Source organism: Euprymna scolopes, chromosome 1 (assembly GCF_053919585.1).
Source record: "Euprymna scolopes isolate OS-2025 chromosome 1, ASM5391958v1, whole genome shotgun sequence".
Taxonomy (NCBI): domain Eukaryota; kingdom Metazoa; phylum Mollusca; class Cephalopoda; order Sepiida; family Sepiolidae; genus Euprymna; species Euprymna scolopes.
Window position 1 is genome coordinate 188017591 of NC_136482.1, and position 144179 is coordinate 188161769.

The following is a 144179-nucleotide window of genomic DNA, read 5'->3' on the forward strand; positions in this document are numbered from 1 at the left end:
ATCTGGAAAAGTTTACTCATCCTTGTAACTGATTAGCGGGTAGATAACATTCACACAAAAAACAACAAAAGAACCCCCCCAACCAAAACCAAGACAAAAAAAACCAAACAAACAAACAAACAGCAAAAAAGACCAGACGTGAAACAATTGAATTAGGGCAACTGGATCATTTCTCCGAACTAAATACTATGTCTAATTATTTCGTTTGATAGTTTATTAAAAAATAAATCAACAAAAAAACTAGCAGGTCTACCCGGCGTTGCCCTAAAACCTGAAAATGATTAAATATAAGGAGCTGTGATTGTAGATTAAGACACCATTGCCGCATTATAAACTCATCAAGCAGTGCCAATAAACCAAATTTAACATCTACTAAACTTTTAATTTGAAAAAATGCTGACTAATTTTCTGCATTGAAATATGATGTCGATTTCTTTCCAAATAATAAGTTGACAAAAACATCCTAAAATGCCCATATTTGTAGATAATAACATTACAAAATGCAAAATTAGTAGAAAAAACATTACAAAATATACAAATTAGTAGACAAAACATTATAAAATGCCTAAATTAGCGCACAAAACATTATACAATATCCAAATATGTAGACCAAAACATTACAAAATGGCCAAATTAGTAGACAAAACATTACGAAATGCCCAAATTAGTAGACAAAATATTATAAAATGCCCAAATTAATAGACAGAACATTACAAAATGCCCATTTTGTAGAAAAACATTACAAAATGCCCAAATTAGTAGAAAAACACTACAAAATGCCCAAATTAGTAGAAAAACATTATACATGCACAAATTAGTAGACAAAACATTACGAAATGTCGAACTTAGTAGACAAAACATTACAAAATGCCCAAATTAATAGACAAAACATTACAAAATGCCCAATTTGTAGAAAAACATTACAAAATGCCCAAATTAGTAGAAAAACACTACAAAATGCCCAAATTAGTAGAAAAACATTATACATGCACAAATTAGTAGACAAAACATTACGAAATGTCGAACTTAGTAGACAAAACATTACAAAATGCCCAAATTAATAGACAAAACATTACAAAATGCCCAAATTAATAGACAAAACATTATAAATGTCCAAATTAATAGGCAAAACATTACAAAATGCCCAAATTAGTAGACAAACCATTATAAAATATCCAAATTAGTAGACAAAACATTATAAAATGTCCAAATTAGTAGATAACCCCTAACCAAACAGGGACAAGTTTGTTGTCAAAGAGTAAATATTTTTTCTATATTTTAGATATTATACATCCGAAGAAACGCCAATCAAGAAAATATAAAGTTTGTGGATCTTTGGTTATTTTTTTTTGAATTTTAGTTAGACATGCAAACATACACATAGACATCGGCTTTTTATATACAATGATATAATAGATAATGAATTCTCTTTAATTTAAAGAAAGAGCGTGTTTAATCTAAAAAATATAAATAAATTATTATGCGCATGAAAAATAATTCTTCTATTTTTCTACAGATGATTATACTTGGTCCCTGTCAGTGTATACTCACAAAGACCCTATGGGTGTCCGGGTGATTTGTCAACAAGATATTGATCGGTTGGTGGAAGGAATAGTGTTGGTGCATTGTCAAGGCTACGTTGGCCAATTCATTACTGTTCAACTGGACGACACACCAGGAGTCTTAAAGCTTTGCGAGGTGGAGGTATTTGGAGAAAAACGACGTCAATACGGTAAGTGAACGGAGAGGTAGTCTGAATCTGCGTTATCGTTACTTTCGTGATAGGCGCTCGACTGAGCTCCAATCTATATAAAAAATTTCCGCCTGTAAAAATTTTGCAACAAATACTTGTCTAGCTACTACTGCCAAGCATTTTCCTCATTTTCTGTGGTAAAACATAAACGAAAATTCAATAGGCATAATTTGTTTTCTATAATTCTCTGTGTGTGAAACACAATACCGTGGGTCTCTTCCCAGCTGACTATAACGTTCGTTTTCGGTTGAGCCACCCTCTAAAATAATCAAACCATACTCAAGCCCAATTATTACTGATCATGTTATATCTTCTAGCTAACACTTATATTCTCGAGTGGCCCGTGAGCCTTGATAAGATGTGACCCTCAAGTAAAAAAGGGAAATCATTATAAGAATTCAATGGCATTTGATACGTATTTTATCAGCCAGTGCATATCAGTTATGGAAAAAATTAAAAGAGCATTTTTCTAATTAAACGTTGAACTCGTTCTCTGTCGTGACGACTTTCACTTTCCACGAACTATGCACAATAAAACGAAAACAGAAAGTAATATGAGAACAGAAATATATGCTTAACACGCAGACATTATTGTCGTTATTAATTTTTGTTTGGTGTAATATGCATGCTGAATCTCTAATGCTTGTACTATAATTGATTTTGAGATTAGGTTATGTTCTCATATAAGAAATTTGCCAAGTTCCCTCCAAATATTGCATACTTAATTTACATTTGAAAAAAAAAAAGATTTTAAATGGATATAAATTGAATACGTAGAATCCATAAGACCTATTTTATTTAATCCTAAGTTCGAATATCTTCTACTGGTGAAACAGAGAAGGGGAAACTTGAATTTAATGCTTCTTGTCTGTGGCTTTCATGGTTTGTGTGAGTTGCGGCATTGTTTGATTATGGAATTAATTCTATGTATTATTTCACATTAAAAAATAATAGGTGCCTTCAATAAGTTTCCAGACTTTTTGTACAGACATTTAAAATTGGTGAATCCGCTTGGAAATTCAGTATGTTATTGTTATACAACGTTTGAGATGATTGACCAATTTTTATGATTACAGATTCAAATAAACAGTTACAGCAGGAATTGGAATACATCCTACTAAAACCTGATTGTCACAGCTGGTGAATTTCAAAAATGCAATCTGGACGTGAGGACACTTCAGAAGAACGATACGCAATAAAATTCTGTTTTAAACTTGGAAAAAATGCCACAAAAACGTATTGGATGTTTTTAGACCATCTTGCATGAATCGATCATCAGTTTTTGAGTTGCATAAGAGATTCAAGGAAGGCAGGGAGTCTATAAGGGATGATAAGAGGTGCAGGAGGAGTAAGTCAGAACATCAGAGTTGATTAGCCAAATAAAGAATTTAATAAATAAGGACCGTCGTCTGCACAGTTTGATGTCAGTGTGGGAGCTGTACACCCACTTATTCGCTAGTAACTGAAGATGCGGAAGATTTGAGCGAAGTTTCTCCCAAGGTGCTCAAAGAAGATTACACTATTTGACCAAGAGCGAGTAGTTCCTCACCCTCCCTATAGTCCAGACCTTGCTTCTTGTGACTTTTAGTTATTCCCTAAGCTAAAAAAAACCCTTAGGGGCTGTCGTTATGAGACAACTGAGGAGATAAAAGGGTCTCTTTTCATGGGGCTTTCTAGAAGTTCTGGGAACAGTACAATTGCATTGAAGCCGGCGGACATTACTTCAAAGCGGACTAGATTTTTATATGTGGACTATCAATAAAGTGTCCATACTAAAAACATATGGAAACTTATCTAAGACACCTAGTATATTACTTGATTAATTAAGCTCAAGTATATTGTTAACATGAACTAAGCACCGATATTTTCCAAAAGTTTTCACTGTGTCTGTAAAGCTTATCTATATATATCTATAAAAGTGTGTGTGTGCCTGTGTGTGTGTCTGTGTACATTTCCCTACGAAATAAGTCTGTCAATTTAAAGTCTACAGACTCGAACTTTGATATGCAGAGTACTGAGATTTGGGAAAATCTTTGTAATCCATTTTCGGCCAGAAATTTGGCTGTTAAAGGGTCAAAGTTCAACAATTTGACCTTTGAGAATTCTACCAATCTCCTAAGCCAATTTTGGGTCTAAACACTTGCAATTTTAGATATAGGTTCCCTGGACATGGAGCTAACTTTATAATTTGATTTGAGCCAAAAACAATAAATGTTAAGGGGTCATAATAGGGGTTAAATTAAAAAAAATTGACCTTTTTTTTTTTGCTCAACATACACCTCCAAACACCCGGGCAACGGGGGGCTGAACTGCTAGTATATCTATAAAAGTGAACGTATCTTTGTATGTGTCTCTTATTATTTTCCCGCTTTTTGCTATAATCAATCTAGCGATAATTTGTTGCACCGTAAATGCTAACATTCGTTATCACCAACTGTATGGATTTAACACTGATCTATGAACGCACATACACTACAACTGATGATGGTTGGGATAGAACGCACGCATCTGTTGTGCACGCCTATGGAACTCTGTACCGTTTGCCTGTTTCCCATCTGACTAAAACTTGGATGCCTTCAAGTCCAACATAAAGAAATTCCTGATGGATCGCCCCCATAAGTAGACACTTTATCAAATCTCAACATTAACGCACGGTACACGCAATAACCCTTATCCCTGAGTGGCTTCCGGGCCATGATAAGTGGTAACCATCTTGCAAAAAAGTGTAAAAAAAATTATATATATATATTGAAATCTAATATACTTAGCTCTTTTTTTACCAGGTTGTTTTCGAAAGTCGTACATCTAATCAACAGAGTATTAATGAAGGTATTCTTAGGGATTGATCCTTGGAGATTTATCGTTCCTGATTTTACGAAAATAATTACTCGTGCAATTGTGTCTGAGATGGGTATATTTGCTGATGACACCACACTATTCTCAGAATACAGTCAAAACGAACAGGCCGAATTTTTAGAAAATAGCTGCAGTCTATAGTCGGATGGAGACATAAATGGATGGTAATATTTAATGGTACTAAAACAAAGCTCGTTTCCTTAAACAATTATAAGACACCTTTTCAACCACCAATTGCCATGACTGATAGCACTTTCTCTGAAAGTAAATCATTCAAACTCTTTGACTTTACAGTCACATGTACCAGCAATCTGAACAAATACACCTTGCCATGTAAGCTGCAAGAAAGATGCTAATAGTCTCTGGCTCTTGTTAGGATCTTATATTTCTACACAGTCACCATTTCCTATGTATGGAGATTTGTTTTCACATCTGCACTAGTACACCAACTATTAAGCTCTTTATCTTATACAGAATCAAAAACAATGTCTATAGTCTAATAGATATCACACTGCTAGCTCCTGTTCTATCTCTGCAATGTTGCATCACATTTTACCAGTAGTTTGATGGAATGCGCATCGACGATTGTTGTACTGGTGTCTCCTCCAGTTACATATTCCAGATCAACCAGTCAATTAAAAAATCTCATCATTTCACTGTAGATACCGCCAGATGATAGGACGCTCTCTACTATAATAGCTTCTTTACTTATGCTACTGGTCTTTGGAATTCCCCCCTGTTCCCAAGTCTGTAATATAAATAATAATCTAGCTGCATAACTCACCACTTCGAATTGTTGCATAAGGGATTTCATATTGGAGAGACGGCGCTGGTGAGGGGGAGATGGAAGAGAGATACATTTTAAAGTCTGTGGTTTCTTATAATGTATATCATAGGAGAAAGGAGGGTGATCAGTTCTTTTAACACACAGGAGAGGACTGTCATTTCTTAAATTACTGAGATGAGTTATACACAAAGTTCATTAGAAGATGATTACACATTACCTTTAATTTGGTAGAATGATGACACGAAGACGGCAGTTGCAAAAATATGATGATGTTCTTTATTATCGCTCGACCGGTCGAAATGATGATGACATCCAGGAATTCAAAGTTATTTCTACATTTTTAATGTACTAACCCTTCGCTTCTAAAGGGGGACCCTCCTCATGTCAGCCTTGTCTCCGTTCGACTCGACTGTGAACTCTGTTTCTCTCTGTCTAACTCATCTTCGACTCTAGCACCTATATTGAGAATTCATTTCTGCCCTGACGTCATACGTGTGTCCAAAAATGTGATCGACCCACGTGGCATGAACATGCGTGATTCGCACATGTTTCCAAACCATTTCTGCAGACAAAGAATTGTTACTAACCTATTTTTCGACCTAAATTATTTTTCAATATGTTTTTAATTTGCAATTGTTCGTTATTTTCTCTGACCTTATTTTAATTCAGTTTTTATAAAAAGAATTAAACAGTTCCTTTTCCAACAACATCTCTAAACTATTTTATGTGAACCTGAACAATGCCAAATTGCTTTCTGAATCTATTTCTGAACCTTGCTTACAAGGTTCGAATCTCGGTTTATCTAATGTTTTTCTTACTTACAAGAAAAGGGGAAACCTTTTCTTGTAACAGGGTGTCCATAAAGTTAGGCTCCTAATTCACAGCTCCTTACCTTTCCGTGGCAATATACTTTGCTTGGAATCAATTTCAGTAAACACACATACACACACAAAAAAAACCATTGCTGTTTAATTATTCCTTTTCTTATATGATTCTCTCTATTTTTTTGCAGATGTATTTTCGCGCCACTTTTGTCGTTCTCCAGAGAAAACTAGTCACTTGATTGCCTCTATGCCCGCGCGCTCGCGAATTGAATGCGCTGTGCTATGCAGCAGGGTAGACAACTGCGATGCATTTCACTTACAGACAGATTATACAGAGAAGTTTTCATGTCAACTCAAGGAATTTACCACGGGTTTTGTCGTGTATCATAAAGTGGAAAACTTCAATGGTTGTTAGATGACGCTAGAGACACGTCATACACACACACAAACACACACACACACACACATATATATATAATGATATATATGAAATCAAATTAGCTAATGTAAATGGCTTCACCAATGAAGTCATATTTCGATATCAGATTTCACAAAAAAAATGTGCAATCTAAACACGATTGCATATGAGCAGCCAATAATTTTAATTTGTACTATCTTATTTTATCAGATAGTTATAGAGTTATTGTATTCGAAAATATTAATATGAAAATAGTATTGTATTTGAAAATATTAATATGAAAATAGTATTGTATTTGAAAATATTAATATAAAAATAGTATTAGATTAAATTTATTCTAAATACCAACTTATATTTAGTTATGTTAATTTGATTATAATTTATTATACGCATATACTATCGTGACCCGTACATTGACATCTCCTGGAAATAAATTGAATCACCAATGAACTCATGCTTCAACTATTGAACCCCATATAAGTATTGTTGATCGATTTTTAAAAATTATCTATGTTTTAAATATTTTTTTGTATAATTTAAATTGTACGTAATAATGTCATATTTGTAGTAATCCCTATATATAAAAAAGAGGCGCAGTTTTCCCCCTCTGGGCCCAATTACCTTAGGTTGTGCAAGAACAGATGCCACATACAAATTTATTATGTCTAAACTATTATCAGACATCTTCTCTAACTTTTGATCGCCGTCATAGGAAAGGCGTCACGACGATTGCCATCATATACAGAGGGAACAGTTCTTTTTCCCTTCTCTTTCTACAGTACTCTTCCTGCCACCAGTCCACACCCGGAAAATATATACACATTCTTACTATTCCTCCAGTCATCTTTCTTACCTGGATTATAAACTCCTATACAAAGCATTAACTTTTCATTTCTTTTACACAAAATACTGACTTCTCCCTAATACATTTCCATCACTTATCATTGGTTGCTACCTCTCAACCCGCTTATTCGAGAATAGATACCTTATTGAATAACGAACACATTAACTGTTAAAAAACATGGACGCTCAACAACCGGTTTCTTTTCTGTTTAATTTTCTCTTTCCCCACTATATTACTTAACTTCTACTGTTGTCATTTAAACTTATTGTTTTATGCAAATTAAAGCAAAGACGTAATCTCGATATTTGAGTTTCGTGATATCAACGGGGAAACTACAGATTTTGTAAACACATACACACAGACACATCAACATATAGAAACAGCGTAAGATATACTTATAGGGAGGCAGGCTGAGAGGCAGATAGACTGATACCTACAGAGAGAGAGAGAGAGAGAGAGAGAGAGAGAGGGAGAGAGAGAGAGAGAAGAAACACCGTTTGGAAAAAATACACACTTCTTATTTATTTTAGACAGAACATTTTCTGCTTTTAAACAATACGCATATAAGTTTATAGACCTTTCCTTTATTTCAAAACAATCCGGTCAGAATTTTTTTGGTATTTTCTATTATAATTCTTATACACCGAACTTATAATTTTGTAAGGGAAATAGTATGCTTACATCAAATAACGCATTGCAATGGTCCGCAAATAAGTAGTTTTTCGATCATTAATCAATATGATAATAATATTAATAATAATAATAATAATAATAATAATAATAATAATAATAATAATATTATCATTATTTTATTTTATTTATTTAAAAAAAATTTTTTATGCCTATTATTTTTTATAAAAATAACCGAGAAGCACAAAAATTCTACGCGCATAAGCACAAAACTATGGTTTACCTACGAAAAGCACAAATTTATTTTATAGAAAATACAGCAGCAAAATAATTTTTAAAAAATTATGTTTACGTTCGATATTTACGACGTATTTGCGTTTTAAGCACAAACTAATTTTATAGAAAATACAGTTGCGAAATCATTAGAATAAAAAAATTATTGTTTACCTTCGTTATTAGTGACCTAAGACCGCATATAAATTGTCCGCAAATAAGTAGTTTTCCGAATAAAATAAACCATTATCGTTTACTTTCCTTATTTGTGACCTATTTGTGTTTAAATAAAAAATACCGCATTATCATAGTACACAAATAAGTAGTTTTTCGAATATTAAGCAATATAACATTTTTAAATACTATTTCTTGTAAAAAAATCCCGTTGGGTTAAATGAAGGTGATTAAATGAAGGTGATTAAATGAAGGTGATTAAATTAACGTGATTAAGCACAAAGTTATTTTATAGAAACTACAGTTGCGAAATTATTAAAACAAACAAACAAAATTTGATTTACCTACGTATTTGTAACCTATTTGCATTATAAAAAGGCTAATATTTAATAGAAGCTTTCGAGCAAAGTAGTTACCGACTTCCCCTTTTCTTTGTTTTTTTTTACTGTTTTATTTTTCTTGACCAACGCACACCCTATAACAAAAGGGGATCTTAACGATCAACATGGATATCTCGCTTGATGTAAACATAAGTTCTTTTCTACATTTTGACATAAACAATTTATCTATAATATAAATGCTTCACAAACTTTATACAACGAAAATTTAATAAAGTTATTATTGAACATGTAATAATGTGGTTATTAAATTTTAAGGTGGAAGCACAGATTTCTTACAAAACACACTTCTCTAACACGTTCAGAATGGCTTTCAAAATAATAACATTGGGAACAAAAAATACATAAGTACCCAACATTTTCATATTTTTCCGACCGACACTGCACACCCGCAATTTCCAGGTTATTTCATAGTATTTGCGTGTGGGGATCATGACAGCGATTATCAAGGTTAAATTTTGGGCAGATATTTTGACACCCCTCTACACACAAAATAGGGTGTCTATTCCTAAAGCCGTTCTTAACAGGAGGAGGTTGGGGGTATCCATTCTGAAAGCCATTCTTAATATGAGGATATTGGGGGTGTCTATTCCAAAAGCCGTTCTAAACATGAGGAGGTTGGGGGTTGGCCAATACCAACAACAGCAGTACTTAAACTTGTTACCAGGGGAGTTGCAAGCTTTCACTGGGCAACGCCGGTTAACGAGTCCTGCTAGTTAGAAATAAACTGCAAATTGACCGGATTGGGAACAAAAAATACATAAGTACCCAACATTTATATCTTTTTCTGACTGACACTACACACAAAAAAAAATCAAGGTTGGTTCATAGTATTTGCGCGTGGAGATCATGACAACGATTATCAAGATTAAGTTTGAGGCAGATATTTTGACAACCCGCCCCCTACAAATGGGGTGTCTATTTCGAAAACCGTTCTTAATAGGGGATAAGTCCATTCCGAAAGCCATTCTTACCATGATGATGCTGGGAGTGTCTATTCCAAAAGCCGCTCGAGGTTGGGGTAGGAGTTGGGGGGTTGGGCAAGACGGACAACAGCCATATTTAAACATTTTACAAAAGGGAGGGGCATGCGACATGCTTCCACCGGGCAACGCCGCTTAACAGGTCCTGCTAGTAACAATATATAATTAGATATGTTAGTGAATACTTCCCGTAAAACTCTCTGCATGTGATTAATAAATATGTTTATTACATTTAAATAATTGTTAAAATGGCAAATAACATTTACACGTTCGTATTAGTTCATAATTAATGAAGAGCATTATCATAGATTACACTGATTGTTAAAGCTGGAAATGATATGCATGAATATTAAGACATTCATATGGATGTATGCCATTTAAATAATATTTAAACAATATTTAAATAAGTATATTTAGAAATTCATTGATTGTTGCTCTTTATTTTTGTGCATTCAGTTAATATTAGTCATATTCTAGAAGAATTACATTTCAATCAATTCTAAAAGAGCTCAATTAGAAAAAGGTCTTTGTAATGTATTATTTGATAAAATAAACAAATATTTAGTAAGCTTGCATGTGTAACATAGTTGCTGGTTCCGTCATTTAAACGACCAATCCAGGAATCGTACGCACACTGAGGGCTCATGTGCCGAGTTGATATCGCGTTAGTATTTAAGCCGTGGGCGTGAGTGTGACGTCACGAACTAAAATGCATATATATGCATATATATGACCGAAAGAAAAAAAAAGAGGAAAAAAAAGAAAAGACTCAAGGCGATTTGGAAGGCACGATTGACAAGCACACGAGTTTCCTTCTATACCTCCGAAAGCGAGCCGGCTGAGCTGTTGGTCTTACTGAGCATTACTGCAACACAACAGATTATTGTAGCTAAAAACAGTGGAGAACTATCTGACAGAAAAGGAAAAGAGCGAAAATGCTGTGTCGTGTTGTAAATACATGTCGACGACTTGCGTGTGAAAACGAACGAAATACTTAACTTCTTTCACTTAAAAAATTCGTGTCAAAGTTTTTATTTTCATTGCAAGTGTCTAAAGACAACGTTTGGTTCATTTTAAAAGTATTAGCAGTGTTACACATGATTAACTTTGTATTATTCACACAAACGATCAGATCTCTGTGGCCTATCAGGTGACAGAATCGGGAAGGGAAGAAGGTAAAAAAATATAATTTTATAGACGTACTTTTGTTATATAATAATGCAGTTGCCAGTATTTTGTATATGAGGCGACATGTAATCGATGTAAAAGACGAAATAGTGAGAACAATTGCTCGAGGTTGTGACTACCAAGAAATAACAGAGACGTCGGTTTACACTGGAAAGAGTTAGTGCTGAATTATGAATTTTTTTGTGTTTCTTGTTTCGCTCTTCGTGTGCAGGTTTACGATTAGTTGTGAATGAGACAGATGGAAAGAAAAGCTGAATGTGTGAGCCTAGGGGATATATGAACACAGCATCGAAATGGTTTGTTTTCAACTCGAAAGAATTTACGTGACTAAAATAGGAACTAAATCCCGGAAAAGATGTTCGCCATGAAAAACTATAGAAAATCTTTCACATCGATTCTACAACTAGACTAGTAAGGCATTTAAGTAATTATCACAGAGCAAAACATATGCTAATTGAAAATAAAGAACACGTGATTTTTTGATTTACGTTGCCGGAAATATGACACACGCTGTTGCATGCAATAAAAAGGCCGAACTGACGCGAATGTTCCAAAGAAGCTAAAAAAAAGATACTCATTTTGATATTTGTTGTTAGCTTTTCATATTTTTAGCGATATTAAAAACTTCTACACGCTCTTTTCCCGTTTATTTAAAAGCTATTATTCATACATATATATGAATGAATCGCCCTTAATATTTATGGGACGTATTTATTTATTTTTAATATTAAAAATATTATTTATGTACATAAAAGTATATATATATATATATATATATATATATATATATATACATATAACGAAACGATAAAATTGTCGCCATAGAAAATACGATATAATTCCATTTCCGTTTGATGAAAAACAGTTTTCTTTTTTAGTGCAGATCTCTACTAGTTGGCCAGTAGTATACAAATCCCAAGAGAGATAGGAGCATTCTATCATGTCTGAAAGTTACACAATGTTCAATGAACGAGATCGGAGATGTGCTGCCGTGCAACTCATGCTCTCTACCGAACTAAGTTATGACAACAGGACCATTGCCAGCACTCTCAAAATACAAATCCGGCAGTTCATTGCTTGAGGGCACTGCTCAACGAAGTATCCGGCCACGGTTATGGCCTTTGGTGGGATTTCAAGTGAGGGCCACATTATGCCACCTTAAAACTTTGAAGTCGACTTAAAAGTCAACACCAACGTGTACCTGGATGTGCTGAAGAGTGTGATTATCCTCTGGTGCAATTAGGTGGCCGCTAGCCGGCCCTAGATATGGCAGCAAGATTCAACGCCAGCTCACAAGTCCAAAGAGACTCAGGCGTGGCTTCAGAAGGAGTGCTACAACTTTTAACCCTTCTTTCACTGCCTTCTCCTCCCCCCGTCTTGAACGTGATAGACTACTTCGTTTGGCTATACGTCGAGAACATCAGAAACATGGCCTACCACAACCAAAGACAGCCTGATCGCCGCTATCCACCGACCTTCCACTGGCACTTGTAGAAGGCATGCTCGGTTCCAGAACCGTATCGAGGCGGTAATTGAGGCTAAACTGGGCTACGTAGAATAGATGTCAGCTTTACTACATTATAAAATTACCTGGATTGATTTTTTTTCAATAAAAGCTTTAAAATAAAGCTGTTGTGTTGTTTTCGTTAGGGCGACAAATTTATCGTTCCACATTGTGTACGTGTATATATATATATATATATATATATATATATATATATATATATATATATAAGTCTCTAATGGCCGCTTGTCGAATGAGAGTATTTTAGTTTTTAAACGATCTTACTTGAAAAAGACAATCACTTGTTCTGAATTTGAATTCTAAGCCTGTATCTATATCAGCAAAAGCATATTTCAACATAACATTTGAATTCTAAGCATATTTCAACATAACATTTGAATTCTAAGCATATTTCAACATAACATTTGAATTCTAAGCATATTTCAACATAACATTTGAATTCTAAGCATATTTCAACATAACATTTGAATTCTAAGCATATTTCAACATAACATTTGAATTCTAAGCATATTTCAACATAACATTTGAATTCTAAGCATATTTCAACATAACATTTGAATTCTAAGCATATTTCAACATAACATTTGAATTCTAAGCATATTTCAACATAACATTTGAATTCTAAGCATATTTCAACATAACATTTGAATTCTAAGCATATTTCAACATACCATTTGAATTCTAAGCATATTTCAACATACCATTTGAATTCTAAGCATATTTCAACATAACATTTGAATTCTAAGCATATTTCAACATAACATTTGAATTCTAAGCATATTTCAACATAACATTTGAATTCTAAGCATATTTCAACATAACATTTGAATTCTAAGCATATTTCAACATAACATTTGAATTCTAAGCATATTTCAACATAACATTTGAATTCTAAGCATATTTCAACATAACATTTGAATTCTAAGCATATTTCAACATAACATTTGAATTCTAAGCATATTTCAACATAACATTTGAATTCTAAGCATATTTCAACATAACATTTGAATTCTAAGCATATTTCAACATAACATTTGAATTCTAAGCATATTTCAACATAACATTTGAATTCTAAGCATATTTCAACATAACATTTGAATTCTAAGCATATTTCAACATAACATTTGAATTCTAAGCATATTTCAACATAACATTTGAATTCTAAGCATATTTCAACATAACATTTGAATTCTAAGCATATTTCAACATAACATTTGAATTCTAAGCATATTTCAACATAACATTTGAATTCTAAGCATATTTCAACATAACATTTGAATTCTAAGCATATTTCAACATAACATTTTAATTCTAAGCATATTTCAACATACCATTTGAATTCTAAGCATATTTCAACATAACATTTGAATTCTAAGCATATTTCAACATAACATTTGAATTCTAAGCATATTTCAACATAACATTTGAATTCTAAGCATATTTCAACATAGCTGAAAAGAACAAATCGAACAACACAAGTGCTATTACGCAAACCTGTTTTGTACCATTTGTCACATTAAAAAGTTCTGAAACTCTCCATTTGAAACAACAGATGCCTTTATTCCACCAGGAAAGGACATGATTATATTCAGCATATTGTCAGGTATCACCAGCCATTTCAAAACCTTATAGAGAGCTGCGCGGTTTACTGTGTCAAAGGCCTTTGTAAGGTCAATGAAAACCATATCAAGCCCCACCATATATATATATATATATATATATATATATATATATATATATATATATATATATATATATATATATATGTATATATATCTTAAAAATGACTCCATAAATATTATAACATCGCAGCGACAAATAAACATAAATAGGAAAGAAATAAAAATTCGACTCGGCATTTTTTAAGGGACAAAAAACGTATTTACTCATGGTTCTTCAAAACCAACGCATTTCATTTTTTTCAAAAGTCTCTTCGCACACACGTTCATTTTAAAAGTCTCTGTCCTTTAACCATGCTTTTTAAAATACTTTTCCCTCGTCACTTCACGCAATCCTAGCCAGCACTTTCTCGTTCTCGACTTTACAAGACATTCTTGCCCGGAACGCAACTTGCTTTTCTTGTTTGACACCGCCATGTCTTTTTTCTAATTTTTTTTTTGTGACGCAAGATCACGCACACTTGCTAATTTGCATATTGCTTTAACAGCTGCTGCTATTAATGTTTTCTCGAACCCGACCATACGCGCTAGGTTACAGAATGAAAGGTAGATTTGGGTAACTTTATCGAAAGAGTCGACGACTTACGAGTATTTACAATAACAAATTTTATTAATTTAAGCAATTATCTCTACGTAAATATGGCCGATTCTTATTACTTCGCCTTTTCCCTGGCGGAGAATTTACAGCTGTCCAAAGAGAACACGTACGGGCGACAATACAGTTGTCTCGTATACGTCTATTTCGATTGTCTCTTTTATTGAGTCGCTGTTTTTGTACTTGTTTCTTGACTAACATTTCGTTATTTTTGTATGGGACATTATGGATATGAGGTATCCATTCATCCTCACTTTATTTGACCTACAATGTCTCTAACATCGTTTCGATATGGCGGGAGATAGTCTACGTATTTCCTCCCGCTTTACAGTTTATTATCAAAACCTTCTCAATTACCTTTACAGGCTATGTCAGAAACAAGCATTGATAAGTGATAAAGATCTCGCTGTATTTCAAGTCAACTTCTGTTCGACGTCTGTCGATAATCGTCAAGTCCCGAGAATTTACCTTCTGTTAACAATACACACTGTTAGCGTTTGTTAAGGTTAATGTTTAGCGCATAACTTATTAACGTTTCAAACTTCGTAATAAATTTCAGGGAACCTATTGACTGTCTAAATATAACATTAATTGCCAAATCGATCTGTATTTCCGGATCCATCTTGTTATCAAAGAAGACTCTGGATCGAGACAAAACGAGAAAATGACCGCAATATATATTTACATATATATATATATATATATATATATATATATATATATATATATATATATACATACATACACATACATATATAGACACACACACATATATATATATACACACATACATATACACACATATATATACACGCATATATATATATATATATATATATATATATATATATATATATTCATCCACTGGAAGACTGTATCATTATATCAGAGCTCTCCAGTGCGACTAGACTAACACACATCCCTAGCAAGAGATCGAACCTACAACTCTCTAGTTGATTGTCGGCAGTTTTATCCTCCCGCCTATGAGATCGGCGCCTGCAAATATATTCAAATGTCTATTTATATAAACATGTTGACCGCTACTTTAAAAGTGTTCGATATGTTTGCTTACTTGCAAACAAATAATATAAAACTTGATTGGGGGCTGGAACTCATTTTATGCCCATCTCAAAAACAGGCATAAAATGAGTATCTACTCCCAGTGAAACGGTATATTAGTCCATTACTTAAAGCTACAGCATTGCACTATCGAGCTATCTAAATTAACTTTGTGTTATATATATATAACTTTGTGTTATATATATATAACTTTGTGTTATATATATATAACTTTGTGTTATATATATATAACTTTGTGTTATATATATAACTTTGTGTTATATATATATAACTTTGTGTTATATATATAATTAACTTTGTGTTATTAATATTTATATTTGAATACAAAATTGGAAACTTTCTGGATCCATCTTGTTATTAAAGAAGACTCTCGATTGAGACAAAACGAAAAAAATGACTGCAATATATATAAACGTGTCATAAAGGAAAACGCGAACAACCACTGATATACATAATAAATAACAACCTACCTGAGAATCCTTCCTCTTTGGCCTAATATTTGCGGGCAATATGAACTGAAACAAATACATTAAGGACACTGCGAGGGCTGTTGGAAAGAAGGTGAGTTCCCTCTATGGAACTAGAAGACAGCTGCTCATACTTGAGAGTATCCTGTATCAGGCCAGTATTCGCCCATACATGAGGTATTATTGCCACATATGGGCTGGTGCATCTACTACTCCCCTATCCCTCTTGGATAGGGCCTCCCCCACAAAAAGATCTCCAATCTAATAGGCCCCACTCTGTCATAAAGCTCCAACCCCTGTTCCATCGTCGCAATGTTGCATCTCAGTGCTTGTATTACAAATATTTTAATGAAATGTGCTCTGATGAACTCTTTGCACTTGTGTCCCCCCCCGCCGGCGTACATATCTCCGACAAACACGTTTAGCAACAAAATCCCACTCCTTCACTGTTGAGGTACTTAAATTCCAGAAAGCTTTCTAATCTGATAATTTCTTCCCTCGAGCAGCTAAACATTGGAATTCCCTTTTTGCTACCTGCTTCCCTAGCTGTACTGATATGCAGCAGTTTAAGTGTGACGTAAACCAACATCTTGTTAATCTTTTCCCATGTATGGTCCCAAATAGGAGCCCCTGACATCCAAGTGGTGAGATGCCTTGTTAGGGGTGAACGTGAGTAAACAAAAACATTTAGGTAGAAAAGAATATATTGTACAAGAAAGTGAATACAAAGAAAGGATTGTCGACATTTCTCAATTTTTAAGTTAGACAGTCTGTAGTCTCGCCTTAAATCGCATAATTGTCCCACGAGAGGAGTAAACTCAGGGTTTTATAACGGTTAGAAGAGTCCATTATGAGTTAATGGGTAAGTCCCCATTAAAATATTCAAACAATTTCCTTTTCTCTGACCGAAGAATGAACGGGTACTCATTTTTTTTCGATTGTTGTCTGATGCTTAGATAATCCAGTGTTAAATCGTTTTCTTAAAAGGGCAGAATTATTTTTGACATATTTATAAAATGCATTGGGAGAATATCAAAAACTTACCATTCAAGGAAACATATGTGAAGAAAATACGTTTTATTTCAAATGTATTTGTCACTGTTATAGATTCTAATGTTTTATAAAGATAAAGTAATACTGTAAAATGTAAAATTAATTAAATTTATCGGGAAAAACTCTTATATTCTATTAAGTTTGTCTCGAATTGCTTGATGGTAGTATATATGTATATGTATATGTATATGCATATGTATATGTATATGCATATGCATATGTATATGCATATGTATATGTATATATGTATATGTAATATGTATACAATTATATGTGACAAGATCCAATCAGTTTTTATCACTTTTAATGCATTCACTTGAGTGGCTTTGGGCTCACTTATCTCAATCTCAGATTATAGCCTCGTCTTAACTTAATAATGTCACTTCGATATAAACTAATTCGTAGCCATTAGTCAAAACTATATCGAAGTAAGTTTATTTACTTCCGTTTTTACAATAATATCGTTCTGCCCGAAACAGCTATAGATTTGGAAAATCAGAGCCATTTTTATTAAGACAAACTAGTGAGACCTATAGAAATTTTCCAGCAGATTCTTTCATATGTAATATATTGATGTTGGCATTCTGTGGATGTTCAGTGTAAATGGAGACACTCTGATATTATTGTAGTTCTTTTGTTAAAACTGCAAAAGTATTCATCTAGGGTAGCAGGGACGCCCGGCGTAGCGCGGTCGTATATACGCTTAAATATCATATTTTAATTCATGCAGATTTCATAAATATTATTATAGACACAATTTTCTATCGATTCTTACATAGTAGATAGATAGAAAGATGGAGAGACAGATAGATAGACAGACCGAAGAAGCTAGCAAGTAACAAAAAGAAAAAAGAACAAGAAAAAGAAGAAGAGTGAAAGAAAGCTTGGAGAAAAGATAAAGAAAAAAGAGAGAGAAAGAGAAATGGAAGTGACGAGAAGAAAAGAGAATAAAAAGAATCAACAAGTAGAGACAACGAAAGATATATATATATATATATATATATATATATATATATATATATTTCGTTTGGGCGGTCGGGTTTGTATCCTGGCTTGAGGTAGTTGAATGAATATATATATATATATATATATATATATATATATATATACATATATGAATATATATATATATATGAATATATATATGAATATATATATATATATGAATATATATATATGAATATATATATATATATGAATATATATATATATGAATATATATATATATATATGAATATATATATATATATAATATATATGAATATATATATATATATGAATATATATATATGTGAATATATATATATATATATATATATATATGAATATATATATATATGAATATATATATATGAATATATATATGAATATATATACATATATATATATATGAATATATATATATGAATATATATATATATATATATGAATATATATATATGAATATATATATATATGAATATATATATATATGAATATATATATATGAATATATATGAATATATATATATGAATATATATATATATGTGAATATATATATATTCATATATATATATGAATATGAATATATATATATATATATATATATATATATATATATATATATATATATATATATATGAATATATACAGTGATGATCATATTTATTGGCACGGTAAAATAAAAGTTAAATTTTGTCTAATAAATTCTAAAAAAGGGATTAAATTAAAGAAAATAACAAAGTATATTATGTATTTTTAACTGGCCTTTCCGATGCAGCAATCGGATTTTAGAAAAAATAAATAACAAAGGAACAACAAACATAATTGCAAAAAACCCTTGTTCAAAATTATTGGCACGATTTATTTAATAATCAATTGTATAGCCTTTGGCCTTGATTACCTTCCTCAGTCGCTTTTCATAGTTTACAACCAAGTTGTTGCACTCTTCAGTAGTAATTTTAGCCCACTCTTCCTGACAATAATCCTCCAATTGAATAAGATTCTTAGGCTTCCTTTGCATTACCCTCAATTTTAATGTTCTCCATAAATTTTCAATTGGATTAAGGTCTGGGCTTTGTGATGGCCACTCCAAAACATTAATATGATTGTCCTCAAGCCATTTCTTAGTCAGTTTAGCCGAATGCTTTGGGTCATTATCTTGCATGAACCACCAACGACGACCAAGTGAGAGCTCTTTAGCAGAGTCTTTCAGGTTTTCATCCAATATTTTAACATAATCTTCCTTTTTTATGCTACCTGTGACCTTAACAAGTCGCCCTGGTCCAGAGGCAGCAAAGGATCTCCAAAACATCAAACTGCCTCCACCGTGCTTCACTGTGGGTATGGTGTTCTTAGGCAGGAAAGCTTCGCCAGATTTTCTGTAATTTAAGACACTTTATTATGGCCAAATAACTCTATTTTCGTTTCGTCAGTCCATAGAACACGTTTCCAGAATGCAACATCTTTATCAATATGACGTTTTGCAAAGGCTAGCCTTGCTTTCAGGTGCATAGGCTTCAATAAGGGAGTCTTTCTCGGACGACATGCTTTTAAACCAGCTCTCTTCAAAACTCTACCAACTGTATGTCGAGATACATTCACTCCAGAGGTGCTCTGTTCATCAACAATCTCCCCAACAGAGATCCTTGGGTTTTGTTTTACTTGTCGAACAATTTTCCGTTCATCTCTTGGGGAAAGAATCCCTTTTTTTCCTCTACCCTCTAAACTCATAACGTGGCCTTGCGATTTGAACTTGTTTATTATGGCTCTAACAGTGGATTTGGGAAGGTTTAGCTTCTTTGAAATCTTATCATAGCCCTCCCCATTGGTATGGCATGCTACAACAAGCTTCCTGACATCTTCGCTGTGTTCCTTAGTTTTAACCATGGCGATTGAAAATTATAATTTAGTCACTTATAATAGTTTAAATAAATCGCTATCTAAAAATTATCTGAAAAAAATTATTCACTGAATTAGCGTTAAACAAGCATAATATGGCTATAAAAAAGTTCAGAAAGCACGTAAACCGGAAATTGATTGATATTATACTGATACTAAAAGAAAAACAAAGCCGTGCCAATGATTTTGAACAAGGGTTTTTTGCAATTATGTTTGTTGTTCCTTTGTTATTTATTTTTTCTAAAATCCGATTGCTGCATCGGAAAGGCCAGTTAAAAATACATAATATACTTTGTTATTTTCTTAAATTAAATCCCTTTTTTAGAATTTATTAGACAAAATTTAACTTTTATTTTACCGTGCCAATAAATATGATCATCACTGTATATATGAACATATATATATGAATATATGTATATATATATATATATATGAATATATATATGAATATATATATATATGAATATATATGAATGTATATAAATATATATATTTAAAACGATTATAGTAATAATTACGTCAGCCTCTTTAAGAAGGCGGTTCTTATTGCTGAGCACTCTGTTGAAAGTAAAGTCGGTCACTTAAGCTTACATTCGCAGATCATGATGTCATAATCATAAAATCACTCTTGTCGTCTTGATATTTACACTTTTTATAAATATTTATTTCAACTGTATTTCTCGCGGTTAACACTTAACATGCGGTGTGTTCCTTGCAAATAGAGTCAGAGATGACTTTGTGATCAGATCAGAATCTCACGATTGTAGCTTCCTGCACGGATGATTCCTGAAAGAATGAAACACTAGGGTTCGTATATATATATATATATATATATATATATATATATATATATATATATATATATATATATATATGTGTGTGTGTGTGTGTGTGTGTGTGTGTGTGTGTTCATGTGTGTGTATGAAATTTTCTGTGTTTGTGTTTCTGTATGTGTGTACATTTCCCTACTAAACTACTCTGTCAATTTTCAGTCTACAGACCCGTGATTTGACATAAAGTGTATTAAGATTTGTGACAGTCATTTTAATCGGTTTTCGGCCAGACATTTGGCCTTTGTAGACTCTACCAACCTCCTCCGCCAATTTTGGGTCTAAATAGAAATTTTAGATGGAGGTTACTTGGACATGGATCAAAATTTTTAATTTGATTTGAGCCCAAAACAATAAATGTTAACGGGTCAAAATTGGAAGCAAAGTTTTTAAAAAATTGTCCTTACTCATCTAATTTTTGGTCTAAACATTTGAAATTTTACATAAAGTGTATTAAAACATAGGCCAAGCTTTCAATCGGTTGTTGGCTGAAAATTGTGCTATCAATGGGTAAAAGTTACAAAAGATTCCTATTTTTCAGCCAACTTTGGGTCTAAACATTTAAAATTTTACATAAAGGGCATCCAGGCATGCGGTAAGCTTTCTAATAAGTTTATGGGCGAACATTTGGCTGCCAAAAAGTCAAAGTTGAAAGAGTTGCCTTTGTAGAATCTACCAAACTCGTCCGCCAATTTAAGGTTTAAACACTTGAAATTTTAGATGTAGGTTACCTGGACATGAGCCAAAATTGCATATATATATATATATATATATATATATGCACATCAACTTATGAACAGTACATAGCCGGGCGAAATCGGGCTGAACTGCTAGTATATATATATATATATATATATATATATAAATATATATATGCATACATATATATGCATACATATATATACATACATATATATATAGATGCATATATATACATTATATATACATACATATATACATACATATATACATACATACATATATACATACATATACATATATACATACATATATATATACATACATAGATACATACATATATTTACATATATATACATACATATACATATATATACATACATATATATACATATATATGCATACATACATATATATACATACATATATACATATATATACATATACATATATATATACATACATATATATACATACATATATATACATATATATACACATATATATATATACATACATATATATATACATATATACATACATATATGTATATATATATATATACATATACATATATATATATACATATATGTATACATATATATACATATACATATACATACATATATATACATACATATATATACATACATATATATACATATATATACATATACATATATACATACATATATACATGCATATACATATATATACAAATATATTAGTGTATTTAGGCAGCATTCCTTCATTCAGGCAAACATTATTAAAAACAACAGAGATACCTTGCTTAATAATTCTTTTTTTCATTTTTTCGATCTTTCGTAAGATTTTTTTAACTTCAAGATGGAAGGTATTTACAAATGTTCCATGATTTACACGAGCGCTTTCGATTCTTTCTTGAATCATCATCAGGTGGAGATAAAATATTTAAAATAGAAGTGAAATATATAGTTAAGAATGATAAAAAGAGTCAATGAAAAGTCGATTAAAATATACATTTACGAGTGATAAAAAACTCGATTAAAAATTAGGATGATAAAAGGCAATGTTAGTAAAACCAGTCGTATACTGGTTATGCTAAACATTTCAGCACATTATTGCTACTTTCAAAATTAATGCTATTTATAGATGGGTGCTGGGTTTTTATATATAGTGCTTCAAGTATTTTTAATTTTTTACAATTACTTTCTTGTTGTAAAATCCTTGTGTTGTCCACGAGGACCTTTCTAAGATTGACTCTTTTTATCATTCTTAACTATATATTTCACTTCTATTTTTAATATTTTATCTCCACCTGATGATGAATCAAGAAAGAATCGAAAGCGCTCGTGTGAACCATGGAACATTTGTAAATACCTTCCATCTTGAAGTTAAAAAAATCTTACGAAAGATCGAAAAAATGAAAAAAAGAATTATTAAGCAAGGTATCTCTATTGTTTTTAATACAAATATATATATATACATACATATATATACATACATATATATACATACATATATATACACACATACACACATATATACACACATACACACCCACACCCACACACACACACATATATATATATATATATATATATATATATATATATATAGACCATACGTAAGTGAAAAGGAAACAGTGTTAGAATCCATACCTATATCGGGAAGAAAACTATAAATGCGTGTGTATGGGGAGGTCTATGCTCGTTTTCTTCTGCATTATTCCTTTTAATATCCTGAAGATGTCCCCTGCAATAAGGGACGAAACGTTGACCCCAATTTTATAAATTCATTCGGTTTTTCTTTTTTCAAAAAACCATGTATGTATATTTATAACAAGCGTGAGAAGAAAAAGAAAAAAGGAGAAATGCGAAACCGAAGTTACTTGGCAAGTGAGTCGAAACAATAATGTATGATATGACGTGTCATGATGAATTCGGTTTGATGTCGAACCGAGCGCGTCTTGAAATAAATATAGGTAACTCGTTAATCCGATATAATTGCTTTGTGATTCTTCCATTGGTTTTTATTCCACATCAGCAGCGAAAGATATTTGCTTTGTTAAGCGCAAATTGAATAATTGGTCTCGGTTACTAAGCGCCAACGCCACACATACATACAATTGCCATGCGCGTACCACTCTTGACCGCCGCAACAATAACGATCAACTCAGTAAACGTTGGCTTTTCTATTGTAATAAACACAATGGTTCGAAAAATTTCTTCTTTCTTTAATTTCTTCTTTCTTAGAAGTTCATGCATGTGGAACTCTCTTCCGTTTGACTGTTTCCCACCTGACTACAACTTGGATATCTTCAAGTCCAACATAAACAAGTTCCTGATAAACCGCCCCCTCAAGTAAATACTTTACCAGATCTCCATTACTAACGATTACTATGATATTGTCCCATTGATTACTGTACACGCAATAATCCTTATCCCCGAGTGGCCTCCGGGCCTTGATACGTGGTGACTTCCATGTAAAAAAAAAAAAAAAATTAGAAATATTTTTTCTCAATAAAAATATCTCTACTATTATATAAAGGGAACTGTGTGTATCTGTGAATCTATGTGTCTGTGTAGCTGTGACTTCGTTCCCCATGGACTCGAAAACCGATGGGTAGATTTTTATGATGAAATTTCTCACAAAGGTACTTTATGCGCCTGGCATTGTTCTTAGATATTATTTGTGTCGAAATGTCTACGATAAGACTTGATAATCGATAATCGAAATAATCCGATGAAAGAAGGAACACGCGATTTTGACCAATATTAATATCTTACACAGTCTAACATCACAAATGTATTTGAGAAGTTTTATTACCACACAAGCAAAAATTACCAACATATAAAACCAACAGTAGGTTCTTTGATATGATAGGCGCGCGTTCAGGTTGAATGTTTCTGTTTAAAGTAAAATTGCACAATGGTACTTGACATTTTCATTTTAAACTTAAATTTAAGCCATTATATATAAAAAGGAAAATTTTAAAATCAACATTAGGTCCTCTACAGTGAAATATAGACTACAATGTATTGTTGACTAAGTCAATGAGGGGAGATATATGAAGTTTCCTCCTGGTGCACCGCAATGGGTCCTCAATTAAAGCAGGCAAACTGATTTGGTTGCAAAATGGTCGATTTCACCGATTTCGATGACAATAAAAATTATGGCAGTGTGAAAAATTTGTCAATCATCATTTAATCTCGGGCAACAGATCACTCTGCTAGTATGCAAGAAAATCATGGTTAAACATGTCCACCAACGTAACAACATTTTCACATGAAAATGTTACAATAAAGTCACTGCTGCTCTGAACACAAGATATAAAAAAATTATCACAAAATCAGCAAATGAGTTTAAGAAAATATTCATAACACCACATCCTTGTTAAGTCATGGCTTTTGTTATTGCGACTTTAATGGAATGAAAATGCCTACAAAATTCCACAAAGTTGTAAATATCATTGCTAATATTTACTACAAGACTCTGAGATACTAGTTATTCCTACGACATCAGTAAACTAACAAGATGGTAATTACACATATACATAATATTGCTCAAACTCATTTAAATACAAAAAATAAAATTTCTACAAATCTATGTTTTTCCGACCTTTTTGTCCAGATCTGGACTTTGCATATTATGTTATTTAAGGCGTTTTCGAACATGCCGCTAATAGAATATCACAGTTCAGTGTCGACTCTACTAAGTCCACTATGATAAAAGAATAAGAGAATTAACTTTACGTATATTTGAGGAAAACTTGCGTAAATTTAAGGAATAGTGAGAAGGTCTGTATTTTTGAGATGAGGTGTTTTCATTGATTGAGATTGTCGGACTGACTTCCTCATCTTGGTTGTTATTGTCACAACGTTTCGGCCGTTTTGCCCTCCGGCCTTCGTCAGGTGTTTTGTATCGAACTGGGGAACCGTTTGTTAGGAGTCTCGAACCCAACCCTTTATTATTATTACGGGGGTACCGTGTTCGGACTCCAGCTAGGCTTTGGGACATAGTTGCTGATTCTCTGTTTTGAATGTTACTTTTTCACTGCCTTCGTTCAGGTCCTAGTGACATATAGCCGAGTGGTCCTAGACGTTGTATCAAGGTTTAAAGTTACCCCAAAAGGTGCTGAGTTCAATCCTATATATATATATATATAAATACATACATACGCGTACACACGCACACACATATAAACATATATACATACGCACATATAAATATACATACGCGTAAACACGCACACACATATACGGCTAAGGTGTGTAATTCCGTTAAATGCCCATGCTCACACAAACGCACGCACACATATATATATACACACACATAAACATACATACATACGCGTATACACGCACACACACACACACACGTGCATACATACATATACACACTCCAGCACATAATCATATGTATATACACTCAACACGAAACGCACGACTACAAGCTCACACACATATATATATATATACATACACATATATAAGGAAATGAAATTAATGGAGACAAGATCATGCACACACACACACACACACATATATATATATATATGTATATATACACATATATACACATATGCACACATATATACCTATATATATATATACAGATGTACAGCTATACATATATAGACATGTACAAACATATACTTGCTCAAACATGCATATGTATAAGTACACATATAGACATACGTAAATATTAACATAGCTACAGCGATGCAACATCCACCCTCCCATGCGTGCATACATATACACTCATACAAGTAAACTAGTTCAGGTATTGTGACTTAAGTGGTTTTGAGCTGGCTATACTTGAAATTTTTTCTGTGCTTGCATAACGAAATAAGCTCATTTTTTGGTGTTTATCGTGGCTTTAGGATATGTTATTATTGCAACTGCTTCTGAAGTGCAAAGGTTGCAGAATTTGGATTTAGGGTGTATGAATTGGATTTTTTCAATAAATCCAATTTTAGCGAGTACGGAATATTCCTATATTGGAGGGTTTTAATCAGAGTTGTTAGGGAGTTGCCTCTATTACTGTTTGGATTTTCATTATTAAAGGAGCTTATATGGTTGGAAATTCTCATTCTAATTATATATGCCGTTGCGCCGTTGGTGGGATTTTACATTTGCATTAATGGTGTTTAAGCCGTCGGAGTTTCTACTATGGGTGTAGGATAAACTTGTAGAGGAGGACGGGATGTGTAGGCTCGAATCGTTTTCAGGATGGGGTTCCTGAGTAACTTGGGTGTTATCATGTGTCTTATTTATGGGGTTGGAACAGTGGGAGTCAGTGGAACTCTCTAATGTTGTTGGTTCAGTAGTTAATGTGTTTTGCACTTGTTGTGGTTGGGAGTTCAGTGACTGTACATGAATAGATGACGTCCTTGTGCATGCAATCGTTTCTTAAGGGGTAAGATTATTTGTTTCGGCAATTGCAATTTTGTGTGGGTGGAATCTGCGGGAGATGGGCCTGGGCTTTTCTTATTTTAGCATTGCTTGATATTATTATCGTTTGTGTTATGTTAGGCATAGTAGAGTAAGATATTTTTATTGAATTTTTATTTATTATAGTGCTGTATCTATGGGACTGTTGAAAGGATTGACCACTTATTTTAAAAAATTCCTTTGGTATATTAGTTTTTATGTTGGAGCTGTATGGCGGGTTGAACCATATGGATTTTTTTCGCCTTAATTTATTGTTATTCTTTTTGTTTTGTTTGCTATTGGGTTTAGTCTTAAACTTTGTGTGCTCTGGATTAGGGTTATGCTGTTTCGAGGAGTTACGGATGGGGTTATTGCTTTCTTTTTGGGTCATTTATGCGTAATTATGGATTTATTTTTGTCGTTTTCCAGTTTGTTACCTTGTATTCTATCTTATCTGTATATCCTGAATTACGTAAGGCATTATTGTAAAAGGTTGCTGCTTGGCTAAATGTTTTCTAATTGGCTGATAGGTTTGACATTCTTTTTGAGATGGATGGTATTATAGTATTGATAACAGATCTAGGATGATTTGATTGTTTATTCACATAGAAAAATCCTTTATCTCGTAGGAGTCATGTGCTTATGGAAATGCGCGATAGCATGGCGAGAGATATCGTGATCTCTGCATGATCCTAAGATGCGAGATGGGGACCATGAGGTCACAGAGATTTGTTGATCTTCGAGGGCGCAAGGATTCACATCACATGGTATTATTTGTTGATGTTATTTTATTTATATGAATTATAATTTATTGGATAATGGCTGACAGTTCCTTTGCCAGTGGAGTAAGCTTAGGATTCCCTTAGTAAAAGTGGGTAGTAGAAAATGTATATCTTCGCCATACATTTTGATAAATAATGAGGGAAGGAATGTTATAAAATGGAGAGAGAGAGAGGGAGCTGTGTAAATTATATTGTAGACATGTTGACCGGAAGTCAGGGTCAGCTGATCGGATTGTATGTGAGTCGCGTAATCAGGTTAGCTGAATCGTTGAGATTTGGTATGAACTTAGAAGGCGACGGACGACTTAACAGACGTCTCCTCTCCTTCACTAGAGGGGAGACGCTGACGTGTGTAGAAACGAGACCAAGAGAAACCACACAAACCAAAGATTCACTTACCATCCTTCTGCGAGACATCTGGAAAGTGAAATAAACTATAAAACCAATTCCTTGTCTTGGAGTGAAATGTATAAAACCAATTCCTTGTCTTGGAGTGAAATGAATCTTCGTTCAACAGGTATCAGTCTCCCCTACAAGACACGAGATGATTCCAGGTGGACCAACATCCAACACGTATGAAGGTATGCCCGAAAAAACATGTACCAGACACACACAACGGCATATAAACGAATAGACTGAACAACTACACGATCGCACGACGTTAACTCTGATTAGATAGATCCCATACCATTCCGTTATACGACAACACAACATGTATATATGTGTGTATATATGTATATATATATATAATTGTTCATATATATATATATATATATATAATTGTTCATATATATATATATATATATATATATATATATATATATATATACTGATTCCATTTTGATGTCTTGTCTTCTAAGTATTAGAATATCGTATGCCACGGTAAAATATTTAACCTAAATTTAAAATTGATTAAATGATTGAAATAAATGAAATATTTGCTTTCATTTTATAAAATCGAATTATCAATAAGATTAACCTCAATAATTAATGGAAAAATCGATTAGGATAAAAATTATTATCGCTCAATGGATTACTTGCGGCTTAAATCTAATATTAAAATCTTATGTGCCTCTAAATAAAGGATTTAAACCATATATCATTCAGTAATTAAGTTATTTTGTTTTTCTGAATTAATTTCAACTTAGTCTTAGAGATTATAGAAGTGAAGACAGCAATATACTGTAATTATAAAGCTATATTAGGTTTAAATTATCCTTATACGACGCATATATACGAACTATACGAAAACCTTAAAATAAAATTCCAAAGCATGACACAACATATGAAAGCGTAAGGATTAGCCAAAGTTTTATTGCAATATATCGTATGAAATGTTCCTGTAGTGATTCGTTAGAAATGTTTATAATTCAAAACAATATCTTACTCTAGAGTTGTAAGTCATGTTTAGTTTCAGCACAGTTTCCGATGATAAGGTCTTCTACACAAGTCCTGGAGGTAACTGGTTCTCAGTAGACGGAACAAAAGATTCTTCACGTATTGCCATGAAAAATCATATGCGAAGTTGCTACAGAAAATTTATGGAGCAATTCTGGTTTCTGATTGATTGGTAGCAGAGCGTGAATTAATTTTAGGCATACAGACTAGGTTTTTTGTGTTTTCATAAAACTGCAGACATCGATCTACGATGGGACTTATGTACAATATTATTGAAAATAAATATTTGAAAGATGAACAGAAAAGAGGTTACAATAATAAAGGATTTTGGTACGTAGGTTAAACAGATTAAAATGTAAAAATATTTTTTACACCGGTTATAATAATCTTTGCATTTAACAAGCATAAATGGGGTTTCTTATTGACGTAAGGGTTATGTAAAAAGAAACAATGTTTTAGGTACATCTAGAGTTTTTCAGATCAGAAAAAGAGTCAGTGTTTCGGGGATCAGTTCGGCGATCGACCTCCACTTTATATCTATAAAGGTTCAATGAACACATTTAAGAAAGCTGTAGAAACTAAGAGAAACGTTTGCAAACTTCGAGAAGAGAAACAACAAAGAAATAAAGTTGTATAAAATACACCCGCAAGAATTATTGAACACTATGTATACATCGGACGACGATATTGTCGCTAAAATACGCGTTTACATGAACACGTTTGTAGATACATTTAAGAGACGATAGGACCCATATATTTATACATACATAACAGAGAAACATAAGGATGTATGGATATACGCACACTAGACGATACAAACTGTAGCACAATACAATCATGAACAACATGTAAAAACACACTAGAAAAACACTAGGCGTATACACAGAGACACGTTTTGATAAAGAATGCTATGCACTAAAAGGAGGCTTTTCTACCACCCCAACAGATGATGATGGAAAATATACAATGGCACAGAAGAACTTGCTGCAAAAGAACTTAATAAATTACCAAGAAAATAATTTACAGCTCAGACTAAATAGTACAATGCTTGTAATTGCTTTTATCATTATGCCTCCGTTGCAGATATTGATGGTGTGAGACATTAAAAAACAACCCCTGTTATAGCTGTGCATCAGTAGTAGAGATGCGTGATTGAATTCCTCCAGGCAAAAAAAATGAACTGATCAACAATAAATCGACGCGTGTTGAACGTTTATAAAGCCAATGCAGTTGATATCAACACAGTTAAGAGATGGGTTCGTCGATTGCAGTGCGGCGACAGAGGTGTAAATGAGAAAGCGCGCTTCGGACTCTTACGTAGACGGCACCGTTCATTGCTGACACGCGTGCATTAAGAATAGTGGTGACTATGTAGAAAAAATAAATTGTGGAACACAACAGATCGCTCGTTTAATTGGTATCATTTCCGTCTTCATAGATCTTTAACGTTTTAGTTTTTGAGTTTAGAAAAAAAGCCTTACTTTTAGATAGGTCCTATATATATATATATATATATATATATATATATAAATATATATATATATATATATATATATATATATATATATATATATATATATATATATATATCAGAAAATAAGAAGAACATCATTATAGATAGTTTAAATTCCAAAGCGAGAAACAGCACGAGAGAGCAATGTGCGATCTCTCTTAAGCCTTGGTTGTCGTTTCTTGCGCTGGATAATGGCAACTCTATTAAAAATGATGTACTTGTTTCATACGCAATGAATTGTAGGTTGCTAGGTTTTAATAAAAATAGTTTCGAATAATTTATTGAAATATTGGTAAAGGTGCAGAATCTTTCCATATAAAAAAAAAAAACTCATTTTAAAAATTAAATGTTTTCGAGGTTACTAAAAACGAAAATAACAGTTAAAATCCCAAGAACGAGTAGTTTCCAAGAATTTTATTATGACTAATAAAAACAATAACAGAAATTTCTCTTTCTCTCTCTCTCTCTCTCTCTCTCTCTATATATATATATATATATATATGTATATATATATATATATATATATATATATATATATATATATATATATATATATATATATATACTAGCATGGGTGCCCGGCGTTGCCTGGGTGTTTGGAGGTGTGTGTTGAGCAAAAAAAAAAAAGTGGTAGTAGTAACGCAGGCTCGAACCCGTACCGTAAAGGACGAAAAGAACGGGGAAAAAAACGTGACGTCTTTGCTGTAAGGACCTACGACCACCGTCAAACTTGAAGTGACATAGGTTTAAATTAAGGCTAGACAATCGAAAAGAGGGGATGACATTCGAAAATATCGGAGAAAAAAAGCCACCCCTTCCTGTAAAAAGTGCCCAGTTTAGGGCGAAGATATTAATGTTTTTAGCCAATTTTTCGGTATTTGTCGTCTGAAATGTCGAGCTTAAAAACGATACTGATGTTGTAAAAATTCGTCGCCTCTGTCGAAAGTTTTAGGCAGACACGAAAACATACATGCATATATATTGGTAGCTCAAATTTTCGACCCAAGCCGATGAAAAAGCTTGCCCTATCTCTGAATACCCTTTATGTAAAATTTCAAATGTTTAGACCAGAAATTGTCTGATTAATTTGGTAGAGACCGCAGAGATCAATTTTTTTAATTTGACCCCTATTATGACCCCTTAACATTTATTGTTTTGGGCTCAAATAAAGTTATTAAGTTAGATCCATGTGCAAGGAACCTATATCTAAAATTTTAATTGTTTAAACCCAAAATTGGCGGAGGAGTTTGGTAGAGTTCTCAAGGATAAAATCGTTAAACTTCGCCTCCTTAACAGGCAAATTTCTGGCCGAAAACCGATTACGAAGATTTTGCTTTGGTTTGACAGAATTATTGCGTAGGGAAATGTACACACACACACACACAGACACACACACACACACACGCACACACACAGACAGATAGACAGATGCTTTCATTTTAGAGATATATAGATAGACAGATATATGGATAAAAGTCAAGGAGTCTGTCTGTGTGTGTCTGTGTATCTGGCTGTGTACATTCCCCTACGCAATAACTCTGTAAATTTTCAGTCTATAGACTCGAAATTTGATATACAGGGTACTGAGATTTGGGAAAAATCTTCGTAATCGGTTTTCGGGCAGAAATGTGTCTGCTAAGGGGGCAAAGTTCAACAATTTGATCTTTGAGAACTCTACCAAACTCCTCCGCCAATTTTGTGTATTGAGTCAAAATTCGGGTTAAAGTTTTAAAAAAATTAACCTTTGCGATCTCTACCAAAATATTCAACCAATTTTTGCTTTAAACATTTGAAATTTTACATAAGGTGTATTCAGACATAGGGCAAGCTTTTTAATTTTTTTTGGCCGAAAATTTGGCTGCTAAGGCGTCAAAGTAAAAAAGATTTTACATTTTCGGTGTCTAGCAATCTACTCAGCCAATTTTGGTCTAAATGTTTGAAATTTATACATAACGGATATTAATACATGCGGCAAGCATTGTAATAAGTTTGGGGGCGAATATTTGGCTTCCAAAACGTCAAAGTTGAAAGAATTGACCTTTGGAGATTCTACCAAATTTCTCCGCGAATTTTGGGTCTAAAGATTTGAAATTTTAGATGTAAGTAACTTGAACATGAGTAAAACATTTTTTTTTCATTTGAGAATAAAATAATGAATTTTAAGAACTCATAATTGGGGTTAAATTAAAAAAAATGACCTCCGTAGTCTCTACGAAAATTCTAAGACAAATTTTCGTCTAAACATTTGAAATCTTACATAAAGTGTTTTCACACGTAGGGCAAGTTATGAACAGTATATAAGGCCCGAGCAAAGCCGGGCTGAACCTAGTATATATATATATATATATATATATATATATATATATATATATATATATATATATATATATATATATATATATATATATATATATACTAGAAAAAGTACCCGTCGTTGACTGGGTTAAAAATAGCGTACAGAAAATGGACTGATTTATGAAAGTATGATAGGTTATGAAAAGGAAGGGTTGTACAGAGATAGCTTCGAATTTGGGCGTATCAAAACCAAAGCAAAATATGATGAAAGTAAAAATAAAATAGATAAACCCCATAATTTATTACGCCATACCTCTTCCAACTGAAACACTTATTACAATATTCTGTGGATCTATATTAAAACACCTTGTTACACTTTGTGACATATTTCCATTCTATGGAGGTCAGGTGCGAACGAACACCCGATAATTTTATTATACCATATTTCTTCAAACTGAAACATAATTAGCAAAATATACTTACGCAGATAGATATGAAAAGTCTTTATTAAAGTTTGTGCCTATTTCCATTCTATGGAGGCCAGGCGCGAACGCAGACCCCACAATTTTATTATACCATCCCTATTAAAGTTAAAACATACTTATCAAAGTATTCTAATGTACATCTATATAAAAAAAAACTTGTAAACGTTTTTTATTATTTTTCAATTTTTTATTTTCATACTTTGTGGACCAGGCGCGAAGGCGGACCCCACAATTTTAATGAACCACCGTTCTGCCAGATCAAACATACCCATTCCTGTGTCTCGATACATCTTCTATCATTATATGTAATCAGATTTTTAAAATAGTCAACCATATAGGTGCCTATTTGTGACCAGACACACACACACACACATTCACTTTATATTATATTATATATAAATATATTATATATATATATATATATATATATATATATATATATATATATATATATTTATACTTAGTTTTAATGATGTATTTTTTTATTATAATGGATTCCTAAAAGATATTTGTTCATCTCATCCAGCCCGACTATTTCGTGATTGAATCATTTAAATAACGATAAATCTCCTTACGAACGCATCTCATTATTTGATTGCCACCTCAGGACAGAAACTCATTTGGGTGCAAGCTTAGTCTATTTTTAGTCTTCAATGATTTTCTTATATTTCTTTTGGATTAACAAAAAATAGTTAAGATGACAAACATCTTGTAAGGAATCAAATCAAGGAAGGACGTCCTTGAGATATGTCCATTCAATTTGCGCGTTTTGCGATTTTTAAACAAAAACTTGACAACGCCCTGAAATTCTAGTAAACACTTTTCCATGCGAGAACAATGACGAATTTAAATGCTTTAGACGCCTTTATGGCCGCTTTTCTGGGTTGAATCAAAGTGTAGGCCCTGTTCTTGTTCCAGAGAAGGAAAAATCATTCAAATTTACGCCAAATTGAGAGTGATCTTTTCCCTATTTAGCAATTCAGCATCACGTTTAAATGAAAAAAAAAAAAAAAAAAAAAGAGACGATGTTTGTACACCATATAAGATGCAGCTGATCAACCTACAGCTTTATGTCCGTTCGTTGGGCTAAACTCAAAACGTGGTATCTATTCTCGTCTCAGGGTGGTTATTTTTGTTTTACGGCATATCAACCTATTTCAGGTTATTTAATTCCGAATCTAATGATTTTGAAGAAAACGTTTTTAATAGAATATATATATATTTTTTCAAGTCGGTTTCTATTTAACCCATAGTTGGGACCATAACAGGTACTACCACTCCGGGTCAGAGTGGGCCTGAGGGAAATGGCAATTAAGGGGTAGCTTCACACTCCCCAAAGCCCGTTTAAGGTCATATCCAGGACCGTTCTCGTCTCAGAGAAGGAAAATCCTCCAATCTGAGGCCTAATCCAGCAATGATGCATTTCTCATATTATTACAACCGTGTGTCTTAGTAAAAAAAAAAAAAAAAAAGAAAACATTTATAAAAACGATGCTTGTACATCACGTAAGATACGGCTGGTCAATCTCCACGTCCAAACAGCAGCTTAATTCTCCAATCAAATATTAGATATGCTTAGGTACAACTAAAACTGCAAATCGAAAACTAAACGCGCGAAGATAATTCAAATCACAAAGAAACAATAAATCAAACGAATTTTGGTGTTGGTTATTAAAAGGAAAGCAAATTGAACGATCCTAACTGAGAACTAAACAGCCGGCTTTCATAATTATGGCGGCTGTCGTCATCCAGATTTTTTCTGACAATTCTCCAGTCCTTGAAAGAAATGAACGCTTTTCACTTCAATCAGTGTGTGGGAATAAAGTGATAAAACCAAAGGAAACTTTAATAACACGATGCCATTTTACATTTATTTTAAACATCTTGTTCGCCCTCAAACAAGCCGTTTTGCAACATGGCGTAAGGGGCTATTATTTGGGACAATGTTTGCGGGGTCCTATTTAAAAAAGATGAACGAGATAAAAGTTTACATTGCATTTAAACTTCTGCATGTCAGTACTGTCAGGGATGGGGGAAGCAGGAAAGGGATTTCAGATTCAAGCAGTTCCAAGGGACTAGCTAATAGAATAAAATACTTTCTGGCAACTAGGGACCTCTACAGTGATCAAGTAGGAATTTGTTGTCAAACGGGTCCGTCGGTGGTATTTACGTCGATGGGTACATGTACAATGAGTTCATCAGAGCACATCTCATTAAAATACTTGTGAAACAGACACGGGGATACGAAATTGCGACAATAGAACTGGCGTTTGGGCTTTGCTGATACTTAGTCAAATATAACTCATAATTCAGTAGAATACAAACCTTATGACATAGTTACTGTTTTATAATTTTAATAATCTAAATAATCTAAGATCAACAAGGACACTTTTTGGTACTGGATTTTCTTGAGGATAATTATTATAAAATATTTATCATGCCATAGATTTTGGATTCTATTTAATGTAGAACAAACCTATTGTTTACACACTGTTATTGAATTATTTATTGTTGTTTTTTTGTGTGTGTTGTTTATTTATTACGTGAGGATGTTTGGATAAGTGACGAACTTCCAACCTTCCTCGGATTGTTCTTAAATGCATTCAGACATCTACAATACATTACAAGAATCGGGACAATGTGAATAGATACCGCATAGTTGTATGTTTGGAAGTACCAGTGTTGGTCATTATTTACTTCGTGTCTAAAACGACTGATATAAGCAAACATAATGAAATATTTGTATTTCCCAGTAAATTAAACTAAGTAATATTGGATTAAATTATATTGAGATTAAGCAATACTGGATCAAACATTATTGAGATTAAGTAATCTTGGATTAAATAATATTGAAACTAAGTAATTTTAGATTAAATAATATTAAGATTATGTAATATTGGATTAAGTAATATTGGATTAAATAATATTTAGATTAGATATTAATCAAATATTACTGAGGTCCAGTAATATTGAATCAATATTTGGATTAAGTAATATTGAGATTATTTACATTTAATAACATACATATCACACACTGTTCATTTATTGTTTCCCGAGTTAAAGAACTTACGATGTCAAAGATAACGCTTTCACATCTCATCTATGAATGATGTGACGCAAGGGTCAATAATGGGATTTGTAAAGCCAGTTCCCTAGCCTGCAAAAATGACTGGGCAGTCCTGTTGGTATTTACCGGTAGGGGCGTTTCAGGTGATTAACAATAAACTAATCCCCTTCTTAAAAGGAAGAAGGGTAGGCCTGGGAGGGTGGACATCCTAGAACTGCATAGGATCAGAGAATACCTCAGTTAATCGAGGATAAGTGTAAACAAGTGCATATGAGCGCGTATGAAAATATCATCAGCAGCAGAAGATGGATGGCAAGCGATTTTATTAGCAGCAGGAGCAGCGTTAGAACGCGTATGCAAATTGGCAAGTGTGCTTGGCTTACATCTGAAGAAAAAAGAAAAAGGACACCACTAGATGGGGAGAAACAAAGTTGGCGCCGAAGGAGATGGACGTGTAAAATGAAGGGAGAAGAAAATACAGGTTATACAAGTAATCTTTACAGTAGTGAGCTAGACTCTGTTATCTTTGGTGTCGATGTAAAAATGTATAAAAATATGTGAATGTAGGAATGGGGTGTAAAAATGTGTAAAGATGTGTAACGGGGTGTAAAAATGTGTAAAGGTGTGTAAGATGTGTAAAATGTGTAAAGATGTGCAGAAATGTGTAAAGATATGTAAAATATGTAAGTGTGTGAAGTTGTGTAAAATGTGTGAAGATATGTGAATGTGTGTGAAGGTGTGTAAAAATGTGAAAGAGTGTAAAAATGCGTGGAAATGCGGAAATATGTGTAAAGATGAGTGAACATGTGTCAAATGTATAAAAATGTGTAAAGATGTGTAAAGATGTTTAAAGATGTTTAAAGATGTGTTAAGATGTGTTAAGATGTGTGATGATGTGTGGAGATATATGATGATGTGTCAATCAACAATGTTTTTGTGTGCAACAGGATGTTTTTAGTCACATACTCGCAATTGCGATATCTATGCCTTTGTGTACGAGAGTGAAATGGACCAAAACTTCCGGTGAATGAAATGGATTGCTGATCTCAATGTCGCAATATAATTTTCCCGAGGTTTTACCAAGCCGGAATTACTTGCTAAAACTGCGTCTTCAAAATAAGTAGAAAAAGAAATTTGATGAATAGAATGATTTTATTCTTTTCGATTTTCTTTCACGGTAAAAGTAAACGAAGCTGCACATAACCTGTTGACTTCAGTCCCTTGAAGTCTGACCACGGAAGAATTCATGAATACATCAGGGAACTTGATGCTTGGGGCAAATAAACCGTACAGATTAAAAGTAAAAAAAAAGGTTTCATTTAAGCGAACACAAAGTATATCACTCGCCTCTTATCATATCGTCCGTTTTTGTTCTAATAAAATCCACATGATAATAGGGAGAAGCAGATTGCCTGGATACTTCAAGTGATAAGTGAAAGTAGGATATATATATATATATATATATATATATATATATATATATATATATATATATATATATATATGAACTCTCCCGTCGATTTCGATGTATGAGGTTCGGAAATCAAAACAGATGAGTTGTTTATAGTGGTGAAGGCTTTGTGTAAAACAATCACCTCTTTTCTGTATTACTGCTAACAGTTGACGGTGCAGATGACTGCCACAAAGACAGAGCATATAGTAGATCGTAGTTTTTTTTACATAAGAGTTTTTCGTTCTTCTAGATGCATATCTTAACGAGGGCTGGGAGTGCATCACCGAAGTTAAGCAACGATGAGCATAGCCACTACAAGATGGGTGACCGTTTTAGAAGGCTAAGCGCTGTATGTACCGCGCCAAATTGTAGAGACTTTCAGGTTAGGATATATATATATATATATATATATATATATATATATATATATATACACTATAATAACTATTAAATACCTACAGACACTAGTGGTTCATCCTTTCGGGAATCATCAGTGCAAGGTGTCACAATTAACACCAGTCGATAGATTCAAACCCAGCAACAAAAGTCATCTCTCTCCATTAGCAAACACCTAATCCAATCGGCTACGGTTAACCGCGAGAAATATTGGTGAAATTTAAACATTTATTTTTTAATGCTTTTTAACGTCTGCCAGAGTGATCTGATCATTATATGATGATCTGCTCATAAGACCGAAATTGACCGACTTTTTATTTCAACTTAAAGTGCTCAACGATAATAAACGAGTTTCTCAAAGTGGCTGACATAATTATTTACTATAATCATTATCAAATACATATAGAGACTAGTGTTTCATCCTTTCGGGGATCATCATTGCAGGGTGTCACGATTAACACCAGTGGATAGATTCGAACCCGGCAACAGAAGCCATCTCTGGTTTCATTAGCAAGGACGTGATCCTATATATATATATATATATATATATATATATATATATATATATATATATATATATATTAGATTTTCACCCCAAACAAGGCACATTGCCACTGTGGTGTAGGGGGCTACTATCAGGGGAAGCAGCTACTGGGGCACTATGTTGGGATTTGGGTAGCGTTTCGTCGATGGGACAGAGGCTGAAGTTTAGATGCCAGTTCAGGGTCTATCAGATTGGCGACTCTCTTTTGAACCTTGTCTAGGAGCGAGAGACTAGCAGCAGATGCACCAGCCCAAATGTGACATTATATATATATATATATATACATATATATATATATATATATATATATATATATATATATATATATATCATGACTTTTCGACATCCTTAATAAGTTATGATTCAACACTTAAAACTTCAAAATCCTCCAATTTTAGTTTAATAATGACATCGGATTTAACACGTTATAAAAAGATCTGTTTCAGTCTGTCTAGACAATTTCCGGCCAAAGTAATAAGAGCTTTCACGGACTGATTTTTCCCCGCTTAGCCTGAACTTAATTACTTGAAAATTTAATTTGAAATCACTTTTTCTAATTAAGCCGATGAGGAAGGTTCTCATACTGGGTTTCTCTCTTTTTACTATTAGGTCCCATTTGACTGGGGGCAGACTTCATTTTGGGAGACTGCACTGCCTGGAAAAAAACAATTTTCATTATTTCAGCTGTTTTGAAGGCTTTCCAATCGGATTATATGCATCACCACGCTGGACTTATTTTTTAATCTAACCTCTCTAAAGAACTATTTTGCATTTCAGATCAACTTGGGAGGATTTTTATACAAACTGAAATATTACACGCGGTTTGTTTTTATATATATTTCTTTTACATATCCAACATTTTTTCACTTTTTATTTGGCAATTTATAACTACAATAAATTGCGGTTTCACTTAATGCCTTAAGTAGCAAATTCTAACATTGCTACAAATATGATTTGCTGATTTCTTTATGTCCTCTGATGAGAAGAATAACAAGAATAGCATTCTTTGAAACTCCGCGGAATAAGGACTTTGCAAATTGGTTTTTGGAGAATTCAGTAGAACAATACATTTTGATTGTAATTTGACTGTAGAAATTCTTCTCTGGACCAAAGTATCGTAGGTTTGCAACAACAAATACCAAATACAAATTCAATACATCTAGCCTATTAGTCACTACCTCAGGCAAATTTTTCCCACCGTTACATACACGTCCATTTTTGATAACAAAATGCTCATTACATCGTAGGAACGACACAATCACAATCGCAACAACTTCAGAGGAAGTAGTTTTAAATTCATCATCTATATATTTAGTCCTGTCACCGCTACCAGTTGACACCGGGTACAATTCTACATTTTCCACCAATATTGTGGTTGGACCGTGATTAACTGGTTATTAATACCTACACATAACATAATCTTCTCATTTTCCATTTCTCAATTAATAACGTCTCCCTGCCCTGATTCCTGCCATTCTGGTTAGCTGCCCTCTACCTATTTTTACATTCCGGATCACCGGACCACCTTAAATGAACGATAACTTACCATTCAAAAATAGCGTTTCAATGATGCCTTTTCCTCCCCTCATTACATTGGTGCGTTCTATATCTTTAACCCTCTCTCTCTCTACCTCTCTCGCTCACTCTTAAAACAATCATAGAATTTAGCAACAGATTTTATTTGCATTTGTTTTTAAGCCGACACAAACAATAGTAAGAAAACATTTTTAAATGCCTCGTACGTTTCCAAGCTACTTTCTACTCGTGTCACGACCGTTTTTTTTTCTTATTACATTTTCACCCCAAACAAGGCACATTGTCACTTTGGTGTAGGAGGCTACTGTCAGGGGCAGTAACTACTGGGGCACTATGTTGGAATTTGGGCAGCAAGATGTCGGTTCACGTTACACTTGAACTTCTGCATGTCAGTACAGTTGGGGAAGCAGGGATCTGGAATGGAATTCCAGAGTTTAGCGGTTCTGGGGAAGAAACTACTGGAGTAGAAAGATCTTTTACATCTAAGGATCTCTACTGCGTGCGGGTGGGATTTAGTTGCCTGTCGGGTTTGTCGCGGGTGTCTACGTCGTAGGGGCACAAGTGTCTGCAGTTCGTCAGAGCATTCACCATTAAAATACTTGTAGAACAGGCAGAGGGATGCAACGTTTCGTCGATGGGACAGAGGCTGAAGCTTAGATTCCAGTTCAGGGCCTATTAGATTGGCGATTCTTTTTTTAACCTTGTCTAGGAGCGAGAGACTAGCAGCAGATGCACTAGCCCAAATGTGACAGCAATACTCCATACATGGGCGAATTGTGGCCTTATAGAGGTAAAGGATACTTTTAGGTGCCAGTAAATATTAAGTAGAAAATATATCTTGACCAAAGTAAACACTCTCTACACCAATGTACAATTACAGTCAAAAACACGGCCTTCCTGTGTCAAATTAGGTAACTGAATTCCTTACATTTTATTTACCCATTATTTGTCTCCGTTCGGTGGAGAATAAATCCGTCCATATTTTTTCCTGTACAACCAATGGTATTTTGCTGCCAGTATTTCTGGCGATGTAGTGGAGACTGTCTAGTTTTGCAACAATTTCTTCACATAAACTGATTTGCACATTTTCCTGAGACAAACTTTTAAGGTTATTACACCTAGTAATTTATATTTCCCATGAATGCCATTCATCTTTTTGCAAAAAATACAAAAAAAGACAAAACAAAAACAACAACAGCAACAACAAAAAAAAACAAATAAAAACAACTCTTCCAAAAAACACAAAAACAAAAACAAAAACAGGTACTTATGCACTTATTGAACCGTGCTGAAATAATAACGTTATTTTTTAGAAATCCATTTTTAACATGGAGAGAGGATGTTTTTTTTTTTTAACTATTCTGTACTTTCACTAAACAATTTAATTAAAAAAAGATATCGTAAAACTTTATTTTAACCTGAAAATACTATTTAAAAATAGCGCGGTTCAAAATATGCACAAGCACCCCAAAATTAACTGCAATTTATTCTTTTTTGCTTACAGAGTAGTATAACCCAACCACCAACATCAACTCATTTTAGTTTCGTAGTATAACTCCCCCATTCTCCCATAAAAACCCATGTTAATACGAGTTTCGGTATTACCCACCACCAGCCCATCCATGTTTTTTTTTCGAAAACCGGTATTAGCATGGCGATGTTCCGTATTATTTTTGACAGTTTTTTTTCTAAGGAAGAAGCGCGAACAAAGTGTTTACATAAGAAAATTACGTTTACTATTTTTCTAGAAAAAATACTTTACTAACACGTAACAATTTACGATTAAAAACAATACATTCATTCATTGAAAAACAGTGTACGTGAAAAAGACGATTTAAATCTTACAGAAAATTAAATTAAAACAATTTGACGCAAACAATTGATTAAATAATGAAATAAAACGACATATAATGACTTATATATTTATACCTACTTACATAATAGTTAAAAGATTCCAGAGTTCGACGGAAAGATTCCAGAGTTTGACTGAAAAATTCCCAAGTTCGACGGACAGATTCCCGGGTTCGACGGAAAGATTCCAAATTTGATGGAAAGATTCTCAAGTGCGACAGAAAAATTTTAGGGTTCGACGGAAAGATTCCCCAGTTTGACGCAAAGATTCCCAAGTTCAGCAGAAACATAATGTGCGATGGAAAGATTCCCAAGTTTGTCAGAATAATTCTAGAGATCGACGCAAAGATTTTCGAGTTTGTATAGAAAGATTCCAGATTTCGACGGAAAGATTCGCAATTTTACGAAAAAAAAACCCCCCAAGTTCAACAGAAAGATTCCAGAATTAGACAGAAAGATTCCCGATTTGAATGGAAAGATTCCCGAGTTTGAAAACAAATATTCAAGAGTTCGATAAAAAGATTCTCAAGTTCGACGGAATGATTCCCGAGTTCGAACGAGACATTCCCAACTTCGACAGAAAGATTCCCAACTTCGATAGAAAGATTCTCGAGTTTGACAAAAAGATTCGACAAGATAAACATGAAGATGGTCGAAGGTTACATCGAACGAAACGTTGAGAAAATTACACTCAAGATGAGAACAATAGTCTGAATATTGAAAAAAATTGGATAGACATCCTCATCTAAAAAAAAAAAACAGCAACGTAAACTTAAAATTTTTTTCTTAATATCAATTTTTTTCTTCCTTCAACCGTGCGTCGCTCTTCACTTTCTATAAATCAATAAACAATACTAATTGAAATCAATACTTATAGAGCAAAGTAACAAACGTGGAAAGCATCTGCACAAGTGTTATACTCTAGCAATATTATCATAAGTAGTGCACTGGAGCAGCTAGGATTGTGTATCACTCCGCACACTTGTCATAAGTAAAGAGTCAGTCGTTTATACGATGGGTGTGCAATAAGTAATGCCCCTGACTAACTTTCTGTTGTCTGATGTAGCTGAAATTTTGCATGTTCAATGATTTATATCTCTACTGGTTATGTGGCAAATTACAGCCCTGAACTAATTGTGGTTTCTGTTTTACACGTGTTTGAATTGAGTCAGGTGTGAAATGGAGCCTGTTGAATGTCGAGCAGTGATCCAAGTTTTGTATTTGAAAGGACGCACACCACAGGAGACTTTTGATGAAATGAAAGAAACTTATAGTGATAATGCCCCATCATATGACCTTGTAAAACGCTAGCATCGTGACTTTAAACATGGCCTGAAGTCTGTGGAAACAGCTCCCAAACCTGTCGCCCCCTTCTGGCATTGATGAGGCATCTGTCCGTCAAATTGAGGCTGCCATTTTGAAAGATCGGCGCATTACTATTCGCCAAATAGTCAAGATGTCAAGATTATTACAGGGTATGTGGAAACTATCATTCATGCCCATTTGCATATGCATATGTTGTCTGCAAGATGGATTCCCAGGTTGATCACACCATTCCAGAAGCGAGAACGTATCGAGTGCTCAAGGATGAATTTGGAGATGTGTCAAGAAGAGGAGTCAAAGTTTTTCAAAAGACTGATTGCACAGGATAAAACCTGTGTCCATCACTATGATCCAGAGACCAAAGCCCAGTCAACGCAATGGAAGCACTTGGACTCACCATCTCCAAAGAATACAAGGGTGCAGCCCTCCGCTGGCAAGGTCATGCTCACAGTCTTTTGGATCCAGGACGGAGTAGTGATGACAGATTTCCTGGCAAAGGAGCCTATTACAGGAGCCTATTATGCTTCACTTTTGAGGAAATTAAGGAAAGCTATCAAAATCAAGAGGCGGTGCAAGATCAGCAAAGATACCCTCCTCCTACAGGACAACGCTCCGGCCCACAACTTGCATGTCGCCAGATCAGAAACACGGGCGTGTGGTTATGAAATCCTGCCCCATCCTCCCTACTTTTCCTGACCTTGCGCCCTCTGACTCTCACCTCTTCCCAGCCATGAAGTTGTTTTTGAAAGGAAAGCGTTTCCCAGATGATGCACCCTTGTTTCTGAAGTCACGTCGTGGTTGGAGGACCAACCTAGGGTTTTATACAAAAACGGTCCCCAGAGCTGCATCAAACGATGGGAGAAATGCATAACTCTTGGTGGTTCCTATGTAGAGAAAAACTAATAACTGTGCCAAGTTTCGTTGCTCTACTACTATGGGAAGAGGGGCAGGGACATTACTTATTACACGTCCCTCGTATCCATCATTTCGTCACGTATTGATAAGTGAACACTCCTGATTGTTTCTGCTCGTGTCGTCCGTTGGATTGACTTAATTTGTTTGCGGAAAATGAATGTCTGTTAGCGTTCAGTGGTGCAATTTCCTTTTTCTGCCACTATTTGCTGGTCAGCGTCAGCCTACTTTTCTGCCGCGGAATGTTGGCATGGGTTTCAATAAATATTTATTTAGGAATTTGCTTAATCGTTTCTAACAAGACGAAATTCAATCAGATTCATTTCAATATGTTTCTCTCAACAAAAACATTTAATGATATATGAAGATATCAACCACTCATCTATCTATCTGTTTATCTATTATATAAAGGGAACCTTGTCTCTGTACGTGTACGTAAGTGTGTTAGTGAGTTCGCTCCATATGTACTCGGAAATGACTAGGTCGATTTAAAAAATCACACTGTATTTTAAATGTGCCTGGCAGTGTTCTTACGTAAATTCTGTATCGGGATGCCTCCAATAAGTATTGAGAATCGATAATCGCAAAAAATCCGATTGAAGAAGGAAGTTCTATTTTGACCAAAGTTAACACTTTTATATAACCTAACATCATAAATGTCATTCGATCACAATTCTAAAAATTTTTATCACAAACAGAAAGGTCCGGCCTATAAAATCAACTGTAGATTCTTTGATAAGATATGGGTCTATTCGAAATGAATGTTTCTGTTAAGAGCACAACTGAACCGTGCTACTTGACTTTTGCATTTTAAATTTTAAGTTTAAGTTATAAAATTAACTCTAGATGCTTTATTGTTGATTTTTAGACGACACTGTTTAGTGGAGTAAGTCACTGTGGCGAGGTATGTGAAACTTCTCGCCGGTACACTGCGGGGAGGGGGGTAGTCTTTTAGTAGACAAAGCAATCAATCGATTTGATTAAAAATTTCGATTTCGATGATAATAAATGTACGGGAGAGTAGTACATTTGCTAATCCTCATTCAATCCCGGACAACGTCGCATCTCCATGCTAGTTCTTCTATATATTTATCTCAGACTGTTTCTCTTTATAAAACATTATGCCGCTGTACTTTATCTTTCTATCTTTCGGTATGTTTTATATCTATCTATATACTTATATATTTATCTATCTATCTATCTATCTATCTATCTATCTATCTATCTATCTATATACTTATATCTATCTATCTATATACTTATATCTGTTTCTTTATCCCTCTTATATATATATATATATATATATATATATATAATATAAAGCTGAATGTGTGTGTGTGTCTGGTCACGAATAGGCACCTATATGGTTGACTATTTTTAAAAACTGATTACATATAATGATAGAAAATGTATCGAGACACAGGAATGGGTATGTTTGATCTGGCAGAACGGCGGTTCATTAAAATTGTGGGGTCTGCATTCGCGCCTGGTCCACAAAGTATGAAAATAAAAAAAAAAAAATTAAAAAAAAAAACGTTTACAAGTTTTTTGATGTAGATATACATAATAATATTTTGATAAGTACGTTTTAATTTAAATAGGGATGGTATAATAAAATTGTGGGGTCTGCGTTCGCGTCTGGCCTCCATAGAATAGAAATAGGCACAAACTTTAATAAAGACTTTTCATATCTATCTGCGTAAGTATACTTTGATAATTATGTTTCAGTTTGAAGAAATATGGTATAATAAAATTATCGGGTGTTCGTTCGCACCTGACCTCCATAGAATGGAAATATGTCACAAAGTGTACCTATTTACTATGCCTCCCCACGGGACAGAGTTAGACACCAGGGTCGTTTTTTAACGTGGAGAAAATGTACAAAAATAAAAATTGTCTCAGTCGTGAAGGATTTCTCCTCCACCGAAAGAGAACAAGAAATAGAAGTGCAGCATCTGAAGAACAGATACTACACTTTGATCTTGTGTTTTAATATAGATCCACAGAATATTGTAATAAGTGTTTCAGTTGGAAGAGGTATGGCGTAATAAATTATGGGGTTTATCTATTTTATTTTTAGTTTCATCATATTTTGCTTTGGTTTTGATGCCCCCAAATTCAACCTAAATTTGCAACCGCTCCTTTTCATAACCTATCATACTTTCATAAATCAGAGTCCATTTTCTGTAGGCTGGTTTTTAACCCAGTCATCGACGCGCACTTTTGCTAGTATATATATATATATATATATATATATATATATATATATATATATATATATATATATATATATATATATATATATATATATATATCGCAGCCTGTTTCAATCTATCTGTCCCTTTATTTCTCAATCTAGCTTAATATGTTTCCATATCTGGCCAGGAGCTACTAGAAGCAGCCCATCCTGCCTTGACAGAGTTCATAATAGACTTCATAGCTTAGTGGGGGATGCCCTTTTCCCTACAACCTCTTTCCCAGAGAAGCGACTGTTTTATTGTTATTTTCATGGTAGGTGATCGTCTGAGCTTCAAGCTATGCCCCCCCCTACCAAACTTTTACAAAAAATACTCGTCTAGCCAAAACCACTATCAATAATTTCCCACACTCTTTATATGTGCCTAAACCTAAACGTAGATTCCATGAACGAAGCTTCTTTCTTAGAACTACATGCCTGCGAAACTCTCTTCCGTTATTCTGCTTCCCAGCTAGCTACAATTTGATTGTTTTCAAGGCCAATGTAAACAAATTCTTGATGAACCGCCCCCCCTAAGTGATCCAATTTACAAAATCTCCACTATTTATGATTACTACGCTATAATCTCATTGACTAATGTATACCCATTAACGCTTATCGTCGAGTGGCCTCTGGGCCTTGATAAGCGGTGACTCCTCTGTAAAAAAAATATGTTTATGTCGGGAATATAAGATTAATAGAAACTGTACAGAAAAAGTATTGATTTAAGCTAAATGGAATTCCATGTTATTCCTTCTACCATAGCACAATATGTGATACAGCGAAAGAGTTTCTCTGCGGACGAGGAATAATATTCCCTTTCTTACGATTGAGCATACTTGTGAGTGAAATAAACTGCCATTAGTGTATAATGCAATACCCGTTGTGTAATCAAATGCAGCTTATGGCACTTGACAATGTTCATCATTGTAATTTCGCCTGTCTACTAAGCAGCAACTGAATGTCGGTAGAGTCTCGACTCCAGCTCAAGATAAATTCAGGTCTAGCGGCACTGACGATAATACAGTTAGACAGTCTGTATGTGGATGGCTATATACATATATAGATACTAGAACATGTACCCGGCATTGCCCAGTATTGAACGTAACGTTAAATTCCTTAAAAAAAAAATGAAGTAAAAAAAAAAAAGAAAGAAACTGAGATATGTGCGTGCGAGTATTATATTTTTTTGTAAACAGTTCACTTCTTGTAAGTAAAAAAAAAATACTCCAGCTGAGTTCGAAACCAAAACCTAAAGACAGTGAGTCAAGTACGATAACCGTTAAGCCAGCTAGCCACAATTTAGAATGTGTTTTTTAATCTACTTATTCTTTACATAAGGAAGGTGTCATGTAAGCGATTCGCACGTGCGCAGCCGTGAAACAATTGACAAACAAATATAAATCTAACTATCTTCAAGTAATTTTTTAAAATTTTGACCCCCTTAGCAACCCCTTTTCCGGATGAAAACCGATTAAAATGTTTTCTACGTGTCTGAATACACCATATACCAAATTTCATATATATAGATGAAAAATTAGTTGAGTATATAGGTTGAAAAGTGTTCTCACACATTATCACTATATATATATATATACATTAGTCATTCACATACTGTGCTGTTTCGTTGTAACGCAACTCATCAGTGCGGCTAGACTAGCACCTTTTCCTCGCCGTAGATTGAACCTACAACCATCGTGTTGATAGTCGACAGTTCTAACCACTAGTCCATGCATCGGTGATCGTAAACGTCTTATCAAATGTCCATTATGTTACGATTTGAAAAGAGGCAAAAACAATTTTTAAAAGCTAAATCTCTTCACAAAGGACGATTTCGAAAAAAATCGGCTTTCAAAAGGCCGATCCGGTAACCCTGAAAAAGAATATGAGAGTGATCCCCCTTTAATATATCCTCGTTTTGAATATAATGATCATAATAAATGATCAACAAAAGAAACTCATAGTAATTTTGACGTGCAGCGGTTTTTCACCGAACAAAAGAGTCAACGAAACATTACGTAAAATATGAACATTCGAAAAAAAAAAAACAGTGCAAAAACAGAAGAACATTGGCTGGAAAAGGGTGCTTGATTGAAGAAGTAAATAAAAGCTTGTCTTTTACAGTGTGATTTTATTATTTGTATTGAACTATGTAGCACAATATTACTTTCTGCGATTTCTTATTACAGAGGGTTACGTTTCCAACCCGTTTCCCAGACCAGCAAGAACAACACGCATCACTTTTATATCTGTGTCTGACCAGAGTTCCCGATGATTGTATTACGAATGCCCAGAGCCCACTTGGGAATGCTGATCATGTAGTGATAATAGTTGAAATCACCATAAACTCTAGAGCCAAAACGGAAGAGCCATTGCTCAAAACTACGAGATATTATAAAAAGGCTGACTGAAAATCACCCCTTCTTAGGTGCATTCTATCATAAAAAATCTTGACACTTCAAAAGCATGTGGACCTGATCTCATCCCGGCTGTGCTATTAAAAAAGGTGCTCTGCCGAAGTAGCTCCAGTTCTCTCTAAACTTTACAATAAATGCCTTAATGAATCTGGCTTTCCTGCCTGCTGGAAAACTGCTTCTGTGGTACCAGTTTTCAAGAATTCTGACCCAGTAAATTACCGCTCCATTAGCCTCCTCCCACTTTTCGCCAAAATATTTGAGTCCATAATTTACCAAGCTCTAGTCCATCACCTTACAGATGCTAAAATTCTTACAGACCAACAATATGGATCTAGGCAAGCCCGTACCACGGCAGACATCCAAACTCTAATCTCTGAGCGTTTATACCATTCACTTGACAAAGCAGGGGAGGGTAGAGCGGTAGCTCTAGATATATCTAAAGCTTTTGACAGGGTATGGCATGAGGGTCTCCTCAGGAAAATCAGATCATCCGCTATCACTGGAAGAATACTTAACATAATTAAATCCTTCTTAGATAAGAGAAAAATCCAGATTGTCCTTGATGGTTGTACATCTAAACAATATGATATAAATGCGGGAGTGCTTCAGGGGTCTAACCTGGGACCTCTATTATTCCTAATATTCATAAATGACCTACCTGACAAAATAGTCTGTAAGATGGGTATATATGCCGATGACACCACGCTCTATAACAGACACGACAGGAAAACAAATGAACACCTATCTAACACTAGAGGACGATCTCCAATCTGTAGTGGAATCTGGACACAGATGGATGGTCACATTAAATGCTGCCAAGACTAAACTTGTTTCCTTCAATAACTACAAGAAACCTTCTCTATCACCAATAGCAATGGCCAATGACTCTTTATCTGAAAGTACATCTTTTAAACTCATCGACCTAACGTTCACAGGAATCATGAGTTGGAAAAATTACATTGAGATCATTGCCAGGACCGCTGCGAAAAAGGGAGGTTCTCTCTACCGTGCTAGAAAGCTACTAACGTCCGAAAGTATCATGTACTTCTATAAGGCAACCATTCGCCCATGTATGGAGTATTGTTGTCATATTTTGGGCTGGTGCAGCTGCTACTAGTTTCTCACTCCCAGACAAGGTTAAAAAAGAGTCGCAAACTTAATAGGTCATGAACTGTCATCTAAGCTTCAGCCTCTGTCCCATCGACGAAATGTAATATCCCTTTGCCTGTTCTACAAGTACTTTAACGGTGAATGCTCCGACGAACTGCAAGAAGTGGTACCCCCTCGACGTAAATACCCCCGACAAACCCGACAAGCAGCTTAATCCCACCCCTTCACAGTAGATATCCCTAGATGCAAGAGAGCCTTCTACTCCAGTAATTTCTTCCCCATAACCGCTAAATTTTTGAATTCCCTTCCAGGTTCCTGCTTCCTCAACTGTACTGACATGCAGAAGTTCAAGTGTAACGTGAACCGACATCTTGTTGCCGAACTCCTCACATAGTACCCCTGTAGCTTATGTCCCTGATAGTAGCCCCCAACATCAAAGTGGCAACGTGCCTTGCTTGGGGTAAAAATGTAAAAAAAAACAACAAAAAAAATTATAAATTTATCTAATTTGGGTAAGTTCAATATCTAAAATACAATATAATATTTTCGTAGAAATGCTAATAAGCTCATAATCGTTGCGGGGTATTGCGATACCCAGAAAAATTTCAGCTTTATCAAAACGCATTTGTTTATTGAATTTCCACAGTTCCTTCTACTTATATATATATATATATATATATATATACATATATATATATATATATATATATATATATATATATATTTGTAGTCATCGACATACAGTCCTGTTTCGTTGTATCACAACTCATCAGTGCCGCTAGACTAGCATCTCTCTATACACACACACACACACAAATGTATATATATATAGAAAACAATTACAATAGAAAATGTGAGCATGAAAAGTAATATGGTTAAGCTTAAACATGAAAATGTAAAGAACTAGTTGTTAAAACTGGAAAAGAAAAGGAAAAGATATTCTAGTAAAAAATATAATACATCTATAACTTAAAGCATTATAACATTAAGAAGTTATTATATGAATTGAATCAATTTTCAGTCTAAAGACTCAAGATTTGACATAAGAGGTATTGAGCTTTGGGAAAATCGTTTTCATCGATTTTCGGCCAGAAATTTGTTTGGCAAGAGCTCAAAGTTAAACGATTTGACCTTTGAAAACTCTATCAAACTCCTCCACCAATTGTGAGTAGAAACACTTGAAATTTTACATGTAGGTTACTTGAGCATAGATCAAACTTTCTAATTTGATTTGAGCCCAAAGCAATAAATGTTTAGGAGTCAGAATTAGGGTCAAATTTAAAAAAAAATTGACCTCTGTATTTTCTACCAAATTATTCAGCTAATGTTTGGTCTTAACATTTGAAATTTTACATAAAGTGTATTCACACATAAGGGAAGCTTTTTAATAGGGTTTCAACTGAAAATTTTGCTACCATGGGGTTAAAGTTCAAAAGATTTGACCTTTGCTGTCTCTAGCAAAACTATTCAGCCAATTTTGGATCTAAACAATTTTACATAAAAGGAATTCAGACATGCAGCAAGCTTTTTAATCAGTATTTGGGCGAAAATTTGGCTGCCAAGAAGTCACAGTTGAACGCGTTGACTTGTGCAGACTCTACCAAACTCTTCTAACAATTTTTGGTCTAAACACTTGAAATTTTAGATATAGGTTACCTGGACATGAGTCAAAATTTTTAATATATATATACATATGCAGATAAAGTATGAACAGTACATAGGGCGGAGAAATCTGGGCTGAACTGCTAGTATATATATTGTCTTGCATTTTCTTTGTGTATTTTTCTTGTCCACCGTCACAAATTGTTAAAGAACGTGGAAGTTGAGTTCGCCATAAAACCTCAGCATCCAATTTTGATTGGAAATTCAATAGTTTTCCACTTATTTCTGATTATATATATATATATATATATATATATATATATATATATATATGTGTATATATATATGTATATATATATATATATATATATATATATATATACAAATCGCTAATTATAGTTCCTAATCAGAAGATGTATTTCTTCACGCTACTAGTATTTTATTAATATGTACATGAAATTCACCAAATGAATCATCAGTAATGGATGTTTTTCTCGACAAAAGAAGAAGAAGAAAAAACAACTAAAAAGTGTTTTAATTCATTGTCTTCTTTCTTTTCTGTTCTTGTGTATGTCATATATATATACATATATATATATAATATATATATATTATATATATATTATATATCTATAAAAGTGAACGTGTGTGTGTGTGTCTGTGTAGATTTTCCTACGCAATAACTCTGTCAATTTTTAGTCTAAAGACTCGAAATTTGATATAAAGCGTAGTGAGATTTGGGAAAATCTTTGTGATCGGTTTTCGGCCTGAAAGTTTTCCTGTTAAGGGGTCAAACTTCAATGATTTGCCTTTTGATAACTCTACCAAACTCCTCCGGCAATTTTGGGTCTAAACACTTGAAATTTTAGATATAGGTTCCTTGGACATGGATCTAACGAAATAACTTGATTTGAGCCCAAAACAATAAATGTTAACGGGTCATAATTTTTTTGCTCAGCATAGACCTCACACTCGGGCAACGTCGGGCTGAAATGCTAATATATATATAAAAGTAAACGTGTGTGTGTGTGTGTAAATTTTCATACGCAATAACTCTGTCAATTTTAAGTCTACAGATTCGAAATTTGATATAAAGGGTACTGAAGCTGAGAACATCTTTGTAATCGGTCTCCGGACAGAAATTTGGCTGTTAAGGGGTCAAATTTCAAAGATTCGACATTGGAGAACTCTACCAAACTCCTCCGACAATTTGGGATCTAAACACTTGAAATTTTAGATATAGGTTCCTTGGACATGGATCTAACTTACTAATTTAATTTGAGCCCAAGACAATGATATATATATATATATATATATATATATATATATATATATATATATATATATATATATATATATATATCTAAAGTAAACGCAATTTTTCCCTCCGGACGAAACTGTTGTAGGTTGACAACAACAAATGGCACATATAAAATTAATGTGTTTATGTCATTAGCCGTTACGTTATCTATCTATAGTACGCAATTACATACACGTTACTTCGTAATATTAAACATTACTTTTATTCCGAGGAATGTGGCGTTCTTCGGGATAAAAGTAATGTTTTAATATTACGAAGTAACGTGTCATCATTTTGCTATCCAACAAAAGGTAGTAGCTAAAATTTCACCCTCTCTATACGAAGTCTTCTTACGTCACTGTGTCCATTTATTCTACTTTTTCTCTTATTGGGTCATCTCTATCATTATCTGGCTTTTAATTACATACACACACGCATATTCTTAACACATTCGATCTGCACAAATAATGATTTCTCCCTTCCATAGATCCGGCAAATCTGATTGACTGAGAATTATACATTCTATAATTCCCTTAGCCGTTTATTCAGCCATTAAACGGACACTTCGATACTAAATCGCGACGCTATTTCTGTACGTACACAATATTCTTGCGTTTTATTTCAAATATTCACGTTTATTTAAATAATTCACTGCGCTGTAACAGTTTTACATTCTAAGGTTTGTTTAATTATTACTTTCGAAAGCAGAAAGAAAAAATAAAAATAAAAATATCTTTCTCCTGACACGTAAGTTACATTTAACGTTGTCTTACTTGTCAATCAATTAACGCGTTTTCGACCACGGTACCAACAGAGAGAGAGAGAGAGAGAGAGAGAGAGAGAGAGAGAGAGAGAGATCTGCTTTTGTTTGCACCCGAAAACATTTTTTATTAACTTTACATACACCCAACAATTACATGAAAAACTAAGAGATTGCAAAACTTAAATTTAACTTGAAAATACTATTTACAAACACCGGCGCGGTACGCACCGCTTAAAAAATACAATAACAATAAAAAATATATATTTTTCATAACACGTAAGTGACATTTATCGTGGCTTATTAGTGAATCCATTAACAAGTTTTCGAGAGAGAGAGAGAGAGAGAGAGAGAGAGAGAGAGAGAGGGAGGGAGAGAATCATATCTGTTTTTGTTTATATTCGAACAAACTTTTCATTTAGTTCAGACACACCTAACCTTTTTCATAAAAAAATACGCAAAGACATTTAAAAATACACAGACATACTCGAATTTAACTTGAAAATACTAAAGTAACTCAACGTCCTCGATCAGCGTTGTTCGGAACAAACACGACGTTAACCGCTGCGCTCCGCCGATTGTGAATGCCTAACAAGCGCGTCTCAAAAAATAAATTAAATAAATAAATAAATAAAATAAATAAATAAAAATGAAGGAAACATGCAAACATATTAATTTTAAAATAATAAACCAAGAAATACCGACCTATAGTTACAAGTTTTTCTATTATTTTTTTATGTAATAATTTTTTTTAATGTAATTTGTTTTGTTTTCTCGTCTAATGAAAATTTCAAAACAAAACAAATAAACATCTTAAGTTTCCGAAAACTGTTCTTTACATTGGGAGGTTGAGGGGTGTTTATTCCGAAAGCAGTTCTTATCATGGATGGGGCAGGCAGTGATTATTTCGAAAACCGTTCTTAACGTGGGTGGGTTGGGAGCGCATTGCGTGCACGTGCATCTCCATCCACATCCATTCTTCTCAAATCTTCTTTTGGCGATGATGCATTTCTCGCCACAGGAAACGCAGTTTATTTTCAGCTATTAATTATTTTTTCCTGGGCAATATGAGACCGCTTGTTCCGGTGTCATCGCACATTTTTCCAAAGGAGAATTACTCCTTATTTTTTTTTTTATAGTTTGCAGAAAAGGGCTGTTACAGGTGTGTGCTGCTTAAGGAATTAAATGATTTTTATTTCCTTCTAGTTTTTGTTTCGAAAAGTTCGTCTGCTACTTTGCAGCGCATTGATTGGCTGATCGACGTCTTACGTTACACTCAAACCCGAGCGCATGACGTCATGTTCTGAGCAAAGCCGATAGGACGCTGAATTACGTCTGGTTCAAACTATGCACAAGTAACAAATTTGCAATGATTGAAAAAGTGTTGTGTAATTATTTCGAAAAAAAAATACAATAACACTCTAAAACAATATATATATATATATATATATATATATATATATATATATATATATATATATATATTACCATTTTCCCAACAAGTAAATTACATTTATCGTTGACTTAACTAAATTTATTAACAAGTTTTCGAGCACAGTTACGACCGAGAGAGAGGGAGAGTCTTATGTCCGTTTCTGTGTTCATTCGATTACACTTTGTATTTACTTTAGACACACCTAAAACTTGAATTTAAGTTGAAAATAATATTTTCAAAAACAGCACGGTAATATGTGCTCAAGAACCACTATATTTTGCATGTTCTGTGTACAAAGGACCGTTTGAATAAATTCACAATGATTGAAATTTACAGTGTTGTGTAATTATTGTATTTTTTATCTTGAAAATACATGTTACCATGAATAAAAGTTCATTTTTTTAGTAATTATTTTTCATAAATCATTACACAACACTTTAAAGTTAAATCATTGTGAATTCATTCAAACGGTCCTTTGTACATGAAATATGTAAATCAGTGTTGCTTATGCACTTATGTTACCGCGATATTTTTGAAAATAGTATTTTCAAGTTAAATTCAAGTTTTGCATTATTTTTTTTATCAAATGTTTTGGTGAAAGTACAGAGTAGTTACAATGCACCTGCCAGTTCGGTAACATAATGTACGCACGCTAAGTCACCCCCTTCTCAAATATATATATAATAAAATGATTATATAAATTCAAGTTTTAAGATATATTTTTTGTTTATCAAATTTTTACGTAAAAGTGCAGAATAGTTACATAACACCCGCCAGACCGGTAACATAAGTGCATAAGTACCAAAAAAGTGATTTGTAATATCGTATTCAGCTAAATTCACAAATATCGGCAATTGAATAAATGGTTTCTTTTATTGTCGGTACACCGTAATCACGTGACTAAAATTTTACTAGACAAAAAATTGGGAGGTAAAAGAGCCACGAGAACCTAGATCGCATTGACATTGTCCGCATATAAGTAGGTTTTCGAAAAATAAAATCATTATCGATTACCTACGTTATTTGTGAACTATTTGCGTTTAAATAAAAAAAATATTGTACACGATTAGGTAGTTTTTCGAATATTAAGCAATATAATTTAATTTTTTACTTGTAGAATAAAAAATCCCGTTGGGTTAAATGAAGGTGATTAAGCACAAAGTTATTTTCTTTATTTTGGGAGTGTCTATTTCAAAAACCGTTCTTAACATGAGGAAGTTGGGGTTTGGGTGTTGTGTGTTGGGTAATACCAACAACAGCCGTAAACTTTTTACGAGGGTGGGGCATGCTTCTACCGGGCAACCCCGGTTAACGAACCCTGCTTTCCTTGTGTGACATGTATAATTCAAAGGAAAAACACAGCAAGTGGCGATTCGAGGTAAAGTCCTGCAAGTATAATGCAATTGATATTGTTAGCCAACATACACTGCTAAGAATTCCTTGTTTTATCTCTTCTTCTCAAACAAATATTGTTTGTTGCAATATTTCTTGACACTAACGAGTAAGAATCTCAAATGAAAATCTACGTTTCGATATCCATAATTCTTTTAGAAAAACTTCCATAGATATCGAATCAGAAATTGGATGGTTTCCCATGCAGAAAACGGTAATAATATATTGACTGGTGTGACTTATGGAAATTATGCGGCAGTCATCGAGACGAGTAAGAAGTATATATCTGAGACGCGCACTAAAGCCGTCTTAAAGACTGATATATTAAACTGGAGATCTTATCAGCGTATGTATAAATTCTTATCCTTATTTATATTTAAAAATGTCTACGCCGCGGAAAGAGAGTCAGAAAAATATATAAATATCAATTGATTCTTGAAAATGATTGATATATTCTAGCTTAGGGAATATGCCCTTTTTATGCATCTAAGCATCTCTATTTAAAGCTCTGTCCGTCTGTTGATAATGATTGATATATTCCAGCTTAAGGAATATGCCCTTTTTATGCATCTAAGCATCTCTATTTAAAGCTCTGTCCGTCTGCTGGTTTTTATAGTGCTTTAGTTTTAACTAGCATTATCTTTGCATCATATTTATTGGTCTGCCAGAAGGCACACCATTAATTACGCTACGCAACATTTCAGACCACACAAGATTCCACCGGAGTAGCTTCCAATTAAACAGTATTAGATTTAACTTCTCAAACCGTCTCTATTTTCCGTACTTTTGAATAACTTTTTTACCATGTTATTTTTACTAAGCAGGGAGATTCATACTAGATCGTAAAGATTCACCAGCAATTTCAGATACTCACTTAAAAAAAATTCTAACCGTTCTTTAAAGTGCAATTGTTTGCCTTTCAATTGCACTTTGTTTACCGGGTATATTCGGCAGATAATATTAGGAATACTTTTTGCATGAGTGGTTGCTCCTTTAAGTACTGGAATGATGGACATTTTCCAAAGATAAACCTGAAGAGTAGTTGAGCCTATGTAATTGTAACCGCGAGTAAATTTAATAGAATCCGAGAAAATATGTTCTTTCGACTTATTCAGGTTGCAATATCCGTAAACCATGACGTTAATATACTCACAAAATTGCAAATAAAAAAAAAGGTCAAAGGAGTAACATATCATTACGGTCACACTTAGCTAAAGTTGCCATTCTCCAAATAAAGTACCACACCAAATGCTTAGGAAGGCCTATAATGAGCGATTATGTGCTGCCTCCCTTGTTGAATTTGAAACCGACCAAGAGAGCAGATGTTTTTTCTGGACTTTTGTGATACATATATGAATTGAATAACTATTATTCTCTTTTTAAATCGATTTGTTTAGAATCGAACACTCTGCAATCTCCCCCTCTAATATAATCTTCGCCATGTCTCTCTCAATTTCTCTCTCTATATAACAAATAAGAATTATAATTAAGTTTACCAAACTAATCCAAGCTGGCAAGTCTAAAAGTATATTATAAATATTAAAGAGTTACTATTTATAAAGTAATCACAACCAGACGTAAAAGCTTAATACCTCCAAAAAACATTGAAAAAGAGTTAAAAACATATTTAATTTTAAGACGTATTTTATTATATATATATATATATATATATATATATATATTATATTATATATATTACATATATCATATATTATATATATTATATATATCATATATATAATATATATAATATATATATTATATATATAATATATATATATAATATATAATATATAATATATATAATATGTATATATAATATATATAATATATATAATATATCTATAATATATATATATATATATAATATATCTATAATATATATATAATATATATAATATATATATAATATATAATATAAATATAATATATATAAAATATATATATAATATATATAATATATATATAATATATATATAATATATATAATATATATATGATATATAATATATATAATATATATATATAATATATATATAATATATATAACATATACTATATATGATATATATATAATATATATAATATGTATATGTAATATATATATAATATATATATAATATATATAATATATATAATATATATATAATATATATATAATGTATATATATAATATATAATATATATATATTATATATACGTATATATAATATATATATAATATATAATATATATATATATATAATATATATAATATATAATATATATAATATAATATATATACATATATATATAAATAAATAAATAAATATATATATATATATATATATATATATATATATGAAATAAGAATTACAATTAAGTTTACCAAGATGGCAAATGTAAAGTATATCATAAATATTTAAGAGTCAATATTTATAAAGTAATCTCAACCAGATGTAAAAGCTCAATAGAATCAAATAGGAAATAGAGCTTATAATAAGAACAAGTAGTTAATAAAACATGTTAAAAAACGCTTTGAAAAAGAGTTAAAAACATATTTAATTTTAAAAAGGAAGCACAAAATAAGTGGATAGTACTTAATCCTCGGAATTTCGGAGAAATACTTTCTTTCTCATCAGAGGGTAGTGATTAGCAAAATGCGGGATCGGATTTTGCTTGCAAAAATATTTAATGAAACTACAAGTAAGTCATAGATCTTACTTGGTAAAAAATAGTGAAGCAGGGGGAATAGGGGGAAGAAAAGGTCGATTTCATGTGAATGGATGGTCTGTTGAAGGGTAAAATATCCAATAACGGTAAACTCCCCAAAAGTTGATTGCATTTCCATTTCCACAAGTAAAAGCCAAAGAGATCGTGTTAATGGAAGATGGTCCAAAATAATCTAAAAGGCAGAATTCTGTGGAATAATTCAACAAATGGATGCAAGGAAAAAAGGGAATGAGTTCAAATAATATTAATGATAATATTATTAAAAGAAAGATAAATTTTGCGTAGAAATGATGAGATTTTAAAACACGACTGTCAAGGCTGTTTTAAGAAACATATATATGTATGTATATATATATATGTATATTTATATGTATATATATATATGTATATATATATATGTATATATGTATATGTATATTCTAAGTCTTAATACACATATATTAATTACCTTCCTTCGTATATCTTCACATTCGTCACAGTTCTTCTACTTAATATTCGAGATATCCATATTATCCTGTTTACTTACCAATGGAAGTGTCAATTTTATTCACATTAATATTACGTAATTTTTACATATTTTTCAACAAGTTTAATTGATCAGATTCTATCATTTGATTTCAGGGAAAGCATCGTCAATATCCTTTTACAAATTTAAATCAGATTTCGATCATAACTTCCAACGTTATCAATGTTGTGCCAACTATAAATTCGATAGCAACTTATTTGTTAGTTAGTTCCTATGGAGAAAAAAGCATATTTTTTAAACTCCATGGAATCTCTATTTCTACCTATCTCTACTATTATATAAAAGTCACTTTGTGTATGTGTGTGAGTTCCTACCCTATAGATTCCGAAACAGCTGAGCTTACTCTTTGCAATTTTTCACACAAAGGTAATTTATATGTCTAGAAGTGTTCTCATATGTTTTATACAAAGATTCTTTCGATAAGTATAAAAATCTAACCAATTTGACCCTAAAACAGTCTTTCTTTCTCATAGATAAAAAATAATTTTTATAGGGGAAAATATTATAGCGGATTTTATTTTGCACCAACCAGGGAAATAATAAATCTCCAGAAATAATTTTTACTTAGACCCCCCCCCTCAGATTTGCTGACATCTGGAAACATAGCTCAGTGGTAGAGCATTCGACTACAAATCCCATGATCCCATGTTTAAGCGCGGTTGTACCTCACCGTTTTTTTTTAAATTTGTCTTGTTGATGTATTCAATTTATGATAAAAAAAGAGATACAATTTAAAATCGCTGCAAATCATTTCTTTCTTTGCATATTTTTAAACAAAACATTAATCAGAAATGAGTTTCCAGGCCATTCATCGTAAAACCCAAATATCAACTGACGTGATATTGTAAGCAAACACAGACTGAATTTGATGAACTATATTATCATTATTTTAAAATTTATTTAAGCGAATTAGTCCACCGGACAAAATATTTATCATAACATATAATACTCAATAGAGGATTGATTCTATCATAATACACACGCAACCTACATAAATTAAAATATGTTTAAGCATATTGTGCGACTGAGCAACGCCAAGCGTTCAGCTAGTAAGAAAATAATCTTATGTATTTCTTGCTGTAAAACAATTAATTTTGTAATTTTGTCTTTCAATGCCTCCATATATATATATATATATATATATATATATATATATATATATATATATATATATATATATATATAGTGTCGGCAAAATGAAAGCCCTCACTTGTAATTTTTTCAAAAACGGCACACTTAAGCCAAATTTAATGTAACTGTTTAAACAAACTATACCCCATTTGATTCGCCTTTTAATCCGCTATAATTTTACCTGTTCATATTTGACTTTTAATTTAAATATTCTCGCGTTCAAGTCATTAAAAAAAATAACTTTAAATTGAGGAGGCTAAAAGAAAGTCCGCAGCAACAAATTCGCTAAAAACCGGCTCAAATTATCGCCCCTAAATCAGTTTAAAATATCCATCAATAGGCAACAAAGCATCTCTAATCGTAATTGTTGTTGTTCCATGTTATACAATGTAACATTTAGCCTATATGCCACGACTTTCTCTTAGTGATCGTCAGGAGCTCATTAATCTCCACCTTTCTAGTTTATCCAATCGAGAAATCGCCCGCAGATTGAAATGTGATGAGAAAACAGCACGAAAGATTGTGCGAAAGCACTAAAAACACCTAAATCTGGTCTTACTAGAGTTTCTTCTAACACGGAAGACAATGCTATCAAGATCCGCAGCTTAAGAAACAGATTTGAAACGGCTTACCAAAATCCAACTACGATGCAATTTTGTTAAAAAGTGCTCTCTTTCTACTGTCAAGAACAGATTAAAGGAATTTAATTTGCGAGAATATGTTGCAAGACGCAAGCCAATGATTTCTGTAAAAAACAGAAATGGCTGTCTCGACTTCGTCAGATGCAATGAAGATCATGCCTCTTCATATTGGTCAAAAGTGCTTTTTACCGAACAAGTTCAATAGGGTATAGTGTTAGTAGGCAGTACGTCCGTCGGAGGAAAAACGAAGAATATTATCCTAGGTGCTCAGTTTCAACGCTGCAAGGTGGTGGAGGTTCAGTTTTGGTGTGGGGCATTATTAGTACCAATGGTCCAGGGCCCATAATTTGCTTGCAATGTCGAATTAATTCTACCAAGTGCATTAATATGTTGACTGAGCATTTTCTACCCTACTTTAATCGGAATTTGGATGATAATCTCATCTTCATGTAGGATAATGCCCCCATTCACACAGCTGGCAATGTCAAGAGGTTCTCGAAAGAGCATGATATCCGTGTTTGGATTGACCTGCACAATCTCATGAACTTAATCCTATCGAAGACGTATGGCATTATATCAAGCAACAGCTACGCAATGATAACATTTTAAATTTGGAAAAACTTTGGACAACAATTAAAGAAAAGTGGGATGCCCTTTCCTCGGAGTGTTGCTGCAGTCTAATTCAAGGAATGCCCCAAAGATTGCAGGCTGTCAGATTACAGACGGGCTATGCTACTAAATATTAACTGGTGCATTGTGTTCCTGTTATAATGTCATAAAGTTACATTTAAATAACAATTTTCATTGTGCGGACTTTCTTTTTGCCTCCTCAATTTGAAGTTTTTTTTTTTAAATTGACGTGAACACTAGAATATTTCAATTAAAAGTCAAATATAAATACAAGGCTTCCTTTCTAGGGCAATTGCCCTTGACATATCAAAGGCCTTCGACAAGGTATGGCATAAAGGCCCACTTCACAAGATTTCCAGCTATGGTATGACTGGAAATGTTTTCTTTATCATTAAATCATTTCTCTCTGATAGGCTCATAAGAGTAGTGGTCGATGGACAAAAATCAAAAACGCGCAGTATTAATGCTGGAGTCCCTCAGGGGTTTATCCTGGGCCCAACTCTTTTCCTGATCTACATCAATGATCTCCCTAAACACATACTTAAATCCTTCGTTGACATCTATGCTGATGACACGACCATCTACGACAACACATCAAAGGCTGTAAATGACAAAGTTCTCTCTGATTCTCTCTCCTCTTATCTCGAGCGCGTGGTACAGTGGGGGAAGATGTGGCTGCTTACCTTTAATGCATCTAAAACCAAGCTCCTATCTTAATATAATCAACGCTCTGTTCCAATTGAAATGGATGGCTCTCGTCTAGGAGAAGCCCCATGTTTTGACAAACTTCTGGGCTTGACCTTCACTCTTGATCTGAAATGGAACACGTACATCAAGTCTGTTGCCGAGGTCACTGGAAAGATGGTGGGATCCTTCTACCGCTCCAGAAGATATCAATTATGCAATTCTCTATCTATATAAAAGCCAAGTACGCCCAAGGATGGAATACTGCTGCAATATCTGGGCAGGAGCTGCTAAAAACAGCCTATCCTGCCTTGACAAAGTACAAAATAGACTTCGTGGCTTAGTGGGGGATGCTCTTTTCTCGTCCCTGTAACCTCTCTCCCACAGAAGAGACGTTGCGAGCCTATCTTTGTTTTATCGTTATTTCCATGGCAGGTGCTCATCTGAGCTCCAATCTCTAGTCCCCTCTCGCCAATCTTTCACGAAAACACCAGTCTGGCTGAAACCACTGTCAAAAATTTTCTCCCCACTAAATCAAAACGTAGATTCCATGAACAAAGCTTCTTTCTTAGAACTGCACGCATGTGGAACTCTGTTCCGTCTGCCTGCTTCCCACCGGACTACAACCTGGATATCTTCAAGCCCAACGTAAACAAATTCCTGATGAACTGCCCCCTTAAGTAGACACTTTTATTAAATCCCTACACTAACGTACTGTACATGCAATAACCCTTATCCCTGGGTGGCTTCCGGGCCTTGATAAGTGGTGATCACCGTGTAAAAAAAAAAACAGTTAAAATTATAGAAAAATAAAAGGCCAATCAAAATAGGTATAATTTGTTTAAACAGCTACATTAAATTTAGCTTAAATTTACAGTTTTTGAAAAAATGACAAGTGCGGACTTTCTTTTTGCCGCCTGTATATAAAAGTGAAAGTTTCTGTTTGTCTGTCTGTCTCTGTGTGTATCTGTCTGTGTACATTTCCCCACGCAATAAGTCTGTCAATTTGCAGTCTATAGACTCGAAATTATGGAGGGTATGGAGATTTGGGAAACTCTTTCTAATCCGTTTTCAGGCAAAAATTTAGCTGTTACGGGGTCAAAGTTCAACAATTTGACCTTTGAGAACTCTACCAAACTTCTCCGCCAATTTTGGGTCTAAACAATTGAAATTTTAGATATAGGTTCCCTGTGACATAGATCTAACTTGATAACTTTAATTTGAGCCCAAAACAATAAATGTTAAGGGATCATAATTGAGGTCAATGTTAAAAAAAATTTACCTCTGCGGTCTCTACCAAATTACTCAGACAATTTCTGGTCTAAACATTTGAAATTTTACATAAAGGGTATTCAGAGATAGGGCAAGATTTTTCATCGGGTTGGGTCGAAAATTTGTTACCATTATATAAATGTATGTATGTTTGCATGTCAGCCTAAAACTTTCTACAGAGGCGACGGTTTTTCACAAGATCGGTATCGTTTTGAAGTTCTTCAGACGACAAATACAGACGGCTAAACACATTAATTTCTTCACCCTCAACTGGCCACTTTTCTACAGGAAGGGGTCGCTTTTTTCACCGATATTTTCGAAAGTCATCCCCTCTTTTCGATTGTCTAGCCTACGTCACTTCCGGTTTGACGGTCGTCGCAACAGCAAAGACGTCACTTTTTTTCACGTTTTTTCCTCCTTCGCGGTACGGGTTCGAGCCTGCCTTCCTACTACTACTTTTGTTTTGTTTAACACACACCTCCAAACACCCGGGCAACGCCGGGCAGCAACGCTAGTATATATATATATATATATATATATATGTGTGTGTGTGTGTGTGTGTGTGTGCACGTGTGTGCGTAAATATATTGACAATTTATCGCATTCTAATTAAATTGACCTGAAAATTTCATGGAATTGTTATGCTCTCCAGTTTCGACAATTAATCAACAGGAAACGAATATCAGTGAACTAAGTTTACAAATGAAACAATCAAATTCTTCCGACGTAAACATCACGCTGTATCAATTTGTGCGATGTGCGTTTTCGTGCACCATCGGGATGCGAATGACGTCATGAGACATCACATCAAATTTAAATCCTAATAAATGACAATGGCGTCTGTCTAACTGAATCTCTTTGCTTACACTTCGTTTCGGATTCTGATGTTAATTTAATGCCATTATAGATTCCCTTTTGAGTTCGCTATGTAAATGGACAGAGATACATAAGTAATGATTAAATATATTTCATGTTTCTGTCCATACAAAAACATGATGACTGCGTATACATTATTTTTAAAATGTATATATATCTTAAAAAAAGGAATGTACATATATATATATATATATATATATATATATAGATATCTTAAAAAAAGGAATGTATATATATATATATATCTTAAAGGAAGGAATGTATATATATCTTAAAAAAGGAATGTATATATATCTTAAAAAAGGAATGTATATATATATATCTTAAAAAAAGGAATGTATATATATCTTAAAAAAGGAATGTATATATATCTTAAAAAAAGGAATGTATATATATATCTTACAAAAGAATGTATATATATTTAAAAAAAGGAATGTGTATATATCTTAAAAAAAGGAATGTATATATGTCTTAAAAAAGGAATGTATATATATCTTAAAAAAAGGAATGTATATATATCTTAAAAAAAGGAATGTATATATATCTTAAAAAAAGAAATGCATATATATCTTAAAAAAAGGAATGTATATATATCTTAAAAAAGGAATGTATATATATCTTAAAAAAGGAATGTATATATATCTTAAAAAAAGGAATGTATATATATCTTAAAAAAAGGAATGTATATATATCTTAAAAAAAGGAATGTATATATATCTTAAAAAAAGGAATGTATATATATCTTAAAAAAAGAAATGTATATATATCTTAAAAATGGAATGTATATATATCTTAAAAAAAGGAATGTATATATATCTTAAAAAAAGGAATATATATATATCTTAAAAAAAGGAATGTATATATATCTTAAAAAAAGGAATGTATATATATCTTAAAAATGGAATGTATATATATCTTAAAAAAAGGAATGTATATAGATCTTAAAAAAAGGAATGTATATATATCTTAAAAAAAGGAATATATGTATATCTTACAAAAAGGCATGTATAAATATCTTAAAAATGGAATGTATATATATATATATATATATATATATATATATATATATATATATATATATATTACAAAAAGGAATGTATATAGATCTTAAAAAAAGGAATATTTAATGTAGAACATTTTAAACCATTAAACCAATTTTTCATCTGACTTTTTTCTGACTGTTTATGTAAACAACCGGAAGATGCCGAAGCGCTTATTCACTCAGAAGATGAGAAAAGCAGAATGTTATTTTGTAAATGAATTAAATCGTAAAATGACTATTCTCAAGAATTTTCAGTAGATAAAAAAAGGAGAGAAACAAATAAGCAATAAATAACTGTTGCTAAACGCAAGAAAACTAGGTTGTGCAAAGTTAGTGTTTGTGTTAGATGTTTAATTCTAATGTACTGCAATGCTCTAAATAGATTGGTATTAATATAATTTTACTGTTATTATCTCTTGTTGAATTGAACAGTGCTCCATAACTTTAATAGAATATATAGGGAAGCTGAGAAATAGTGCTAAAATAAAAATACAAAAGGGAAATAGTATAAAAAAGAGGAAAGGCAAGACAAGAGTAGATTTAATTTATGTTTTCTTTTTTTTTTACATTTTCATGTTATATACCAAATGTCTTTACTTATTTATTACAAAAAGACTTTGTTTTTTAACCAAGTAGAATATTGAAACAAAAAAATCATATTTCAACTTGTTACAGGCATGCAAAAGCATGTTCAATTTTTTAAATTTAAATAAAAAAATAAGTAAAATATTATTTTGAAAATGAGATGCAAGTTAGAAAATTATTTCTTGCAATATGAAAATTGTTAAGTAAAATATTTTTTCATAAAATCAAAAAAAAAAAATTAAGGTACAAGATTTATTGCAAAATTTATCAACAATTAAAGTGTACTTTATTATGAATTTTACAAACTAAAATACAAAAAATTAATTCAACTTGAATCCAGAAATTACTTTGCCTTTATTTTATATTATGCCCATTTTGATGCACTTTTAAAAAATATTAGTTCAAAATTACACACACACACACATATATATATATATTAATTTATAAAATATATATGGCGATTAAGCTACACTGAATATTCCGCGTTTCATCCACTCTAGGATTCTTTAAGCTTATGGAAAAATCCTAGAGTGGATGAAACGCGGAATATTCAGTGTAGCTCAATCGCCATATATACAGTATCGGCCATAATATAAGGAACGGAAAAAAATTACAATTATTCATGCATATTTCAAAAATTAGTGCATGGATTTTTCTGAAATACTCAGAATAAATAAATAGAACCAATGTGTATAAACTAGTACCAAAAACAAAAATAAAATTACGATTCAATATTGAGAAATATTTTAGTTTTAAATTATATCTGTGGATTTATCCTGGCCAAAAGTTAAGGAACGAAATAGAAACTTTATGTTTTTTTTAATGCAAATGTTTTAAAAAAATAAATTTATTCAATATTTAGTGAACATCCCTTTATTTTTTATGACCTCACTGCATCTTCGACCACAAGACTGGATTAGTTTCTTGCAAAATTCAGGATTTATCTTTTCCCACTCTTCCTTCAATAAATCCCACAAATGATTTTGATTTTGGGGATTCCTCGTCTGTGCTCTTTCTCCAATCATTTTCTAAACATTTTCTATCGGATTCAGATCCGGACTCTGCGCTGGCCAGTCCATTACTCTTATTTCTTCTTCCTCGAGGTAACTTATCACTTTTTTAGCTTTATGGCAAGGGGCGTTATCTTGCATAAAAATGCTTGGCTGATTAGGTTAAAGGCGTAAGCTCTCAATGACATGTTATTGAAGGAGCTGCTTACAAGTCTCCGCATTAACCCTACCATAGATTCGAACTAGAGGGCCAACTCCTCCCGAGGATATCATACCCCACACCATTACACTTCCCCCTCCGAATTTAAGTGTCTTTTTAACACATTTGGAGGATAATCGTTCACCTGCTTTACGCCGTACATGCTTCTTTCCATCAGATCCAAACAAATTTAACTTGGATTCATCGCTGAAGTGAACCTTAGCCCATTGTTCATCAATCCAGACGACATGCTCATGGGCAAACTTCAAACGGCTATTTTTGTTCTTCTTGGAGATCAAGGGTTTAGATAATGGCACTCTGGCATGCAATCCGGCAGCTGCTAACCGTCGAGAAACAGTTTTTCTAGATATATTTTTCTCAGTCTGTTCATTAAAATCACGACAAATTGATGTTGCGGATTTGAATCGGTCACTAAGAGCCTGCCTTACCATAATCCTATTTTCTTTGAGACGTTTTAGGGGGTCTGCCGGTTTTAGAGGATGCTTCTAATGTATTTTTATTCTTATATCGAACTATCACACGATGAACAACACTTTTTGATCTTCGAAGGATATTAGAAATTGATGAAATTGATTTCTCTTCTTTGTAATTGTCTAAAATTAATGTTTTTTCTTGGAGAGACAGAGTTTTGCGAGTCAGTGACGACATTTTTCTTTGTTGTGTTTCTCAGCAGTTCCAATATTAAAAACTAGCTAATTTTATGATTAGTTTAGTCTCTTAAAAATACATTTTCTATTTCGTTCCTTAACTTTTGGCCAGGATAAATCCGCAGATATAATTTTAAACTAAAATATTTCTCAATATTGAATCGTTTTTTTTTTGGTACTCGTTTATACACATTGGTTCTATTTGTTTATTCTGAGTATTTCAGAAAAAAATCCATGCACTAATTTTTGAAATATACATGAATAATTGTAATTTTTTCCGATCTTTATATTATGGCCGATACTGTATTTTATAAATTACTAACAAACTCTACCTACACATTGACCACTTTTGAAGTAAATACTTAAAGTTTACGCATAAATTTATACTTTCGTATAATAATGTCATGTGAGTAAATGAAGTATATATATATATATATATATATATATATATATATATATATATATATATATATATTAATTCAATTTTCACCCAAAACAAGACACAGTGCCACTTTGAAGCAGGGACTTAATTAGCGGGGTCATTATGAAGGGAGATGAGTAGAAAGATGTTTGTTAACATTACACTTGAACTTCTGCATATCATTGCAGCTGGGAAAGCAGAATCCCGGAAGGGAGTTCCAAAGACCCGCAGTTCTGGGGAAGAAACTATTGGAGTAAAAGGCTTTCTTGCACCTAGGGATCTCTACTGTAAAGGGATGAGACTTAGTAGCTTGTCGGGTTTGTCGGGGGTAGTTACGTCGGGGAGGTACAAGTGTTGTACCTCCCCGACGTAACTACCCCCGTTTGCAGTTCGTCAGAGCATTCACCATTAAAGTATTTGTAGAACAGGCAGAGGGATGCAACATCTCGTCGATGGGACAGAGGCTGAAGCCTAGATGACAGTTCAGGACCTATCAGGTTGGCGACTCTCTTTTGAACCCTGTCCAGGAGCGAGAGAAAGCAGCAGATGCACCAGTCCAGATGTGACAACAGTACTCCATACATGGGCGAATAGTGGCCTTATAGAGGTATACAATACTGTCAGGCGTAAGTAGTTTTCTAGCACGGTAGAGGGAGCCAACCTTCCTTGCAGCAGCCTTGGCACTGCTCTCAATGTATCTATTCCAGTTTATATTCCCTGTAAACGTTAGGCCGAGGAATTTAAAAGAAGTACTTTCAGGCAATGTGTTCTTGGCCATTGCTATTGGTGGTAGAGAAGGTTTCTTGTAGTTATTGAAGGAAACAAGCTAAGTCTTAGCAGCATTGAATGTAACCAACCGTTTTTGTCCCGATTCCACTACAGATTGGAGGTCATCCTCCAGTCTTTCTGCCATTTCCTTGTATATGTGTTCATTTGTTTTCCCCTCATATCTGTTATAGAGGGTGGTGTCATCGGCAAATGTACCCATCTCCGAAACAATTTCATCAGGGAGGTCATTTATGAATATCAGGAATAATAGAGGTCCAAGGATAGACCCCTGAGGTACTCCCGCATTTATGTCATATTGTTTAGATGTATGACCGTCGAGGACAACTTTGATTTTTCTATTACTTAAGAAGGATTTAATTACATTATGTATTCTTCCAGTGATTCCATATGATCTAATTTTCCTTAGAAGACCATCGTGCCATACCCTGTCAAAAGCCTTAGATATATCAAGGGCTACCGCTCTACCCTCCCCTGTTTTGTCCAATGAACGGTATATATGTTCAGAAACTACAGTTAAGATATCTGCTGTTGAATGGGCTTGCCTGAATCCATATTGTTTGTCAGTCAGGAGTTTAGCAGCTGTTAGGTGCTGGACTAGGGTTTGATTAATTAAGGACTCAAATATTTTGGCGAAAAGCGGGAGGAGGCTAATGGGGCGATAATTTAGTGGGTCAGTTCTTTCACCGGAATTCTTGAAGACTGGTACCACAGAGGCGGTTTTCCAGCAGTCGGGAAAGCAAGATACGTTAAGGCATTTATTGTAAAGTTTGGACAGAACTGGAGCAACCTCGGCAGAGTATTTTTTAATAGCACAGCCGGGATGAGATCTGGTCCACATGCTTTTGAGGTGTCTAGGTTTTTTATAATAGCATGTACCTGAGAAGGGATGATTTTCAAATCGTCTAGTGTGGCGTCTGTTCGCAGGGGAAAATCAGGGAGTGAGTGGTGTACCGATTTCAGTGTTGAGTTTGAGGCAAACTGACTGGCAAGCAGATTAGCCCTGTCAGTTGCCGTGCAAGCAACCTCATGATTGTTTGATAGTGGGGGAATAGTTGACTGTCCATTATTTACTACGCTCTTATAGATTTTCCCAAAATCCCGGGTTCCTAATTTCTGTGCTTCGATGCGTTTTCTGGTGGTTTCAGAGTAATCTGTCTTAGCTGTCTCTGTCACTCTCTTACAATTATTTCTAGTTTCTATAAACTTCTGTTTATTTGAGCTGGACTTATGTCGGTTGAATCTGCGGAACGCATGCTGCATTTGACAAATGGCAGCTGCACAAACAGAAGTAAACCATTGGGGAGAGTGGGGCTTGCTATAGAATTTCCGTGCGGGAACATGTGCTTCAATTGCAGTTTTGAACCATTCAGTGGTCTCATTTGCACACTGTTCCGCTGGAAGAGTAAAGATATTTTGCCATGGGGCATCTCTGATGAGCTCCCTGATGGCTTCCCAGTCAGCCTTTTTGTAATACCTCGTTGTTTTGAGTAGTGGGTCTTCAGTTTTAGGGCGAGAATTTAGGCTGATTTCTACCATTATCACAGCGTGATCAGCATTCCCGAGTGGGCTGTGGGCATTTGTTGTACAGTCATTGGGAACCGTTGTCAGAAAGAGATCTAGAAGTGAGGCATGTTGATCTTGCTGGTCTGGGAAACGTGTCGGAAATGTAACCAACTGAGATAGGGAATGGGATATAGAGAAGCTATGTGTTGCGCTACCAGCTACGTCTGTGTGATTAGAGAATCCTAGCCAGTTTCTGTGGTGGACATTGAACTCACCAAATACATGTATTTGTGCGCTAGTATTGAGGGAGAGTGCTATATCTATGCTATCTTAGACTTTGTTTATTAGGGTACAGTCTTGGTTTGAGGGAGAGCGGTAGAGAAAATACAAGTAGCTAATATTGTGTTGCATATTTAGTCTGAACCACATAAAGGCCTGGTCGTCTGATTCTAGTTTTATTTCTCTAGTCAGGGGGAGGGTGTTACGAATATAGACTCCAAGCCCATGCATATGTCTGTCCGAGTCCTTACGGTAGAGTAGGAGATAACCAGGCATGTTAAAGTGGTTAGAGGGAATGGAGGAGTGAAGGTTAGTTTCACTTAATGCTAAGATATCCGGGGTGTTTACAAGGAGAAATGACTCAACATCATCTAAGTTAGTTCTAAGCCCGCGGATATTAGTAAATGCAAGCCTCAAGGGAGGAGTCAGGTTGGTTTTCTTTGAGTTTGGTCCTGGTTTAAACGTAACTTTTGCATGAGCTGTCATTTCATTGTATTTTATTTAAAAGGTTCAGTTAGGGTGAGTGGGTGAGGGGGTGCTGGACAAGTAGTTGTGCAGAATACCAGACATGCAATACAATCAGCTGTCCTCACCCACAGGATTGTGGCCTCAGGAAAGACCACCGGGGATGAGTGCAGGGTACCTTTCCATGCGCGACATGGCATTACAAAGAACTACGGGAACTGCCAATCCGGTACCCTCAATTTATTAGGCAAAGCCAGCCCAGTCCAACTGCACCGACATATATGGCACTGAAGCACCTCACTGTGTCCAGTTTAGGGCGATGGGATGTGGCGGGAGCGGGGAAAAGCGGCGTTCATTGCCCTAGTCAGGAAACGAGGTCAACCACTGGGTGATTCAGACGAGTCCCTGTGATAGTACCTCTACGCCTGGCCAATAGGCAAAGAAGGAGTATGAAAGCCGGGCGATAGACAGAGCCTATCTCCTCCATTAAGCAGTTTAGGTTTGCCAACCGGTGATTTGTTTGAGTCACCAGCTCTAGGAAGGTTGTCGTCCAGGACTGAAGAGGCCTCCCTCCCTTAGGTTTAGTTTCAGAGTTTTCCTTCTCCTAGACGGATGACCTGGGAAGACCTACGGGTCCATCAGCTCCGAGGGGGTTAGCACCGCGCCTGGGTCCTAATCCAGGTATTTCTGCGACCCCGCATGGGTAGTTAATATTTATTGGTTATTTAGGTTAATATCTCCTGAAAAAATCGGGCATTTAGGTTAACTTCTACTGAAAATTTTCACTCCTCAAAGGTGGTTAAAAAAGGACATTACTATGCTTTCCATTTTCATTTTTACTGGGAGAGGGCATAGGTAAAAATTCATGCAGTGGAAGCAGCTAAATTTGCTACAGTATTGGATTTAGAGAGACGAGTTAATGTATGGTTAGATATAGTTTTGTAAGTTTAGGAATGTATGGTTAGATATGGTTTAGTAGGTTTAGGATTAGGATAAAGTGTTAGAGTATGATTTACTCTCTATATATTTATTTTAACTGCAATAAAATAGAAAAGTCTACTGAAATGATGAAAATATTTTTGATTAATTACCAAACGGTATATAATAAATTCCACTCGCGCTTGATTCATATAATATCCATCTTGTAATAACTGAGACCTTGGCTATACATATAAAAATGTGTAAAACAACCATGTATTAAACCACACTAATAGAACTATAAAAATACCTAACGAAGATCAGAAGAGGAATTGTCCAAAGGGATAGCCGATCTCCTTTACTCTTCAGCCTGGAATTAGATCTTTTACTCAACAAAAACTGGAGTGCCTACAATCATGAATGTTGTCAACAAAACCCGAACAAAATAGTCAACCACCTGTTCTTCATGGATTACCTCAAACTCTACGCAAACTTACACGCTGACTATAGTCGACACTTACACGTTGTATATATTTCTCCAGAGATATTGGAATAAAGTCTGATTTAGACAAACGTGCCAAATGCCCAGTCAGAGCCGTGAAGAGGGTTCAAACGACACTGACATCAAAAACTTAGAGATCAGAAGAGAATGAGTCAATTCAGCACGGAAATATGGAAGAAAAAGTTGGTAGTGAATATACACGCCATGTAAAATCTGTAAACAGAACTTACAAAAAATCACTGCCATTAACCAACTAACCTTGCCTTTGATAACGTATACTTTTGGCATTGTTGACTCGCTACAAAAATGACATAAACAGACTAAACACTAAAACGAGGAAAATGCTAACAATTGACAGAATAACATACTGTCTGATTACAGTTTATCTGCCCAGATGAGTAGGTCTGTATCTTTCAGAGATTGTGAGCACCGGGTAATATCTGATGAGCTCCCAAGCTCCAAATCTGAAAATGATACACCAACATCACGAAATAATAGACATCACGCATCTTGCCAAACAGTTTTTACAAAACTGACAAGACCGGCGTACAAATGAGACAGAATCAGAAAACAAGCTTGATACGGAAATAGTCTAAAATACACCAGGAATTTCCATTGCAAAAAAAAAAAAAAAACCCTGAAAGATTATGCCAACCAACAGCGCGCCAAATATTTTCTGAGTGATTTCACGTAAGAATATATGGATAAAGAAAGGCTTAATAAACTGGATAAAAAGAGGACCGCTCTATTATGATCAGGAAATGGTTATAATGACTTTTCAAGATAAAAAGCTTGATGACCAATGCTTTTAAGAAAATGGTTGATATCACAGCAATAACAGCAAGAGAAGGTTCTGCTACACAGAAGTAGAGAGTGTGACCGACATGACATCAAGCTGAGGACAGCTACTATACAATGCAACAATGAAATGTGTAAATATCACCACGGGACGATCTGTAAACACTTGAATATCGAGTGCAGCATATTAGGGGGACAGATGCAGAAAGAACAATTGAAAATAAGACGTACACCTCCCATTATGACTATGCAATTCATACATAGATATCTACCTAGAAATGGGGCTATTTAATCGTGACATCGTAATATAGAACAAGAGAGAGAAGAAGCAACCTTGTTAGAAGCTAGTGTCGTTTGAATAGAACAGATAGCAAAATATCAAAGTCTTATGTTCGACAGGAAAGCGAACTGGAATCTTAGGTAGGTCTCCATCAATCCAGTAATTATAGGAGCGACCAGATTCATAACAAATTCTAAATCTACTTGGCAAAGGTACCAAGTGAACCTATATATATATATATATATATATATATATATATATATATATATATATATATATATATATATATAAATATATATAGTCATCCACATACAGTACTGTTTTGCTGTTTCACAGCTCATCAGTGCGGCTAGAAAGGCTACTACTTCAAGCCAGTATTGAAACCCGACCATTTGTACGACAGTCAAGGCTCTTAACTATTACTCTAATCGGCTGCTACTGTGCGAGTCGTTAATTAACGATTTTTGACATCGTTCGAAATATCTAAGCTTGATTTATTTACACTAAGAGCATCGCTTTAGACGTTAATTGTAATTCGTGTATCACTTTTCAATATGCTCAACTCAAGATAAGGAGCATTATATATATATATATATATATATATATATATATATATATATATATATATATATATATATATATAGTGAAAACAAAAGGATGAAATGTTTACCTGATATACGCAATGGTAAACTTCAAACTAATATAAATAACAGTATTTATGTATAGAAAATTTAATCATAACCGAATTAAAAAAGCGCAATACTACTTAGAAAGTATATATATATATATATATATATATATATATATATACATATATATATATAAATATATGTATATATAAATATATATATAAATATATATATGAATATATATATATGAATATATATAAATATAAATATATATATAAATATGTATATATATATATAAATATATATATATATATAAATATATATATATATAAATATATATATAAATATAAATATATATATAAATATATATATAAATATAAATATATATATATAAATATAAATATACATAAATATATATATAAATATATATATATATATAAATATAAATATATATATATATATATATAAATATATATATATATAATATATATATATATATAAATATATATATATAAATATAAATATATATATAAATATAAATATATATATAAATATATATATATATATATATACATACACAAACAAATATCGTAATAATGAGACAATTATATACAAAGAGAATACAATTGGAATAGAAATTATCATGTTTAATGCAAGTTGGTAACCTGTAAAATATCTGAAATGCGTAAATTCTGCCCATAATTATCGATTCTATTATATCTATACATCTTTGCTGTGATAGACACTGTCATGTTTTTAGTAAATCATCTGAATAAATTCTTACCAAAGTGATTTGCATAGCTTTAACCTTGCATCCCTGCTCTATACTTTAACTCTCTAATTAAAAAACTAACAAGAAAGAACTTTTCCTTTAGTAAATTCGCGTTTTTTTTTTTTAATTTCAAAACCACTTTAGTCTTGGAGAGAGGCAAAGTTTTCGAGTCAAGAAAATTGCTCAATACTTGATTTCGCAAAGTAATTTGCGATCTATTAAATTAATTGTAGACTTTGGTAAGATGATGCATACACATACACAAACAGACAAACACACACACACACACACACATATATATATATATATATATATATATAGAGAGAGAGAGAGAGAGAGAGAAGAGAGAAAGATAAAGAAAGAGAGAGAGAGAAGGTGAGAGAGAAAAACAGAGAGTAGGAGAGAGAGAAAAGAGAAAGATAAAGAAAGAGAGAGATAAGGGTAGAGAGAAAAACAGAGAGTAAGAGAGAGAGAGAAAAGAGAAACATAAAAAAGAGAGAGAAGGGTAGAGAGAAAAACAGAGAGTAGGTGAGAGAGATAAAAGAGAAACATAAAGAAAGAGAGAGAAAGAGAAGGACAGAGAGAAAGAGAAATAGGAATAGCAAGGGGGGGGTAAGCTATTTAATTTATTTTATACTTCTTTCTTACTTGAAATTGTTTCTATTTAATTTAATGCGAGTGCTGGTGGAATTCATTCCTGAATTTTATCATTTAACCTATCTTAAATTAGAATTTAAAGATGGCGCAGTAGACCTTAGACTCTGACAAATGTTTTAGACATTTGCGAGAACAAAAAATTATCTTGATTTATTTCTTTTAATATACGTGCCATGGGAAGCTGTCTGAATATGTTTATAGAACTGATATGGAAAGAATCCAGAATGAATTTTTAAAACACATTTAAGACTAGCAGAGTGCCCAACGTTGCCCGGTCATTAAATACGCTTAAATATAGTATTTTACTTCATGCAGATTTGGTATTTATTATTCTAGAGCAAATTCTATATCGATTATTATATTGTACCTAATATGTATTAGTAGTGATTTCAAAAGTAAAAAAAATATTACTTAGTTGGTATCATCTATAGTTGAAGCAGAACATTTAGCGCCCCAGTTTTCGTCGTTTCCATTTGATCTATCGTCAGACGGATGAGGAATAGTTAAAAAATAATTCAACTTTAACGTATAAACGTATATTGCGCATGCGTACAAGAGTACTTCAAGTCAACTTACACCTGCCAAGTTTTTTTTTTCAATGTTGACTGTTTAGCAGCTATTTTTAGTTGCTAAGAAACCGTAAAAGAACTGTCCACAAAACAATGTAATCATTTGGCCCGCCTATCGCCGCTTTGCAATCTTACGTCTCGATAGAGATTCACTTTGAAATAATAGAGACAGACAAATATAGTGCGTTTTATAAATTAGATAGAAACCGATGTATAACCTCACTCGGCGAGATAAACTTCTATAAATTATTAGATTAAACAAGTTTTTGATGAGCCGTTCCATATGAGTTAACAAATTTACCAAATTTCCATTACTAACGATTACTATATTGTCCAATTTCTATTGTACATTCTTTAACCCTTACCTTCGAGCGGCCTCAAGGCCTTGATAAGTGATGATGCCCATGTCAAAAAAAAGATCATTTATTTTGGAACCGGAACTAAAATTAGCGTGTTTTTTTTACATAGGCATCGCTATATATCAAGGCTAAGAGGCCACCCGAGGATAAGGGTTAAAGAGTGTACAGTAGAAATTGGACAATATAGTAATCGTTAGTAATGGAGATTCGGTAAATTTGTTAACTTATATGGAACGGCTCATCAAAAACTTGTTTACGTTAGACTTGCGACAACCATATTGTATCCGGCTTGAAAGCAAGAAAACGGAAGACAATTCCATAAGCGTGCAATTCTAAGAAAGAAGCTTTGTTCATGGAATCTACGTTTAGGTTTAGGCACAGATAAAGAGTGAGGGAAATTAGCGATAGTGTTATCTGCTAGACGAGTGTTTCTTGTGGAAGTTTGGCGAGAGGGACCATAGATTGGAGCTCAGCCGAGCACTTGCCATGAAAATAACGATAAAGTAGAGACAACTTGGCAACTCTGAGAGAAAGAGGTTGCAAAGAAGAGAAAAGGAGATCCCCTACGAGGTTACGAAGTCTATTTTGAACTCTATTGATTGTATTTCAGTTATACTCAATCGATTGGTCACCAAAGCTAAACTTTGCATAAAAGGAACGTACTATGTATGTCATATAAGCGCACATCATTCCCATTTATCTGTATGGATATACATACATGTCCCATGACGTGTGTACACCTGACTTGCTTGATGTACGCAGCCATTAGTTTTACAGGTGGTGCTACTAACAACCATATAATCTCGCCGCACTCTTGATCCAGAAACAACATTTTTATGCAAAGTTAAGAATGATTAAGCAATGTCTTGAGGACAGTACTGCTCACCAAGAATTATGAGATGGATCGAGAAAATGTGACGTAATAACATATCCGTTCAAAAATGAAGCTTTCCAGTAAGCTGCGGTTAGTGTTTGTACTAGCAGGTGTAAAGCAAAATATTATAAAAGAGAATATAGACTAATGTTAGCAAAAAACAAAAAAACAAAAACGTGTTCGACACTCTTGCATTCCAAAAGGTCCAAAAAACTCGAACAACAAAAAAGATATACTTTCGAAAGAACTGACCGGGTAAAGGATCGACACAAACGTACCAGCGAAAACTCGATACACCGATGAAGATTTGATAGGAAATATAGAGACTGTTTCTTTGAACGGCGACTGGAGAGTAAAAAGCGAATATGTGGAGTGAGATTTGGCGTTCAGAAATTATTCAAGATATGAACAGCCCGACATCTTTAGGGAGAGAATGATACACTTGTGTATACCATTACGTTATAACCTCCTTGTAACACCTTTTCTGATGAAGCTTGGCTAGGACCCCTGTTTTATCTAGAACTCTCGGCTCGTACCGTCTGGTTCTTCTCTGAGGGTTGTTACATTGAATCCTGTATGCTGAAAGCGAATATCGAAGCCGCAGGCAGGAAGAAAAAAACAAATACGTGAAACTCTATTCTACAGAATTGATTTCACAAACTTATGTACAAATGTTTTTACAAATATCATTCAGTTCTTTGTAAGTTTTTTCAAAGTCTCAAATCTCTTCACAAACAGCGCCAGGTGGGGGGTGAGGGGAAGGAGGAAGGGTCGCGTCCTCAGGTAACGGCGGTCTCTATACTATCTGTTCTTTGAACGTCGACCGGAGAGTAAAAAGCGAATATGTGGAGTGAGATTTGGCGTTCAGAAATTATTCAAGATATTCAATTGGGTCGAACAGTCCGACGTCTTTAGGGAGAGGATGATACACCCATGTATGCCATTACGTTATAACCTCCTTATCTTCTACCAAAACCTCAGCATAGCGCTAATCTCGATAGCAGAAACTGATAATATTTTCTTTCTTCGGGAATTTAACGCATGCGTAGAACAGGATCAAGAAACGTGGATAATATAATTGAAAGTACGAAATGTGCTGAATAAAAGATTTTTACTTTCTCCATTAATCTAACTGGTTTGGAACGATTTGTATATATTTTTAGTAATCCATAAATGTATTTAGAAATCATACAAATTGCTCAAAATCAATTAGATTGATTTATCTCTGACGAGGAATCCAGACGGATTCGAAAGTATTCGGATTTACAAAAAATATAGCGATTACATCAGCCAGTTACTGCCAGAAGTGAAGACTGCCATTCTGAAGTTGGACATGATCATAAACACAATAGACAACAACCGTCTAATCTATTTAATGAAACATACTTACTAGAAAAATGTTGCATATATTTGTGTGTGTGTGTGTGTGTTTATATGTGTAAAAGAGTGCGTGTCTTCATATCCATGTTATAATCAAAACTGTGTCATGTGACCAATTGTAATTTCAAACCCAACAGTATTCTTGTTATCAACTAAAATTGTTGGCGTCATTAATATGCGTTCTACTTAACCATGGCTGATCCCAACTTCAGTAATTAAACACCATTTAAGAAACAGTCGAAATTGACTTCGTTGGAATGAAAAACTATTTTACAAGTATACTTATCTCGTGAAATCCCCTCCATCAGTGACAAGGTTGCACCACACAATCAATAATCTCCCAATTCTTTTATTAGAGAAGAACGGAAGCACACTATCCAGATTCGAATTTATACTTTTGAGCCACAAAACGAAAGACATTAACGAGAATTACTTTTTTCAACCTTAAAAAATACGCACATGCGTACAAACGTACATACACACGAAATCACAAACATTCCTATATAGTGTATTCTATTGTGTAGTTCATTTTCATATGTAACATAAAAATCTTACATTGAAGTGTAGTATTCGATTGGTTTCAAAGTTACATATTCCTATGCATTGCTTCTTGCATAGTGTCACAAAAACTATAAATAGATTTTTCATTCCTATCAGGAGTGTCGCTACTTGGGAAGACTGACTTGATCACATGAAAATATGATTTTATGACTTTGTCCTCAAAGAGAAATTGTTTGGTGCCTATTCTGTTATGTAGAAAATATCTTTAACGAGAGTGTACGGATTAAATTCTTCCAAATCATTTTCAAGAATTATCAAAACAGCCGAAGTCAATAAAATGAATACCGTTTATGAACAGGTGCTAAGATTCGCAAAAAGCTATTAATAAACATTATTTACAGATCACATGCGTATAAAAATGTCCGATAATAATTGTTGCTTTGTTTCTTGATTATTTTGGGTTTAGCATCTTTTTTTTAAATTCAATTTATAACATTATATAACCAATTCTTAATGGTGCCATATTTTAAGTTATAAATTTATTGTATTTTTTACTAGAATATCTTGTCCTTTTCTTTTCCAGTTTTAACAACTAGTCATATACTTTTCCATGTTTAAGCTTAACCATATTACTTTTCATGCTCGCATTTTTCTATTGTAATGCATGTATGTATATATATATATATATATATATATATATATATATATATATACTAGCAAAGGAACCCGTCGTTGACTGGGTTCAAAAACAGACAGCAGAAAATGAACTCTGATTTATGAAAGTATGAAAGGTTATGAAAAGGAAGGGTTGTAAAGAGATAGCTTCGAATTTGGGAGTATCAAAAGCAAAGCAAAATATGATGAAACTAAAAATAAAATAGATAAACCCCATAATTTATTATATCATACCTGTTCACACTGAAACACTTATCACAATATTCTGTTGATCTATATTAAAAAACCTTGTTAAACTTTGACATATTTCCATTCTATGGAGGTCAGGCGCGAACGAATACCCCATAATTTTTTATACCATAGTTCTTCAAACTGAAACATAATAATAAAAAGTATTATTAGATATGAAAAGTGTTTATTAATGTTTGTGCCAATTTCCATTCTATGGAGACCAGGCGCGAACGCAGACTCCACAATTTTATTATACCATTCCTATTTAAGTTGAAACATACTTATCAAAGTATTAGTATGTACATCTATATCAAAAACATTTGTAAACGCTTTTTTTATTTTTTATTTTTTATTTCCATACTTTGTGGACCAGGCGCGAACGCAGACGCCACAATTTTTATGAACCACCGTTCTGTCAGATCAAAATACCATATATATGACTACTTCATGTAATCACATAAATTAATATACGAACGTATAAATTTATGCGTCAACTTTAAGGATTTACTTCAACTGTGCTCAATACGTAGGTAGAGCTAGGTAGTAAGTTATAATAGGTAGTAAATTATAATATATATATGGCAATTAAGCTACACAGAATATTCCACGTTTCATCTGCGCTAGGATTCATCAGGCTTATGCCTGACGCGGAATATTCTGTGTAGCTTAATTGCCATATATATTTTATAACTTAATATATATATATATATATATATATATATATATATATATATATATATATATATATATATATATGATGAACATCCCTCCCGTCGATTTAGACATATGATCTTCGCCACCACAACTAAGTTGCTCGGAAATCCCACAGATGATTTGTTTATAGTGGTGAAGACTTTGTGCAGAACCAACCACATTTTGGTACAACTACTAATTTTCATCAGTGCAATTGCTGCCACAAGGCAGATCATACAGTAGGCCTCAAATATGACATCAGTGTTTTTCTTTACTTAGATGCACCTCTGAACGAAGACTGGGAGAGTCTCTCTCCCAGTGAATTAAATGCGGCCTTACGTACTAAAGTGCAAATTTCCACGTTCCGGCGCGATAATACGGAGCATAGCCTTTTCAAATTCTCTATTTTTAGGTGTTTAACTCAAAACATAAAAACAACAAAATAAGAAAATGCCGCTGATTATCTTAAAACTTATTCTTAAAAACATACAAAAAGAAAAAAAAACCCTAAACTGAAAATCTATACAAATCGACAAACAATTGTTCTTCCATTTCGTACAATTTATGTTTTGTATATCCCCTCCAGTTTTCTGCTCTGTAAAGTATACTGGACTTCTGCCGATTTTCTCTCCGTATAAAAAAATAAAATGTCTTTAACTACAATACGCATACACTCGGAGGGTTCTATACTACGAAAAATTAATTTCATGAAAATTACAAGTTTTTACATATGTACATCGTTCAGTTCGATTACACCAGAAACGTAAAGATCTTCCAAAATCTTATTCTTCGTTCTCCACGGGTCCTGGATATGACCTTAAACTATATCCAGTGGTGAGTCTCCTAGCTTTCGGGCTTTGGGGAGTGTGGAGCCACCCTTTAATTGCCATTGCACCCAGGTCCACTCTGACCCGAAGTGGTAGTGCCTGTTAGGGTCCCAACTATGGGTTAAATAGAAACCGACTTGAAAACAACAAATATATTCTATTAAAAAATTGTTCTTCAAAATCTTTGGATTCGGCATTAAATAACCTGAAAAGGGTTGATATGCCGTAAAACAAAAACAACCAACCAACCAACCAACCAACCAACCAACCAACCAACCAACCAATCGTTCTCCACGATGGCGGTCAGGATGGATGGAGGGTTTGGGCGGTTCCCGGGGAGCATGTGTTTTTCTCGAAATTTTGCCTTAATCTGCTAAAATCGGCTTGGGCATTTGCTTATATTGGAAGGTGATGGGATGGTTGGGGTAATCTGCTAAACCAATCATGGTCAAACACGTCTTTTGGGGAATCCCCAACTCCTTTTTGCGTGTGTGCATCTCAAGAGAGCTTCCATGGCTTGCGAATCTGGAACCACAACTAAATCTCTCTTCACACGCCCCAAAAGGGCATCCATGTCACTTTTCCTACTCAGAAAGCCAGAACGTCTGAGCAGGTGTTCCTCAGGCCAAACGAATGTATGATTTCATTCCACCTTATTCTGACATTTCCTGTCATTTTTTTAAACAATAAAATATCTGTCTGTTCTTTAAAAAAAAACACAATAAATTCATCCCCTTTGATAGGCCATCCGCCACTGTCCGGAATTCAACAGACAATTTCAGCATATTTACTCGGCCTTACTCAGGGTTTAAGGCGATATTAGTCTCTCCAATGGGGAGCAGTATCGTTTCTCTAGACGGTCACGTTATACTCTGTCAAGGCAGGATAAACTGCTTCTGGCAGCTCCTGGCTAGATTTGGCCACAGTACTCAATCCTTGGACGTATTTGACTTTTATACTGAGAGAAAATTGCATCAGCAGTGAGATATCTACTGGAGCAGTAGAACGATACCACCACTTTCCAGCACCCTTGGCAACAGATTTGGTGTACGTGTTTCTCCGGTGCAGGAGAGTAATTTATCTGAAAGTTTCTCCCTTCGAACTCTTAAAATTTAGAACCTCCTAAAATTTTCCCAACCGTAGTAACATGCAGAGATTAAAGTGTAATGTGAACAGATATCTCGCTGCCCAACTCCCTACTTAGAGAGTCCTTGTAAGCATGTTCCCTAATTTATAGTGACCATTTACATCTAAGTTGCAATTTGCTCTGTTAAGGGTGAATGTGAAAAGATATCTCGTGGCGCAATGGTTAGAATAATTAGAAGAATCCAGTTGTAAAATTACATACTCCTGAAGATGGAAAGGGCAAATCCTAATATGGGCAACCGAAAATACAATTTCGAATTACTTAGGACCTCTATCCAGCCATGGCTGAAGAAACTAAAACATGCTACCCACACAAAGCAAATAAAGGGTTCAGCTATAAATCCCGCTCAGATTTCCCAGTAAAAGAGAAACATTCCAGAGACCGACGAGTTCTAAAGATACACTTAAAGAAGGTTGGAGGTTACATTACCAGACAATTTGTGAAAATGGGACTCCCGTGAGAACATTAGTTTGAAGAATCCTAATAATAAGAATAATCAACCCTCATCTAAAAAATTCAGAAACATAATACCTCGTCTCTGTTCAATCATATTATTGAACAAATCAAATGGTTAGGTTTTCAGCTTTTCAGTGTGCCTTGAAACGTAATGTGAGTATCGATGAAGGCGGTAAATGAAAATCCGTATCAATGGACACAAAGCAGCTAATTCTTTGTCGGAATTATATACTGACGAAAAACGGTAATAACAGGCCTGTCATTTTTGTGGTCTATTGTGTTTCCCTTTCCGTTCCTCTTAAGTGAACGATAATTTCATCGCTAGGGGGCGCAACGGAGGTCAGCGAATTTTATGGGCTCTTTTGCCCGAGTACATGTATCAGAAAACTTAATCTATTTCGACTGGGAAAGGTTAGACAGATCAGCGTAATCGCAAGGACCGTTGAGTTTTAAATACTCCAAAAATTTTGCACTCATTTATATCACAGTGTCCAGATGCGCCAAAGGGGTTCCATAAGATGTTCTGTCTGTCGGTTTGCCGTCTGTTGATTCGTCACATCTAAATTTGAAATAACATTTTACATCGCTAAACGTGTAGGTTGACAGAAAGTATCTTATCTTAAAAAACCCCAAGCATTTACATAAGGAGCTCTATCTGTCGTTTTGTCTGACATGTTATATCCTTAAAATAGCATTTCTCTCAGTTTACCACGCCTTATATTGAAATAAACACGTGTTTACTTATTTCCATAAGAGTTATTATAATCGCAGTAAATATTACTACAGCCAAGACACTAATAAACTAGTTTCGGTTGACTTTGAATGCAAGTCTCGCTAGGAGTTTAGGCCTTTTAAATGGCTATTGCAAACATGCGAGCATCATTTACAAATGTACAGTAATGCTTGATCATTGGTACGTTTTATTTACTTCGAAACAGAAATTTAATCTTTAAACATGTATATTGGGTAGTATATTAAATGTGTGTTTGTCTATATGTGTGTGGATACGTGTGGTGTGCTATTGTGTATTCCTATATGTGTAGCAGTGTATATATTGTATCGGTCAGTATGATATTAGCACCAATATGTAAATATAACCTATTTTCTCCTTTATTTTCGTTTTCTAATTTCTCCCTTTTCCTAAATAATAATTATTTCAATAAACAATGGCGCCCTAAAAATCGATTGGTTCAACACTAGACTAATTAACTTAAACTATTAAATAGTAACAATAGATATGATTAAGATGGGGCAAGTACATTTGCATATTTAACGCTAGAAATACTATTTCAAAATAATTCCGATACAATTACCGATTCCGTACTAAGTTCCCAATTCCGATACAATTACCGATTCCGACTCTGATTCTTTATAAATCTCTAAATATTTAAATATAGAATTGTTATTTTTTCCCGATTACCGTAAAAACACATGTTTAATGAGCATATATTTTCTCAAACGTAAAAACACACCTGAGGGGGGGGCCTATAGTTTTTAAGTTTACTTATAATTTAAAATAAATAAATATTTATTATTTTATTATTAATTATAGTAGCAATGGAAGATTTTGTTTTAAACAAAATCAAATAAAAAAAGATAAAAGAATCGTTTTATGCATCGGAAAATAGGCCCAATATTTTCCGATTTCCATTCCTCAAAACGTTTCGATTTTGCGATTCCGATTAATCGTCCCAACCCTAATATAAATATTAAATCACATTCCATTCTTGTTCCCCACGGAATATTTTCAAATTTATCAGTAAACACAAACATCCGTAACTATCCATTGTATTAAAAACACAGAATTGGTTAATGCCCTCTGAAGACATATGCGTTGAGCCGTGAAATGACAAGGCTATAATCATTGATTTATGCTGAAGTTATATAAAAAAATCCTCTCCTGATTGAGTAGAGAGAATGATCAGAATGCTTAAAAAGCTGGAAAGATAGTAAAGACAGCTTATTTCTGTACAGATTATTGGCCTTAATTTTCTTTCCTCCTGGTCAATCGGTTCAAAGAATGTTTCACGTATAGAAAACACAACCGGAGGAAGTATATTCATGTACGTGCGTAGGGTCTTAATTCAGCCATAAACGTCATCAACTCGCGCCAAGGTTTATATCTAACTAGAGGGTTCCGTGTCACGACGTTGCCCGAGATTTTTTTGTTTTAACTTTATTTGACCCCAAACAAAGAAATATTGCCACCACGTCTTAAATAGTTACCAATATTCGGGTTCAGATTTATAGTACGCATTCTAAGTGATAAGTTGTGCATAAAGATGGTTGTTTACATTATATGTAATTTTTTTTTATTTTAGGACCGACGGTGCATCAAGGAAAATGGGGGGGGATTCTAACTGCAAGAGGATCGAAGAAAAACAACTATTTGAATAAAAAGTTTTCTGTCATCTGGAGAAGTTTACACTGAAAGGGTAAGATTTTTCTGATAGTCAACTTATTTGGGAGGGTTACGTTAAGGCGATACAATTCTACTAAGTCCAACGAAGCCGATCGCATGGAAGTTCTGTAAGCAAATACAAAGACGCAACTTTGCGACCATTGTAAAGCCGGCGGTGTTTTGTAGACAGCGCGGGACCCATTAGTCTATTTCAAGGCAGGATAAAACCTTTTTAGCAATTCCTGGTCAGATATAGCAGCAGTACTCCATCCTTGGACGTACCTGGCTTTTATATAAGTAGAGAATTGAATCATCAGTGAGATATCTGCTGGAGCGGTAGAAAGACCCCACTATTTCTTTAGTGAACTTGGCAACGGATTTGATGTACGTGTCCCATTTCAGATCAGGAGTAAAGGTCAAGCCCAAAAGCTTGTCAAAACATCGATCCTCCCCAAAACGAGAGCCATTCATTTCAATTGATGCCAGATGGGAATCAGACCGTTCATGATGTAAAGATAGAAACTGGTTTTCGATGCATTAAAAGTAACCAACAACCTCTTTTCCCATTCTACTACGTGTTCAAGATCTAATTCATTGATATGCAAATAAATGAACTCACAAAAACTCATACTAAGATCTACACTAATGTCCTCAGAAATTGTAAGCACAAATTACCCTTCACACACGGCTAGACATAACTAGCACTCACAACACGCCAAAACAGCTAGCTCACAGTACAGGTATAAACACCACTAGTCCATCAAACACGGCTAGACACAACTATCCCTTCAAAAATTGCTAAACACAACTAGCCCCTAAAACATAGCTAGAAACACTACAGGACGAGGTTAATTCTTTAAAAATGTGAAGCTCGAATTGAAGCTTATTTCGTTCCTTAATAAAAAACCGACTTTAATCGTATTTTAACAGCTCGACGACGACATTATTATAAAGTTCATCAGAATCATATTAATACATCCCATTAACGACGTATTTTAATCTCTTCATTAAACGGCGGCGACACTCTTTCTTTTGTTAGAAAAGTGTCGTCGTCGTTAATGGGATATATTAATATGATATAAAATATCCAACCGGAATTTTAATTTCTCCATTTATTTACAACGACTATAAAGTCCAACCAGAATCATATTTTGATTTATTCATTTCACGAATAATTTTTTAAAAAATCCGACTTTGGCATCGGTCGCATACACTTTACATTTCTGCCGAAAAAGCTTGTAATTAGAAAAAAACAATTGACAACATGCTCACGACATTTTAAATTAGTCTTGTCATATTTGCTGCCAACTACTTTCCTGTCCACTCGCTCGCGATCTTTTTATAACGTCTTTTTAGCGGAGCTAATTCACTGATATAGAAATTAATGCATACCAAACTACATATATCTTATACACACGGTGAAACATGAGATTATGGAAAGAAGAAGAAGACGTCATCCCTCTGCTAAACCCAGAGACCAGCATCACCTAGTTTTAAACGTTGATTATTTCTATTGAATTAGTGAGGTAATTTTACATTTAACAGAAAGGGTATGGCTAAAAGAAATGTTAAAAGTAATTTAAATTTGAAACTGTTTTGTTTATAATAATACTATCTATAAAAATACTACACAAGGATTAGGAATTTTAATCTTAGATGGATTGATGATAACCTCACGACTAAAAACCAATAATCTATGTTGTTTGTCGTTTTAATAGAAAAATTGATTTACCGTAGGTCAATAATGAATAGTAAATTAATAATAGTTTTCATTAGTACTAGTTAAATAAATAATAAATATTTGTTTAATATAATCACTACGATAATTTATATAACTGTTTCAATTTTCTAAATTCAAACATTATAAGGCATTCACGGGTTCTCTTCTAATTTTCGGATTTTAATCATGTCACAGCGCTCTTTATTTCCTTTTGATAGATTGATTATTGCTATTTCTTCTGATGGGTTAAGGGCAAAATAAGTTCACTAATTGATATAATAATTGATTGATTTTGTGCTACGAAACAGATACTGTCAGGAATTGTACATGTCAACTGAAATACAGGGATAAATTATAGGATAGTCAACATCATGAACGTTGAAATATAGACTTTTGTCATTCGTTCACCATATATATATATATATATATATATATAAATATATATATATATATATATATATATATATATATATATATATATATATATACACGAGCTTCGCATTAATGCCAATAAAGCAGCGGATGAGATATATTTACGACAGTGCTCTACCCAATTAGGAGCTAACACACACACACACACACACACACACACACACACACATATATATATATATATATATATATATATATATATATATAGAGTTTAGCCTCTAATTGGGTAGAGCACTGTCGTAAATATATCTCATTCGCTGCTTAAATGTCATTAACGCGAGACTCGTTGTTTTTTGTTTGTGAATAAATAAGCAGCTGAAGCACTGTAAAAGCGATAGACGAGTGTCTAACCTCCGGCCCATGGGATTGGTGCTTACAAACGACCATTTTTTTTTACACAGTGATCATCACTTATCAAGGCCCGGAAGCCACTCAGGGATAAGGGTTATTGCAAGCACATTACGTTAGTGTGGAGATTTGATGAAGTGTTTACTTAAGAGGGCGGTTCATTAGGAATTTGTTAACGTTGGACTTGAACACATCCAAGTTGTAGTCAGGTGGGAAGCAGGCAGACGGAACAGAGTTCCACAGGCGTGCAGTTATAAGAAAGAAGCTTTCTTCATGGAATTCACGCTTTTATTTAGGCACAGATAAAGAGTGGGGGGAAATTTTTCACAGTGAATTCAGCTAGACGGGTGAAAGATTGGCGAGAGGGGACCAGAGATTGGAGTTCAGACGAGCACCTGCCATGGAAATAACGATAAAACAAGGATAGGCTCGCAACGTCTCTTCTGTGGGAGAGAGGTTGCAGGGTAGAGAAAAGGGCATCCCCCACTAAGCCACGAAGTCTATTTTGTACTCTGTCAAGGCAGGATAGGCTTTTTTAGCAGCTCCTGCCCAGATATGGCAGCAGTATTCCATCCTTGGACGTACTTGGCTTTTATATAGATAGAGAATTGCATCAGTAGTGAGATATCTTCTGGAGCGGTAGAATGATCCCACTATCTTTCCAGCGACCTTGGCAACAAACTTGATGTACATGTTCCATTTCAGATCAGGAGTAAATGTCAAACCCAGAAGCTTGTCAAAACACGGGGCCTCACCCAGACGAGAGCCATCCATCCCAATTGATGCCGGATGGGGATCAGAGCGTTGATGATGTAAGGATAGGAGTTTGGTTTTGGATGCATTAAAGGTAACTAGCATCGTCTTCCCCCCCCCCACTGACCCACGCGCTCGAGATCAAAGGAGAGAGAATCAGAGAGAACTTTGTCATTTACAGCCTTTGATGTATTGTCGTGGAGGGTCGTCTCATCAGCGTAGATGTCAACGAATGATTTAAGTATGTGTTTAAAATATTCATACAAATTAATGGACATTTAATGATGTCATTTGTGAACTTTTGAAGAGGCTTTAACCGCCGACTATCCATGCGAGGGTTTTAGGTTCAATCCGTGGCTAGGGAGAGGTGCTGGTCTTATCACACTGATGAGTTGTGATACAGCGAAATAGTACTTCATTTGTATTATTATATGTATATATATACACGTGAGAGCTACAAATATTGATATATATATATTTATATATATTTATATATATATATATCTTTACAATTGTGTGTGGTTTACAGTTATTCACTGACTGTTTTTTCACATGGACACTTTATGTTACATGTTCAAGAATCACCTAGCCAAGAAAATCTCTATATCAGCGAAGAAAATTGAACAACAAAAACTGTATCCATACGAAATGGGAAATTAAACCTATGAGAAACATGCATTTCCTCATTTTGGAACGTTTTGCATTGCGCGAATTTGAGCCACAGAAACGCGTGGCAGCGTACAGCTAGTAAAATAATTTAAAAAATACAAGCACACACTCACTAACGTGCCGCTATTTAAAAAAAGTTGTAAAGCGCTCGTACAAGGGGTAGGAACAGACAAAGTGATCACCGACGTCGAACATTAGAGTGATCGTGTTTTTTTTTAATGATACTTAATAGATGAATATTAATTTTTTGGCACAGTTCTGTTGTGTAACATCTAGATTATTTTTTTATTTGGAGAAAGATAAGGAAAAAGACAAGACAAAAAATGTAATTTGTTATGTGGCAGTTGAATATGTTTTTCGTTTGCAAAATGTGTCAAAATCTATTTCGATTTTTTATTTTAATTTATCTGTTGTGTGAGAAAAGAAATCAAAATACAAACGAACAAACGATTGAGAAAGGTAATTTATTTTTTTGTTCAAGGAAATGTAGACATTTATAGATTTTTATAAGCTTTTTGCTGTATGAGAAAAAGAAAGAAACGAAAAGTACAAAAATAAGAAAAATGGTATTTTATACTAATGAAATATGTGTTTAAGATTTTTTATTGATTTGTATTGTTGTCAGTGAGAAATGAATCACTGTAAATTTTCTTATCAGGTATTTTATGTTTTCTTCTGAAAAGTGACAGTATTTTAGGCTAAAAAAATGAAATATTAGAGAAAGAACCTGAAACGAATACAGCGTATATTCTCTAAGTTAGAACATTGATAAATTAGTTAACGAATAAGTTAAATTATTAGATAAAGATTGGTCGTAAGTAAATGAAAAAAGATTTTTGGGTGGGGTTTTCGATCAGGTTTGAAATAGATTTTTTCCAGAGAATTAATGCAATAAAGGTGCTGTTTTGAAAGTGTTGTTGTATTCCTCTTAAAGAAGGTGACCGGAGTCAACCCAACAAGATAAGTTCACGTTAATATTCAGAAAAGTAGACACATGATGGAATGGTCCAAAAGGAGGTAAATGATTCCCTAGCGTTGCGTGCGCATGCGCAAATATTCATAATAATGTACATGATTTTTAAATTATGATGGAAGGGTACAGGATTTCATAAATTACTGGTCAGACAAGTGTACGCATGCGCAATAATCCAAAATGTATTAAATACTTACTCAGAAGTCGTATTGTTTAAAAATTATACAAATAAATATTGTGCATGGTAGAATAAAATAATTTTAGGCAAATGATTCTCCAGACATTTCTATGTATGCGGAAGGATTCAAAATTACGCACATCATTGCACAGACTAGGGTAGTCAAGGAATTTTTTTTTACACGGTGGTCACCACTTATCAAGGCCCGGAAGCCACTCAGGGATAAGGGTTATTGCAAGTACAGTACGGTAGTGTGGAGATTTAATGAAGTGTTTACTTAAGAGGGCGGTTCATTAGGAATTTGTTAACGTTCGACTTGAAGACATCCAAGTTGTAGTCAGGTGGGAAGCAGGCAGACGGAACCGAGTTCCACAGGCGTGCAGTTCTAAGAAAAAAGCTTTGTTCATGGAATCTACGTTTTGATTTAGCCACAGATAAAGGGTGGGGGAAATTTTTCACAGTGGATTCAGCTAGACGAGTGTTTTTCGTGAAGGATTGGCGACGGGGGGGACCAGAGATTGAAGCTCAGACGAGCACCTGCCATGGAAATAACAATAAAACAAGGATAGGCTCGCAACGTCTCTTCTGTGGGAGAGAGGTTGCAGGGTAGAGAAAAGAGCATCCCCCACTAAGCCACGAAGTCTATTTTGTACTCTGTCAAGGCAGGATAGGCTGTTTTTAGCAGCTCCTGCCCAGATATGGCAGCAGTATTCCATCCTTGGACGTACTTGGCTTTTATATAGATAGAGAATTGCATCAGTAGTGAGATATCTTCTGGAGCGTTAGAAGGATCCCACCATAATTGGTCATGTTTTCAGTTTTTAGTTACTACAATCTTTGTTAATAAAAAAGAGACATTTTTGTAACATTATCGAATGATATGGTGTTTTAACTCTTCAGCATTAATAACAAGAAAGCAAAACACGAAGCCAAAAGCGCAATAATTTCTTCCTTGCATGCGTACCAATTCGCTAAGAAACAATTTTCCATTAAGTGAGCAAGATACTTCTGAATATATCTATTAATGTTAAGACGATTAAACGGAATCGTGAATCGGAACCTTTTCTGGTGTCGGAATCGGTATCGAAAAAAATTGTGCCTAATTTCCGATTTCAAAAACGATTGATTTTAAATCTTTAACTTAATTTTCCATTCATAATTAATATTGTTTTTAAATTATTACTAAAACTACAATCATAATAACATCAAAATACGATGTAAATTTATTTTACCTGTTTGCAGAAAACAGAAAAATAAACTTTGCATAAATTGTGTAGATAACTTTTAAAAGAATACATTTATAAGAAAATGTTTAAAAATTAAATAGAACATTTTTGTAAAGAAAAATACTTTCAAACATCATTAATAATTGGTACCTAGAAAATCATGCAAGGAAATATTGGACAACTAAAAATTATGTTATTTTGGAATAGTATGTACTAAAAGCAACTATGGAATAAATATCGATTGAAAATAGATTTTAGGGTCGTTCCATACGGGGATATAATTTTAAATCGAGTTGATTTCTCTCTTGGAAAAATACGTTAATGGAAAACTGTTTTCTCACGCCAAAAGTACAATATATAGTTAAAGTACGGGGTTAATACTTGGAGTTTTTTCCTCTAAAAACTAAAACAGTTACTAAATTAACTAGTAATATCCTCGAGTAACGATAAAACGAAGGACTGGATATTCACTTGTGTCGCGTTTAAGCGTACGCTAATGCGGCAAGCATGTGTGGAATCCACAGCGGCGGGCAACAAAAATTATTACTAGTGTCGTTTTTGTATCTTGTTCCTATCATTATTTCAACCTTTGTGGGGAACATTCGTTTGCTAACAATCCATCTTGTGTAACATTTTTCGCAAGTATTAAGGCGCTGCACACCATTTTGCTCTGTCCACTCATCTCTGAGATATGCTAGTGGAATACACAGGTCTAACAGTAAACGACTGTCAACAACTCGCTGGAGAGTATATGCTAACTCTGTGAAGTCAGTGATACAGAGGTTTAACGTTTATGGAAGCCATTTCATCCCTGTGTGGTGTCGATGAAAAGGACGCAACAAGAGCCACTGTTCACAGTCTATTGCCAGCTATATGCGATTATTCTTTAATTTCTGTCCTGTTTTTCTGGAGTGATGTTTTACAAGAAGTCAACTTAGCCAAGAAGTGCATGTAAACGCCACGCATTTCTCTGGACATCATTGCTGCTGAATTAAGGACTCAATGTCGTTTCAAATGTTGTTGACAGTGCCGTCCAGCAAGCACTTTCCAAATGTGAAGAACATGATATTCCCACGAAGAAGGGAAATAAAGAGAAAGAGGAATATCAGGAGAGGAGGCAGGATGCTGGATTGTCATTGCAACAGGAGACTACGAGAGCAATGTCTGGACTCAGTACTGTTATTTTAACAAATCTTGCTGCAGATATGTCAAACTAGTTCCTGTCTGCTTAGAGTTTTCTGTCTGACAGCAAGCTGGCTATGAGCGATGACTCTTCGGTGTGTTGTGTCTTGTTTAATTTATTCATCTTTTAAAGTTTTTCTTTTTCGAAGAACTTCTATAATTCACTGAATTGTGGAGCTTTTGTATCATGTGTAACTTGTTTCTATTTCTATAATATATATGCGTATCTATGTACGTACGGAAATATACATTGTAAATTGATTATGAATTAGAAATGTCAATAATTGATCAATTTCTCACCTATATATTGATGCTAATAGTCTTTTCTATAAATACTAGTATGACATATGTTCTTCAAAATTGTCTAATCCATATCACGATTCTTTTGTTGCGGCTTTTATTTACTGGATGGTCTAGGGGTCTCCATCAATTGTTTTGATACCTTATGACAATTAAGCCTCTTTTCCAAGAACTGCAGACTTGTGTAACTCTCTGTCCGCCGTGTTCTTTTTTCTAGAGGGTGGAATAATAAGATTGTCGCCATAGAAAAGACGACATTATTCAATTTCCGTTTTATTTATTTTTTTTTCAGATCATCTACTAGTTGACCAAGAGCGATAGAAGCTTTCTATCATGTTTGACATTGACACAATATTCGACGAGGCAGATTGGAGATGCGCCGCCGTACAACTCATGCTCTAAACCTTCTGTTTTTAAAACTAAGACCTATAGGAATCCCATAGCTTTGCGATAATCATCTTTCGTTCCTGTTAGCTCTTTACATTAAGTGGATTTGAGCTTTGTCTGGAGCGATTTCCATTAACCATCAGAATGTGAGAGAGTATATAATTATTTCCACAGTCAGACAATGTCGCAGCTCACAGGAGCCATGCTAGCTAACAAACCGGGAATCCAAGGCTCGCATTTTGCCCTCATTTGGGCATCCAAACTCTGGATTCGAAATCCGAGCCTCTTGTATGCGAGGCGACACTCTGCAAACTGAACAAATGCACCACACGATAAAGTATTATATAAAGTATTAACTAACACAGATCAAACAAACCGTGGCGAAATCCGACAGTGGAATGAACCTACTTCGTGTCGGTTTTCAGAATTTACTTCAACAGTGCTCAATACGTTAGTAGAGCCAGATAGTAAGTTTATCTTTATATGGCAATTAAGCTATACAGAATATTTCACGTTTCATCTTCGTAAGAACTCGTTAGGCTAAAATGTATGGGATTCATGTTACCACGTGTTTTATAAATACACGCAATATTGAATTTAGTAACCAACCCGGATGATTCTGGTTCTCATTCACACTATATCTCAATAGCAATGATTGTCAAACGCAAAAATTATTTCACTTTCTTTCTTGCATGTTTTGAAGACAAATGATTTACCATTTTAGTAAATCAGTCGAATTGGGTTGTCTTATTTTAACATGTACATGCTTGAAATAATTTTTATTTAAAGTGTTGGGTTAGCTGAAATTTTATTTAATAATAATGCCAATGAGAAATCAATCGTAAACGGCTATTGCGATGACACAAATGTATCGAAAAAGGTGGAGAGGACTGGCGTATCGAAATACAAATGGCATCGAAAGACTCCAAGGAATACCACAGGTCATTTTCAAAGAGAAGTCTATGATGATAGTTTGTGTGGAAACTTCTAGTGAGTACTACTACTTCTACTACTACTACTACTACTACTAGTACGACTACTACTAGTAAAATTATTATTATTATTATTATTATTTATTTATTTATTTATTTTATCCTTAACTAATACAATTGTTATCTATTTTACTTCTGAAGTAGATAAGTTTTGGGGTTCTTTAAATTTACGATGTACCAATTTTCATTAACATATGTTATACACGGCTCGTCTAATTTTCTATAATACTGGTTTGCTGCTTTATGTTTTACTGAACTATTGCCTATCGTCCATTTTCTATGAAGTCCCAGTAATAAGTCGCCATTGCTGTTTTTTGTTATTAAACGTTCTGTTACGGCCTTTATCGTAATATATGGTTTTAAAATCTAATAAGATTATTCTCGCGTAGTATTTTGTTAAAATGGTTTTAATTTCTTCGTTTTTTCTTAACCAACCTGTTAATTATGAGATCCAACTTATTGCCTTTAGGAACAGTTACTTATTGTATGATTTTAGTTATGTTCAATTTATAAAAAAAAAATAACATGTTATTATGTGTTAGGAGTTTCTTTTTATCAACACGGTTTCAACGACTGGGCAAGCTGATCTGAGTAATTTTAACGTCTTTAAACTGTCAATTACAAAATATAAAAAAACTTTATGATACATTAAATCGTTAACATATTTGTTTTTTTTCTTTGAAAACGATTCCAACTTGCAATGAAAAATACAAATAGAATTCATAAAATGCCGATGAAAAAAACGCAGAAGATATTTAGTTTTGTTTTTATTTGCATATTTTAAACGCGAAAAATTGTCGATAAAATAGCTTTCATGTTCATGGCTTTGTTTTCATTTTATTACTGTTATACCGGCCTTTCCAGTACTTCATTGCCTAGCTGAGCGGTCATATCCATATTCACATCATATTTATTATCAGATAATTTTAAAGGTTTAATTTTCGTGCAAGGGTTGCTCTTAAATTGAAATCAAGCGTCGTGTTTTAAGTAAACTTGAAAAACAGCCGAATTTAAAACTACAAAGCTTAGCGGAAGACAGCAAAAGTTTTTGTCATGCAGAAAAACAATAAACTCTTTGGAACTGATCTGTTCGAAAAGTTTAGACTAAGGGAGCTGCCTTTAAACTCTTTGCCAAAAGGTTGAGGATTCGAATGGCAGGAAAACTTAAAAGGGAGTTAAAAAAGAAATTTTCAGACGTATTTTCAGACGGTCCTGGAAGGTGTATAAAAGCAGTAGCAAAATTTGAAGTCAAAGGAAATGAACAGCCAGTGTTCAGAAAGAAAAGGAACGTTCCATACGCCGCTATAGAACAAATAGACGGTGAATTAGAAAGACTCGAAAACATGGGTGCCATTGAAAAAATTGATCATAGTGAATGGGCTGCACCAACAGTTTACATTAAGAAGAAGAACAAAGAGATACAGGTTTGTGCCGACTTATTGACCGACTTAAACATGGCATTACAAGAGCACCATTATCCGCTTCCAAGCCCTGAAGAAATATTTGCGGAACTGAGTGGATGGAAATATTTTTTTAAAATCGACCTCAGTGACGCGTATTTGCAAGTTCCAGTTGTTGAGTGTTAAAAGCTGTTATGTATCAATGCCCAAGGGATTGTACAAGTTTAACAGATTTCCTTTTGGGGTCAAAGTCGCCCCTCGATTTTTCAGCAAATTATGGACATTATGTTAAATGGGTTGGATTTCGCAGTAGGGTACGTGGACGATATTAATGGATAGCGCTGGCAATGAACAACACAAGGATTATGTAAACCAAGTATTCGAAAGGATCCAATAATATGGAATTAAAATAAAATAGGAAAAATCTACGTTTTTTCATGAGGAAAATAAAATACTTGGGGCAAATCATCGATGAACACGGAATAAATCCGGATCCAGATAGATCGAGTGCAATAAAAGACATGCCCACTACGTCTCTCCAAAGTTTTTTAGCGTTGGCGAATTACTACAATGTATTCGTGAATAAACTAAGATCACCCTTTAACGCCAGAGTGTAAAGAAGCATTTCAGGAAATTAAAGATATATTAACGTCTGGCTTGTTTCTGGCACACTATAATCGCAAGTGTGATATTGTAGTTGCAAGCGATACCAGCCCCTATGGCATATTGCACAAAATGGATAATAGAAAAGTAAAACCCATAGGCCATGCACCCCGGACACTTTTACCAGCTGAAAAACGTACTCGTAAATTGAGAAAGCGCTAGCCATTATATTTGCGGTAAAGAAATTTCATCGTTTCCTGCACAGTAAGCAATTTCTGTTACAAACAGATCACCAACCATTATTAACGATTTTCGGATTGGAAAATGAACTACAAAAACATATAGCGAATAGACGCCAAAGATGGGGTACCATGCCTCTGAACTACAATTTTCAAATGGAGTATGTACTATCCAAAAAACTTGGTCATTCAGACGGGTTATCAAGGTTAATACCTAAGCAGACAGAACCATTGGAGGATATGGTAATAGCAGTCATTCAAGCGAAAGTTGAAGTAAAAAATACGTTATATGACACAATAAGAGAACTTCAAGTAACGCTTGATGAGATCAACAGTGATGCAGAGGTGGGCGAATTTATTATACGCACGAAAGAAAAAATCAACAATAACCAACTGGGTGAGGGAATCTATTCAATTTGCGATAATGTCCTGTTATATAGCAACAGGGTGGTAATTCCTGCAACTCTACACAAACGAATGCTCAAGGAATTCCATGTAAAGCATCCAGGCATAACAAGAACGAAAAGCCTTATGCGCTCTTTCATTTTTTTGGCCAAACATGGATAAGAATATAGAAGAAAAAGTCAGGGAGGATAGAAGCTGCGCGTTAGCTATGAAAGTTCCTCCGACTTCATTCGGCTCGTGGGCAAAACCGGACCGACCCTGGTCGCCAATCCACTTAGATTTTGCGGGACCGCTAGAGGGATTCTATTATCCCATTGTTGTAGATAGCCTATCTAAGTGGCTAGAAGTACTAACATGCAAGAACTCCACATCCGAGGTAATTATTAACTTCCTGCATGAACTATTCGCTAGGTTTGGAGTAGTAGACTGTATTGTCACAGAAAATGGAAGGCAATTGACTACTGAATTTAAACATTTTTGTGAGGCTCATCTAATCAAGCATATTACCATTCCACCATACCACCCGAGAAGTAACGGGCAAGCGGAGAGGTTCCTTGATACATTCAAGAGAGCTCTAAAAAAGCTAGTGGATCACCGACGGATAAGTCAATCCAACAGTTTTTTACAAATTTACAGGGTAACGTCGAATGCAAACATCGAAATGTCGAAAACACCTGCTGAGATCATGTTCGGACGCAAGGTTAGATCGATTTTCCACAAGTTGTTACCAAACCAGGATAGGCCAAACCTTAAAACCCGATAACAAGAAACGATATAAAGTTGGCGAAAGAGTCTTCTATAAGATCCACAAAAATAATAGGATTTGTGGAAGTCTGGCATTGTTGAAAAACAAATAGGAACATGGTCTATATGATTAATGAACCAGATTTCATGCACAAACGTCACACTAATCAAATGCAGAAAAGATACTCGAACAGTAAGGTGACCAGATCGCCCGAGGAGGACATCATGGACATAGTGTTTGATACTTTTCAGGTGCCCATACCAAAGACAGCTCCTGATAATACGAGGTCAAAAAGAAAACGGAAATCATCTGAGTTGATTAGGGTGAACCCAAAACAGAAACGTTATTAATCCCTAGACGGGATATTTTCAAAGGGGGGGAGGGAGTTAAACCGACCTTTCCACACATAGGGGAAATTACACCGGTTCTCACTAGTAGTAGTACCAATAATGTCTACACCGGTGAAAGGAGCGACAGTACTCAACTGCCTAGCTGAGAGCTAATCAGTTATACCCGTATGCCTACCTTTGTACCTGTGATTTTAATACACTTCGTTTGTTAAACCAACCTCGACTTGATTTTCTTCTTTTACGATTGTGTTACGACACAACAATTACGCAGCCGCAGCATTTTTTAAACCGGAAACTGTAAACCGGATGGAGAGTTTCAACGCCAAAGCAAGACAATTTGAGTTTTATAATATAATAGATTTTCATAAGGGATTGGTTATGAAAAGGTACTTTTCGATAATATTTAAGAATTTGTTACCAGATTATATTTTTCCTGAATTGTTTATACGAGGGGCGTGCAATAATAATGTCCCTGACCACGTCCAGTTGTCTGATCTAGCTGAAATTTTGCACGTGCAATAATTTATATGTCTACGGGTTATGTGGCAAATTACAGCTCTGAACGAATTGTGGTTTCTGTTTTACAGGTGTTGTAACTGAGTCAGGTGTGAAATGGAGCCTGTTGAATGTCAAGCAGTGATACGGTTTTTGTATTTAACAGGACGTACACCACAGGAGACTTTTGATGAAATGAAAGAAACTTAATGTTATGACCTTGTAAAACGTGAATTCAAACATGGCCGGAAGTCTGTGGAAACAGCTCCCCTTCTGCCATTGATGAGGCATCTGTCTGCCAAGTTGAGGCTGCCATTTTGGAAGATCGGCGCATTACTATTCGCCAAATAGCCCTAGATGTCAAGATTAGTACAGAGTCTGTGGGAACTATCATTCATGACCATTTGCATATGCATAAGGTATCTGCCAGATGGATTCCCAGGTTGGTCACACCATTCCAGAAGCGAGAACGCGTCGAGTGCTCGAGTATGAATTTGGAGATGTGCCAAGAAGTCAAAGTTTTCAAAAGACTGATTACACAGGATGAAACCTGGATTCATCACTATGCTCCAGAAAACAAAACCCAGTCAATGCAGTGGAAGCACTTGGACTCACCACCTCCAAAGAAGGCAAGGGTGCAGCCCTCTGCTGGCAAGGTCATGCTCACAGTCTTCTGGGACCAGGACGGAGTAGTGATGACATATTTCCTGGCAAAGGGTACCACAATTACAGGAACCTATTATGCTTCACTTTTGAGGAAATTAAGGGAAGCTATCAAAATCAAGAGGCGGAGCAAGATCAGCAAAGGTACCTTCCTCCTGCAGGACAACGCTCCGGTCCACAACTCGCATGTCGCCAGATCAGATGCACGGGTGTATGGTTATGAAATCCTTCCCATCCTCCGTACTCTCCTGACCTTGCACCCTCACACTTTAACCTCTTCCCACCAACCAGGGGTGTTCTACAAAAACGGTCTCCAGAGCTGCATGAAACGATGGGAGAAATGCATAACTCTGGGTGGTTCTTATGTAGAGAAAGACTAATAACTGTGCCAAATTTCGTTGCTGTACTGCTATGGAGTGGGTTAGGGGCATTACTTATTGCACGCCCCTCGTATTATCACTATTGATGTTCTGCTGTTTATATTTAATTTCAAAATTATGCTAAACGCTATATTTAAAAACGGTAGTATAAATGGTTATTTATAGTGTAGATATATTTTCGTCGCTAGACTTATTGTTAACGCTTTGTTCAATATAATTATCTGTTTTATGATTATCGATGATTGGACTTTGGGTGTACATCGTACGTAATTCTTTAAGTATAGCTAACAAGTGTTTTCATTTAAGTTTAGAGTGACATCCACAACATTAGTTATTTTTATGTTAGCCAGTATGTCTACACTTGGGCCTATTTATTTTAAATTTCCATATCAATTTCCTTAAGTTCTCTCCTGATTTTACAAGAATCATATATTATAGTTAATCCACCATCCCTTCGTATGGTTATCTGTATTATCAAATATATATTTGAGAATATATAGAATAAAACAACCCACTAGATCTGGTGCCTTAGCAGAGTCAATCGAACCCATGGTGAAATTAAAGAAGTTTGTCATCTTTTATTTATCCATTGATTAAAATTTATCTAAAGTTTGTAATATTTTAAATTTTACACTTGTATATATTGGTATACATTTCAGCACACCATTCCGCATTACTTTATGTATTAGATATACAAAAAGTTTATTTGGGTCTTCTGTCAGATTCTAATTGATGCTGAGCAAATTATAATGGAATTATAATTGTCGGTCTTGCTTTATAAAGATCTTACTCGAACATTCTATACTAATTTCTTTGTGATTTACATTTATAATCACCAGTTTTTTGCATATCTATATTAGTAGCAATAATATATCTGACCGCAATAATGTATTAAGAAATACGATAGAGATCTATCTTGTAGAGGTCAATTTAATATTGAGTTCATAAATGTAATAGCGGTAAAAATTCAATTGTTTGGACTTTCTTCCCCGCCCACCAACGCTGCTATGGTAGAATTGTTTAATGAAATAAGAAAGGTCTATCTTACACATTATCAGCTGCTGTTTATAATGTATACGAAACAATCGATAGCTAAATGGAATCTCTCGGGAAAAATATCAACCTCATCCATTGATGTTTATTAATAAGAAATTATATAAAAAAAGAAAAAGAGTAAAGAAAGTCAGGTCAAATTAATAATTAGAATTTCAGCTCGAATTCCTTTTTTCTATAAAGAAATTTATCGCATTTCAAATAGAAAATTCAGTGAAAACACACTCAACAATGGCCTCGCAAAACCTTTTGTATTGGAGGTTTAATTTATTTTCATTAGATGCGTCCAAACAATTTTACAAGAGCTGCCCGGCCATTGTTCAACCTGTTGGCGTGTAAGTCCTTTGTTTATAATAGTATTTTCCTCGGTTTATGTTTTTATTCATCCCGAACAAGGGTTATTGACACATAAAACGGAAAAGACTACTTTTTCTCGATCGTATCTGATAGGAGACCGAGGGGAGTTAGGCAACGAGATGTCTGTCTACATTACATTTAAACTCTCGCAGGTCAATACATTCAGGAAAGCAGAAAACAGATAAGGTATTCTTAAGTCTGTTAGTCCAAGGAGGGAACACTCATAGAGTAGAATCCTTTGTGGAATCTATAGATCTAAACAGTAAAAGGGTGGGTTTTAACTGCTTGTCGGATTAGGGTTAGGGTTAGGGTTAGGGTTAGTCAGGAGGATGTATGTCGAGGGTCACAATTGTTATGATTTCATGAGTGTACCACGTGCCGTCAATAAGTTTCCGGACTTTTTTTTTACAGGCATTTAAAGTTCTCATAAATATTAAAGATGACTAATGTTATGATTTCAAGTTCAAATGAACAATTACAGTAAGAATTTGAATACACTCTACTAAAGCTTGATCGTCATAGCTGGTGAATTGCAAAAATGCAATCTGGACGTGTCGATACTTTAAAAGAACGATATGCAAAGAAATTTGGTTTTAAACTTGAAAAAAATGTCTAAAAAATGTATGAAAAGCTTCAGACTAATTTTGGACCATGTTGCGTGAATCAAGCATCAGTTTTTGAGTGACACGGACGACTGGAAGTTTGTGAAGAATGATAAGAGGTATGGGAGGAGTAAGAAAGTAAGAACACCAGAGTTGATTTACCAAATAAAAATTTCCATGGTTAAGAACCGTAGTATGTCTATAAAGAAAGGAAATGCACAGTTTGATGTCAGTGTGGGAACTGTACACACAACTATTCGCGAGAAACTGAATATTCGGAAGATTTCTGCGAAGTTTTCCTCACAGGTACTTAATAGATCAGAAAGAAAAACGTTGTTTTGACAGCAGAAAGGGTCGAGCTGATTAATTTAGACCCTGCAGTTCTTGATGATCTGGTGACCTGCGATGAAAGCTGGTCTACTGTCATGACCCAGTGTCCATTAGAGAGAGAGAGAGAGAGAGAGAGAGAGAGAGAGAGAGAGAGAGAGTTCCTAATAGAAGTGTGCTGGCTATCACAGACCCAAGAAGGACAGACAGAACAAATCCACCCAGAAACTTATGATGATCCCATTTTTGGACAGCATTTACGGCACCTCGTACATTCAATTAAAGTACTTGTAAAACAAGCACATGGATGCGGCATTGCGGCGATGGGACAGAAGTTGGAACCGAGCTAACAGTGCGGAATCTATTCGATTCGAAACTTTGTAGAGCTGTGTCTAAGTGAGATACACCAAGACCAGATAGTGTAAGAATATTCCACACATTAGCAAATAGTGGTTTAGATATAGAACGCTTTATGGTGTGGGTAATTTTCGAGCAAGATAGAAGGAGGCCACATTCTTTACAGCAGTTTTAGCAATGTCTCCACTCATATTTCTTTTCCAATTAATGTTGCTTGTTAGGCCTAGAAGTGTGAAGATGTACTCTCAAATAAGGTGGTATTTGTCATAGCAATCAGTGATTAAGATTTTTTTGTAGTTGTTAAAGAAAACATCTTAATCTTTGTAGAATTAAATTTTATCATCACTTACGACCCCATTCCACTACCGAGGTCTATTTACGTTTAGGCGTTAATAGCATTTTTATATGGAAGGGTAACGACACAAACTGACGACTGGTTGTCTAAGTTCAAATTCATTTCGTTAAACAAAAATAAATTTAATCTTGCATGTTGGCAACCTTCACTTAATCCCTCCCGTAAGTATCCAATGTGTTTCCAGAAAGACTTCTGACTAGAAAAATATCAAGGAAACCAATGCCAACAATAGAATCTTTGGAGTCATGTTATATGATGATGGGAATTTTTGAGGCGTCCAAAAAATCTCCATAAGATACTAACTGCCGGTATGTCTGTCACGTTGTCGCTCTACGTTTACTTTTGAAACTGTATAAGTAACTTGGTCTTTCCTTGCACCCCTTCCTTCATATACGTGATAGTGTCAGTCTCAGTCTCTTGTATAAGTACTTTTATTGAATTCGTTCTTTAGAATTATGAGCTTTATTCACCGCTTTCTTTTTGTCTACATCGTTTACTCATTGGTTTAAGCCTACACGAATTAGCCATTTTGATCCCAAGTTATAATTCGACTTCCTGTTTCTTGTAGTTTTCCCTTTCTGCTAATTGTTTCCCTTTTGGATATAACGTCGGTCTTCCCAGGACTGAGGTCAATAAGTATCTTCTCACTTTTTGATAACTATGTTTCCTTCTTTTTAGTTTGCATTAACTGAATCCATACTTTGTTCGGAGCGATTTCCACGAACAAATAATATACTTCGATGCATTTACTCACCTCGAAATAAGTTCATATCACGTTTAATTTGAAATATTTTTAGATTGGACAACGCATTTCTACATAGAGGACGATTTGTCACGTTTAAGTTTTTATATCATTTTTGTTGCGTTTCGGAATTTTTGAGATGAGGATTAAATATTCGTATTATTTGGATTCTTTGAACTACTGTTTTCAACTTGGGTGTGATTTTCACAATATACAACGACCCGTAGTGCTAAGTTACATTCCGGTGGAAGATAAAAGGTCAATTGTCAGTGCGGGCGACACCCAAAACAGACATTAAAATTACTTGAGACGTTTACCCAATCATGGCTGACAGAACAAGAAGATTCTTTGCCCGTGGAATAAATACAGTGCTCCTGTTCGAAATTCCGTGCAGATTTCCAAGTTGAAGAGAAATATTCCCGAGTTCGACTAGATGCACCAAAGAAAAACAGAGATTAGATCGATCGAAACGTTATGAAAATAGAACTCAAGATAAAAATGGCAGCCCAAAAAATCCCCCCAAAATTTGAATAATCTTGTTTTTAAAAAATTTCCACGTTTAAAATTCAAGTCGCGTTTTCTCACGTAATTTCAAAAGAGGAGTTTTTGTAAAGTCCTTGCGTATCAATATTAGAATCTGTGCGAAGATTTGTCGCTTTTTGTTGATCTTTTGCGATTATGAAATCCTAGCAGAGAGACACGATGTTGCTCGGATTGTATAATGATCAATGAATGTTTATTGTCATCGAATTGCTGAAATCACTCATTTGTCAATCACATAGATTGATTGCCTGCTCTATTCGGAAACCCACCGCAGTGCACCGAAATAAAGCTCACATACCTCCGCAGAGTGACTTGGTCCACAATACAGTTAGTTTATATTGCACCGAAGAGAATCTGCTGTTGATTTTATTAAATTATTTTTTATATAACGGATTGTATACAAATTCCAAAAGCAACAGTCAAGTATGCTGATTCAATTATGCTCTAAACAGAAGCATTCATTTTGAATACCCTCCTGTCTTAACTAACCTACTATTGATTTTATAACACGAGTCCTTCTGCTTGCGTGGTGATAAAACATCTCGGACGCACTTGTGACGTTAAGATGTGTAACGCGTTAATTTTTTATGGCAAAATATCTTTACTCTTCCAGCGGAACAGTGTGCAAATGAGACCATTGAATGGTTCAAAACTGCTATTAAAGCACATGTTCCCGCACGGAAATTCTATAGCAAGTCCCACTCTCCCCAATGGTTTACTTCTGCTTGTGCAGCTGCCATTTGTCAAAGGCAGCATGTGTTCCGCAGATTCAACCGACATAAGTCCAGCTCAAATAAACAGAAGTTTATAGAAGCTAGAAATAATTGTAAGAGAGTGATAGAGACAGCTAAGACAGATTACTCTGAACCCACCAGAAAGCGCATCGAAGCACAGAAATTAGGAACCCGGGATTTTTGGAAAATCTACAACAGCGTAGTTAATAATGGACAGTCAATTATTCCCCCACTAACAAACAATCATGAGGTTGCTTGCACGGCAACTGACAAGGTTAATTTGCTTGCCAGTCGGTTTGCCTCAAACTCCACACTGAACTCGGTACACCACTCACTCCCTGATTTTCCTCTGCGAACAGACGCCACACTAGACGATTTGAAAATCACCCCTTCTCAGGTACATGCTATTATAAAAAACCTAGACACCTCAAAAGCATGTGGACCAGATCTCATCCCGGCTGTGCTATTAAAAAATGCTCTGCCGAGGTTGCTCCAGCTCTGTCCAAACTTTACAATAAATGTCTTAACGAATCTTGTTTTCCCGACTGCTGGAAAACCGCCTCTGTGGTACCAGTCTTCAAGAATTCTGGTGAAAGAACTGACCCACTAAATTATCGCCCCATTAGCCTCCTCCCGCTTTTCGCCAAAATATTTGAGTCCTTAGTTAATCAAGCCCTAGTCCAGCACCTAACAGCTGCTAAACTCCTGACTGACAAACAATATGGATTCAGGCAAGCCCGTTCAACAGCCGATATCTTAACTGTAGTTTCTGAACGTATATACCGTTCATTGGACAAAACAGGGGAGGGTAGAGCGGTGGCCCTTGATATATCTAAGGCTTTTGATAGGGTATCGCACGATGGTCTTCTAAGGAAAATTAGATCATATGGAATTACTGGAAGAATTCATAATGTAATTAAATCCTTCTTAAGTAATAGAAAAATCAAAGTTGTCCTCGACGGTCGTACATCCAAACAATATGAATGAATATGAATGAATATAAATGCGGGAGTACCTCAGGGGTCTATCCTTGGACCTCTATTATTCCTGATATTCATAAATGACCTCCCTGATAAAATTGTTCGGAGATGGGTATATTTGCCGATGACACCACTCTCTATAACAGATATGAGGGGAAAACAAATCAACACATATGCAAGGAAATGGCAGAAACACTAGAGGATGACCTCCAATCCGTAGTGGAATGGGGACAAAAATGGTTGGTCACATTCAATACTGCTAAGACTAAGCTTGTTTCCTTCAATAACTACAAGAAACCTTCTCTACCACCAATAGCAATGGCCAAGAACACATTGCCTGAAAGTACTTCTTTTAGACTCCTCGGCCTAACGTTTACAGGGAATATGAACTGGAATAGATACATTGAGAGCATTGCCAAGGCTGCTGCAAGGAAGGTTGGCTCCCTCTACCGTGCTAGAAAACTACTTACACCTGCCAGTATCCTATACCTCTATAAGGCAACCATTCGCCCATGTATGGAGTACTGTTGTCACACCTGGGCTGGTGCATCTGCTGCTTGTCTCTCGCTCCTGGACAGCGTTCAAAAGAGAGTCGCCAACCTGATAGGTCCTGAACTGTCATATAGGATTCAGCCTCTGTCCCATCGACGAGATGTTGCATCCCTCTGCCTGTTCTACAAATACTTTAATGGTGAATGCTCTGACGAACTGCAAACACTTGTGCCTCCCCGACGTAACTACACCCGACAAACTCGACAAGCTACTAAGTCTCATCCCTTTACAGTAGAGATCCCTCGGTGCAAGAAGGCCTTTTACTCCAATAGTTTCTTTCCCAGAGCTGCGGGTCATTGGAACTCCCTTCCGGGATTCTGCTTTACCAACTGCAATGATATGCAGAAGTTCAAGTGTAATGTTAACAAACATCTTTCTACTCTTCTCTCTTCATAATGACCCCGCTAATTAAGTCCCTAATAGTAGCCCCCTGCTTCAAAGTGGCACTGTGCCTTGTTCGGGGTGAAAATTGAATTTTAAAAAAAGTTAATTATCGATTTTTGATACTTATCGGGGCCATTCCAATATAAAACCTACATAAGAACACTTCCAGACACATAAGATACATTTTTATGAAATTTTAAAAAAATACGCCTAGCCGTTTTGGAATCGATAGGAAACGGACTCACAGCAACACGGTCACACACTTCTTTTTTATACAATAGTAGATATTATTTTCATTGTTAAACGCACAAATTAATTGGACGCATCGCAAGAAAACCCATTTTAATATTTTTTTCTGCAGATCTATCTTCATTTAATTATTTTCTAATCTCGTTAGCCACAAATTGCCTGAGTGGAACGATTATTGCGTACCATTTTTATTTGTTTAACAATAGAAAAGAAATTAAAACCAGGATAAAAACCACATGAATCGGTGTTAAGACGCCCGTTGATTACATTGTGTTAATTAATAAAAAAATATCACAAAGAAAAACTGCATTGTATCTTAAACAATTATTAAATCTAATTTAAAAAAAAAAATCAAATCGCTTAATTCCAGTATTAGAAACGAAGAAAAAGAAAAAACAAACAAACAAACAAAAAACAAAACTATAACAAACAAACAGACAGAAGTAGAGGAGTAAGAAACCGTGTATGATGTTAAATTAAGTATTGCGAACGTTTTTATTTATTTATTGAATCTCTTTCGACAAACATGGCATAATGGGGGATACGTTTTTGTTCTTAATTAAGATATGCATTCTATGATAAGGGTAAATGAATGTTTGAGGACCCGTGAGAAATCACCGTAATGATCAGTAATGGTGGAACTTGGGTAGAGCTTAAATATAACAAAGGTCAACTGAACAAATACTTATTTATATTAGACTTGAAAATTACGATGTTAAAGTCATCTGGGAAGCAGCCCCACGATATTGTTAAACAGATATTCTAAATAAACTATATTTGAGAGTTGTGAGAGTTTCCAGAAAAACTTACCAAACTCCTCCTAGAGTTTTTGGTCTACAGACATGAAACTTTATATATAAGGTATTTGAATCCATGTAGAACTTTATATTTTAGTTTTACCCCGGAAAAATCCGTGCAAACGTGTGAAAATTAAAAAAAATGAAATTTGTTAGGTGAAGGTCGAACGCCGATATTACGAATGTAACGTAGTAGCTATTGGTTTATGTTTTAATTTTTAGCCTTGTAGTAAACATGTTTTCATAGCCCAGTCATTGACGGCAGAGGCAAAATAAATTGTGAGCTGAACGTTTTGGTTTCGATTCTCGGTAGTGGTGCATGAGTCTTGTTTTTAACATTTTTTAAATCATTACTATATATTGCACCCAATCTATCGATCTATCTATCTTTATATCTATCTATCTATAAAAGTGAAAATGTCAGTCTGTTTTTTTCTCTCTGGTAGTTAAGGAAAACTATTATACAGAAAGACATTACTTTACATATTCACACTTTTTAATATATACGTATGCACATAACATTATGAACAGTACATAGGACCCGAGCAAAGCCGGGCGGAACTGCTAGTATATCTATAAAAGTGAACGTGTCTGTGTGTGCGTCTGTGTGTGTTTCTGTGTACATTTCCCTACGCAATAACTCTGCCAATTTTACGTCTACAGATTCGAAATTTAATATACAGGGTACTGAGATTTGGGGAAATCTTTGTGATCGGTTTTCGGCCAGAAATTTGGCTGTGTAGGGGTCTAAGTTCAACAATTTGACATTTGAGAACTCTACCTAACTCCTCCGCCAATTTTGGGTATAAACACTTGGAATTTTAGATACAGATTCCTCGGACGTGGATCTTACTTAATAACTTGATTTGAGCCCAAAAAAAAAAATGTTAAGGGGTCACAATAGGGGTCAAAGTAAAAAAGTTGACCGCTACTTTTTTTTGCTTAACATACACCTCCAAACACCCAGGCAACGCCGGACTGAAACGCTAGTCTCAAAATGAAGTTATCATTTTATTGGAATTATATGATAGTTAGATATATAACTTTTTCAGAAGCAAAAGATACAAACTGTTCATAATGTCTGCTGAATTAAAGAGAAAATTCATCATATAGCAGAAGAAGTGCTCGAACACACCAAAATTTTCCAAGTTCGAAAAAAAAACACCTCAAAATCAACAGAATGTTGATAAAAAAGGACGATAAATCGTTATCAGAAAACTTCGTCGATCAAAGAGAGGAACCATCATGCTGACCCCGCACCTCCAGTACACCTTAACGCTAAACAATTTTAGGGTAAAAAATCAGGCGAAATCCAAGAAGATCCATGAAAGAAATGGAAAAAAACGCACACATCACCAAATACTTTGATATCCCCCCCCTGTTTCCTACTTCCTTTGCTTTATTAACCTGCAGAATGTAAATGTAATATTAACAGCATTCTCTCTGCTTCAATGTCACATAATATTCTGTTAGAAACGATGCTAAATCGTAGTCTCTAAAGTCCAAGTGACAATAAGTTTGGAAAAGAGTAAAAAAAAAAAAACTAGATAAAGTAGAACCCCAGGATACTGCATAAAAATTAGTAATAAAATACAGTACAGTATATAATGCATGCATGTATATAATCCAATACCATTATAGATAACACTGTTTGGCGGGGCAAATACCGTAACCAGAGGCCGGAAAAACACCGTATTCCACATTGTAACCTGGAAAAACGTATCCTATGGCCACCGTATCCCGGGGTTCTACTATAATTGAATAGACAGACACACTGACATGATCGCATTATTTATATAGATATACAGTTTTTAACTTTACATCTATACATAAATCAAATATATACACTTAAATATATTTACTTCCGAGATGGGAATGTCTTTAGAAACGTGACACATTCGTATTTATTCGATCACCAAGAACGTGCCTTAAATTAGAAATTATTGATATTTTTTCAAATTAAGAAGATTCTATTGAGTAACTCAAATTAATGTCTGTATTTAGCGACTCAGTTACAAAAACTGCAAACTTCTTGGATATATCTACATAATCAATTGCAACATTTTTATGTTACTTCTTCGAGGAATTTGTGTTTTTTTTTTCCAATGAATTTTCTTTTTGCGATTTTTTTTCTTATTCCATTCGTAGATTATTTGACGAATCTTTGTACCTTTAACACAAGATCTAAAAATATAAAATAATAAAAGGTTAGAATCTAATCTAATCCGTATCCTGATTAGGCTATGGAAAAGTACGGCACAATCACGTTGACACACTGGTTCTCGCCAGATCACCGAAGTTAAGCAACATTGGGCCTGGCCAATACCAGATGGGTGACCATTTGGGAAGGCTAGGCGCTGTATGTACCTTCTGGGAAGGACGGGTGTGGGGCCAACACCCTCACTCTGTAAAAAAGAATTCCTCGCTACAAAAGCATCTAAAAATAGTTGTAGATGGTCTATGCCCCTCCAGAGGCTCAGGGGCTATGGGTATCCTGATCAGATTTGGTCATTGAAATTAAACGAACGTCCAACATAAAATAATCTTAGCCAAAAAGTGGAGAAAGAAATAAAAAGTAGAAGGCGGTGTGAATAAATTGTTGCATATTTTTCAATAAACAATCGTAAATGCGTGGAGTAATTCTGCTGATGAGTTTTTGCTGCTTCTCTTGTCCCCTCATGATTTAGGATTGACTATATATAGTCCCGATCCAGTCGATGGCTTATAGAGGGTTGAACGATAACATTGTTGCCCTAGAAAAAAAGTAATGATTCCATTCCCGTTTGATAAAACCCCGGTTTTCTTTATTTGTTGCAGTCCATCTACTAGTTGGCGAGTTGTGTACAAATCACAAGAGCGATAGAAGCCTTCTATCATGTCTGAGAGTGACACAATGTTCAACGAGCGAGATCAGAGATGCGCAACTCATGCTCTTTACTGATCCAAGTTATGACAACAGGATCGTTGCCAGCACTCTAAAAATGCAAATCCGTGTAACAGGAACGTGCCCATGGCGTCTTTTACGGCCACGTTTATGGTGTTTAGTGTAGTTTCAAGTGAGGACCACATCATGCCACCTCACATCTTCGAAGTAGGCTTGAAATTCAACACCAAAGTGTACCTGGATGGTAACCCTCTAGGGCAACCAGGTGGCTACTGACAGACCCTGGGTGTGGCAGCAGGACGGCGCAAGTCCACAAGTGCAAAGAGACCCACCCAGGCTTGGCTTCAGAAGGAGTGCTACGACTTTGTACCCTCCTCTTACTGCCCCCCTGCTCTCCCGACACGAACCCGCTGGACTACTTCGTTTGGTCATACGTCGAGAACATCACCAACATGACCTCCCACAACACCAAAGCCAGCCTGATTGCCGCCATCCGCTGAGCTCCCTCCGGCGCTTGTGGAAAAGGCATGCTCCGAGTTCTGGATCCGTATGGAGACGTCGATTGAGGATGAAGTTGGCTGCATTGAATAGATGTAAGCTGTATTACATAATCAAATTACTTGAATTAATTTTTTCCATAAAAGTTTAAAAATAAAGCTGAGTATTGTTTTCACTAGGGGAACACTTATCGTTCCACTTTGTAGTAACTCATACGCGATGAAATAGAGACGGTGACCATTTAATCTTGCAGTTATTTAACCATGGGTACAACTTTTTTCACTAAGAATTAATTCTTGATGAAGAAACAGAGAATTTTGATTGTCAAGTGTTTAAATACAGCATTTTTTATGGTGATAAGTTTATAATTTAATACATGCGGTTTGTCGCATTTTTGGATACTGGTACACCTTAAAATCCAGATTTTCGTAAATGTCCGCTAGGGTTCAACCAGAAACTTACGAAAACCGCCTGGCTGAACTTTTGTATGAAATTTTGTTATGATAAAGTGCAGCGGACCAAGGATTATGGTATCTGCTCAATGCAATGTTGCCTGAAATACTCTAATGGTTTTCTCGGAAACTATTGGATCGATCTGACTGAGGTTTTTTATGGACATTTGTCATAAGGTGAAACGAACTAAGTATTATGTTATACGTTGGGTACAACGCAAAGGATAATTTTAAGCAGCAATTGCGCATCGAACACTCATTCTAAGCCAACATGTTATAACTTTGACCTGTTTTTAATACTCAAACTATTTAGTTATTTCATATTTAAAGTAGATTTGAGCACCACATTCTTTTTGTATCTATGTACCTTACAAAAATAACTAAATATTACTATAATAATGATTTGGTGTGCTTAACCAGACTTTCGTCACTATACTCAAATGCACTAGGTCACATTTTCAATGTGTTTTTTTACATAGGCATAATCACTTATCAAGGCCCAGAGACCACTCGAGGATAAAGGGTAAGAGTGTACAGTAGTCAATTGGACAATATAGTAGTCGTTAGTAATGGAAATTCGGTAAATTTGTTAACAAGCTTCTTTCTTAGAACTGCACGCCTGTGGAACTCTGTTTCGTCTGCCTGCTTCCCACCTAACTACAACTTGGATGTGTTCAAGTGCAACGTTAACAAATTCCTAATGAACCGCCCCCTTAAGTAAACACTTCATCAAATCTCCACACTAACGTAATGTACTTGCAATAACCCTTATCCCTGAGTGGCTTCCGGGCCTTGATAAGTGGTGGCCACTGTGTAAAAAAAACAAAACAAACTTAAGTGGAACGGCTCATCAAGAACTTAAAAACCTATTGTTAATATAATTTTGTTGTCTCTTATATCGTGTGGAGTTCGATTTCTATCAAAGGAACAAAACTTAATTAAACGCTCGCATTATTTATTGCAAGGTTGATTTATATGCACAATATTTAATTTGCATAATATATTTTAAGCTTAGGTTTTAATAAACAATTGAACGATATTATAGATTTCCATATTTTATTTTATATATCGTTTATGTAATAAAATATAACGTCTGTGTTGGTCCGTTTATAGAAAGACAAGGGAGCGTTCTTAAAGCATACAGGTCTCCACGCATGGAACTTTTCACTGCACCATGATTTGATTAGTTCTAACAGTCTTGGGACTCTTTTAAAGAAATTGCGGACCTTTTTATAATATTTTCCATAAAAATATGAATATACTTATAAGTGTTATTTAAAAAGATAACAATAATCAAATTGTTTATATGAAAGAGACTCAGATTGTGGAGTAAGCTTTTTTGATCCAGGCTCGGATTGTGGCACAAGGATAGGCGCGTTTTTGCTAGGTTGGCTTTCCCCACATGCTAATCTTGATCATAACTTTGTCCTTGCAAGAATTTCAAGTAACTAGAGACATCGCTGCACATTTCCAGTACATTTTTGTTAACTCCGTATTGACAATTGCTTTAAATTAGTTTGTAAGGCGACTTGAAAAGACAAAAGTCACAAGCATATTCACCAAATACTGGTAAATGAATGAACCTTTTGATAAAATACAACTAGTGATTCTCGTTTTTGCTTTCCTCTATTTGTTGACGTATTTGTTTGTAGTTTAACTTTACCGCTACCTCTCTCTCTCTTTCTTTATCGCTAGGAGAGAAAAACACGGCGATCGAGGATATTTTCTCACTCAGACTTGTCGTGTGTACAGTCGCGTACTCGAGTGTAACATTTTTTTTCCAAAATTTTATAATGCATAATACAAAGCTATATAATTTTTAATGATTTGTTAACTTTTTATCGAGCTGTGGTGCCATTCACGATCAACCCAGAAAAATATTTCTCTAGAGAGAATCAATGATACCGTACAATGAATTCACAAGCAGAAACATAAAACTGCGCACAAAACTCAGAATCGTGTTCATGTCTAAAAAAATGTTCATGACAAGAAAGACTTTCAAAATTATAATAGATTATAAAAGTGTAAGAATTCTACTTGGAAAATGCTGTTCTACGTCTTAATATCTACGGTTCTTTTTAATGGAGTTCCAGCCCATTTTCCAACATGAAAATACAATTATGAGTGTCATTTATAAACATTGCTTAACAAATATTCCAAATGTCTATCTCGGAGGAGTTACTATTGATCAAACACTCTATATCTTTGAAGTTTTCATATAACACTTGGCTGGAGCTGCTAGAAGCAACTTATCCTGCCTTGAAAGAGTTCAAAATAGACTTCGTAACTTCGTGACGGATGCCCTTTTCTCTTCCTTGCAACCTCTTTCCCAAAAGAAGAGACGTTGCGAGCTTGTGTCTGCTGTATTGCTGTTTCCATGGCAGGTGTTCGTTTCAATCTATGCCTCCCCCCGCCAAACTTTCACGAAAAACACTCGTCTAGCCAAAATCCCTATCAATAGTTTCCCACACTCTTTATGTGTGCCTGAACCTAAACGTAGATTCCATGAACAAAGCTTCTTTCTTAAAACTGCACGCATGTGAAACTCTCTTCCGTGGGCCTGCTTTCCAGCTGACTACAATCTGCAATTTGTCTTCAAATCCAACGTAAACAAATTCTTGATGCCCCGTCCCCCTAAGTAAGCCAACTTACACAAATTCCACTACTTATGTTTACTACGCTCTAATCACATTGACTAATGTATACCCGTTAACCCATATCCTTGAGTGGTCTCCTGGCCTTGATAAATAGTGATTGCTGTGTAAAAACAAAAATTCTGAAATGCCCGAGATGACGTGTTGACGTCATGTTAAGGTCTACACATAGTTTGCTGGCTTATATTAGTTCATTGCATAACATTTCATTGTAAAATGCTGGGTACTGAGTCAGCATTTTAAGCTGTGACGAGATTATGGCGCCACAGAATGAAATGTGCATATAGACATAAAGATCAAAAAGAAGGGGCGACAGAGGAAAAAGGGGAAAAAAAGAAAATGACGTCTGGCGATTGGGAAGTTACGCTCGACAAATGCGGGGCGACTCTTTCTCTTAACCCTTTACTGCACAGCCAGCTGTGTCTGGCGCCGTGTATTAGCAGCTAGATGTGTCTGCTGACCTGTGTTGACAGCCAGATGTGTCTGGTGACGTGCGTTGACAGCAAACGGTGTCTGGTGTCGTGTATTGACAACCGGATGTTTCTGGTGATGTGTATTGACAGCTGTGTCTGGTAACGTATTGGCAGAAAGCTGTGTCTGGTGCCGTGTATTAGCAGTAAGGTGTGTCCGGTGACGCGTGTTGACAGCCAGCTGTACCTGATGCCGTGTATATATGCCGTGTATATTTAGAGCCGGTTTACATGGCAGTCAGAAAAGAGGAAACATACTAGTATCAAATACGTGTCGGCAACTGGTAAACAAAGAAAATAAATAATTTTTTTTTTTCAACTGGAAAGTTTTTGTCGAAGTTTTTATTTCCTTTGTGATTTTCTCTACATACAACGTCTCTGTTGACTTAAAGAGAATAACAACGTTACACTTAATTAGAATCTTAAACTTTATCTCATTGTATAAACTTCATTGTTTTTTTTTGATTATCCACGTTTTTCTTTGCGTTTTTATTGTTTCTGTTCTGTGAGAGTTTTCTATGACAAATTTTGTTTGTTTCTTATGTTTTGTGATGATAGAATTTTAACGTCGGTCCAAATTACTTTCTTTTCACTGACTGCAACTTTTATGGCGCATACGGTTTTAGTATTTCACCCTCATTGTCTGTGTATTCATCTGGTATACACCACCCGACTTATTTATGTATATAGATAAACATATCCCAAGTTTTATTTATACGTATCGTTTTATTAAAGCAACTTGGTTTAATCATATGTACATTTTACCGTCATCCTTAAAACATTATTCGGAATGCGAGACAGAAAGGCAGGAGTAAAAGAGGAATAAGGGCGGTGACTTACAACTTACGTTGCCTGCTTTGCACAGAGAGATTATCTGTGACTAGCAAAGACATGTGGCGTTGTCCAGGAGTAAACATGTATTACTGCTCCTTTCTATGAAGCACGTAGTATTCTTATTTTCTAATGTCGATACTTGTTATGTTCCTAAAGAATAACACAAAATCAATCATGGTTTTTTTTTATAGATGCTCGGCGAGAATTTCTTTTTTTACATGGAGGTCACCACTTATCAAGGCCACGAGGCTACTCAGGGATAAGGGTTATTGCGTATACAGTAATCAATAAGATAGTATTGTAGTAATCATTAGTATTGGAGATTTGATAGAGTGTCTTAAGAGGGCGGGTTATCAGGAATTTGTTTATGTTGGACTTGAAGACATCTAAGTTGTAGTCAGGTGGGAAACAGGCAAACAGAAGAGAGCTCCACAGTCGTGCACTTCTAGGAAAAAGAAGCTTTGCTCATGGAATCTACGTTTGGATTTAGGCACATATAAAGATTGGGGGAAAGTTATTGAAAGTAGTTTAAGCCAGACGGGTGTTTCTCGTGAAAGATTGGCGTGGGGGGACCAGAGATTGGATCTCAGACGAACACTTGCCATGCAAATAACGGTAAAACAAAGACAGGCTCGCAACGTCTCTTCTGTGGGAGAGAGGCTGCAAGGAAGAGAAAAAGGCATCCCCTACTAAACTACGAAGTCTATTTTGTACTCTGTCAAGACAGGATAGGCTGTTTTTAGCAACTCCTGTCCAGATGTGGCAACAGTACTCCATCCTTGGACACACTTGGCTTTTATAGAGATAGAGAATTGCATCAGTAGTGAGATTATCTTCTGGAGCGGTAGAAGGATCCCACCATTTTCCCAGCGTCCTTAGCAACAGACCTGATGCGCGTGTTTTATTTCAGATCAGGAATAAAGGTCAAACCCAAAAGCTTGTCAAAACATGGAGCCACCCCAAGACGAGAGCCATCCATTTCAATTGATGCCAGATGGGGAACAGACTGTTGATGATGTAAAGATAGAAGCTTGGTTTTGGATGTATTAAAAGTAACCAGCCACCTCTTCCCCCACTGTACCACGCCCTCAAGATCAGAGGAGAGAGAATCTGAGAGAACCTTGTCATTTACGGCCTTTGATGTGTTGCCACAGATGGTCGTGTCATCAGCATAGATGTCAACGAATGATTTTAGTATGTGTTTTGGGAGATCATTGATGTAGATCAGAAAGTGAGTTGGGCCCAGGATGGACTCCTGAGGGATTCCAGCATTAATACTGTGTGTCTCTGATTTCTGCACATTAACCACTACTCTTATGAACCTATCGGAGAGAAATGATTTAATGATTAAGAAAACATTACCAGTGATACCGTAGCTGGAAATCTTGTAAAGTAGGTCCTCATGCCATACCTTATCGAAAGCCTTCGATATCTCAAGAGCAATTGCCCTGGAAAGAAAGACTTTGTCAAGTGATTCACTAATCCTATTAGATATAACCGTTAGCACATCTGCTGTAGATCTTGCGGAGCAGAAACCATATTGCATGCCACTAAAAAGGTTGTTTGCGCTGAGGTGGTTGACTACTTATTTATTTGATATGGATTCAAACAACTTACTCATGACACACAGGAGACTTATTGGTCTGTACTGAGAGGGAGATTACTTATCACCTGAATTCTTAAATACAGGGCATACTGATGAGGTTTTTCAGGGTGTTGGAAAGCACTTCTCCTTAAGGCAACGCTTAAATAGATTTATAAGTATGGGGGGGCAAGTTCTGGTTGGAGCTTTTTCAGCACTATAACTGGAATGCCGTCAGGGACAGTTGCTTTATTGGAATCAAGGTTCTTGATCACGCACAGATATTTGTATGTTGCAAAGCGTGTTGTCTGTTATAGGAGGAAATATGGGGAGTTGATGGCCTTCGTCGCATAGAGTAGAATGAGCTGCAAAGTTCTTGGCAAATAGTTTGGCCTTGTCTGATGCTGACGAGATGACCTCAGGTCCATTGATGATAGTTGGGATAGAACGCAAACTTCTGTTCGGAATCCTGTTTGCTTTTGCCAAAACTGGTGGGAACCAAGCCGCTGCTCAGCTACTTTGGATTTAACAGACTGAGCATATAGCTCTCTTGCATGTTTTGTTACTCTTTTACAGTTGTTGCTGGCAGTCCTGAAAGCAGCTTTAGTCTCAGTACGTCTATTACGTTGGTAGCTATGGAAAAAGTGATATCTGTGCGCGATGGCAGCAGCACATTCAGGGGAGAACCATGGCTGGCTGGTAGGCTTTTGTTGGTCTATGCCTACAATTAACCATTCGGTCAGGTCTAATACTATAGAGGACACATCCTTTTTAAACATGGAATGTAGAGATAGATCAGATATGAATGTACGGAAGCTATCCCAGTCAGCCATACAGTATCGATATACAGTACAGTGGAGAGTTACATCTGAAGACTTATTACATTTCATTTTTATCTTAGCTGCTACAACGGAGTGGTCGGAGGATCCCAGAAGAGATATAACGGAACATGAACATAGCTCAGGGGAAGTTGTGAGGAAAAGGTCTAGAAGGCTTGCATACTGACCGGTAGTATCGAGCACACGGGTGGGTTCGTGAACAATTTGAACGAGGTCAAAGGCAGTCGCTTATTCATGACAGAACCTCCCATCGTCATCGGTTTTATTTGAGTGGGTCAGCTATTCCACATTATGGACATTGAAGTCGCCGCAAATGTGAATGTTAGCCGACGGATGAGCAGACAGACTGTGTTCAGTTTTCTCAGATATACTCTTAAAGATAGTAACCCCACTGTTGTGAGGGCGATAGAGGGCAAATATAAATGCAGTGGTGTAAGCAAGCGCAACCCGGAAGCACATATAAGGTAAATTAGGGTCTTCTCTGGAGATATTCCTGCCACACTGAAAGCCATCTTTAATGTAGGCACATATTCCATGCCCATAGCGAGCTTGGGGGTCAGATTAAGATGTTTAGTTAGAGTATCCTTTAATTATGAATTCGGCTAGGGAAGTGGTTGGCCCTATGCCAGTTTCACTTAGAAAGAATATGTCCGGTTTCGTCTCCTGTAATTGTGTTTCAACCTCTGGAAAGTTGGAACGTAGACCTCTGATGTTGGAGAAGGAGACCTGGTAGTAGGGGTCTATGTTGGAGGCTGGTGTTCTAGGTTTATTCGTGTCTTTTTTTTAGATTTTCATGTTGAGGTTTTGGGATTTGTGGAACAAGTCGATAGACTTGGTTGGGAGGACAGAGAGGGAAAGTTAGAGAGAAAAAGACAATATCTTTTTTGTAGCACATGGTAAAGTAAAGCCGTTACAATTACCCACTAGTATGGCATCGAGAGGCCCTACCAGAAACTATGGTCCAGAATCCATTCACCAAATGGCAATACAGCAGCCCCGGTACTTTGCACCTGCTGATAGGATAGCCTCCTTAGTGGTTAATCCAAGGTTCGGGTCCCTGACTATCAGGCGGATAACGTTAATCCAGATGAAACGTTTACCTCCAGCACCCTTACTAGTGACATGACCACAAGGATAGACATAGAAACAGAAATTTTTCGACATCTCAAGCTACTGTTCACAAAGTACTACCAACCTCGAAAGCGGCTTTTTCTTCACCCTCTGTCGGAAAAATCACTAATTGGAAATGAGGACTGAAGGACAAAAAAGGAGAATCGAGAGTTACTGGAGCTGCTGATAACACATCCAGATGCATTATGTACTCTCCATAAAAAAAACAAAAAAAGCCGCGTGTTTTTGAATTCAGATAATATGCAGGTATAATTTGTGAAATGTTCAATTTCATAGGAGACTTTTTTTTTATCTCGTTTTAAATATAGGAAAAAGCATTGGTTAATAATAGTACATTTGACAAAAAAATTAGGAAAAAAGATAAATAAAAAGAAAATGCGACAAATATCCAGGATTAAAGTCAAAGCTGGAATAAGGAATAAAGTTACTAACACCTGCCGGCACCATATATCGTCTTACTGAAAATAATATTTTTGCTTTTATATGAGACCCTTTTTTTGTTAATTGTAGCAATACATAATCGTAACCGTGTAAAAATAGAATTTACAGACTTTTTTCGAAGCTCAGTCTTTAAGCCTACTTCTTATAGCGGATGAGGAGAAGCTTGCGTAGTGCGTAGGTACATTTATAGTTCTATAAAGAAATAAAACAATAAATAAACCAACCATAGAATAAGAATGTTGTTGACGTTTGTTTTTAATTGTTATACTTTTACAGATTTCCTAAAAAGAATGACTGGGCCACTTCCGCTATTCTATAAGTAACACGCTAATAATAAAGGCTGTTAATAACGAGGAAACAAAAAGGAAAGAGATAAACATCGAATCAATTACCTACAACGTGTCAACGAGAAAAATAAAAATGTTGCTGGAGAGATAATCCGCCTTCTGAATAATCTTTAGCCGACTATAACGCTACACACTCGACCGATTGACACAGACACGCCACAAATAAAGTGTGGGTATAATTTGCAAAGTTTGTTTTGTAAACTGTATTTGAAAATATTACGGAAATATAGCTAGGATTATTGAGATATGTCCATTTAATCTAGACTGAAACGGATCATCACCTCTTGCGATTAGTGCTAAACTACATAATGATATGCACTTATGAATAAAGGATTTACTCCTTTTGAGTTCAGATTGTGTTGCTTGTGTTTCTGGGGTACTTCTAGGATCAGTCTCCATTTTTTTTCTGTTGAACTTGTAGGATCGGCCTCTATTTGCTTTTGGCTTATTTAAAGCTAATTCATAAAATAGGCTTAAAAGAGATAGTTTCACTTTCACTTTGATCTTCTTTCTGAATCCGCTTCGTAATCATCAGTTGAAAGTTGACGTAGAATCCAATTATTAATTGTGTCCTCAATGCCATTTCTTCTTATTTGAATTTTGAATCTAGGAAAGTAAATACATGATTTTATCATTTAAATAATATAAAAATATTGTTTAAGCGATAAAATTAATATTTTTTTTTACTTTAGCGTGTAAAATTGATGAAAGGAACACGAATTGCAAAAATATGATGAAGACTAGTGAATAGACGATTAGAAATGTGGACAAAGTCACCACGACCCGAACACGTATGGAAAATAAACATTAAAAAAAAACTAAAACAATTAATTTTTGAGAGAGAGATTTAAATCAGAACCTTTCGTTGTATTTCAATAAAACGATGTACAAAAGATAAAAACCGTATTAAAGCAATAAGTTCTGATGGAAAACAGCACTAGTAATGGACACGCAGTGGCTGATTGAAATATCAATCCAATATATTTTTTCGAAATTATTATTTGATTGATTTTTCTAATGCAACTCAAGAATCAGCACCAAAATGTGCCGTAGTCCAAGTAAACTTTCGCAAACGACAATGATAAGATTGTATGTTGTTTCACTTGAACGAGATCAAAATAAACTTCGTAACGTAGTCGTCTATTTCTTTCTAAGGTTGTATCAAAAGACAGTCGCAAAGAAAAATAGATTTCGACACAAATTTTCCTAATGAAGGAAAATGTTTCTATTTTATTAATTCTCGTCAGCAAAAAGCTACTTGCTTTCAGTACAAGGTACCAGAAAACTCATCCATAATCTCGACACATACGGCGATCAGTTTGACAAAGTTCGACTTTTCTTAAGAGAAATAGGCCATACCCATGTTCGCCGAACGTCACTGACCAGCTACTACGTATCATTTCCTTTCACTTTTTCTTTCTTCTCTTCCTTTCTCCCCACTCTTCCCTTACTTCGAGATTATATATATATATATATATATATATATATATATATATATATATATATATATATATATATATATATATAAAAGTGAACGTGTCTGTCTGTCTGTCTGTCTGTGTGTCTGTCTGTCTGTCTGTGTACATTTCCCTACGCAATAACTCTGTCAATTTTTAGTCTATAGACTCGAAATTTGAAATACCGGGTACTGAGATTTGAGAATATCGATGTGACGGGTGTCAGCCAGAAATTTGGCTGTTAAGGGGTCAAATTTCAACGATTTGACCTTTAAGAACTCTACCAAACTCCTCCGACAATTTTGGGTCTAGACACTTGAAATTTTAGATATAGGTTCCTTGAACCTGGATCTAACTTAATAAAGTGATTTGAGCCCGAAACTATAAATTTTAAGGGGTCATAATAGGGGTCAAAGTTTAAAAAAATAAACAATTTTTTTGTTTTTTTGCTTTTTTTGCACAGCATACACCTCCAAACACCCGAGCAACGCCGGGCACCCCTGCTAGTATATATATATATATATATATATATATATATATATATATATATATATATATATATATATATCTTAGAGCATAACGTCATGCTTAGCCTCGCTCCCAAATGCTAACGCGATTATGTTACAAAAAGTTTGAAGGTATCTAAAAATATTGTCCATAAAATAAAAGTATTTACACAATTCTCATTACAACAAATCACTATTGATACTGCATATTATTTAAAGCATTTATATAATAACTAGCTTGGGTACCCGGCGTTTCCCGGTTGTTTGGAGGCGTGTCTTGAGCCAGAAAAAAGTGGTAGTAGGCAGGAAGGATCGAACCCGTACCGCGAAAGAGGAAAAGAACACGAAAAAAACGTGACGTCTTTGCTGTTGCGTCCCTCGCCAAACCGGAATTGGCGAAAGCTTAAATTAAGGCTAGTCACTCGAAAAGAGGGGATGACTTCCGAAAATATCGGCAAAAAAGCGCTCCCTCCCTGTAGATAAGTGCCAAGTTGGGAATGAAGAAATTAATACTTTTAACTAATGTTTTGATATTTGTGGTCCGAAGGGTCGAGCGTCAAAACGACACCAATCTCGTGAAAACCTATCGCATCTGTCGAAAGTGTTAGACCAACATACATACATACATACATACATACATACACATACACACATACACACATACATATACACATACATACATACACACATACATACATACACACATTCATAAACACATGATGATAGTTGCAACGTCTTGTCAGACGAGTGCCACTCCCTCAGACATTTAAAATCCATGAGCCCCAATGTCTGAGGGAGTATCTATACAAATATGATGTTAAAGAATCTTAGCTTTGTACGACGGCTAAGTCTCTCTCTCGGTTCAAAATGTTGAGATCCAGCAACAAGCAAGAGCAAGATAGCCAGCAACAAATTAAACTGCAGACCAGCTTAATGCGGGTACTAGTCTTCCGCTTTATTGTTTTTTAAATCAGAGATTTGCTTCTCCTAGAAAGGTTGCCTTCACCACGGCTTACGGGAGCCCTCTCTACCCCAATACACACACACACACACACACACACACACACACACACAAATATACACGGTGCTAGTTGGCCGTTGACCCAGAAAAAGAGTTCATTCGCCCTTTGGAAGGTCTTGTTTTTAATCCTTCAGGGAGACTAGCCACCCTCCTCACCAAACAAGTCTGGTGGGGGAACCAGTTTAGTCGTCGGTGACCCGATCATGAGGCAGGTAGTACTGGGTTACATGGCACCAGTAGCATATGACATGACCTGACATAAACACATACATACATATACACATACATACACACATACATATACACATACATACACACATACATATACACATACATACATACACACATACATACATACATAAATGAGATTTGTATTATAAATTATTTTAAATCATTCTGTATTATATATTTTATCTGTTTTGCGTAAATATAAGTTGATTTTATCATTTTAATTGCGTATATCTCAAAAAGGAATAAATATTTCCTCCAACTACCAAAATGTTTTTCTTGACATTTAATTCATAAAGTATGCGTTTATGAAATCATAAACTTTTTTTTTTCTGTTTTGCTATTATTTTTTCTAATCAATTAATCACTCTAAACAAAATTATTTTTGAAATATTTAATTTATATTAAAAAAGTAATGTTTTCAAAATTTAATTATTTTATATTTTCCTCTCGTTTTACATTTAATTTTATAAAATACTAACAGGAAAACCTATGTTGCGCGGGATTTACTGAGAATCAATGAATATTCCATATTTCCAATAGTTTTATTGTCATCACAATCGGTGAAATCGCAAATTCATCAATCAAATAGATTGATTGCCGGCTCTAGACGGGAACCCACCGCGGTGCACAGGGCGGACACTCACATGCCACCTTGCAGTGACTTAGTTTCACTGTAGAGAATCTATTTTTGATGCCATGAAATTATTTTTATATAATGGCTTGAATATAATTTTAAAATGCAAAAGTCAACTATTACAGTTCAATTCGAACGTGTACGCTTATCAAGAAGCTACTGTTTATTTTATACGCAGCATCTTTCTGCTTATGCAGTGGTAAACATCACAAATATTAGACGGTATATAAGTGTTTACCTTTGATCAAAATTGGACTGCTCCTTTTAAATCGGATTATTTCGATTATTTATACTTATCGGAGGTACTCCGATAGAAAACCTATTTAAGATCATTCCCAACACATACAGTACACTTGTGTGAAATTAAAATAAAAATCGATAGCCCAGATGTTTTGGAGTCTTTCTCAAACACACAAGGTGCTTTTCAATATAAGTAATGTTAATAATTGTAAACTTAATCTTAATAGTTTTCCTTGTTAATTTACTAATTATTATTGAAAACCTTTTCCCGGAACTAAGGTTTATATCCACGTGTCCGTTCACCAGTCGTGTATGCAGTCAGATTATTGTCAGGACGTGTATAAATATCGCGATGGCTCAAGTTTATTTGAACTTGATTTGCCAGGCGTGTTGGATATTAGATGAACAAGAGCCAGCGATTTTACTAAAATTAGCTGACATTAAGAATTATTGTTTAGAGAGATAAAATGGGTCATTGGAATGTAAAACTAAGTTTTAACTAAAATGTTTACAAAAATAGTTTAGTTAAATATAAACAAAATATGGTAGATTGACCTTGAATAGTTGGGTACGTGACCAATAGGTCACGCGTTAATGAGACGTGTTGTTGAATCACTTACGTCAGCCGAACTCACGAATGAAACGTATCTTTTTGAGGATGACGTACCGGAACTGGCAATTCAAAAGTTTAGAGTTGAGAGTCAAGGAATTGTCGGCAAGCCGTGCAGACGTGTATTGGTACGAGCTCCGAAAGCATGGATACGAGGCTAGACAAAGACAAGTATGCAGACACGTAAAGCAGACTCACGTAAAAACCCTAAGAAAAATCTGAAATAAATTTATATGTATAAAATATAAATTCTTGTCTTGTTGTTCAGAATCAGCATGTAAAGAAAAGTTTCAAGTATGTCTCATCGATTTATTGTGTTCGGATGGTGTACTTTGCACAACAGACCAGCGGTTGAAGACAGAGGACCTCCAGAACAGAGAGTTATGAAAGTATATCTATATTCTCCTTTATAATACACTAGCGGGGGTACCCGGCGTTGCCCGGGTATTTGGAGGTGTGTGTGCTGTTAAATAAAAAAGAAAGCGGGGGGGGGGGAAGTTGGTAGGATCGAACCCGAAGCACTGAGGCGAAGTTGGAAAATAAAATGTGAAAAAACATGAACCGTTCGGCCAGCCAGAATGAGTTACTGAAAGATGTTTGAATTTATTTAAGTAAGAACCAAATTGACAGGTGCCCGCACGAAAGTCGTAGAGCGTTACGACGACGACGACGACGACGACGACGACGACGACGTAAGCAATAGCTATTCAGCAAATGAGATCAATGACCAGGTTTGTTTGTTATAATCAAAGTAAAAAAAGAAAACATAAAAACGAACGTTAAAACTTAAGCGGGGGGGAGGGGTAATCAAAACATCGAAAAAATAAAAACACAAAAAAACTAGCGTAAGGCAAACGAACGATGTTAAATGTAAAAATCGAAAAAAACAAAAAAGAAAACAGAAAAACGAACGTTAAAACCAAAAAAAAAAACACATGAAAAATGGCTTAAATAAGCCTGTTTCGATATTAAAATTTAAAAAATCGGTGGGTACCCGGGTATTTTTGGGTGTCTCTAAGAATAAGCGAAGTAAAAAAAAAAAAAAAAAACAGAAAAACGAACGTTACCTTAAAAATGGCTTAAATAACACTGGTTCAATATTTAAATTTAAAAAATCGAAAAAAAAGAAGACATCTCACACCACGATTCGAACCCAAAACGTTCAGATAACGAACCAACGCGCTAACCACCTGAGCTAAGCCGTCGTACATAAAATTTAGTCAGTTCTTCAACTATTTAAAGTAAATCAGGTCATGACGTCATCTGATGCATACGTAAAACCGGTCTTCGTTACGAGGGGACGGTTTTTGTTGACCCCCTGTCGAAATTTTCCGATTTCGGGGTTAAAAAATTAACGTTTTTGGCCAACTTTTCGGTATTTTTCGGGCGAAGGATGGGGCTTCTATATGATACCGAGTTTGTGAATTTTCGTCGTGTCTGTTAAAAGTTTTTAGCGGACACACAAACATACATACAAACATACATACATACACACATTTTCGCTTTTATATACATAGATATACAACGTCTCTCTCTCTCTCTCTCATATATATATATATATATATACATATATATATATCATATATATATATTGAGCATAATGATACTCAATAATAAAAAATATATACGTCCCATGAAAATTAAATGCAACTTTTATATATATATATATATATATATATATATATATATATATATATATATATATATAAGAGCTTATCGCTTTTCGCTTTTTAAAAAACCTAAGAAAGCGGAAAAAATAAGTAACAGCGTTTCGATGTTGGTAATATCGCTGAAAAAAAAACGCCAACAATAAATCTTATATATATATATATATATATATATATATATATATATATATATATATATATATATATAAGTGAAAATGTCTGTGTGTCTGTGTCTGCGTACATTTCCCTACGCAATAACGCTGTAAATTTTTAGTCTACAGACTTGACATTTGATATACGGTACTGATATTTGGGAAAATCGATGTGATCGGTTTTTGGCCAGAAATTTGGCGATTAAGGGGTCAAAGTTTAACGATTTGACCTTTAAGAACTCTACCAAACTCCTCCGACGGTTTTGGGTCTAAGCACTTGAAACTTTAGATATGGGTTCCTTGAACATGGATCTAACTTAATAACTTTATTTGAACCCAAAACAATTAATTTTAAGGGGTCATAATAGGGGTAAAAGTTTAAAAAATGACCTCTTCGGTCTCTTCCAAATTACTCAGACAATTTCTGGTCTAAATATTTGAAATTTTACATAAAGGGTATTCAGAGATAGGGCAAGCTTTTTCATCAGTTTGAGTCGAAATTTTTTAGTTACCAATATATAAATGTCTATGCATGTCTGTTTGCATGTCTGCCTGAAACTTTCGATAGAGGCGACGGCTTTTACCAAGATAAGTATCGTTTTAAAGTTCGATCTTGTATACGATACGACAAATATCGAAAAATTGGCTAAAAACATTAATATCTTCCCCTTCAACACTTTTCTACAGGAGGGGGTCACTTTTTTCGCCGATATTTTTGAAAGTTATCTCTTCCTTTCGATTGTCTAGCCTTAATTTAAAAAAAATGTCGCTTCCGGTTTGGCGGTGGTCGGTACAGCATAAACGTTAGGTTTTACCCCGTTCTTTTCCTCCTTTGCGGTACGGGTTCGAGCCTGCCTTCCTACTACCACTTTTTTCCTCAACATACACGCCTATGCTAGTATATATATATATATATATATATATATATATATATATATATATATATATATATCTTTCCCTATCGTGCGCCAATTAATGGGCAATTCAGAAACCATACAGACATGAGCACCTACATAAACATAAACAGACGCAAGTATGAGAGATGCATGATTTTATATGTATTTGAAAAGCTCAAAGGAGAATGTGTAAATCAGCATAGTAACCCGACTTTTATTAGTTTTGATGAGGAAGGAAAAATGCCTTCATTCTAACAGTTTTCTCAACCGGAATAATATTTCGTGCCAATAACATAGTAAATAGAAAAACACGAAATATATAATAGATCACATCATGCATCAGTATGGTACGACTTAAAAATCTGACAAGTATACTTAATACCCATGAAATAAACCGTTCATTTATTACACTGGGATTAGAAACATTAGGAGATCATAAAACAATAATAAGCCCTAACCCGAACCTGTATTCTAGAAATGTATTTTCTGAAGTGTGTACGCATAATTATTATTTATGTAGTACTAGCGGGGGTACCCGTCGTTGCCCGGTTGTTTGGAGGTTTGTGTGTAAGGGGGGGGTAAAGTAAAGAATAAGCGAAGTAATAACCCTGTTTAAATATTAAAATAAAAAATAAAAAACAATATTAAACTTCTTTAAAAAATCGGCAAAAAAAAAAACAGAACAAATATAAAACTGCTTTAAAAACGAAATCAGAAAAACAACTCCATGGTTCGTTTCACCCCAGTCCATTCCAGTTTTTTTAATCAACTACAAAACGAAATAAAGCGAAAAAAAAATGGCATAAATAACCCTTCGATTCCATGGTCCGTTTCATCCAGTAGAATTATAATCAAATTCCAGTTTTTTAAGCAACTACGAAGTACAGAAAACCCAAACCGGTGTTCCTTCGTAACTGTCACTTGTGGACGATCCGCAACGGTGTTAAGTGGTGGCGGGGGAAGGAGGAATTTATTACAGAGAAAAGATTTGACCACCTCCATTGATCTTAACCGGTTTCGGCAGTGAACTCTCAGCAGATTATATATAGGAATTATTGAGGTAGTGGATAGGTAATAGGCCTATAATACACCTCAGATATTGTGCTGAAGTTTGTGTGTATTACATTTGCATGAAATGTCTTGATTTTTCAATCCTATTAAGGTCCAAATCAGAGGGGAAAAATGAGTCCATTTTATATATATAGGGAGGATAAGGTGTATTTATATCAATATTTTGGCTACATATGTGCATGCATATTTCAGCTATACCCTTATTATGTTCAGTTCATTCATTGTTAGAATGAAAATGAATCGGATATTATTTTAACAAGAAATTTTCGGAAACTATAGGTATGGGCTGATAACTTGACTGGAATTACTATCAACATAATAACTGCTTTTAATGGGTGAGATTAGCATAAACGGGTGCTACACGGACACACGGACATACGGACATACGGACATATGGACATACGGACATACGGACATATGGACATACGGACACACGGGCATACGGACACTAACGCAAGTTACATGACTTTTTGTTTAATTTTTAGCAGCAATGTTTTAAGCTTTTATTCTGTTCATTTACATTTTCTCGTAATTGTTCGGTAGGACTGGACCGGAAACTTACACAAACTACCGCCATATGTAGAGCGCTAGTCAAATTTATCGGTCAATCAGAAAACAACAGACACGATTAGCAAATGAGAAGCCACATATCATACAGCTTTTGATAAATTGGAAGGAAAGGAAAAATAAATAACTTTAGTTATCTTCTATAATATAAATATCACCTGTCTTTGTAAATCTATGTATGTATGCTTGTTTACCTAAAACTTTCGACAGAGGCGACGAAGTTTCACCAGATCGGTATTGTTTTAAAGCTCGGCCTGCGAACGACAAATATCGAAAAATTGGTTAAAAACATTAATTCTTCATCCTCACCTGGGCACTTTTCTACAAGGATGAGTCGCTTTTTTCACCGATATTTTCGAAAGTCACCCTCTTTTTTAGGTTGAGTAGCCTTAAGTTAAACCTTCGCCACTTCCGGTTTGGCGATGGACGCAACGGCAAAGATGTCAACTTTTTTTCACGTTCTTTTCCTCCTTCACGGAACAGGTTCGAGCCTACCTGCCTACTACCACTTTTTATTTTGCTCAACACACACCTTCAAACACTCAGAAAACGCCCGGTACCCATGCTAGTTCATTCTAAATCATGGAACAGCACACGGCAATTAATCTATGCAGGACAAGTTTGTACAGACATCGGAGCAAGTCGTAGAGTATTTTTAACAGAATAAACTCATAGCATCTGGAATGAGGTACAGAACATACCCAAAAAATCTCTTGAGGATACCGTGCGATGGGCTTATAACTACCCTTACAGATTGGAAGAACTAAGCCAAACCCTAAGACCACTAAAAATATGTTTCAATCAAGCGATAAAAAATAGGTTTCTTGTTTTTTAAAATATTCATTCATAACTTTATTCATAAAACTAACGATAGGTTGTTGTTATATTCTTTTTTATTACATTTTTCATTGTAATTTGTGTATGAAAACTGTTGTTATTTTCTGTTGCCTAACGTTTTTGTATTTGCTCAGCATATTCCGTCGGTTTACGTTAAGTGCCGGGCACACCCAGGTAGACATTTACAAAACTCCCGTTCGTAAAATGCACTGGTATAAAAATTCCTTTCAGATTATCTCAAAATAAAGTTTATCTTATGTTTCTAGTTAATTGTTATTTCGTTTGTACTAGTTTATTTTAACTTTATTTATTTTATTCGATGTATATATATGTATTGTGTTTTAGGACGTTGTGCACGTGTAGACATACATTATATCTAGCGGGAATTTGTATGTCTAGTTTAACATAGTTTCAGGTTTGTATGTATATATGCATTCGGTGCTTGGAGCATTTGCCTATTTGTATACTAATATGCTTGAATTGGTATACTGTTAACAATGAAGTTGGTTCCACTAAATATGCGAACGGTTTAGCCCTATGGACATTCAGAGTTCCAGATTTGTATTATGCATAAGCAAAAGCTTCTGTGCAAGATGGGCGCGCGAACAGAAACCCTATTATATGTAACTTTATAGATTGTTGTGTATATACATATACAGACACACATATACACACATATATATATATATATATATATATATATATATATATATATATATATATATATATACACTAGCAAATCTTCGCATGCCTCTCAGCAGTGACTTAGTTCGCAATGCATTGTAGTCTACTGTATTGTGGATTTTATTAAATTATTTTATATAATAACTTGAACTGAAGTTTAAAATGAGGAAGCCAATTATTATGGTTCAACTGTGCTCTAAACAGAGACATTCATTTTGAAAGGTCCCCTGTCTAATCAAAGGAATTACTGCTGATTTTTATACACCATGCCTTTGTACTATTGCAGTGATAACATTTCTCAAATACACTTCGGATGTTAGCTTATATAAGGGTGTAAACTGAGCTAAATCGGACTGTCCCTCTTTCTATCGATTTTTTTTTTAGATTATCAAATTTGGATACTAATCGAATACATTTCAAAACAAAACCTATCTAAGAAGACTCCGAGACACAAAGTACGTTTGTATGACATTTCCAAAAAATCGGCCCAGTCGTTTCGGAGTTTATAGGGAAATAATTCACATACAACCACCCACACACAAAGTGCCTTAAATATATATATATGTATATGTCTGTGTGTCTGTCTAATCTCGACATATGTTTTCATTGCAGAAATCCCCCTCTTTACCAAATTACCGTAGGTTTGCAATAACAGGTGCCACATATTATCTTTAAACTATCATACACCATTTTAGAACGCCGTTTTATACTCATTTGTTCGTTATAGTAGAATTCTACATTACATCATAGGAGAAAAATCACGATCGCCACTACTTTTAGAGGAAGTAGTTCCCATGTTTCGCTCTAAATCTAAATTCCTCAAACCGCCCCAGTCAATACCGGGAAGATAGATACACATTATAACTATATTGCCTTGATTCTCTTCTTAACTGGATCATACACTCATAGGCATACAGTTACCTTTCACCTTCCCTATTAAAAAATAATTTCTCATTAATAACATTCCAGTTATTCTTAATGGCTGAGTAAATAATCTATTATTCCAGAATAAACACCTTCTTACAAAAAACGAACACGTAAGACCTTTACAAATATGGACGCTCTCTCTACACGAAGCAATAGTTATGTGAATATTAAACCAAATACAAAATTATTAAACACCCATAATAATATAGTTACGTACTCATGTACACTCACATTTATACGCAACTGCCCCCTACAAAAAAAAAAAAAAAACGGCCCATGAAACAAAATGCATACAATTTACGGATATCATTGTCATTTTCTTTTATCGCTTACGGTTTGTGTTTGTATTTTCGCCACGCTTTCTTTTATAATGTACCGTTTACTTTTCATACGTTTTTTTATTTACATTTTTCGATACGCATGCACACATATTAACATCGCGAATATGCCCCCCCCCCCAAAAAAAACCAAACAAAACAACCGTGAAACATAACATTTTTACTTGCGGTTACCATTCTTTATTTTACATTTTCTGCCTTAGCAGCTTAGAATTTAGTTGACGACCCAATATGATTATAGACAAGTTAGAGGCACACTTTCCTTTGAAATGACGACTTTTTCCTTTTGTTAATTAGTATTCCTGATAGCGATTATCAAGATTAAATATGGAGCAAATATTCTGACAACCCCCCATTCACCACTCAAAAAGGATGGGGTGTCTACCATGAGCCGTTCTGACTATGGCAATGTTGCAGGTGACAGAGGGTTAGGGGTTTCCGTTTCGAAAGCCGTTCTTACCATAAGGAAGTTGGGGGTTGGGCAACAAGAACAACATTAACAATCGTAATTTATTGTTTTTGCGAGGGGGAGGCTGATCAGAAACCATTTTTTCAAAGATAAAGTTTTACCTTTACCTTTAAAATGATGACTTGTATAGATTTCCCACTATGCTGATTAAGAAAATCTCACTTATATTTGGCGGATACAAGTAGTTTAAAAAAATCTAATTATATTCGAACGACACTGTCACCCTCTTTGTGAGTCCATAGTATTTGCGCGTGGGAATCCTGACAGCGATTATCAAGGTTAAATTTGTGGCAAATATGTGGATAGTCATGGTACTACCAAAATAAGATATCTATTTTGAAAGCCGTTCTTAACATAGGGATGTTGCCGATGACCATTCCGAAAGCCGTTCTTAACATGCGGTGGTTAGTGGTGTATATTGTGAAAGCATCTCTTAACATGAGGAGGTTGATTTTGTGCAACAACAGAAACCGTGCTTTAGTTTTTATACGAGAGGAGAGAGACATGCTTCCACTGGGCAACACCGGTTAACGGATCCTGCTTGTGAATATATACATAACATTAGTTCATTTGTTTACGTACAATAAATATGGACGATGTTTCTAAGGAAAATATTGTCCAGATCTCCCGTATTAAATAATCAGCGAAAAGATCGACATATATATATATATATATATATATATATATATATATATATATATATATATATATATATATATATATAACTACTTCATTTAATTACATAAATTAATATACGGATTATATATATGAGTATTGGCTGAAGAGAGCTTGATATGGATGTCTTAAACGGTCCTAATCATCGGGTTCGAAACCGGCGGTACCAATGACTTGTCTCATCTAACAACTTTCTGTACACAAAATGCAACATATAAATACGTTCTTATATTTCGGATTTTTCTTTTAATCGAGCACTCTGCTGGATTTCTTTTTTAAATAAAAAAAATATATTATTTATATAATGTGTGTATACATACATGTACACTATCTTATCAACGGTTCCATGTGAAATTATACAACATCTCACGTAATAAATCTGGCATATATATATGGTTTAGTAATTATAAATGCCTATATTTTTAATAAAGTACTAACCTTCAAATGTCAGGTGTTAAAATTGATCCCTAATCGTATTAATTGTTTTCAAAAATATAGTTATTAAAGTCATCATAATAATGCAATTTGCAATCTTTTCTGATCCATTCGGGCGAAATAAAAAAAAAATGAGAATTACCTTTCGAATGTTCTTCGTAATTAATTACGTAGTCAGGTACAAGAAACATGACTGATGTTAGTGGTCTTTCTCCTCGGCCTCCCTTAAAGAAGCACAATGTTTTATATTTAAGGTGATGTAGAATTGAAAACATTTCTTTGTTATATATTCTACGACTTTTGTGTCAAGTAATTCACTCGTGCATTTTTAATTAATAAAAAAAAAATGTTATCTCGGTCAGTCATGGGAAGTAAGTATAAAATCACTCAGTAATATTAGAAAGATTTAACCAACAATAAATAAAGCGAATGTGTCAGACCCTTTGATCATTGTTTCTGTCTACCGCTCGTTTCCATGCACATCATCTATCTTTGTAGAAGGACACTAAATCAACTCTGAAATAACGATGTCTCTCCACCCGAACTATTATCTTCTATTTCCCTGTATTTATAGAACTGCCATTCTTAAAACAAGTACAATAATTTTGTTTATTTCAGTCAGCCTATTTTTAACACAACCAAAATTATTTAAAAGTTTTAACAAAAAAGCATATGCTGGTTAGAACTTGACTCTACTTAAAACAAAAGAAAGTACAAATTGAATTTAACCTTTTCATTATAATTTGGAAACATTTAGAATTTTAAAATGATTTGGCAATATTTAGAATTTCCTATTTTACATGAAAATTCAACAATTTAATACACTTTCGACCATTGCAACAAATCAAATTGCTTTCTAAAGATTATGGAATAGCTGGAAATGTCCTCTCAATTATTAAATTCTTTCTCTCCGTTAGGCTCATAAGAGCAGTCTTTGATAGACAGAAATCAGAAATTCATTGTATTTATGCTGGCGTCCCTCAAGGTTCCATCCTGAGACAAACTCTCTTCCTGATCATTAATGATCTCCAAATGCAGACAGTAACACTATTTATTGGAAAACTGTAAACACCAGCAATGAGTAATATATTTCCAATTCTTTCTTTTCATATGTTGAGAACGTAGTGCAATGGGGAAAAAGGTGACTTGTTAATTTTAATGCATCGAAAACCAAGTAATATATATATATATGTGTAATATATATATATATGTAAGAGTGTGTATATATATATATATATGTAAGAGTATATATATGTAAGAGTATATGTATGTATGTATGTATGTATGTATGTATGTATGCAAGAGTATAAATAGATATGGGGATAAAATGAACGTTGAAAGAAATACTTGAAAGTCGGTGTCTGTTAAAGGAAGAGAAGATTTAACAAGATTAACAGAAAAAAAGGAGGAAAATTGCATTTCTTTCCGATTAAATTTTGCTTTGTCAATATTTAAAGAAAATGAAAAATCATGAATATAACGCGAAAAAAAAAGATGAAACGGTGCATGTCAAAGTTACTACGATGAGCGAGAGGAACGCTGATTAGATTTAAAGTCTTCACGAAAGCGTTAAGTAAATAAGTACAAAAATACTTATTTACTCTCTACATCTCCTAAAAGAAAGGCGGCTTCCCTAGGGATCAGATATCAGCTATTGTATAAATGTGATTAGTACTAGCTGTTTGCGACATTTCAATCTTTTGGGAAGCGAGTTAAAATAATGCAACCCACGAAATCGCTAATCAAATCCAGCAAGTTGTTTTGTAACTCCACATTATTTGTAATAAACTTTAGCCTATACCAGACTTGTCTATCGAGATTCAATAATTAATACCAACCAGTGCTTTGTTTTGCATATTTTTGATTATTCGGATTAGTGATCTCATCTTGAGTGTTATTCGCACCAATTTCGACAGATGTAACCTCCGATCTTCTTCAAGTGTACTTTGTCGAATCCGATAACATATACAAAATTACGAACGAAATACTTTATTTAATTCACGATGATAGAATGTTCTCTTTCCGTTAGCCATTACCATGTAGAAGTCTTAAGTAATTCGAAACTGTATTATAAATACTGCATGGACTGAAGATTAAACATTCACCGTTTAAATTACAACTAAATTTGACCTAGCAGACAAATTCAGTATAATTTTTGGGAACCTTAAATCTATTTTTCTGGATGTATAATCTTATAACTTATACTTGTTGATAGGTACTTATTACTAACTCAATATTATGCATACATAAACATCCTACCCCCCACACGTTCTTTATTTCACTAAAACCCGGTATTGCCCAGCTTTATTATTCATCATTGGCGTTCTTTTTATTTTCCGAAACCTGGTATTACCTGGGTTCATTACCCAACATCCTTTCCTTACACATTGTTCCTATGTTCATATATTTTTCGGTTAAATCCGAAAATTTAGTATTCAAATTAAAGACAAAGGAAGTGGACACGGTTTAGCTAAAATATGGAACGGAACGGAATTCACTAAGCTTGTAAAGAAATACGAAACCATATGGAAATAATTTATTTTTAAAAATAGTTTTAACAGTTCCTTCTATAGTTTCTTTTTGTTTAAATACTTGTATTATTACGAAACAATAAAAAACAATGACAATTTTTGTTATTGACATGTATTAAGGTAGTTTCAGTTTGGTAATTTAATTGAATTGTTTTATGACAAAATTATGTGATGAAATTTGTGGAAGACTTTCTATCTAAGAATTAAAAAAATATATTAAAAAAATGCTTTAAATTATTTTCATGTGAATATTTTAAATATCTTTGAAAACTATTTATAGAAATGTAAACTATGAAAATTTTAATTACTTTTTTGAAATAAAATATTTACATATGAATATATTTTAAATATTAAAAAAGAAATGTGAAAAAGTAAAAGTTTATTATTTTATTTTATTGTTTCATGATAAAACAAGAAGCGTTTTCCATATGGTCTCGTATTTCGTTTTATGCTCAGTGATTTCCGTTCTATTTTTAGATAAACAAAATCCACTTGGCATCTGAATTTTTGATACTGAATTTTTTGATTGAATCCATTTTTGTCCCCCCCACCGCTCTCCTCAAGTAAACCCCATTGCTAAAAAAAAGAAAGAAAAAAAAGAAAGAAAAAAAGAAAGAAAAAAGAAAAGAAACGAAATCTAAATAAAACAGAAGTCATCGTTCACATAATGGAAAATAAATGCATTTAAGGCTTTTTCGTTTCCATGGACCATTTGTTTTTCATTTCTTTGAACATATTTTCTTTCAGTTAAAAGACAAAACAAAACAGAACAAACACATCAGCTTTTGTGCTTATAATGCGAAAAATGCATCTCAAACAATTTTAGTTCCCTCAATCATTTTTTCAGTTAAATGAACACATTTTTATCTTAATTTGTCATGCACAGGGAGACACCCCTATGCATGGTCTTTTGATCCTTGGCAGTAATAGCATCAATTTTTTAAATTGGCACCGGGTAAATGACATTCGATAGTACCATGTGTGCTTCTACCCAAATCTAATATATAAAAGGATATATGTCTGTCTGTCTGCTCTATAATTTCAAAGTATCTCTTTCGAAACTAAAAGTCGTAGAGTGGTTCGATTAAATTTTTTATAGACCGACATTTTATGGATATTTTATGAGTATTTTATGGATATTTTATGGATCTTTTTGAATATTTTATGGATCTTTTATGGATATTTTATGGATATTTTATGCATCTTTTATGGATATTTTATGGATATTTTATGGATATTTTATGGATTTTTTATGGATATTTTATGGATCTTTTATGGATATTTTACGGATATTTTATGGATCTTTTATGGATCTTTTATGGATCTTTTATGGATCTTTTTTGAATATTTTATGGATATTTTATGGATCTTTTATGGATATTTTATGGATATTTTATGGATATTTTATGGATCTTTTATGGATATTTTATGGATATTTTATGGATATTTTATGGATCTTTTATGGATCTTTTTTGAATATTTTATGGATCTTTTATGGTTCTTTTTATGGATATTTTATGGATCTTTTAGGGATATTTTATGGATATTTTATGGATCTTTTATGGAGATTTTTATGGATCTTTTATGGATATTATATGGATATTTTATGCATCTTTTATGGATATTTTATGGATATTTTATGGATCTTTTATGGATATTTTATGGATCTTTTATGGATCTTTTATGGATATATTATTGATATTTTATGGATATTTTATGGATATTTTATGGATATTTTATGGATCTTTTATGGATATTTTATGGATATTTTATGGATATTTTATGGATATTTTATTGATATTTTATGGATATTTTATGGATCTTTTATGGATATTTTATGGATATTTTATGGATCTTTTATGGATATTTTATGGATCTTTTATGGATATTTTATGGATCTTTTATGGATCTTTAATGGATATTTTATGGATATTTTATGGATATTTTATGGGTATTTTATGGATTTTATGGATATTTTATGATATTTTATTGATATTTTATGAATATTTTATTGATATTTTATGGACATTTTATGGATATTTTATGGGTATTTTATGGATCTTTTATGGATATTTTATGGGTGTTTTATGGGTATTTTATGGATCTATTATGGGTGTTTTATGGGTATTTTATGAATATTTTATGAGTATTTTATGGGTATTTTCTGAATATTTTATGGATCTTTTATGGGTAATTTATAGATCTTTAATGGGTATTTCATGGGATTTTATGGATATTTTCTCGGTATTTTCTGGATATTTTATGGATATTTTATGCGTATTTTATGGATCTTTTATTGGTATTTTATGGATATTTTACGGGTATGTTATGGATATTTTATGGATATTTTATGGATATTTTATGGGTATTTTATGGATATTTTATGAGTATGTTATGGATATTTTATGGTTATTTTATGGATATTTTATGGGTATTTTATGATATTTTATTGATATTTTATGAATATTTCATTGATATTTTATGGACATTTCATGGATATTTTAAGGGTATTTTATGGATATTTTATGGGTATTTTTTGAGTATTTTCTTGATCTTTTATGGGTAATTTATAGATCTTTAAAGGGGTTTTCATGGATATTTTATGGATATTTTATGGGTATTTTATGGATATTTTATGGATATTTTATGGGTATTTTATGGATATTTTATGTGTATTTTATGATATTTTATTGATATTTCATGAATATTTTATTGATATTTTATGGGTATTTTATGGATATTATATGGGTATTTACTGAATATTTTATGGATCTTTTATGGGTAATTTATAGATCTTTAATGGGTATTTCATGGGCATTTTATGGATATTTTCTGGGTATTTTATGGATATTTTATGGAGATCTTAACGTATTTTATGGATATTTTATGGATATTTTATGGGTATGTTATGGATATTTTATGGGTATTTTATGGATATTTTATGGGTATGTTATGGATATTTTATGGATATTTTATGCGTATTCTATGGATCATTTATGGATATGTTATGGGTATTTTATGGGTATTTTATGGGTATTTTAGGGATCTTTATGGATATTTTCTGGATCTTTTCTGGATCTGTTCTGGATATTTTCTGGATCTTTTATGGATATTTCATGGATATTTTATGGATATTTTAGTGGTATTTTATGGATCTTTTATGGGTATTTTATGGATATTTTATGGGTATTTTATAATATTTTATTGATATTTTATGGACATTTTATGGATATTTATGGGTATTTTAGTGATATTTTGTGGGTATTTTCTGGATATGTTCTGGGTAATTTATAGATCTTTAAAGGATATTTCATGGGTATTTTATGGATATTTTATGCATATTTTATGGATCTTTTATGGATATTTTATGCGTATTTTATGGACCTTTTATGGATATGCCATGGGTATTTTATGGATATTTTAGGGGTATTTTATGGATATTTTATGGAAATTGTATGTGTATTTTATGGATATTTTATGGATATTTTATGGGTATTTTATGTGTATTTTATTGATATTTTATGGATATTTTATGCGTATTTTATGGACCTTTTATGGATATGCCATGGGTATTTTATGGATATTTTATGTGTATTTTATGGATATTTTATGGGTATTTTATGTGTATTTTATGGATATTTTATGGATATTTTATGGATATTTTATGTGTATTTTATGGGTATTTTATGGATATTTTATGGATCTTTTATGTGTATTTTATGGGTATTTTATGGATATTTTATGGGTATTTTATGGGTATTTTATGGATATTTTATGGATGTTTTATGGGTATTTTATGTATATTTTATGGGTATTTTATGGGTATTTCATGGATCTTTTATGGATATTTTATGGGTATTTTATGTGTATTTTATGGGTATTTTATGGATATTTCCTGGGTATTTTATGTGTATTTTATGGGTATTTTATGGATATTTTATGGATCTTTTATGGGTATTTTATGGGTATTTTATGGATATTTTATGGGTATTTTATGGGTATTTATGACCTTTTATGGGTATTTTCATGATATTTTCTGGGTATTTTATTGGTATTTTATGGAATATTTTATGTGTATTTTATGGGTATTTTTGGGGTATTTATGATCTTTAATGGGCATTTTATGGATCTTTTATGGATATTTTATGGGTCTTTTATGGATATTTCATGGGTATTTTATGTGTATTTTATGGGTATTTTATGGATATTTTATGGATATTTAATGAATATTTTGTGGATATTTTATGGGTATTTTATGTGTATTTTATGGGCATTTTATGGATATTTTATGTGTATTTTATGTGTATTTTATGGGTATTTTATGGATATTTTATGTGTATTTTATTGGTATTTTATGGATATTTTATGGATATTTTATGGGTATTTTATGGATATTTTATGTGTATTTTTTGTGTATTTTATGGGTGTTTTATGTGTATTTTATGGGAGTTTTATGGGTATATGATGGATATTTTATGGGTATTTTCTGGGTATATTATGGATATTTTATGGGTATTTTATGGGTATTTTATGGATATTTTTGGGTATTTTATGGGTATTTTATGGATCTTTTATGGGTATTTTATGGGTATTTTATGGATATGTTATGGGTATTTTATGGGTATTCATGACCTTTCATGGGTATTTTCATGGTATTTTCTGGGTATTTTATTCGTATTTTATGGATCTTTTATGTGTATTTTTTGGGTATTTTATGGGTATTTATGATCTTTAATGTGTATTTTATGGATCTTTTATGGGTATTTTATGGATCTTTTATGGGTATTTTATGGGTATTTTATGGGTATTTTATGGATCTTTTATTGGTATTTTATGGATCTTTTATGGGTATTTTATGGATCTTTTATTGGTATTTTATGGTTAATATAGTTTTTAAGAAGTCAAGAATCGGTCAAAATTGAAAAAATCGTTATGCATCTTGTACATTTGTCTTAATTTATTTTTAATGTTTAATCAGTGTTCATGTATGCCACATATACAGTGGTAACTTCACCAGCTTTCAATGCTACAGATTCGCTTTTGGTTTCGATTCTAGCTGATGGCATCCAAACACCCTTTTTACTTTCGTAATCACGGCTCTATAATATATAGGAAATCTGGAAAAATTAAAATATCATATTTAAGCGTATTTTACGACAAGACATAGTCCGGCACAGCCAGCCGCCCACACCCACCTCCGCTAAGTTTGTATAACTTTATTCACCATTTCCCCATACTGTTTGCAACAACTAATATATCTCATAGAAGATGAAAAGGAAAAAGACAAAGAAGCAACAGAAGTAGAAGAAGGAAACAAAAAAAGACAAAAAGAAATAGAAGAGAAAGAAAAAAATGAAGTAGAAGAGGAAAAAGAAAGAGAAAAAGTAGTACAAAAAAAGGTAAAACAAAAAAGATGAGGAGAAATAAGAAAAGTAGAAAAGGAAAAATGAAAAATGAAAGCGAAAACTAAGATCAAGAAGAAATAGAAACAGATGAAGAAGAAAAACTAGAAGAAAAAGAAAACAGACCAGAATGTAAGATGAAGAAAAAAAAAAATTTCTGTTGGCTGACAGAAAATAATTTTTGCATGCCAGGAAAACAAAATGGCAAATGCGGAATTGAAATACAATTTTTTTTGCAGATCTTTTAAAATGAATATTTCCTACCAAAGACCGGAAAGACCTGCACGCATTGGAACGTTGTCAACATTTTAAAAAATAAAAACTGACAATGACTTATTTTGATGTTCTTTATTCCCCTCGATATTTAATGGCTTCTTATCACGATATTTTTCAGCCGAAAGGTTTTTTTTTAAGTATTTCAAATATATTGCAGAAATGTAGAATCTTATAAACATGAATACATAAATGTTGACTATTTAAATTAAATACAATATTCGTTTTAATTGGTTGAGGTTTTTATCGTTAGGTTATCAACGTTATAATTTTTTCCCCCCTCATAAGATATTGCATAGTGCACGTCTATTTATATGTTAGCATTTCAAGAATTTGATGGAATGCAGACACAGAAATAGAATCTAAATCATTCAAATAGGACAAATAAATAAGTAATTTAAATAATATGACAGTCGTTCCAAAAATAAAGCCTCCTATCTGCTAATTCAAAAAGCTGAAAAGCTACAAAAACGCGAGTGTTACCATTAAACAAGCGACCTTTTGTGCGTCAGAATATATTTTTCGACATAGTCTCTACCATTCTCCATGCACTTTATCCAGAAATTCAACGACACATCTGTTTCTGATGGACATCTATAGCATAAATTGCTTTCTTAGGGTCTCACACCGTCAATACTTGCAACAGAAAGATGAAACTAAGATCATTTATGCATAAATTTTCTTATCATAAC

At 34.2% G+C, this 144179-nt stretch overlaps 1 protein-coding gene across 1 annotated transcript; it reads left to right on the top strand.

Moving 5' to 3' along the window:
• The first annotated feature begins 1552 nt into the window (after positions 1–1552).
• LOC145283637 (uncharacterized) lies at positions 1553–7051 on the top strand. The gene is made up of 2 exons (XM_080132599.1): positions 1553–1732; positions 6409–7051. Exons 1-2 carry the CDS (start codon positions 1561–1563, stop codon positions 6633–6635), a joined length of 399 nt encoding a protein of 132 aa, XP_079988725.1. The 5' UTR covers positions 1553–1560; the 3' UTR covers positions 6636–7051.
• Positions 7052–144179: the final 137128 nt, after the last annotated feature.

Bases quoted from the DNA above. Each gene is read 5' to 3' on its own strand.
- LOC145283637 (XM_080132599.1), top strand. From the start codon at position 1,561: ATGGGTGTCCGGGTGATTTGTCAACAAGATATTGATCGGTTGGTGGAA. The intron at 1,733-6,408 runs GTAAGTGAACGG...ATTTTTTTGCAG, and splicing joins AGAAAAACGACGTCAATACG to ATGTATTTTCGCGCCACTTT.